This window comes from Mytilus galloprovincialis, chromosome 9 (assembly GCF_965363235.1).
Source record: "Mytilus galloprovincialis chromosome 9, xbMytGall1.hap1.1, whole genome shotgun sequence".
NCBI classification, from domain to species: Eukaryota; Metazoa; Mollusca; class Bivalvia; order Mytilida; family Mytilidae; genus Mytilus; species Mytilus galloprovincialis.
In genome coordinates this window covers 58,704,959-58,827,539 of record NC_134846.1, presented here as the reverse complement: position 1 = coordinate 58,827,539, position 122,581 = coordinate 58,704,959, and the positions used below count along the sequence as shown (strand labels likewise).

Genomic DNA, 122,581 nt, shown 5'->3' with positions numbered 1-122,581 from the left:
ATATATCATAAACTTAGTCTTCTGTGCAAAAATATCGTTTAATCGTCATTTTTTTCTCTCTGTCTGTTATGAAGTAAAAATATGGCAGCTCATTAATTGTCGAGTTTTGACGCCGTAGTTAACCGATTGTAGTAAAGATTAAAGTAAACAATCAACAAAGAAGCACGTGTATAACATGTATAATCAGAATAAAGTTTTTTTCATTGACAGATCCATGTGTATTGCGATCACCGGATTTTTATGAGAGGGTCACGCAAAGGTTACTTTGAATGTTTGGCTTTGAGCGTTCCTGATGAAGGTAAATCCAGAAAAGCGCTTCGGACGCAATAAATTATAAAACGTGTTGATTTATATTTTTACATCACTGGGTCGATACCTCTGCTGGTGGACTATCAGTCCCCGAGGGTATCATCAGCTCAGAAGTCAGTGCTTCGGTACTGACATGATTAAACAAACTTTACTGAAATTGTCCGTTTATAAATTTTGAAATTATTATGAAACTAAGGTTTCAACTCCCTCAGGCAAAGTTGGCTTTAGATGAATTTGGCTATTTATTTTAGGTATTTTTAACATATAGCTCTTCAACGATTTTCGGTACTTATACATCTTCGAATTTCAAATGTTTGGCTTTGAGCGTTCCTGATGAAGGTAAATCCAGAAAAGCGCTTCGGACGCAATAAATGATAAAACGTGTTGATTTATATTTTTACATCACTGGGTCGATACCTCTGCTGGTGGACTATCAGTCCCCGAGGGTATCATCAGCTCAGAAGTCAGTGCTTCGGTACTGACATGATTAAACAAACTTTACTGAAATTGTCCGTTTATAAATTTTGAAATTATTATAAAACTAAGGTTTCAACTCCCTCAGGCAAAGTTGGCTTTAGATGAATTTGGCTATTTATTTTAGGTATTTTTAACATATAGCTCTTCAACGATTTTCGGTACTTATACATCTTTGGATTTCAGATGTTTGGCTTTGAGCGTTCCTGATGAAGGTAAATCCAGAAAAGCGCTTCGGACGCAATAAATTATTAAACGTGTTGTTTTATATTTTTGAATACGGAAAATATGTCGGCGAATTGCTTCCTGGAAGCAAGCAATTAAAAAAAGTAAACTTCTTCTAAATGTGTGACAAACAAAAGAATTTTCCTGATAAAAATTATATGTACATAATTTTAATAATGACAACTATACATTTTGTTATAAAAACAAGAACGTTTATTAAATGATATGATGAATGGTTCTCCATTTCTTTATGAGAGTACAGTATCAAATATCAGTTTCATAACGGTAAAATATAGAAATACTCCACTTCAGTTCTTGTGACAGAAATATAATTATCGATCGGCTTTCAGAGAACTCTCGCAAGTTATCAAAATTTGGGAATTCCCTCTGACGTGTTTCTAAATTTATAAAAACACTAAATATAAATACTGTTTAATTCTGATTTTCCGTATTGTTAAAAACACGCATATAAGTCAAGGAAAATATCACACATGAAGATTATGAGTAAAACATTACAGGAAAGTTGTTTATGTTCAATTGTTTTGCTTGTTTTTACCTTTTAAAGCAAGACAATCATAAGAATCTGAGATGTTGCTGAATGTTTAGAATAAAACGAATGACGTGAGGGAGTGTATCATAGGGTCAATGGTAAAAGTCTACAGATTGCTTGACAGCAATCGTATCCCAAAAAGTTATATTATTCAACAGGTATTGCAAAATTGTTCTCTTTTCATTTTTGATTGTTATATAGATACAAATATAAGTGATACATGTACCACAAATACAGTATTTGTTGTGGTATGAAAGTGTAGTAATTAACATTTACTGTTACAATGTTAATTCACACAAATTTATTAGAAATAAACAATTGAATGAAAAATGTTGAACATGTACAATGAAACATAGTTTTAGAAATCAATTAGGCCAGATAGGCCTTATAATTTTTTTTAAACATAATCGAATGACCATTTACACTCAGGACCAAGTCATCAGTAGGCAGTACAGAAGTATTAAAACAACCTAGCATCATATTGCTAGTAGTGGGAGTAGCATTGTTGGGTAAATTTGTTCTTTTTATAAAATTTGGTCAAAGGACATATAATGTTTGGTTCAAATCAATATATGCTTTTAATCTCCCTAGGCCATAAACTAGAGGCTCTAAAGAGCCTGTGTCGCTCACCTTGGTCTATGTGAATATTAAACAATGGACACAGATGGATTCATGACAAAATTGTGTTTTGGTGATGGTGATGTGTTTGTAGATCTTACTTTACTAAACATTCTTGCTGCTTACAATTATCTCTATCTATAACAGTACTTTCTGTGGAAAATGTTATTGAAAATCTTTAAATTTTAAGAAAATTGTTAAAAATTGACTATGAAGGGCAATAACTCCTTAGGGGGTCAATTGACTATTTTGGTCATACTGACTTATTTTTAGTTCTTACTTTGCTGTACATTATTGCTGTTTACAGTTTATCTCTATCTATAATAATATTCAAGATAATAACAAAAAAACAGCAAAATTTCCTCAAAATTACCAATTCAGGGGCAGCAACCTAACAACCGATTATCCGATTCATCTGAAAATTCCAGGGCAGATAGATCGTGACCTGATCAACAATTTTACTTCCTGTCAGATTTGCTCTTAATGCTTTGGTTTTTGAGTTATAAGCCAAAAACTGCATTTTACCCCCATGTTCTATTTTTAGCCATGGTGGCCATCTTGGTTTGTTGGCCGAGTTACCGGACACATTTTTTTAACTAGATACCCCAATGATGATTATGGCCAAGTTTGGTTAAATTTGGCCTAGTAGTTTCAGAGGAGAAGATTTTTCTAAAAGATTACTAAGATTTACGAAAAATGGTTAAAAATTGACTATAAAGGGCAATAACTCCTAAAGTGGTCAACTGACCATTTTGGTCATGTTGACTTATTTGTAGATCTTACTTTGCTGAACATTATTGCTGTTTACAGTTTATCTCTATCTATAATAATATTCAAGATAATAACCAAAAAGGGCAAAATTTCCTTAAAATTACCATTTCAGGGGCAGCAACCCAACATCGGAATGTCCGATTCATCTGAAAATTTCAGGGCAGATAGATCTTGACCTGATGAACAATTTTACCCGTTGTCAGATTTGCTCTAAATGCTTTGGGTTTTGAGTTATAAGCCAAAAACTGCATTTCACCCCTATGTTCTATTTTTAGCCATGGCGGCCATCTTGGTTGGTTGGGCAGCGCACCGGCCACATTTTTTAAACTAGATACCCCAATGATGATTATGGCCAAGTTTGGTTAAATTTGGCCTAGTAGTTTCAGAGGAGAAGATTTTTCTAAAAGATTACTAAGATTTACGAAAAATGGTTAAAAATTGACTATAAAGGGCAATTACTCCTAAAGTGGTCAACTGACCATTTTGGTCATGTTGACTTATTTGTAGATCTTACTTTGCTGAACATTATTGCTGTTTACAGTTTATCTCTATCTATAATAATATTCAAGATAATAACCAAAAACAGCAAAATTTCCTTAAAATTACCATTTCAGGGGCAGCAACCCAACATCGGAATGTCCGATTCATCTGAAAATTTCAGGGCAGATAGATCTTGACCTGTTGAACAATAATACCCCCATGTCAGATTTGCTCTAAATGCTTTGGTTTTTGAGTTATAAGCCAAAAACTGCATTTTACCCCTATGTTCTATTTTTAGCCATGGTGGCCATCTTGGTTGGTTGGCCGGGTCACCGGACACATTTTTTAAACTAGATACCCCAATGATGATTGTGGCCAAGTTTGGTTAAATTTGGCCCAGTAGTTTCAGAGGAGAAGATTTTTGTAAAAGTTAACGCAGGACGACGACGGACGCCAAGTGATGAGAAAAGCTCACTTGGCCCTTTGGGCCAGGTGAGCTAAAAAGAATAGGTTTGTTTGCCCAAACGCTACCTACCCAGTAAAAAGCTGCCTACTCAAATTCTTTATTGTCCTGATTTGAAGAAGGTTTTTTTTAATCAGATAGCATGAAGACTAATAAACACCCGATACTTCAATTTCTCTCTTTGAAAAAAAAAAAAGAAAATGCCTACCTACAATGTACCTACCCCCTGTCTCAACCTTTGGGTAGGGTTTGGGCAAACCAAAATAGTTTTAATTGTGGCCCTATTACTTACATTGAAGAAAGAGGTGATACTACTTTGACAAATCCTTGTACATGAGAGTTGTCTGTCAAATCTTTATTTCACAAAGAATGAATTGCATAACAATGAACTGAGCTCAAAGCTAAGTACTTTAATAATACACTTAGACAAAGAGCTAAATCCAGTGATATACTTTGTACTGCAGGTTCTTCATGAACATCCATTGACCAAAACCATATCTCAATAAAATGCCATACTACACATGGTTGGATCAGAAGTCCTGAAAAAGACATGTTTTTTTTATATCGTATTTTAAGTATGCACAGGTTAAAACTTTCTTGTGGTATAATCATTCAGTATCTAGCAACTATCAATTTGCTTCATGCACAAATTGATATAGGTTGAGCGCTCCTCTGTTGGAAATAAGAACACACCTCCTGGCTCCACCTAATTTAAGTCAACTGATGAAGAAACATTCAAAACTATAAAACGTTATCCAAGACTTTTCAGTGTCTATTTACCATTGCCACTGAAACAGTGATATATTTGTACACATATATACATGCAAGACTAAAATTTTAAAGTACTACAACTACATATATAAGACCAAAACTGACATTCGGTCTTTACTACATCTTCATTCCCCAAGTCATTTTCAAATTTTCCAAATTTAGCTATATTTAAGCTAACTACTCCTCACGCACATGTATAGATTATCAGTTTTTCTACACATGAGTATCTTAAGATATTTGCCAGTGAGCCGCAATGAATATTTTTAGCAAGTGAGCCCAGCTGATGAGCTAAAATGAATCAAATTGTGTACTCAGTCAGAGTTGTTGATATTTTAAGGTATCTTTACAAAGAAAACCTGCAAATCTCAGTGGCAATTCAGCACTTTTCATAAAGGGGTGGCCTCTGACTTTCAAAAGGGCTGCCCACTCCTGTCAAGCTTTGATGATTTCCTATATAATCAACTAAATTTTTCCCACCAATAGGAGGATCTAGGGGGCAGACCCCTCCCCCCCTTTTTGTTGGAAAATTTTTGTTGATTATATAGGGAATCACTGAAGCATGACTGGAGCGGGCCCCACCTTATGAAAAGTTCTGGATCCGCCACTGCCACCTCTGGGTCTGTCTATGCATCTGTTTATGGTTCTGCGTAATAGTACCAATACTGTTTTTTTTCACCTTCCTTACTTGGCCCTAGACAGTTGCTTATCTGGTTAAGGTTCTATCACTAGCTTTTTTTAGACTAGAGATTTCATGCGTACAAATTAAACCGGACCTCAAACGCATGTACATTTTGTACTACAGACGAAAAGAGACAAATAATTTTATATAATAACCTTGAGTTTACTTCGACTACTTATATGCAAACCAAAAAACAGACACAAAAATATCATAAAATAGCAATTGAAAGATTGATTGCACTTTGAATGTATAGTTCAGACTGAGACAAGTGTTACATGAGGAGCTGGTTTGTTTACAAATAATAATGTCACGTGATCACTCACTGACGTCACAATTTGCATCGATCTTGCAGTACATTAGACAGTTCGCTCAAACAGTACCCATTATCATGCAACGCAAATGTAATTGGTTATCAAATAATAACATAACATTTTTTTTATTTCATTTAATTTTGTTTTGTGGTTAACTTAATATATTTTATCATCTATATATATATGTAAAGCGCCTTAGAGTGATTTTATTGTTATATAGGGCGCTATAGAAATTTTTACTATTATTATTATTATTATAATACAGAAATAATGCATGTACAGTTTTAGAAGAAATTAGTTCATCAAATAGATTAGATTTTCACTTTTGACACGAATAGGTCGGGTTGACATTTCTGTCATTAGGGATAATATTGAGATAAATGGGATTAAACTGACCGTCAAAGATGTCTAGAGAAGCACATCTGGAGAACTTTAACATAAATAAGCCATACTTACCAAAATTACTCTATATTAATAAACCCTATGTCAGTGAAATTTCACAATGATTACGATAAACAATTTTGATACTGACGATGATGCTGGTTACGGTTAAATTGGTGCAAAAAATATTCTTACTCCTATTGCTTTATGTAATAAAGTTTGTATAGAATTGAATTTGACTGAAGTTCAGCATACAAAAAAACGTGGATATGCAGAAGCATGACAATATATTACTGATAAAGTGTGTATATATTTCTGTAAACGAAGTTGCCTGTATACTTCACTTGAGCGAAAGGATATCTCTATTTGTGAATCGGTTTATTAACCCTTTGAACCAAGGGTTGAAGTTCAAGATGTTAACATATTAACGGAAATTTTTGGGTTGCTTTTACATCATTGAGGCCATCTATTTTCATTGCGGTGTTTCACATATTTCAAATGGAATTATAGAAAAAATAGAATGTTGTTAGCAGAATCAAAACAGAAAATGATGAACACTTTATTATTTTTAGCAATAAATAAATTGGACTGAGGGTCTGTGTATTCACATTATTTGTAAAACTCTCCTTAATTATTCCTGTGAAGCGTGTGCTTTACATTGTACATCGACGCCACAGTGCTTCAACCAATCAGGGAATGTTTATTTGGGGCATTCGACCTATTCTAACTCAGATTTTTGCACATTTTAATCCAAATTATAGAAAAATGGAATATTGTTAGTACATATAAAATAGAAAATGATGAATACTTTTAGTTAAAGATGAATTGGATGTATTCACATTATTTGTACAACTCTCCTTACTGATGCCATATTTTGGAATTTCCGTGACCTAAATGGTTCGCGAAAATTAATATATTTATATATAGTATAGTAATTAAACTTCAAAAAGTAAATCGGTTCGATTGAAGTATTATACGGCGGCTTCACTTTTGTGCCTTTAAAATACACCTATACTGCACGTACAAACTATGCTAGAGGAAAAACGATGATTTTCCAGTGTTATTTTCAACCCTTATCAGATGCATAAAGCATTATATTTAGGACTATTTGGAAATGCCCTTAAATTATATGAAGATCAAGAATAACTGTATTTACCAATTTCATTCACAAATTATTTCTAGAACGGGTTTGTTGTGACGCCTCCGGTAGTGGGTGCTTCTCGCTGCATTGAAGACCCATTGGTGGCCTTCAGCTGTTGTCTCCTCTATGGTCAGGTTGTAATGGGTCTTTCCCGCATAAGCAATTTCACACAGCAAAATATAATGAACATGTTTACTTTTATATAAAGTTTCTTTAATAAGGAAGTTTATTAGTAAATTGAGTTGTTTTCGCATCACTTATAAAAATAAGTAATTACATGTAACGAACTAACATAGGTCCAAGTAATGTGCAGTGGCTGATCCAGGGGAGGGTTTTTAGTTGGAACCGCCCCTTTTTTGGGGTGATCAATGCATTTGAATGGGCACATGGTTGGACCCCCCTTTTCACAAAATGGCTGGATCCGCCCCTGATGTGTTTCAGTTTAGATTTAGAGTTACTGAGACAGATCCAACCATTTTTTAAAAGGGGGACCTCACCCAGGATAAGCAGAGGCGGATTTAGTATTTTTTCAAAAAGGGGGACCTAATGTAAATCAAGGATTTGTATAGTAAGAAGGATTGGAATCTCGTGGGCTTTTGCATAGACTGTAGTATAATATCTTCTGCGGCGCGAGATTTTGTGAGATTACCCGTGATGCATCTGGAAAATGCTAAACTAGCTCTGATTAATGGCTGACATTTGCATCACCTAAACAAATAGACATCGATATGTAAGTATCTACAATCTATATTTATCAAATATTATGCTTGAAATAAGAAGTTTAAAATGGTTCTGGTGTTATGAATAACTTTTACGATCGCAGTAAGAATACACGGCTCCATAGAATTAATTTGCATATTGACCGAAGTGACCTCACCCTATCCCGCCTATTGGGCGGTCCTATCATCATTTTCTATTTTTATACTCCTTCCTCAAAAAACGGAGATGAGTGATAAAAATTATATTTTCTGATAGATATATGATTTCTTTGTGTATTGAGTAAATTTCGTAGTGATTGATGCATTGGTTTTCCTATTTTTTTTACGTTTCTTTGAGTTGATTACAACAAAAATGGCGTTCTGGAGCGGAAATGGGGGTGGCTTGGAAAAATGAATAAAGTTCTTCAATTGGCCTAGATTAATGTTCAAACATGTTTACAAACGTAAAACATTGGTGATAAAGTGTATTGAAGAAAGCTCAAACCGCTAAATAAGGGAATTGTGATACTTTTCTGTCTTTAAACATCAATGTGGTTCTCAGATGAATCGCAATTTACCAGGCCTTTTTTGGGAGGGGATCCAGTTGTCATAATAATCTGATACTTCCTTCCTGTTTATACCGAAATGAAATCGTTAAACCATGTGTTTTGAAATAGATTTACATCAATTTTAACTAGCCATGTTCCATAGAAAACTCCATAGATTTGCCTTTGCCGATGTGGAAAGGGACAATGCATGGATGGTAATATTTTCAAATGTTCAGCCCAGTGTTTACCAGCATCATGGTATTGTGTAGTCCAAATAATTATGACGTCTTGAAAGGCTATTATAATTTTTTTCTTTGACGCCTTACATCAACGTCATAACGCCAAACTCATATATTCAGTTGGACTTTGATAGGGAATTTACTGCTTTATAAAAACGTTTAGCTGATTTCTCCTCAAGATGCTTCATTTAAGTTGTATAAAATATATTTTTGAACCAAATTCGGTACATTTTGACCAACCTGAATTTCCGGATAATGTAAAACAATGGTTCCGGAAATTCGGGTTTTACCGAGTTTGGTGTAAAAATTATTTTATAATCTCCTAAAAAGAAATCCGACAAACGTTTTAAAAAATGCAGTCGACATGTTCCCGCCTCGGATGGAATTGTTACTTATATTATTATTTCTGTAGGGATTAATTGGAAATATTTTCGTAAAACAAACACATAAAAGGTAAGAATTTTTATATATGCATTTTGTTTTAGCCTTCTTTGAAAATTTGATGGCTAAATTGGGTCTCAAAGTTGAGAGCAAAATATGCTCTCAAAGTCCAACCGAAAATGGCGGCTTCAGCATTATGACGTCGAAGTAAGGCGTCAAAGAAAAAAATTATAATAGCCTTTCAAGACGTCATAATTATTTGGACTAGGTATTGTGAACGTACATTGTGTACAAATGAATGTACATTTTTACTGACATCAAAATAATAATACACCAACACAGCTCATCTACTTTAATGCCTTTAATGATGTATGGGTAGTGCTGTTTTGGTCTTCATTATAAATCACTGCCCCCCTTTTATTATGCATGTTATTATTATGGACTCCCTTCTTCTCTATCTGTTATAATTCCACATACTGTATCACATGCATTACAAATTTAAGTCCAATTAATTATTATGCCTGTTAATTATGGCATTTTGCTAGGCTAAATAATGTTTTCCTGCAACAACTTCAAATCCAACAATGCAATGAAAGATGTTTTCCTGCAACGGTGTCAAAGCAAAAATCAAAATAGCCTTGCAAGATTTTTTCCTGCAACGGCGTCAAAGCAAATAATTAAAATAGCAAGACGTCATAATTTTTTTAAACCTGTGTATTACAAATGTACCCGAGCTTTATCTTTTCTAGACCGAACTGCTCTAAACTATACTTCAGTCAAGTCCAGTTAGAGTTTTATATATATAATATATAAAGGATATTCTGTTATCCAAAATATCTAACATTTATTCCTTTTATTGTTATTTTTGATTTTTTGTTTGTTTGCGACATCTTTTGATCCTACAATATTGCAAAATATTTTATTTTAAAACAATAGAAACATTGCTACAAATATAAATTATTCCTGAATTTGCATAAACCCATAGAAATCTAACATAAATTTTGCAAATATAATTATTCGAGCAGAGATCTTGAGGTAGTATTGCTATTGTTAAGGACATATTTGATATTGGAATTGTTTAAGCCATATGATATTGTAATACTATTGCCACATGTAACTATATTACACCTTTTTTTCAGTATTTTCCAAAATGCTCAAACTGGTGAATGGTAAGAAGAAAAGTCTAGGCACAAGGATTCAAGTCCCCAAAAAAGTCTAAGCAGTTGTGTGCAAACAGCAGTTGGCCTTTCATGCACTTATCATGTGGACTAACATATATACATGATATATATGGCATGCCTTCAAATAGAAATAGAAATACTAGTGTACAACTGAATGCCACTTTTGACCAGAACGTTCCTCTGAATATCATTTATGGAGGATATACCAACAATGTTTCATTGGATCATTAACATTTAATCTCTTCTACCTAAACTTGAAAGCTACGCTTTGTGTGTAGGGAACTTTGATAGTGACTTGATAGATGATCATGTGATACCTGGGTTAAATTGGATTATTTCTATATTTTAATATAATCAAAGAGCTGAAAGCTCTGAAGAAAAATGACGCCACTGTCTCTAATATTGGGATAGTTTTTATGCAAGTCTTGATTTTCACATACCGTAATTAGTTTAACAATGCAACATGTATCGTAAGCATATAATTGATATTCGTATATGTGTGTGTGTGTGAAGTGAAGGTGACAACTGGCTGGTTTTTTAAGACAAATGAATAGGTCAAGACTAGCTGAATTGTACAAATAAATACCGTAGAAAGGCTTGTATATTTCTCACTGGTACATAGTCTGAATCTGAGTCCGTTCGCTTCCATTCACGTTTGCGCCCACTCATTTTCACCCCTTTCACTTTCACACCCTACATGTTCGCACCCAATCTTAATTGGTTTTGTGTTTAATAACTATGTAAGCAAGTGTTTTCTTATAAGTATAATTGTTGTCATTGTCTCAAAATAAAGTGAGACAGCAATTTTTTTTTTGTGTTGAATAAATCTTAATTATGTTTTGGATAAGGTATTGCTAAAAATAATAATAATCCTTTCTAAATAAAGTGGTATTTTGTCAACGTTTTATTTTGTGTTGAATAACTCTTAATCATGTTTTGGTTAGTGTATTGCTATAACTTGTTTCATTGACTTGTTTCAATATGAAGTGAGATTCTGACTATGTTTGTTTCTGCGTGTTGAATAAATTTTATCATGTTTTGGTTATATTAGTGGATTGCTATATTTTGGTTTCTATGTTTTATTGTTTCGTCGTTTCAGATCAATGGGACCAAGCTGTTAAAAACAATTATCTTTTGTGTTTTTTCCTTTAAAATCTTCAATGTTTTACTCATACCAAGCTATAAATACATTCAGTATTTACACCAAAGCAATTTAAAACAACAACCATAATTTTCCAATTATTCAACTTGAATTTGAATTAAAATTGGGTGTGAATGAGTAGAGTGTGAATGTGCGAACGTGTAGGGTGCGAAAATGTATTGGGCACAAACAGACCTGATGCCACACAGTCTGAACCCCCTTCTCCCACAAAATATTAAGTAAATAATCTTTTTGTTACTGCTATCAAAGGTCTAATGAAACTCAGATAGTTTCAAACATTTGTCAAAGAATTCTAGTCAAACTGGCACCTAGTTAAATTGGCACCTGAACGTCGTAGGAAGGCGTCCCAGAAAAATAATAAAATAGCCTTGCCAGACGTCATAATTATTTGGACTAATACATGAGATATTGTGTATTTTTCTGCATTATTTTAGGGAGCTACCATTTGATTTTTATGGGGGGGGCTAGGATGAAATATTTTGTCCTGCATTTTTTTTTAGTTGTAATCTCTGTCCTGCCTTTTTATTTTTCACTCTATTCGGTCCTGCCTTTTTTTTTTTAGTTTATCCTGACTTTTTTTTACCTAAATTGTCATCCTGACTTTTTTTTTTTGCAAGTGTCTCATCCTGCCTTTTTTTTTGACTCAAAATTCCTGTCCTGCCTATTTTTTTCAAATTTCATCCTAGCCCCCCCATAAAAATCAAATGGTAGCTCCCTTAACCAGTTGAGCATTTTACAGGATTGTTGGTTTAATGCTGTTTAAACTTTACTGAAAAACAAACACCTTAAATTTGCTAATTATTTGGCATGAAAGTTTGATTTATTGAAAGGGACTCATAGTTTTCCATTTTATTTTAATAATTGACTTGTTTTTACAATTACACAAACTGTCTAATTGTTAAAACAACAGCTTTGGTAAGGGCTTCGTTGTTTACCTTTATACACTACATATTCACTTTCGTTTCGTGGTTTACCAAAATACACAACAACATATTCACTATGTACTTGGTAACAGTAATTAATTAATTGAATAGAAAATATTATATCAAATATTATTGGATGCCGAATTGACGTCGAATAGGTGCCGATTTGACTAGATGCCAATTTAACCAGGTTCCGACTTGACTTGTACGTTTCAATTCCTCTGCGATCGTTTGCGGTATTTTCTTGAGAAAACCTATTTTCCATCATCAAAGAGAAGAAGAAACTGCTTTAAAATAATTCTGGAACGCTTCATGATTGCTAAAATAAGTTTAATTCACTCAAAAACAATTTTAAAACTTGCGATTAAACAGGAAGTTTCCAAAGCACGTGTAAAAGAAGAAATTAACCGGTGAGAGTGGAAATCCGTATATGACAGATATCCCTATAGTACGACTTTGAAAGTAAAACAGTTCAATCCTTTTGTAAAACAATCTTTAATATACCTATCACATTAATGTCTGAATGGTCTTAAGCTTATTCAAACCATATAAGTCGGTATGAAACACCAAAACGGAATGAACAATAACCGATTACGTTTTGTAGTTTACAAATTCTAAAACTGGTTCCCGTCAAACTACAACACTTTGTTCGAGTGTAGTGGAATACAAGTAAAAACCAGTGTAAACTGGGTCCTGGCTGGTTTAATACTACACAATGATGCATAATGATAACACAAGCAGATTCCAGTTTGTTTGGAAAATAGGAAATACGAAACCAAGCGCGGTAGGCAGAGCAATGTAATGAAGTTCAGGTCGGCAGTTATGGAACAATGACTGCGTCATTTTCCAAAAATAAATCATTGAACATCTTCTTTTAAATTCCATTACATGCCAGATTCATTTAATACTTCAAATCTGCTTGGTGTTGAGTGTATATTGATGATGTACATGTATGTGTAGTAAAATAAGCAAGGAGACATGGGATATGATTGAAATGAGACAACTATCCATTCAATATCAAATGAAGATTTTAAAAACTAGTAGTCTACATGTACAATGATTGAATCAATGAATGTATGTCAATCACCATCAACAAAACCCATGCAGCATAGCAGGTCGATAAATATTATCACATGAAACCAACAGCCCATACATAATACATGCACAAAAAATAGTTTTTATACCAAATTTGAAGTTAAGACAGAGTTAAGAGATGCGGGATGTGGTATGATTGCCAATGGAATGAGACCGCTCAGTTCACCAAAGAAACAAATGATGTTGATGTAAGCAATTATTCAATCTATTGTTATTTCTTATCTTGATAGACAAAAATTGTTTTACATGTATTATACAGTATATTCGTAATTGTGAGCTATAAAATCAATACATGTACAAGGCAAAATTGTACAAAAAGTATCTTCTGTTAGACAATAACCATTTTATAGTTATCATGTACGTCTTAACAAAAACATTCATTGTAAAAATAGTTTTTATACCAAATTTGAAGTTAAGACCTAAGAGTAAAGAGATGTGGTATGATTGTCAATCGAATGAGACAGCTCAGTTCACCAAAGTTCAAATGATGTTGAAGTACCGGTAAGCAATTATTCAATCTTTCCTTGACTAAGACAAAAGTCAGTGTTGTACATGCATATTAGTAACTGTGCGCTATAAAGTCAATACAAGGCAAAATTGTACAAAAAGTATCTTCTGTTAGACAAGAAACATTTTAGTTATGTTTACAAAGACATTTATTGATAAATATCTATAGACACTACAGTTTAGACCTACCAAGCATGAAAGTTACAAACAGAAAAGTATTACTTTTGTTTTAATACTTGATGTAAACTGCTGTTGCGTACCTCATATGAAAGTGTACCAATGTACAATCAGAAAAAGATAGTCTTCTTTGATATATGACAAGTCGCTCTTTTCAAGTTAATTTATGTATTATACGTGAATAATACATAACCAGGAATAATTCCATGACTGACTACTTGAGAGGCCGTTATACATGTATGACATGTATGACAGAGAGCTGACACTATAAAATTGCCCTATCAAATTCATGCACAAATTGATGAAAGTGCTCTGATAAGAAACAAAAGTGCATTTAAAGATGTAATGTTATTAGTACAATTAAAAAAAATTGCTTGCATTGATAATTTATAACACACTGGCTAACGTTTCTTTTATGCCTATATATGTTTATGATGATTGAAACCGGCTACAGTAACATGCAGAGGCAGTTTTATAGGGTTTACCAGTGGGCTCCCTCTTTAACAGTACTTGTTCCAAACTTATTATAATGACTAGCCACTATGTATATAAAACGCAATGCAGTAATTCGTCCTGAAATGTGTTGTCAGTTCTTTTTTGCCACAAAAAATTTTTTGCACCTGTTTCCCGAGATTGAAAGAGTTTCCGAAGATGCAAATTCGCATATAACTATATGACATAATTTACAAGAATAAGATTTTTTTAAATTTCTTTGACAATTGACTGAAAATAAAAAAAATACAGAAGTTAACATACAAACACATTGTCAACTGCCGTTATACACATTGCATTACAATGTCCATCAACTAAAACAGTTAAATTATGTTTTTTCGTCAATTGAAACTTGAGTGAAAATCAATAATTATTATGTTTAAGAATGAATAAAGTCCTTAACCATTACAACATTGTCTATACGTGACAAAAATAAGAACACAACTCGATGCATGTGTACAAAAAATCACGTTCCGATATCGTAAGTGACGAGTAGTAGTAGTAGTAATAGTGGCGAGTACCGAAGTCTCGCCGCGGAAGAGATTACGATAAACCGCGAGATTCCAATCCTTCTTACTATACAAATCCTTGTGTAAATTGAGTTTTTTCGCATCACTTGAGCACTAAATAACATAGGTCCGAGTAGTGTGCAGTGGCGGATCCAGCAGGAGGGTTCCCGGTTGGAATCGTCCCTTTTGTGGGGTGATCAATGCATTTGAATGGGGACATGGTTGGACCCCCCCTTTCAAAATAGCTAGATCTGCCACTGATGTGTTTCGGTTCTGACTTGAATAGCTGAGACAGATCCAGCCATTTTTAAAAGGGGATCCTAACCCAGGATAAAGGGTCAGCTCCAACTGATATCCCTATCCAAATGACCGCCACTGACCAGAGACTTAATGTGTACAAACCTGACGTAAAATTATGTACTATTGAATAATAAATAATATCACATTACCTCCAAAAATCAATAACTGTTACAGTACATTTCACGTTTCAATAATCCAAAAACGATGTTTATGTAAGAAGTTCCCGCGCAAATGTCATGTGTTACCGAAACGGGAAACACACAAAAGAATTGTAGGTGCATGTTGTCATTCGCATTCCGATTAATTTACACAGTTCAATAAAATATATATGTTAACATTATCTATATTGGTTTTGAATTTAGTTACTAGGTCAGAACGATGATTTGTTTCTCGCAGACAACACAAAATAATACATATTAACTCGACACTTAATCTAAACATCCCTACAACAAAATGGGACGACCAAACAGATTTCCTAATTTTGATAAAGGTGAAATATGTCGAATAAGAATTGTGCACTCTGTAATAAGATCATAAATAAAGCCCTATATAAAGTGTTAAACAAAAAAAAATAATGTATGAAATCATTGTTTATTACATCTGCTGCATAATAATATTGAAGTTGAAACTAACAACGATCACGTGTATCCTGTCAACCCCTGAAAAACATAATATTGTCTTCTTGACTACTTCCGCAAACCGTGGTCTGGTAAAATGATATATTGTTATAGTGTATGTTAACAATCATCATTTTTTTTTAATTTGAAGTTTCATACGACTTTAAGAAAAGCATTGCATTGTGTAATGACAAAATATAAGTATCGACAGGACATATTTATCTATATATTTAAGTAGTCATTAACTGTATGCTCTAAGAAATAGTCCATAACGAAACGTCTGCTTTATTTATGTACCTGTTTAATATATATAGATTACGTGTTTTTAAATTCAAAGCGTCTCTCTAAATCTGGACAAAGCGAAAGGGTTATGAAATAAATATAGCCCAAGATCGGAACAAAAAAACGTCACTTCACAAAGGTCCCAGTGAATGTAATTAATATGGATCGTTAATGAGTTTGGCCGTAATATGTGATTCAAAACAGTTCAGGATCAGGTCTGCTATTAAAATTGACCATTAGTTTAGTACCTATAAACATACAGAGTAAGAAATATTAGATTTGTTAATTCAATATATTTTTATTCATAGACCTGACCAACCTATATACAACATGTCGATAAACTGTATTATTAAACGGTACACAGATAATGTCAAGAAATAAATTTCTAAGCATCTTCGGCATTCAAATAAATTTACTATTGGATATTTTAACGGACGATTTTATACGGGGTATATATCTCCCAATTGATACGATATTCCCGTGCTTGCATTTCCTATCATGATTTTCTTGATAGAGGGTTACTGCTCAAAAGGAAGCTATTAAACCAAGAGTTCCAAATGGTGAAGTTGAAATCATCCCTTCGTAAATTTTACGGACGCCATCACGAGTTGGTTGACCGTTATGGAATAACCGTTTCACAAATGATATCGGATATGTTCCTTACGTCGTAACTACAATCCCCTTCCCTTTCATGAATGTGACCTACCGAATTAGACTATTTACCGGATTTGTAATCACATAAGCAACACGACGGGTGCCACATGTGGAGCAGGATCTGCTCACCCGTCCGGAGCACCTGAGATCTACCCTAGTTTTTGGTGGGGTTCGTGTTGTTTATTCTTTAGTTTTCTATGTTGTGTCATGTGTACTATTGTTTTTCTGTTTGTCTTTTTCATTTTTAGCCATGGCGTTGTCAGTTTGTTTTAGATTTATGAGTTTGACTGTCCCTTTGGTATCTTTTGTCCCTCTTTTAGTACCACTGGGTTGATGTCTCTGCTGGTGGACATTTTGTCCCCGCGGACATCATCCGCCCAGTAGCAAAACTACAATTGCATGAACTTACGAAGGTCGAACAGGAAACTGGCTCGGACGTCGCCCAGTATGAAAAGGTCCGAAACAGACGTCACCATGGACACGGTGTCGTCTGATATGGCAGGTGTCCCCTCATCACCAGACATGACAAATATCTCAAACACGACTCATTCAGATCATCGTCCTAGTGACAATAGCAATATCACACATATACAGCCATGTTCAGTTCTCCTTAAAGACATTTTGGTTTTTAATGACACAGTACAACACTGTCGCATTTCAAAATGTGAGACCAGAGGCTGCAAAACATGTGCTATTTTAATTACAGATGCTGAATTTACTAGCAATTTGACCAAGAAGTCATATTTTACCAGAAGTTACGATGATCTGAATTATAAATCGATAAATGTCGTCTACGGATTAAAGTGCAACCTTTGCGGATTTGTATACGTCGGTGAAACGAAAGGAAGGCTAAACAAACGTATGTGCGGTCATAGATCAGACATTAACCTCAATGCTAACGACATTCTATACCAGCATTTCAATCAGCCCGATCATTCCATCGTTTCTATGACAGTTCGCATTATCGAAAAGATATACCATAGCTCTAACAATCCTAATCTTTCAACGACTCTCCGTAGACAAAAAGAAGACTACTGGATTAGACAATTGGGAACTGCAACACCGTATGGCTGCAATGACAAAATTGATGGTATAGGTATTCTATCTAGTCCTTCGTGTAACTCGGTGAATGTGATAAATATTTTCAACTCGACTCCTCGACGTAGACGCAGTCATGGTCATCGTCATTATACATCACCTTCTCTGCATGATGTCTCTATTAATGACTTGCTGTCATTCATACATAAGCCGTTAGGTATTCATCACATTCGTACGAAACTTTATTCATTACCCTTTTCAAAACTTCATTCTCTGTTCAATTTATGTTTGGAATCCACTGTTACAAACCCTCATTCAAACCAATACAAACTTCAAGCTATAATTTCGGATATTGCAAGTCACAGACTTTTCAAGCCAGTTCGCATTGGAAAAGATGAAAAAGAGAAAAGATCTTTTCTAAATCTTTCCTTTGCCAACAAAGGTCTCGATGGCGTCAACCTAGGCAATATCCTTCATCATAAATTAGTTCAATCGAAAATACCTCCTTATTTCAAAGACCAGTCTGTACCAATAATTTCTTATACCTATACCAAACCTATTGCAACTAAAATTTTCAATTACAAACGCGTTTTGCAGAATCTCGATATTGACGACTTCAAGTCTAAACTTCCTGATTGCACTTGTGCTATTTCCCAATTCATATATAATCCTGCTGGCCACGTTAATACCGGTGACCTTAACATTGTTAATAACACTTCTCTACGAAATGTGTTATCGAAAGGTCCGAAATATCGTGAGCCTAAATTCCATCAATTGGAAATACAACTTTAAAATTTTGATGGACTCAGTCGAGGATTATGCCAGGCAATGGGCTAAACGTGAAAAGGAAGACGTAGACACTCTATCCGAATGGATTAAGGCAGTGAGGTCGTTAATACAAATCAGAATCAAGAAACTGAATGGGTCCATCAATGCCCATGCTACGTCAATCTTTAAAGACCCAAATGTTGCTAAACACTTATCCGACCTCCATGATAAATATGTTGTTGTCCCCGCAGACAAAGCCCCAAATAACATCGTTTTTGTCTGTAAAAGTCACTACATTAATTGCTTGATAAACGAATTAGGTATAGACAATTCACTTGAAAACTCAACATATTAACTCACGACACTAACCAAAGAGGAAATCCTGGATAATCATAGGTCTGTTATTTGTTCCTTTGGTATTTCAACCAAAGACGAAGAACTGGATCTTCCATCACTGTATTGGATACCTAAACTACATAAGTGTCCTTACAAACAACGGCATATTGCTGGGTCTTCCAAGTGCTCCACGAAACCTCTTTCTAAATTATTAACATCTATTTTATCAGCAATCAAAGACGGGCTTCAAAGTTATTGTGAAACTGCCTATTCTAGAGGTGGCGTGAATCAGATGTGGATACTTAAAAATTCCAAAGATCTTTTAGAGTACATACAATCTAACTCTCTTTCATCTTGTAACAGTATTAAAACATTTGACTTTTCTACTCTTTACACAAGTATTCCACATTCCAAACTAAAAGACAAATTGAAAGAGTTGGTATTACTTTGCTTCATAAAAAAGAATGGCCAACGTAGATACAAGTATCTTGTCTTAGGGAGGGATAAATCATACTTTGTAAAGAATCACTTTGATTCAAACAAAAAATTCTCTGAAACCGATATTATCAAGATGCTTGATTTCTTGATTGACAACATATTTGTAACATTCGGAGGACGTGTTTTTCAACAGACTGTCGGCATCCCAATGGGAACAAACTGTGCCCCTCTACTTGCCGACTTGTTTCTTTTTTATTATGAGGCTGACTTCATGCAGGAACTTCTTAGGAAGAAAGATAAGAAGTTAGCAATATCCTTTAACTCTACTTTCCGCTATATAGATGACGTTCTTTCACTAAACAATTCAAAATTTGGTGACTATCTATCCCATCGAATTGGAGATAAAGGATACTACAGATACAGTTAAGTCGGCATCATATCTTGACTTACATCTAGAAATTGACAATGAGGGTCGGTTGAAAACAAAACTTTACGACAAAAGAGATGATTTCAGCTTTCCAATTGTGAACTTTTCATTTCTAAGTAGCAACATTCCAGCAGCACCTGCATACGGGGTATATATCTCCCAATTGATACGATATTCCCGTGCTTGCATTTCCTATCATGATTTTCTTGATAGAGGGTTACTGCTCACAAGGAAGCTATTAAACCAAGAGTTCCAAATGGTGAAGTTGAAATCATCCCTTCGTAAATTTTATGGACGCCATCACGAGTTGGTTGACCGTTATGAAATAACCGTTTCACAAATGATATCGGATACGTTCCTTACGTCGTAACTACAATCCCCTTCCCTTTCATGAATGTGACCTACCGAATTAGACTATTTACCGGATTTGTAATCACATAAGCAACACGACGGGTGCCACATGTGGAGCAGGATCTGCTTACCCTTCCGGAGCACCTGAGATCTACCCTAGTTTTTGGTGGGGTTCGTGTTGTTTATTCATTAGTTTTCTATGTTGTGTCATGTGTACTATTGTTTTTCTGTTTGTCTTTTTCATTTTTAGCCATGGCGTTGTCAGTTTGTTTTAGATTTATGAGTTTGACTGTCCCTTTGGTATCTTTCGTCCCCCTTTTAATCAAAGAGTTGTTAAAACAATTCAAAAGTTATATAATCTATAACTTCTATATGCTGCAAACATAATTAATAACGAATGTAAAGAAAAGAAAGTGAAATCAGCCCCGATTATAGATTTTGGTATAAACTACAAAGCAAGGATTATCCAAACAATTTCTTTTGAAAACGCCCGTATCAAATCAGGAATATGGAAGATGTTTTTTTATTAACTTCTTCCGCTGATTTGAAGCTTTTATTTTTTTTCTTCAGTTATTATGAAATTCACCTTTTCCCCAATTTCTGGAGTAAAGTATTATTGCTATACTTGTTTATAAACTCTATATACCATGGTATTTGAGGCATATTCAAAGGCAGTGACAAAAAACAAGCAAATTCGTTTGAAATTAGGAAAACATTTTAGAAAATGAAAAAAATACCCTGGCTACCAACCAATCAAAAGGTGTAATTAGAAGTTCAATACGTGCAAGTTTATGATTAAAGGGTTTTCGTTAATGCAAAACTACTCTATTCTAGTGTATGTTTAAAATTGACACGTACTGTCCCCTGATCCACACGTAAACATACATCTTAACAATCACAAAAGTAGCAGTTAGAACGAAATGTAGTGTTTCATACACATACACAAACATATTTTACTAACAATAACGGTCACTTAGTACACAATTTTGTTCTGTTGTATTGCTTGAAAACAGTTTTATTACATTTCTGTTGTTATAATATGCTACTTGTTGTATTTCACCAACACATGTTGAGGTGTTGTTATTTTAACACTTTCATTGATGACACAGTTTATTTCTTGTGTTGATCCTGAAATTTCAGTCTCAACTTTGTCTTGTTTTTAGTATTTGTAAAAGCATGCAATAATAGCAAACAAAACAAAGTCAATTAACATTAAAATTCCTAATAAAAAGAAAACGTGTTCTGTTTTGCCATCATTCATTTCATCTGGAAACCACGAATCTGAAGAAAGTCATTATCTGCTAGTTATATCACATGATAAATTGAAAGCAATTATAATCACATTTCAGATGTAGACATCAATCGAACACCTTACATTTTGTATAGAACATTTATATTCTGTTTTGCATAACAAACGTTTTTATACTTTCACATTGCGTTTTCTTCGTTACTTGTGAGTGTAAAATTTAATAGTATCCCTTAGAAAATATGACGGACGCGTGTTGGTGAACTATGACGGAACATATGTGTAACAGATGACGATTAATATGTTCCATTGGTTACAAAATTTATAGTTCTACGAGGAACAAAAGTGGAGCTAGATGTGCTTACTGTTCTGAAGCACCAGATGCCAACACCATTTTTTGATGTTGTGTTTTGTAGAGAGTTATAATACCGTTGAAATCTTTTTAATCACAATTGCTATACAAGTTTGTGTTCGACTTATGCGTTTGAATACTTTTATGGCATCCTCCCTCTCTTTTAAAACAATAATATTTTTTCAAGGATTTACATTTATTGCTCTATAATCATATTGATATGATATCGATCATAAGTATAAATTAATTGTTTACAAAACTATAAACTTTTAATATACTTATGCTTTTCTACCACAGGAACAGATTACCTTAGCTGTATTTGGCAAAATTTTCAGGAATGTTTGGTCCTTTATGCTCTTGAAATTCATACTTTATTTGGCCTTTTAAGTATATTGTTTTTTTGTTCTAAACTTTTGCACTTTTCTGGCTATTCAATTCATTCATTTGATAAAAGTTTCAATGTATATATATGGGTAACAAGCAATGATGATTGGTTGGAGAAAAATTTATATATATTTTATTCAGCTCCTTTTTGTTTTTACAAAAATACATTTTACTATTATCCAGTTTCTTTATTTGTATCCTATAATACTCATAAGATTATAATGTGTCCATTTGTTTGTTTAAGAGATTATAAATGTATTTCTGGTCTTAATTCACTAACGTATTGTCATTTATTGGTTAGAAGAAATGCTGTGGGTCTTCCCTTTTTATCTTATCCAAGGCTGCCGGGAAACTCCACAAGTTTAAATCAAAGTGTCAAAAAGAGTTCGAATAGTCGACCTAAACTGTTTTAAACCATCTGTATATAAGTAAAAATGTACAGCTATAAGACAGCTTAAGTAGAATCAGCAGCAAACATAACTGAAAAAAATCATACCTTCTACGAAAATCTGTTAGACAGTGATCAGGGCAAACCGCAAAATCAAATAGATTCTGGGAAGGAAACTACTTCATCAATGAATAGTGATCTTCAAATTTTAGGTGCATTTAGTCTTATGGATATTCAGACACAAAATGGAAGTGTAACCCATTTGGTACACAGAAGACAAAAATAATTGGAAAATAGAGATGAATATAATTAAGAGTACGCAAGACGCCACGTTGATGCATATTTTCAGCATGCCACTCATTGTGTTAAGCTAAGTGTTATCAAAGGTAACAGGATTATAATTTAGTACAGAGTCACGTAATAAGAACCAAAGAAATACAAAAAGTCGCATATATAAAACACACCACCAAAAAATGAAAGACAATACAAACACATTGACGGGATCTATAAGTACCGAGCCACATTAAACGGATATCACATCTCACAACCCAAGTAGTTCTAATAATAGAACAAAGACAAATGAAAGAACAATAAAATACTTGTTAAGATGATTAACAACATCAGTACGCAGAATCTATACATCAAGACCATCATGTATTATTTGTGAAGTTGATACGGAATATTTATCAACAAGGTCTTGGTACCTTCCGATGAAATTGTTTAGAAAAAACACGAGACCCCTGGTTCATCAACTTTCTACTCAGACATTAATGACGTTTTAAAAAGTCTGAGTAGGAGCTGCTAGCTCTTGAATATCGAGTAAGTTGGGAAATATATATCCCGTATGTTGGTGAAATTGGTATATTGCTACTAAGTTGGGGGAAATTTATAATTTCAAAATTAAAATCGTCTCGTTTGTCATAGATTCTGGTACTGAGATGACTGTGTAAGTCAAATTCGAGATATAAGTCTAAAAATTAGACGGAGGAAGCCGTGTCTGTTGTTTCTTTAATTTCTAGTTCTGGGGGATATATTTATGGAACCCAATCAGAAAAGTTCGGATTGTTTATGGAAAGAACATCATCAATATACATGTATCTGAAAGTGAAATTAAATAATCTGGCTTCTTTGATCCTCTTGTTTTTGACAAAAATGACCACATTATTGATATTCATGTCAACACGGAAGTGTTGACTACTGGGCTTGTGATACCCTCGGGGACGAAACGTCCACCATCAGTGGCATCGACCAAGTGGTGTAAATAGTTATCAAAGGTACCAGGATTCTAATTTAGTACGTCAGACGCGCGTTTCGTCTACATAAGACTCACTAGTGACGCTCATATCAAAATATTTATAAATCCAAACAAGTACAAAATTGAAGAGCATTGAGGATCCAAAATTACAAAAAAATGTGCCAAATACGGCTAAGGTAATCTATACATGGGATACGGAAATCCTAAGTTTGTCGAAAATTTCAAAGTTTTGTAAACAGGAAATTTATAAAAATGATGTCAACACAGAAGTGTTGACTACTGGGCTGGTGATACCCTCGAAGACGAAATGTCCACCGCAGTGGCATCAACCCCGTAGTGTAAATAGTTATCAAAGGTACCAGGATTATAATTTAGTACGCCAGACGCGCGTTTCGTGGAATTTTGGGTCCTCAATGCACTTCAACTTTGTACTTGTTTGGATTTATAAATATTTTGATATGAGCGTCCCTGACTCACCAGGGACGCTCATATCAAAATAGTTTTAAATCCAAACAAGTACAAAGCTGAAGTGCATTGAGGACCCAAAATTCCAAAAATTTGTGCCGAATACGGCTAAGGTAATCTATACCTGGGATTCATCAGATGCTAACTGTGATTCAAACCATTTCCAACTAAAATTCCAGCAAATAATAAAAACTCAGATTCCTAAAAAGATGTATTATTGAGGGTAAGGATATACATAATTCAGGGATGGGCACGATTACTGACACATGTAATAGATTGATAATCGATCACGTAAAGGCATTTAGTACAATCGATTAATAATCGATTACTCAGATTGTTGTATGTAATCGATTGCTATAGATTACTTTATCAAAAGTAATTACATAACTTTTCGATTACTGTCAATTACATGCTTTAAAATTAATTAAACACACAATTATGTTGCTCATCATTTGTATAGTGAAAATTTAGAACTTTACCAAAAAATAGCATTTTTAAAATTTAGAACTTTACCAAAAAAACAGCATTTAAAACATTTTTTCCAAATTATAAGTTGACAGTTGTTATCTAGATGGAATCTCTTACTGAGGATCAGAATTATTAAAAAAGAATCATGAATTTTTGACTTTCAGCATGAATTAGAGATGACATCACATTCCATCAATCACTTATTTATATGTTTAAGGTTTTTTCAATACTTTTGCTTTCTTACTGAATTAAGTAAGGTTTTTTGTTTTTATTCATCAGCAGATATATTTTAGCATAGTTATTTACAATGTTTGAAGTTTTCTGTAAAGAAAAATATAGAAAAATAGATTTATTAATTAGTTCAGCTAATTTTAAAGATTAAAATTGATAATTATAATGACAGGCATGATTTAATCCTTTTTTTTTGGATAACCACCCTAATTATAGGTTATAAAACTGCCAATGGAATACAATTTATAGACTGGGGCAAAATGATATAAATCATCTTCTTAATTAGACAAACAGTAATTGAAATAAAAACAAAGTCTGTGTTTTATAAAGTGATTAGAAGACTTTGATCATCTGAATAGTAAAGACAAGAAAGTTTGTTAAGATTTTTTTTCATTCTCTGATAAAATTATAAATAGTATATATTTAAAATGTCAAAGAGGGATACATGTATCTTTTGCTGAAAAGAGTTCCAATGCATAGGCATTGGTTCATTGTTAAAAGAGGTTTGTGTACTTTCTTACTTTTCATATGCATGTATATCATAACATTATAAGAAATTAAAAATTTAAGACACATTTCTTATTTGAAAATATTTTCTTATTTTAATATAAAAGGAGTTGACTTATTGACAAGCACATAAATCCATTTGTTTCAAAAGCTCGATATAAAGTAAATTATGGTAGGGGTTCTTGGTGATCATAATGCAGCTCGAGACAAAAGATAGAAATATAAAGGCAGCTGATAAACTCTTAATTCATATCAGTACTACATACATGTTTTCATTTGGAATATGTTATAATCATGATAATTCATCAAACTATTTACTAAAGTGATCGAAATGTAATCGAAAGTAATCAATGATTACATCGTAATTTTTGCTGTAATCGATTAAAATACATTACATGTAATCGAAAATGTCTTCGATTACAGATGACTGTCGTTTACTGGAAAAAATGTAATCAATTACAATTGATTACGATTACCCCATCCCTGATACATATGGCTGCATTATTGGTCCTAGGTTTGAAACACATCAAAGGTGTCAAGCTATATATGATAGCGTTTATCTTGGCATGGGAGATATTATTCTCAATATGCCCAAATCATCGCAATGATGACCATAAATACTTGATGAAAAAAGAGTCAAAGTTGACGAGCTTACTTTACCTTGATTTTTTTTACCCTTCGAAGCCCCTTACTAAGTTGAATATGTTTTAAAAGACTGACAAAAGATAATGAATGGGAAATTCAAACTTATTAATCGAAAATAAACAGATAACGCCATGGCTAAAACTAAAGAAGAAAAACATACTAACAATAGTACACAAAACCCAACAATGAAAACCACACTATGCACAATAAAAACTCAAACACAAACTGGGGGTGATCAAAAGTGTTTCAAACATATTCTATGATAGGCAATGTCGTCAAAAACTTTATGTGGAAAAGAGGAAAGTGTTCAACAACTTCAATTATCTGGAGGACAGTTTTAGAAGGACATGAACTTTATTATATGTTTGAAACCTGGGTCTTCTGTCTGTGCAGCGATGTCATGTTACAGTCAACTGTACCTGTTTCCAAGTCAACAATTGACATAGACCATCAATTTATGTTTATGAGAGAACAAGTCAAAGAGAGATGACTTGAAAACAATGAATTATCTGGTTACCTTAAACAAAGATGGTGCGGTATCTTTCTTCCATATTATTTATGAATATTTAATTACAGCCGAACCATATTGTTATAAGACAATAACAATCAAAACGAAGGAGTAAACAAAGACTCACAAAGCCAAAGGACATTTACATCAACAGTTATAAATAATAAATAAGAAACAACACGAATTCCACTAATTATGGATATTTCACCTTAAAAAATTTAACGAAATATTATAAACAAGATGAGCTTATATATACAATACAAAAGAGATCAAACTTAATTACATCGAATAACATCCGAATCATACACAAATAACACTCCATCATTATTTTGTATGAGCCTTATCACGAAAGCAACTTATTTTACATTCAAGGTTAAGGAAGCAAGCTTTCACTTGAACCATATTTTCCATATGTGTATGCAAACAGGAATCAATACATAATTTATCTGCATGCAATGCATCAAATAACTATGTTTGTTAAACATAATTCGCCATTGTTGACAACAAGTACGCCTCTGTACAACTCAATCATACCCAATAAGACTCAACTAAAGGACAACCTGGTTAGTTATGTAAAGTTTATAATTTAAGATCAAGCGTTAACGGAAATTTCATAGTTGTCTAGGTTCCGGTATTTGTAAAAGTAGGCAACAATATCGAATATCACAAAGTTAATAATCATTAAAATTCCCAGCAGGAAGAAAAGGTATTCTGTTTTTCCATCATTTATTTCATCGGGAAACCAAGAATCTGAAAAAAAAATATATTCTTTATATTACGTCGATCATATATTTATCGATAACTAACGAACAATTATTAAACCTAAAACTTAAAATAAAAAATAAAGAACTGTTTTTGAAAACAGACGTTACATTTACAACACCATTTGTAAGTTGGAAAAATATACTACACATACAAATTTATAGAAAGTATACGGTATCACTTTTATGCTGAGACAACCTTACATAGTTAAAAAAGCAAAATATTTCAATCTCCATTGATCACCTTATTTTCAATGACTGAAAACAGATTTTGTTTCATAATACTTGAAGATGTCGGAGCCAACATGTAGTTTAACATTCATGATCTATGACTTTAACGATGACCTTTAATCTTGATTTTAAAGAATTTCCATAAAAACGCTTTTTTAATCACACGTACAGCAAAGCAAATAATAAGCCCTTAAAAGGTAAATGTTATATGATGGAACTGATTTAGATTAAAGTTTAAGGTCTCGAAACAAGCTATTTACCAATAACGAAAGAATACAAGAAGGACACTCTTTCACTTGTTCGCAGTGAATGACAAATTAATTTACAACGATATCATATCATAGACCTTTGAAGCATGACCATATTATCCATTTTAAGGCTGGATATTTAGTACTAAGAATTACAATTAGAAAATCTGCCTCTTATGTTGTCTCCTGTGTACTACTGTTTGTCTGTTTGTCTTTTTCATTTTTAGCCATGGCGTTGTCAGTTTATTTTCGATTTATGAGTTTGACTGTCCCTCTGATATCTTTCTCCCTCTTTTAACTAGAATCCAAAAATAATTTTGATAACTCCATTTTAGTTATTATTTTGCTAAAACCAAAAAAAAACGAAAAAAACAAACCCTATCAAATATAAAAAGAGATGAATTGCACTCATCAGCAAATTAAAACAAAGGATAATTACAAACAACATTTGGAATATATTATGGCAAACCTTAGAGAATTGTAGGCTTCAAACGCTTTTTCAACATCGTACTTCAATTGACTTTCAAACTTATTCAATAAAGGCTCATCGATGATTCTCTATTAGACGAAACGCGCGTCTTGCGTACAAAAGTAAAAGCCTTGTATCTTTGGTGATGTTTTATTTCCATTTCATAAACTAATAATATTAATGATATCTTTATTTAAAAAGATTAACTCATTTGGATTAAACCAATGTTCAATAAGGCTCTATACATTATTTAATAGCCATTGTATTATGATTTATCGAAAATTAGGTGAAAAATAGACTGCTCATTAAGATTAACATTGAAATAAACTATATGATAGAATAAAATAATTAGCGATGTAAAAAAAAATTTCTCTCCAGATATTTGGTTAGTAAATCATAATAGAGTATTTACAGACATAGACTGACACACTTCTTTTTTCGATGATCGCATAATTACAGTGCTTAATCATTACTTCACGATTCAATTTTCACTAAGAAAGGCCTACCTGGCGGCTGGGATCCTGTCACAGCATCTACAATTACTAAAATGAGTTCAGCTACATAACCACCAATTCCACAAGTTGCTAAAAACAATCCCATACAAACTCCCTGCATAAACAATGGTGCTTGAGAATATGCAAATTCCAATCCTGTTGATTCATATTAATTTGTTACTTTATAAATCTAAAGTATATTCAAATATAACACGATTATTGCAGTTGTAGATATCGCAATGTTTACAATATTAAATAAACATTATGCACTGGACATGAATGGGAATTCGACGGGAAAATATTTTCATAATTAGAAAAAATATTTACAAAATTAGCTGAGATGATTTTTAATAATTTAATTTTTTGTAATTAATTTTATATTTCTTTTATATTTGTCAGCTTCTCTGTTGAAATGTATTCGTTTCAGTCAGGCATTTTGTCTCTGTTATAGCACCACCAGCCACCTAATTACAGTCTACATTACTTAACTTGGTACATGTCATTAAGGTCAATTACAAGTGTATACCATTTGTAACCTTCAGACGATAATCAACGAATCCTCAATTATGCCACAACGTAGTTAATTTACAGTATACCTTCATGGAGAAACTTTTGTTGTTTTAAATCAAAATTATATGAAATTAAAATAAGGGTATAATAGGTGCAATACCTTAAAAAAAAAATCATCACATCCGTTTTTTTATTTAAATTATTGAAAATAGATACAGAATAACATATACACTTACAGTGTCGTGTAAAATATGGCATATAAGTCAATCTTGAACAGATTGCTTAATTGTTTTATTTCATGGTAAAATATACACAACTTTTCACGTCCCTCAATAAACCCCTTTTCAGTAAATGTTTGTATCTAATATATCTTTTCCAGACCATGTGAGTATTTGGACCGTATGCGTATACTCATACGGTCTAGTACGAGCTGGATCTTCAATGTATTTGGATCAGCATGGGTTAATTTTAGGCGAACATATTTTCTATTGGCTTTTACAAATCAATATTATTACAATTAGTGAATAAGTGAACATTTAATCTTAATCAATTGAAATAAATAAAATTGAGAATGGAAATGGGGAATGTGTCAAAGAGACAAAAATCCGACCATAGAACAGACAACAAATAAGTATTTATTTAATTGTCTTTATGAATTTATTTGTTTACTTATTTTGTTTCCATAGATTTTTTCTTATAATTTCTGTCCAGTATTTTTGTTGGTTTTTGTAGTAAAGCTGTAAATATTCTCAAAAAATCTTCCAACATTTTGATTACTTCAAATAATTTCAATTTCAATGAGTGAAAGTTACTTCCATTTAATTTTCTAAATACAGGAAATTAACAGGCTGTCTTTTTTAATAGTTAAAATATGATTAATGTTTGTATTCAATTTACAATTTAAATTTTAAAATTGATTCGAGATTTCAGTTATCATGATCTGTGATATATTTTCTATTCTAATCAGTAAACTTGACCAACTTCTTAAAATTAGTCAGACCGTACGCGTACGGTCCGACCGTATGAGTATTTTGAAAAAGTACACATAAGGTCCAGACCGTACGCGTACGGTCCAAATAATCATATGGTTCGGAACATATACAAGGAAAATGGAGATTAAGGATGTTACCAAAATAAAAAGTTTTGCCTCCTATCTTGATCTTCCCCCGATATTGACCCATATATGAAATAGAATCTCTGTAAATAACTCTTTACGAACCTCATGTCTTGGTTTACCTCCAACAGGAACGTTCAAAGCCAAATATGGAAAAGTCATGGATGCATAAGAACCGAAACAAAAAGTGTAAAGGTATATGACAAAAAAAAAGAACCTAAATACGATAGCAAAATCCAACTTTGCTTCCAAAAATTTGAATCTTAGTTTCTTAAACGTTTTTTTTTTTTTTATCGTTGGATACATTAACCATTTTTGTATTTATAAAAGCCATAATACCATAAACTAGATCTATGCCTAGGTTCACACTTTAAACTTACGATTACAGGTGACAAAAACAAGGGGTCATCTCAAAATAAAAAAACAATTCAACAATACATATACAAAATAGCAAATGGTGTCTTCTATATAAAAAAAAAGAATATGTAAGCAACACGTTAAATTTCATGTGTCCGAAGTGCTTTTCTGGATTTACCATCAGGACCCCACAAAATATTTGAAGACAAAGATTTATAAGGACCGAATGTGTAGATATATGTATGATTATCAGCAGGAGAAATAGACTTTCCCCGCGAAACAGGGTACTTTTAATGCAATGGTTAGTATACGAAAACCTGCAAGTATATTGTTCATATGATACTTTACTGCACGATTATAACTTTGTATCCACAACTGTTGCCTTGCCGACTTATCTAGATTGTGATTTGTTCTAACAATTTCTTCTCGCCTGTTACACTTTTGATTATTTATTTTATCCCTAACAATCAATTGAATAGATTGGCGTATAAACTTTATGTTGAAATGAACAACGTCTAAGTGAGAGATCACGGACTGTTCCGGGGGTTGGAACACCCCTTTTCTTGCCGATCAATGCTTATGATGAGGGAGATTTGGTCGGACCCCCCACTCCCAAACCCACCTTTATCTTGGGTTGGAATCCTCTTTGGAAAATGACTGGATCGACCCCTGCGTCGTCAGTGCACTCTATATTACAATTCCATAAAAATAGTACCAGTCTCAGAACAGGGATTAAATTTAGCTCATGTTTCGAGCATACCAGTTCCACCTATGTTCATGAAGGATAATTATCGTCACCGCGAAAAATAAAACGTCCATACTTAATAATTCCCAAGATCTTTTTATAATAATTGCATGAAAGAAAAACAACTTAGAAACTCGTTTGTCATTTTCTGTTTGTTGCTGTTGAAAACATAGATAGCAAAGTTTTAACTATTTGAGTACAGCTATTTTACATTTCAACTGAGTCTGGCAAACAGTCTAAAAAATATTTCCGACACACAAAAGTTCGTCGATAACTGTTTTTTCTCTCTCGCATAGTTGAGGAAAAAAAAAGATTTCAAAATTATACCGAACGGCAAGTGAAATTTCATGAATAAAATTGAGAAAGGAAATGGGGAATGTGTCAAAGCAACAACAAACCGACCATAGAGCAGACAACAGCCGAAGGCCACCAATGTGTCTTCAATGTAGCGAGAAACTCCAGCACCCGTAGGCGTCCTTCAGCTGGCCCCTTAAAAAATATGTATACTAGTACAGTGATAATGGACGTCATACTAAACTCCGAATTATACACAAGAAACTAAAATTAAAAATCATACAAGACTAACAAAGGCTAGAGACTATATAGCTAAAAAACATCCGTCCGCTGTATTTCCTCATTCTCATTAAAAAAAAAAAAAGAGAGAGAAAGTATGTCTGAGCATAGACATGCTACCATGGTTGATTGCACCTTCCTTAAGCTTACACAAAGTATTGCTGACTTTTTTCAGCAATTGTCCCAATCTATCAACTGCAACGACAATTGCGATATGTTGTGCGTCTCATGTTAAATTTATTTCTAAAATAATGTTAGTTCATTCTATCATACTTCGTACAATTGCAGCATTTTCAACCTTGGATAATATCGTATACAATAATTATTTAATATATATTTGAAAAAAATCATTGTTCAACTACAGAAAAACATCCCTATCGTTACATTGTTTTGAATCAACAGTTTATTTTTACACTTCGAGAAAGCCCAAGATTTAAGTGCTATCTGTAAGTGTAAGTGTAATCCTTATTGTAGGTGTATGCTAGTTTCCGCAAATGTCTTATAGTCATTATTTATTTACTTCAAAACGAACAATGGGATTATGTATTAAAGTATACAACACAAGGTTTTCGTTCATGAATAACAGAAAAGTAGTTATTTGAAGACTATGAAACTAGAGTCAGATATATACTGACCCAGAAAAGTTTAGCAACACTTTTTTTCAAATTTAGTTTTGTTGTTTCTGGAATTTTTTTTACTAAACATCATTGATATAATCCTTAGTTTTATCTGTAATTTTAAACAGTCGTACTTTTTTTCAGGTGATTGATTTCGCGCCATTCCAGCTTAGCACGTGTAATTGATGTTTTACCTTCTCTACCTGTTCTTTAAAAACGAAATTTAATTGTGTTTGGCACTAACGTTCAGAAACACACCATTGGTAAGAAAAACACATAAAAGTTTGAGAAAATTGTATGGGGCGTCAACCAGGCCTCTCCGAAAATGACCGTCAGATGGCTCTTGGATTGGTTGATGCTGGCATGAGTATTGATGACATTGTTACTTGATTTAATGTGCATAAGTGAACACTTTATGGACTAAAAAACATTTATCAACAAATTGCAACAGCACAGGATAGCTCGATATGTCGTAGACAAAAAACAACCACCGTCAAGGGAGGAGCGCTACCTTCGCTTTACGTCAACACGTGACAAATTTTATTCTGGCCACAAGAGTAGTGCATTGATTACGGGCAGCTGCTGGTGTGCCTGCCAATCCTTCATTGATGCACTAAGAGCATGTCCGACAAATTGATTTTGAATAACACTATACCCATTTCCGCATTTTGACCCTCCCCCGCTCCATACAAAAAATGTCCTTATGAATATGAGTGTTAAACATTCATGTTGCTTCTGACATGTCATAATTTCATATTTTTTTTTTATCAAAATGATATGTTTTCATGATTTTGTAATATAATAAAATTTAATATTTTTGTTCCTAAACTTTTTTGGCTCAGTATATATTAATTACATTGAGAGGGGATGGACATGGTTAACGTTATACGGTTTGTGATTTACCAGATAGCAGAATGTTGGCACAATCCTGACATAAAAGGCGCAGTAAACATGTCACTCTTTGAACATGACTGCAGTAGATTAATATCTTTCTAATTCAAGTGAAATGTTTATAAACCTGTAACTACTTTTCAAATTAAAATTAAAAATAAAATGAGTATCTGTATACTATAACTATAATTACCAGATATGCTTGTAAAAACTTCACTGGCACCTAACAGAGTGAACTGTGGAATCTGAGCAAATATTGATATAGATGATGCATTAAATGTGTTACCAGCAAGTTCTTGGCCTATGATACTTATGTCCTTCTTTCTGTAAATTTCCAGAATACCAGCCACAAACATTGACATTGCAGCGAAGATCATTCCAATTCCTGAAAATATGTGAAATATTTATACAAATAAAACAATTCAGAATATACACTACATAATTTACATACACAGTCAGAAAGCATTCCTTAATTTCAATTTATCTTGCAGATATTTTTCTCATTTTTCTCATTGCAGTATTTTAAAATAAATCTACCATCTTCTTTAGCAAATATATAATAGTTATCAAAGGTACCAGGATTATAATTTAATAAGCCAGACGCGCGTTTCGTCTACATAAGACTCATCAGTGACGCTCATAACAAAATAGTTGCAAAGCCAAAGAAAATCCTTAGTTTTTTGAAAAATTCAAAGTTTTGTAACAGGAAATTTATAATAATGAACCACATAATTGATATTCATGTCAACACCGAAGTGCTGACTACTGGGCTGGTGATACCCTCGGGGACGAAACGTTCACCAGCAATGGCATCGACCCAGTGGTGTAAATAGTTATCAAAGGTACCAGGATTATAATTCAATACGCCAGACGCGCGTATAACTCTGTCGGGTGTTGTTATGAATTGATCTTAATTTTGACAAATTAGCTTCATACATTCGAAAAACATTACAACGGATAAAATACAATAATATCAAAGCTCTTTCGTTAAATGAAACATGACCAACATCTCAACATTAAAAATATTTGTCCATACTGTGCGCTAAACAAGAAAGTTGGTTTGGGTCTTATTCATTTCTATCATCGGGTATAAACTAACATTATCAACATGTTGAGCAGGGTCTGTTTCCCCTTCCGGAGACTTGTAGATTACCCGCGGAATTTTGATCGCGGAAGTGTTGCACAGTCTTCAGTTTTTAATGAAGTTGTGTTTTATGTACAGATGTTTATATTTCGTCGTTCTTTTCACATTTCCCATTGCATTGTCAGTTTGTTTTCGACTTCATTAGTCTGTATATCCCTTGGTTATATTTTGCCTTTCATTGAGTCAGTGATATTTTGGTTAATGCTGGGGGTCACAAAACAAATGTATAATTAGAAATGTTGCCGGACTTTGAATTTGGACTTCAGTATCCTACATATTTATCAATAAATCTGAATCGACAAAGTTTTACTGCTTGTGAAATTCCTTCCCAAAACAAATAAGCTTATAGTATCCTTCTTCATTTCAAATAACCATCCGTAGAGCTCAGTTTTGAATTTCTATTTGAAGAACGTAGTATAAAGTAACTTTACAAAAATACCGATCTCCTAGGAAATTAGCAAATGGCAAAATCAAAAAACCAGACGAATGAAAAACAGCTGTCATATTTCTTACTTGGTACAGGCATTTCCTTTCTTTTTAGAAAATATTGTATTAAACTTGTTTTTATTAATAGATAAACCTCTTGCATGTATAACAAAAGGATGCAGATACTTGTATCTATAATTGGTAAAAATGTCAAAAATAAGGGTACAGCAATCAACATTGTGTAATAATCTTAACGACAACGAAACACACAACTATATCAACAAAGAACAACAAAATGGCATGTAAATCCTTCAAAAAATTTAAAAAAACCAAGCACATAAGCGAAAATGAAAAGTAAATAAAAAAACTAAAAAATACCGAACTCCAAGGAAAATGCAAAACAGATAGTCCCTAATCAAAAGGCGAAATCAAAAGCTTAAACACATCAAAAGAATGAATAACAACTATCATACTCCTGACTTGGTACAGGCATTTTCTTATGTTAAAAATAATGGATTAAATCTAGATTTATAGCTAGCTAAACATCTCACTTGTATGACAGTCGCATACAATTCCATTATATTGACAACGATGTGCAAAAGACAAGAATACAAAAATAACCAAAGCACAATTACACAATGGCAGAATGAAGGAATGTATAAATACCGAGCCAAGACAAAAACGTTAATCAGTAAAGATTAAAAATATACATAGACAAATAAAAAGAAAAACTTAACACGTAATTAAGATGATAAACAACATCAGTACCTTGAATCATTACTTGAAGATCATTATGTATTATTTGTGAAGTGCGGAATTGTTATTAACAAAGTCATGGTAGCTTCCGATGAACTTTTTAAAAAGATGTTCTTTGATATTACCCTTGTTTATTAACTTTTTTGTCAGTCTCTGGTGACGTTTTATAAAGTATGAGTAGCACCTGCAAGCTCTTAAATACAGAATGAGTAAAAATATAAAGTATGATTAATAATAATAATAATGTTCTACCCATTCTTTGTAAATGCGAAGGTGATCTGTTGATCTTTGCCAAAAATGGATACACAAACGATTCCATTGTTGGTATTAAAACTATAATTATGATCGTGTCAAATATGTTAAGCACTGCAACAGGTACATTACTGGACCCTACTTTGAGATCCATTCTTTCACCTTGCAAGAAAAACGTTGTACCTATCTAAAAAAAAATATGATCAATCTTAACTATAATTGCAGAAGATATTAAACAAGACTTTGATTAAAATTAATTCTAGTTCCTTTGAAATTATAAATTATTCTACACAATATATACTTTAAATTTTTAATTTCCTGACAAATTGTGCCTTTTAAAAAGGAATATCAACTTAAACATTAGAAGTTGAACGACAACAGGTACTGTTGTATATTACAATTGCATCATCAAAGACAAAGCCTACTGTCCTGAGTGATTGGCATGTTGTATCGATCGTTTTTTGTTAATAAGAAAAAAATCATTTAAGAATGAGAAATATTTGAGAGAGAGAAATACATAAAAACAATAGTACCAGGTACTACTATAATATGATACAACTAATTCAAAATTCCTATATCTTGTTAATAAGCCTTTTGAACGCTGCTCAAAAACTTATTTACCGTCCAATGATAACAGATCATTTTAGATTCAATTTGCTGTAATTTATAAAACCTCGTGAGACCCTTTATAATATAATTTCTCAAATTGTAAGATCGTCAGTTGTACTCGAATGGTTATGAAAATGCAATTTTTGTAATACTTATATCTGTAAATATACCTGTGAAAAAATTGCCCAATACACAATTATCAATAAAAATACAGGTAGAATACGTAGGACTGCTATTACACCGTTTACCATCTCATTACTGTACGGGCCACCTTCATCTTCCCTTGCATGGCGGAAACCCTTACATCTAGTAGCGCAACAAACACCAATGGTATCCTTGAGAACACTGCCTAAAAAAATTAAGAATTTTGCAAATGACGGATTTATGTATCTTTTTATAATGAATGAGCCTTTAGCTCTTATATTTTATAACTGATGATAGGTACAATGAATAACATCCGAATTGTTCATGGAAAATAGAAACAAATCGACCGGTAAAGGTGAATCGGCAATATAATTGGATGTCGTTCCACTCATCTACTTTACCGTTGGCATTATGACAAAGTTGAACAGTTCTTCCTATATATGGTAAAATGTTCAAAGATACAATGTTATTGCTGTAAGGTGTATCTTATTGCCATAGAATATAGAAATGGGTGATTTTAAAAAGGAAATGTTACATTTTTGTCAGACAGCTGCTTATCTGTGCTAGTAAATAGAATGAAGTTTGAATCAGCGAAACAGTTTGCATTGATAAACATTTCGTTTTTTCCTTGTATACACATTTTCTTATCCCTTATTTTTATTTTCATTGTACAACGTATGATATAATATTTAATTTGCCACCAAGGCATCATCATTTCAAACGAGAATATTAGTTTTATTGACCAAATGGTATCTACTTAACCTTTACTATATTATTCTACGACCAGACAGGTAGTGCCGCTGTTTGACAACAAGGCCCCGAATGTACCATTCATAAGGTAGCCAGTGTTTCAGCTATCGATTGAACAAACTGTTACTTTTTTCGTGTTAGTTCCTAATTGTTCAATTACATAATTTTACATAACAATGGGTGCAACTCCATTAGGTAAAATCCACCTTTTACTGAGTTATGGTTTTATGATATTTCAAAAACCATAATCCGGTCCTATTTTGCTCGATTGTAACCTTCCGGAATACCTGATATCAATCCTATTTTAAGTTGGATTTCGTGTTGCTTAGTCTGTTTTTTTTTATTGTTGTTTGTTCTTGATTGCCTTTGTTGTCTGTTTCCTTCGACTTACTAGTTTCAAATGTCCCCGTCTGTATTTATCCAACAAAATGTGTCGCATCCATAGAAATAAGTAGCATACTTCATTTTCGTAATGCAATTCTTTGAAGTTCATCTTAATATACGTTTGTATCAATATGAACAAGAGATAAGAATATTGCTGTTACCTTTAACAGGCGAAGAAATATAGTTTGATTTATTCAGCATGAAAATAAGAAGTGCTATTATCATGCTAATTAATGGTATGAGAAAACCAACATCGAATCCAACGTTCTGTTGTACAGCTGCTACACCGGAGTAGGCAATTATAGCACCGACATTTATAAACCAATAAAACCTATAACATAAATAACATATAATAATTCAAAATTACATTAAGTTTTACTTAAATATTCTATGATAGTTAGCTTTTGTTAGAGATTTGATCGGATTTTGATCAGATTTATGATTAAAGTTAGGATTTTTATGTTAATATGTTCTCTACTTTATTTTGCCTTAATGTTGGACACTTGAATATTGCAATAAAAATCGTGCTTTTTGCATGTGTATGATCTTGCTAAATAAATCTACTAGTAAATATTGTAAAAGAGGGACGAAAGATACCAGAGGGACAGTCAAACTCAAAAATCGAAAATAAACTGACAACGCCATGGTAAAAAATGAAAAAAGACAAACAGATAAACAATAGTACACATGACACAACTTAGAAAACTAAAGAATAAGCAACACGAACCCCACAAAAAACAAGGTGTGATCTCAGGTGCTCCGGAAGGGTAAGCAGATCCTGCTCCACATGTGGCATCCGTCGTGTTGCTTATGTGATAACAAATCTAGTAAATAGTCTAATTCGTAGGTCACATTCATGAAAGGGACGGGGATTGAAGTTACGACATAAGGAACATATCCCTAATCATTTGTGAAACGGTTATTCCATAACGGTTAACCAACTCGTGATGGCGTCCATAAAATTTACGAAGGGACGATTTCAACTTCACCATTTGAAACTCTTGGTTTAATAGCTTCCTTGTGAGCAGCAACCATCTATCAAGAAAATCATGATAGGATATATTCAAGCATGGGAATATCGTATCAATTGGCAGATATATACCACGTATACAGGTGCTGCTGGAATGTTGCTACTTAGAAATGGATGGAAAGTTCACAATTGGAAAAAGTTGAAATCATCTCTTTTTGTCGTAAAGTTTTGTTTTCAACTGACCATCATTGTCAATTTCTAGATGTAAGTCAAGATATGAGGCCGACTTAACTGTATCTGTAGTATCCTTTATCTCTGGTTCGATGGGATAGATGCGTTCAACATAGTCACCAAATTTTGAATTATTTAGTGAAAGAACATCATTTATATAGCGGAAAGTAGAGTTAAAGGATATTGCTAACTTCTTGTCCTTCTTCCAAAGAAGTTCCTGTATGAAGTTAGCCACTTAATAATAAAGAAACAAGTCGGCAAGAAAAGGGGCACAATTTGTACCCATAGGGATGCCGACAGTCTGTTGAAAAACACGTCCTCCGAACGTAACAAATATGTTGTCAATCGAGAAATCAAGCATCTTGATAATGTCAGTTTCAGAGAATTTTTTGTTTGAATCAGAGTGATCCTTTACAAAGTATGATTTATCCCTCCCTAAGACAAGATACTTGTGTCTACGTTGGCCATTCTTTTTTATGAAACAAAGCAATACCAACTCTTTCAATTTGTCTTTTAGTTTGGAATGTGGAATACTTGTGTAAAGTGTAGAAAGTCAAATGTTTTAATACTATTACACGATGAAAGCTTAAGAGAGTTAGATTGTATGTACTCTAAAAGATCTTTGGAATTTTTAAGTATCCATATCTGATTCACACCACCTCTAAAATAGGCAGTTTCACTATAACTTTGAAGCCGTCTTTGATTGCTGGTAAAATAGATGTTAATAATTTAGAAAGAGGTTTCTTGGAGCACTTGGAAGACCGTTGTTAGTAAGGACACTTATGTAGTTTAGGTATCCAATACAGTGATGGAAGATCCAGTTCTTCATCTTAGGTTGAAATTCCAAAGGAACATAGAACAGACCTATGATTATCCAGGATTTCCTTTTTGGTAATTGTCGTTAAGGTATATGTTGAGTTTCCAAGTGAATTGTCAATACCTAATTCGTTTATCAAGCAGTTCATGTAATGAGTTTTACACACAAAAAACGATGTTGTTTGTGGCTTTATCTGCGGGGACAACAACATATTTGTCATGGAGGTAGGATAAGTGTCTTGCAACATTTGGGTCTTTAAAGATTGACGTAGCAGGGGCATTGATATACCCATTCAGTTTCTTCATTCTGATTTGTATTAACGACCTCACTGCCTTCTTCCATTCTGAAAGAGTTTCTACGTCTTCCTTCTCGCACTTAGCCCATTGCCTGGCATAATCCTCGAATGAATCCATCAAAATTTAAAAGTTGTATTTCCAATTGATGGATTTAGACCTTTTGATAACACATTTCGTAGGGAAGTGTTATTAATTATGTTGAGGTCACCGGTAATAACGTGGTCAGCCGGATTATATGTTAATAGGGAACTAGCACAAGTCGATCAGGAGGTTTAGATTTGAAGTCGTCAATATTGAGATCCTGCAAAACCTGTTTGTAATTGAAAATTTTAGTTGCAATAGGTTTGGTATAGGTATAAGAAATGATTGGTACAGACTGATCTCTGAAATAAGGAGGTATTTTCGATTGAACTAATTTATGATGAAGGATATTACCTAAGTTGACGCCATCGAGACCTTTGTTGGCAAAGGAAATTTTAAGGAAAGATCTTTTCTCTATTTCATCTTTTCCAATGCGGACTGGCTTGACTAGTCTGTGACTTGCAATATCCGAAATCAAAGCTGTATGTTTGTATTGGTTTGAATGAAGGTTTGTAACAGTGTTTTCCAAACATAGATTGAACAGAGAATAAAGTTTAGAAAGGGGTAATGAATAAAGTTTCGTGCGAATGTGATAAATATCTAACGGCTTTTTGTATAAATGGCAGCTTGTCATTAATAGAGACATCATGCAGAGTAGGTGATGTATAATGACTGTCTTAGAAACTTTCAAATTCTCAATAGCAACAGTTTCTTAAAATTTTCCTCATTGAATTTTGTTTACATGTCTTGAGTTAAACATTATGTGTGCTCCTCTCGTAAAAAGATATATTTAGAAGAAAGACTGAAACCCACTCAACAGATATTCAACGAATACCATAATTTCTTCGTTGTTCTATACTTTACAAACTCATTAGAGACGTGTTTTCGAGGTCTTAGAGCTAAGGACAACATAATAGTCGTTTGATCAGTAAATATAACAATTTTGATATATGCCATATTGTTACTTATGGGATCGAGTCTGTCGGTGGTGTTGATGCACTCTGTCAGAATAGCAGGGTTCGCACCAGTTTAGGGTTTTATCGGATTCTAAAGTAGGTATTATTGCACTATTATTGCTCTACCTCTGGTAAGTGTTACTGTTGTTGAAACTGACTGACAAATATTGCGTAGTTTTTGTTACGTTTAGACCATTGACTACTTAGAATTTAATATTAGGTATATAAATATTTGTTTATGGTTAAGGTAAGGTTTGCATGAAACCTGGATTTTTTTCTTAGTGATATTATACAAACATGATACATCATTTTGTTCAGGGAGGAGTATCCAATCATTTAATGAAAAAAAATCGAACATCGCCCGTCCCGTTTTTTCAGGTGAAAAGCTCAAAATTCCGATTTTTGACGATTTTTAGGGGAAATTGTATTTTAGTTCTTCTGAAATAATAATGTATGCGAGTGACTATAAAAAAATAAAACTAAATTAAACATGTATAAATAATTGTGGACCATTCATTTATAATAAATTTTAATTAAAAATATCATAAAAAAGTTCCTAAAAACAATAATTTTTAATTTTTGGGTTAAAAAAAACCCGTTGCCATGGCAACAAAAAGCCAAAAATACCCCCTTTCCGGGTCCACCGTTTTTGTAAAATACTGTGAACTTAAGGAATTAACTATTTGCATTATAATGAGCTAATAAAATTGGTATGTCTCCAAACTCGTTTTTACGGAAATGGCCGTTATATGTGTACATCTTGTCATTTCTATAAAACACAAAAATATTTTTTTTGTTGATCTGCAAAGAAGAAAGTCAACTTTAATAGCATCTTTTTACGAAGAATCATTTTGTCTTGTAACACTTTGGGATTGACCATAATCAATGAGAGAAAACAGTGATTAACTCATACTTTCAAAAAATTAAAATCAGTTCAATGAAGTTCACAGGAGTAAAGGAACTGTAGTTGAGGAATCCCCACCGTCAATTGGCGATTTGATGTTCGCAAATGCAGTTTTACTGTCCACGCGTAGGGGAGACAGTAAAACGGAAATTTGCGACCGTCAAATCAAAATTGATTGTGGCTACTCTTCAACCACAGTAATGTTATTCCGATTATAATGCATTACAAAAAGAAATAATACGTTAGAGCTTGGAATAAATGGGTAATGTGTCCATGGGACACTGACGATGCCCCTCTTACATAAACAATAAACATTATAAAGCATTACGTATAAATTTTATAACATTTGGTAAAAGCAAACTAAAGTTGGAGAACAGAAACGAAAAGTTCAGAAAACGACTTCATAAAAATTACCCGAGCGTCATGATCTCTTATATACGGAGATAGACTGAAAACTAACAATTTCCCGGATTTTATAGTGAGTCCGTGCATGTGTAGAAACACATATTACCATCCTTGTTTTTAGATAAATTGATTCAAAGTTTACTGATATGCATAGAAGTTTGTTTGATTAGAGGTTGTAAAATGTCCAGTGGCAAATACTTCAGGCATGTTCAGGACGACACAATACAATAGTTGTGTCTTAATGCATCCATAAAAAATACTATTAGAACACTCCGTCAGTTGTAAAAGTGATTGATAAAATAAAATATATTTCAAATGATGTAAATGTGTGGGATGTGTGCGTATTTGCGGACAAACCTTGCAAACTATACATTTGAAAAGATCAAGTTCAACATTCTGTCATTCGTAAAAATTATGCAATAAAAATATCTGAGAATATATATATGCATCCTCTATAAGTAAAACACATGGCGCATTATGTAAATTTTAAAACTAAATTGACTGAAAGTGTCACAAAAATGTGCCGTTTTTCATTCAATCCTGCGTTTCTATTATTTGTATTTATACTGTATGAAAAAGCGGAAACGGTGTGCATCAGACTTACAAATTCAATTAAAGAGACAGCTTAACAGTGAAAAAGCTTCCGGAGTTCTTGAAGCAGAATAAACAACACTTCTATCTTGTGAAAGGACAAGACGGGGACAAGCCATTAAAACACAAGATATTAGATCGATTTCTATTGAAATGAGCTTCCCATACATTAGTTTTTTTAGGTTTTACGGCGGGAGACAAGAGAAAGGGGATGGAAGAATGGAGAAAGGTATCTCCTGTCCGACACCTCATAAATCTAGAACTGTAAAAGTGACGACATCAAAATTCAAATCTATTCTGTGTTTTTGTGGCAAAAAGCATTGTGCATAAGTTTTATATCAGTTGATTGAGGAAATTAAAGTTAGAGAATGAAGTTAGAGGATGGAAACCAATTTTGTAAAAACGGACGTACACTAGCTATGATACGTACATTCGGATCTACGTACAAACAGACAAGGATATAACTCAATGCCCCTTTTGCTACGGTGGGGGCATAACAATGTTCATTTCTGAAATAAAATAAAACTCCGCGAAACTTCATGAATGGTTTTTGTACAAAGACGTTATGGCTAAACGTGACGTCATATAAATATAAACTAACAAACTGAAGGTCATAACGTTACTTGCACGATTCAAATTGTGATAAAATTACATCAAAACGGCGATTTTGAGGTTGGTGTTGTTTTATTTTCGATAATATTGTAGTTATCGAACATTGGTTAATCAAAGCAATTCAAAATGGCGGGTCCCTCCTTTTTTCAATTATTTGAATTCGAGTTATCTGCCTGTGTACGCAAACCTTACCTTAAGACTGCTTTATACTTCTAGATGCTGGATAACGATAAACAGTTTACCACTAGTTCTAGGACTTGACTTATAGTTAGACACTTACCAATTAAAGAAAGATTGCACAGCTTTTGGTCCAAGATTTTCAACCTGTTGAGCACCAAATGGTCCAACATTAGATTTTATACCTCCAGTCCCTATAGCAATTAGCACAAGCGATGACAAGAAAAATCTTCTTCTTGTTTCCTGTGGTATTATAATAGGTTTTTGTTAACTATGTAAGCTAGCTAGCTATTCTAACATGCCTAGTAAAATGACCACGAAGTCTATGATGTGCACAACGCTATTTGTGTTCTCGGCAAAATTGGTGATTTATACGATGTAATAATTCAAATATTTAAAATGTTGTTATTATGAAATACATTACATTTATATTATAAAACATTCCATCCGACATTTGCATACAAGTGAATGTTCAGATAGCTATAAAACCAGGTTCAATCAACCATTTTGTACATAAAAAAAGCCTGTACGAAGTCAGGAATATGACAGTTGTTGTCCATTCGTTTGATGTGATTGAGCTTATGATTTTGCCATTTGATTAGGGACTTTCCGTTTTGGATTTACCTAGCAGTTCAGTATTTTTTGTGATTTTACTTTTTTTTGTATTATCATAGTGTGTAAACAAAAGCATGATATTTTTCAATTTGCATAATTGATCTATCCATTTTTCCAAACACTGTATCGTTTGTTATGAATTTGAAACCTGTTTTCACTACATTGTTTATAAGTATTAGGGAAACTTACAGTGGATATTTCGTTATGGAGTCCAAACCAATTCTTGTAGTCAACAGCCGATGCTGGTAGAAAAAATAATCCTATAAAAGGCATCGATAACAAGATAAATAATAAGGAATATAAAAATGGATAGTCAAAAGGTATTGCTTGTTTTATATATCAACAAAATTCGGAATTTCTATCTGTAACAAGTCACACTAATGCACTCGTACCATACGACTTCTTCGAGAATTCACACGAAACAGAATTTATACAATAACACAAAAAGAAAAATATTCAGCATTATTTTGCAATCTCTCATTCTGTTATATTATTGTTTATTTTCATTACACCCGTCATATCCTTGATATCCAGATGAACGTCAGAAACTAAAGCGATAAGAAGCTTGCATAAAGTTTAATACCTTAATATGACTAAAACAAAACCAGGTACATGTAATACTAAAGGGATAGTAAGCACACATACATAAATGGACTAGCAATGCCATTGCAAATATAATTTGACCAACACATCAGTAACAGTCTACAAAATACATTTCTAAATAAATTTTAATTCACATCGACATCAACAATTTATGACAAACGCCATAGTGTCGGTTTCACTATCTTTAACTTTCCATTCTATACGTTAGCCTAAACTTCGCTGATCTACGAAATGTTTTACATGCTTTTATGGTATGAGAACTTCAAAAGAAATAAATAAGGAATCTTATTGTTTTTGGTGTGGATTCATAATTTGACACAAAAACTGCATTCCTAAAAAACTGAGAGCATATCAGTATTCAAATTTATCTTTTAAACAGAAATTATTCCTTGTTTTCATGATATTTTGGTTAAACTAATAAATGTTTATTTTTAAAGTCAAAGTCAGACAGAAAGTAAAATTAATAAATAAAAAAGAACTTCAAGGAAAAAAAAGATTTTGATGTTGCACACTTCTTTTTAATATAAAAGAGAAGCTCCTTTTACCATCCTTTTATTTTACTTCCATATGAATGGAGATGGTTGGAATGCTTCAATAAGAAAGCAAGCCATCGAAACAAAAGCAAAAGGATATACAGAGGTCAACATACAATATAAAAAAAGAACAATTCGATACAATACGTCACAATCCTTAATCGTTCCCTAAATTGAAAAGGGAGTCGAAAGATAACAAAGTGACATTCAAACTCATAAGTAGAAAATGAATTGACAATGCAATTTAAAGAAGACACCTTACTGACAAGAAACCAAACAAGAAACCAAACAACAGTAAATATACACAACATAAAAAACTGAAGACTGAATAACAGGATCCCCAACAAAAACCGGGGTGTTCCGGATGGGCAAGCAAATCTTAATAAAATAGCTTCTTTGTAAGCAACAACGCTTTATAAAGGATACGATAAGAAAAACAAACGCTGAGTATCAGCTGATAGATATATTTTTTGTATGTAGACGCTGTTGGAATATTGCTACATAGCAATGAAAAGTTCAAAATTGGGAAGCTATAATCGCCTTTTTTGACGTCAAGTATCAACCGACCCTTGTGTACAATTTCTAGATGTTAGTCAAGATACCAGGTAGACCTAACTGTATTTGTACTTTATCGCAAGTTCGATGGGAAAGATGCGCTCAAAATAGTAATAAAACATTGAATTACTAAGTGAGAGAACTGCATCGATATGTGTTATAGCTCCTGTATGAAGTCAGTGTCGTATAAACAAAGGAACAAATCGGAAAGAGGACGAACACATTTGGTTCCCTAGGAAATGCCGATTGCAAACGAAAAAGCTTGTCTTCCAAGCATATAATTTGTGTTGTCAGGAAATCAAGCATTCTTATAATGTCAGTAAGAAAAGTTTTGACAAAATTAATATGAGACTATCAAAGATCTGGCATAAAAATTCAAAAACATAGGAGAAAAAATTCAAATAGAACAATAAACAACAACGAACAAAGTTCTAATCAAATGCTTGGAAGATATTTGTATGTATTCGGTTACATCCTCTATGGGGATCATGTTTTGTATTTTGTAACTGTACATAATCTAAACAAAGCTTTCTTAATGCTTAATAAGGAAAGGGATCTGAACATATTTTTTTCTTAATTGCTAGATTATCAAACGTTATAAAAAAGAAAGTATTTAAAACAGTGTAGAATATGCAGAGATGAACGATAAAAGGGCATTAATAAAAAAACAGATGATATACATTCGTTGTACTTTTCTACAATGTATTGTATATCCTTTTATTTCCACCAATATAATTAAAAGTATGGATTATGGCTGTCACATTATCCTTACGTATTACATGTGACAACTTAATATAAATTCTTACCGATGACGTAAATCAGTCCACATCCTAATATTATGTTATACCTTCCTACGAAAGCGTCTGCCAGATATCCTCCAAAAATTGGTACAATGGATACTGCACCTTAAATATTAGAAACATGTTTTGTATCGTCATAAAGCTCAATGAATTAGAACCATTGAAACTATCCTTATAATTATTTTATTGATATTAAGATCATTGAATTGTACTTCAAATGTTCCTACCCAGCACAATAGTAAAGCAGACAATTGATGTTTTTTTCATTAGCATTACATCCACTTCTTATCTGCTTCGTCTAAATGCCTTTTTATTTGTTTTTAAAGTGATTAAGATTATGATATTTTGATATTTTTACATATTATGTCTGATTGTTTTGTTTACACATCGTTGTCAATATAAATGAATTTAATGCAACTTCATACAAGTGAGAAGTTTAGCTAGATTAAACCAAGTTTAACCCATCATTGTCTATATAAGAAAATGCCTGTATGAAGAAAGCAATAGGACAGTTGTTATCCAGTCGTTTAATGTGTTTGAGATATTGATCTTGTAATATGATTAAGGACTTTCTGTTTTGAATTTTCCTCTGTATTCGGTATTTCATTTCCCCCCCATGCTATCAATTCAGTATGTATATATATATATTTATATTAAAAATTAAATACACAAAAAGAGTTTTAAAACCAGCATTGTCTAGCGCTTTCATCCATCTTGGGACTTTTCAAGACTATGAACGTCGTTATGGGGAACACAATAGTATTATGACGTAACGTCATTGTTCGTAACATATTAGTAGTATGACGCGACGTTATTGTTCATGTAACTACTAAGCATTAAGCTTGGCTTCAAACACTTTTATGAATTTTCTCTCTAGTTCTTTATGGTATTCTTCTGTTGGTTCCGTACATTTGAAGAACGGGAAAAATTTGAATTTTCCTCCCGCACAAATGTCTAAATGTTCGCTCAACGGAATTTGTCTGTACTCGGGTTGCCGTATTTGCTGTTTATGGATCCTGACCCGTTCACACACACTATTTCCTGTTTGATCTATGTAATTTTCTTTACAGTTGACACATGTTATACAATAGAGTAAATTTTCTTATTTAAGTCATGTTTGCGTTTACTGTAAATTTCTTACCGTTTTTGAAATATTTCGTACTACCGATTTCTAAGTAATTATAGTTGTCTCTGGAAGATACTCCACAGCGTGAATCGCCACAAATGTGTACGGATGATATGTTTCCAACTATATCAAATCGCGCATTTGTAAGTTGGCGTTTCAAATTTTTCGGTTGTCTTCTACTATAAATGATCGATTCTTCTTTTATCAAATTTTTCATTATTTCACTTTGATGTAAAATCGGAAAATTCGATTTTATAAACTTGAAGGCATTTGGTAATGACGGATCATGAGTAGTCACAAACGGGAGGACATCATCATCGGTTGTCTGTTCCTTCGGTGTTCTCAGTTGATTTGTAGACATTTTATTTGTCCTCTCAATACTGTCATCTATAAGTTTTAATGGATATTTCTGTTGTAAGAGATACATCTTCAGTTCTTCTAATCTTCTTTTGCGAAGAGTTTTATCCAATACAATTGAACATATTCGTCTTGCCATACAATATGGAATGTTTCTTTTTGTATGTGATGGGTGGCATGATTCAAAATTTAAATACTGGTGTGTATCTGTCTTCTTGTAATAAATATCCGTAATGATTTTATTGTTTAATCAAAATGTCTAGAAATGGGAGTTCCAAGTTACTACTTTCAATTGTGAATTTTATTGACGGATGCAATGAGTTAAGAATTTCATGGAATTTTTCTAAGTCGTCTGTTGATTTATTCCATAATATAAAACAATCGTCTAGAAATCTTTTCCACTGTTCATAAACATAAGTTTTGAATTCCTGTCCAAATATCTGGCCAATTTTTTCGTATAATATTTTTTCTAAGCCATAACTAAATTGGCATAGGTAGGCGCAACTTGTGTTCCCATTGCAGTTCCTTTAATTTGTTTGTAGTATTCACCATCGAAATAAAAAATATTTCCCTCAAGGATGATTTTCAAAGCTTTTACAATGAATTCCGTATCGAATCTGCCGTCGACAATTTCTCGGTTTATTTCAACCAAGTATTTTATTGCCGTTGTTCCTAGATCGTGCGGTATATTTGTATACAAGCTGGTAACATCAAATGTAGTAAGGAGTGTATTTTTCGGAACTGTTTCAGGTATATACCTCAAAAATTCTAGATCATCTCTGACGTAACTTGGTATTAGCGGACATAACTTTTTTAGTATTAGATCCAAAAAGTGACTCATTCTTTGAGTTGCTGATTCAGGGCCAGCAACTATTGGTCTCAGTTTAAGATCGTTAGGGTTGGGAGATTCAATGTACTTTCTATTCTAATGTTTTACAGCTGTTTGAATTGTATTGCTTTTGTGTATTTTTGGTAGTCCATAGAAGTTAGCTTCTTTCGGAGTAAAGTCACACAAATAAGCAATTTCATTATCCGTAAGTGATTCTGAGTATTCTGATTGTACTTTTATCATTGTTTTTACGAAGTTTGGTGTAATATTCGTTGTCATTTAGCTGTTCTAAAACTTTCTCCCTATAAAAAGTTTTGTCCATTATATATATATATATATATATATATAAAGATCACTATAATAAATGTTCTTGTGTATAGAAATATATATAGATTACTAAAAAATCCAACATTTCCGGTATGAATAGTTTTAATTCACTAGTACTTTCATGTTTAAATAACAATCTTCAGGTGAAACTATACATGATTAACGTAACTATGTAACGGTAGGTATGTAACGTCATAGTTGTCGTTGAGTATATAAAGGGAGATAAATCGTATTACACTTAGTCTATATATAGAAGTATGGAGCGTCATTATTACACAATAGAAAATGCATAGTTTGCATTCAATCGTGCTTTAAATTTTGAAATAAAATGTTTTTCCTTTACTTCTCGTGTAATGTCACAACCCATATTCATTTTATAAAATGGGAATATTTTAAAATTTAAAGCACGATTGAATGCAAACTATGCATTTTCTATTGTGTAATAATGACGCTCCATACTTCTATATATAGACTAAGTGTAATACGATTTATCTCCCTTTATATACTCAACGACAACTATGACGTTACATACCTACCGTTACATAGTTACGTTAATCATGTATAGTTTCACCTGAAGATTGTTATTTAAACATGAAAGTACTAGTGAATTAAAACTATTCATACCGGAAATGTTGGATTTTTTAGTAATCTATATATATATATATATATATATATATATATATATATATATATATATATATATATATATATATAGACAATAATAGTGCATTGACTTGACATATCAACGATATAAGAATGAGGCTTAGAAACGGGGAAATGCGAGGCTGTGCCGAGCTGTTTCCCCGTTTCGGGCCGAATCCTTATATCGTTGATATGTCAAGTCAATGCACTATTATTGTCTTTATACTGCAATCTAAAAAAACCATTTTCAATTGTTGTTTAATGTAATAATGTCATCACTGATTTAAATATTGGGAAACTTCCCTCTTTTATAAAAAGGCCTCATATCATGCAGGCGGAGAAATATACAACACGATGAAATGTACATTTACCTGTTGAAATTCGCTAAAGTATCAACAATAAGCATAAATATATGATGTATGGTATACAGAACATATATTAACAAGTGAAATATGTTTTTTTTTTTTTTATAAAAATTGCAAAAGAAATAAGTTTGAGTCGGCGTTGTATACATTGAAAACAAGAACAGGTTGAATAGGTCGTATGAATAATTAATTATAATCTCGGTAATTTCTATTTAAATATTCATGAGGAAAAGTGATATCATGTCAGTGACTGTATATGGCATAGAAATATACGGTCAACGCAATTTGACTGCTCAAATAGAACGAGTGCAGTATAAATATATATATAAGAAAAAGTTAGGTAAAGTTCGTATGCTGGTAACATATAAGAAAATTATTAAAAGATAATAACGGTTTCAATGCATCACTTTTTTACTAGTACTTTCACTGCTTCCGCAGATCTTCAGGTAATGTGACTTGTATATAAATAAAACAATTGATTGACGTTAACAATAGTATGACGTTAACAAATACAAGGGAGACTACTAATGTCATTTTAAGACTTTAAAATGTTACGTTGAACAACATACACCTATGTTAATACTTGTGCAATAGGTATATATATATATATATATATATATATATATATATGTGTGTGTAAAAGGGTCTTGATTTGTTTGTGCTTCTTCCTATATTTTTTAATTGCTAATGTCGTTATCCCTATGCACTGGTTTATTCTGTATGCTTTTTTTTTTAATTATTATGTCAATTATGCTCTATTCTGTTTATCTCATTTAGACCCTCATATTTTGAACTATGTATTTTTCACGTTTCACACCTCTTTAAAAATTCACCCTTAAGATTGAATTTATGAAAATCGATTGTATCCTGGATTATATAATATCATCTTCTAACATGACCTTTCGAAAGTGACTAACTACATAAATTGACCCTAGTTTTCTAAGTATCAAATATGCATTTTATATAGCACATCTACAAAAAAAATGTAATGAAAGTCTATCACTCGTACATTTCTACTCAAAATTGTCAAAAGAAATTTCTCATGCAGCAAACATTTACTTCTTGTAAATTATCTTATTAATTTTAGAAAACAGCAACACTGAACAAATTACTTTTGTCAAAGTGCGATTAGCTAAACATGTGAACTAAATTTGATTTGAAAAATTGGTAATGTGACACCTAGAAAAGCTGAAAAAAGAAAAGTGTCATTTAAAGCAATTATTTAATAAACAGCGAAAAAAGATAAAGTGAATGATTGTTCTTGAACAACATACACCTATGCTAATACTTGTGCAATAGGTGGATAGAAAACACACAAACATTGTTAAGCAACATGGAGCTGATATTTTTCATTATCTTAAAACATTAAGAAAATACAATATCAAACTAACCAGAAAATATTAAACTGATTCTTGCTGCACCAGTCGAAGAAATATTCAAAGTAGATGTACAAAACAATATCAAATTGGCTGTCACACTGAAATACGTCAAACGTTCACACAATTCGGTCATCAGAATACATCCAACTATGAACAGCTTATTCCTTGTAAAATAAGGTCTTTGCCCGAATGAACCGTATCCAGATGAGTTAGGATTTGCTTCACCATTATCTTCAGTACCTGACAACAACGGTTCTGTGGCATTATTTTGTACGGTGGAAGACATTCTTCTTTTATCAGATGTGTTGTCCATCCATTAACAACAAATGGACCAGATTTTCCAATGTAATAGCTTATGGTTTTATCACATTGTATGATTAAAGTCATATGTTATCGGTTAACATATCAATAAAAATAGATTGATGAAATCGAGTTTCCTTGTTTTAGTTAACTGTTCTCAGTTTCCGTAGTATTTTGTATTTAAATATTATAATTAAAATAGATGACATACATATGTTTTGTAGTACATGATGTCGGATATATTAATCGGGGTCATGATAGTGTATTTTTGTCAGAGGTTTCCTGTTTATACTAACATGCATTTTTGTGAAGGGGTCGCGTTGGCCTGATATTCATGTACATTAAGTGGTTTTCTGTAAAAGCTTTCTACAGGAATACCTTTAATAATATTAGAGTATAAAGGTAATATTATATTGGAACGAAAACTAACTAGTTTATTTTTGTCGTTGTACAGTTTTTCAAAAAACTTTCTAATACACAATTTGTTTTCATTAAGTCAGGAATATGACAGTTGTTATCAATTCGTTTGATGTGTATGAGCTTTTGATGATGCCATTTGATTAGGGACTTTTCTTTTTGAATTCGGAGTTCAGTATTTTTGTGATTTGTTTTAATAGTTTTCCCCATGAATGTCACTTTAAAAGTCATATGTACAGTCCGTCTTTTATTATGTTTAAATCTTACTCTAATATATAATTCACATGGGTGGTTGTTATGTATATCAAAATCAATAGCGGGTTAAAAAAATGGATAGTTAAAATTGAAAACGTTATAATGTTTATTTAAAAAAGCATTATCTTTAAAAGGACGGTTGTAAAGAAAACTGGATTTGGCTTTGAATTATGAAAATAACATTCATTGATTACAGCTGAAATATCTCACTTTTATCCATGAATGTTAACAAAAACAAACAGACAAATTAGAAATAACCAGTTTCAAAATAATAACTTGTTTGTCATTTCTGCGGTTGTGAGTTCGAATCCAATTAAATACTGCCCCTTTTTCTTTGTTTGATAACTTTCAAATCACGGGTTTTATCTTTGTATTTGTACTTGCATAATGTGATTGTCAAATGTCTCTTAAATTGTTAGATAAAGCTTACGCATCCGGTAAAGCTGTTGACGCCATATAAGAGATATAGAAGCAAATTGTTGAAAAGCATGCAATATCATAACTTTATTGAAGAATTTCATTATTTACATATGATTTATATGATAAATTTCGTAATTCCATTTCTGATACAGCAATACATATAGATTTTACCACTCGAGAAATTAAGTTAAATCTTTAAGTTTTCAAATATAGTTGTCGGTAGTGAATACATGATATTTGGTAGTTTATTTTTCTAATGATTTTTAGATGTTATGCAGACTATCTTATCCTTTTTTCTAATGATATGAAAGAGATGTGTTCTTTCTATTTAAGGTCATTAGACATGGTTGACTTTTTTCATGATATGACAATAGGAATTTCATAGTAAAGCAAGCGAATAGGACATCATTATCGAATTTTAACCAATGACAAGCTGAGATCATACGAACCACAAATTAGTTCTGGATTGAAATCCAAAACCTCTTAAGTGCATAACAAAACAACAATACAAAACATTCGACGTATTTATCTAAGAGCACTCGCATTTATGTACCGAAAGCTAATTTAAAGCCAATTTTAACCAACAGATAATCAGGTTTTCCCCGGACTTGCTTGAATATCAGTTTGTAGCTACTAAAGGCTTAACTGTAGAGATGCTATTAACACTAAAAAGTCATATGAAAATAAACTCATCATAGATACTGAGTGACTGGTGAAAAATATTGTTTATCCAATTCTTGAACCAATGCATGTATATATCATAAACTCGTATTTTTTTTCTCTCTCTGTCTGTTATGAATAAAAATATGGCAGTTTTGAAGCCGAAGTTTACCGGTTGTCATCTTATAGTAAACAATCAACAAAGAAGCATGGTTATTGAGCACGTGTATAACATGAACATTCAGATAATAGTTTTTTCAATGACAAATCCATGAGTATTGCGATCAACGTTTTTTTACGAGAAGGGTCAGGCTAAGGTTGCTTTGAATACGGAAAATAAGCCGGCGAATTGCTTCGTAGGAGCAACTTAAGCAATTGAAAAAGTAAACGTCTTCTAAATGTTGACAAATCAAACAATGTTTTTCAAAAAAAAAGTATATGTACATTTGTTTAATAATGACAACTATCCATTTTGTCATAAAATATATGCATCATTTTTTTTTAATTTGAAGTTTCATATGAATTTAAGAAAAGCCTTTCATTGTGTAATGACAAAATAAAAGTATCGACAGGACAAATTTATTTATACATGTATTTCTATCAAATCTGAAATTATTACAAAGCCAATTAAATAAAATTCAATCGAACTTGAAAATAAATGTGCAATCAAATATATATGGTCAAGAGGCTAGATGCACATATCGTTGGCCAATTGAACGACATGTCCTATTGGGTGGTTTTAAAACTTCTAGAAATATTAACGGAAATAAGGGATGAGTAAAAGAAAATAAATGAAAACAGGACGACTGAATTAAATAAAAGGATGTTCGATATACTGTATATGTCAGTTTATTTTTAAAATGTATACAATGCTTTATTTTCATCTAGTTTCCTTATCAAAATAATTAAAATGAGAAGATAAATACCTTACAGCTTCCTTTACCAGTCAGGGGCATTACTTAAACAAATAACTTTTAAAATTACCTATATAAGTAATGTTGAAAACGAGGCTATTTTAAAAATGACTTATATAAGTAACTTTTCTAAATATTATTAGGTAACCAATTATACAAATTTTACTAGTTTTAACAAATTTTCACAGACATCTGGTTATATTTCCCATGAAATATGAAATCTAATCCTTCTGAAACACTAATTGCTTTTCTGACGCACTTATCTTTGATATCGACGCTACTTGGTCAAAGATTGGTCTCTTGGGACTATTAAAATATCGTTTTCCTTCAAAATCTTAAAGGTAGACAGATATAAATAGACTGAAACTTATGAATTAATTAAGACTTGAAGTTATTTATTATTTGTAACCCAAAACAATTACATATGTTCCTTAAATAAGTGTTATTACTAATTCTTTCAAAGATGTACAAAATAACTTATTCAAGTAACATTTTTGTCATTTGTTTTTAAAGTAACCCTTTATGTCTATTCTCCTATCTTAAATTCTTAAATTTATGATATAAAATGATGTAAAAATTCATGAAAACTACATTTAGTCCCTGCTTTTATTGAAATTTAAAATAACTCTATTGAGTAATTTTATATTTTTTAAAAACAAAAATTACCTATATAAGTAACTAAAAAAGTTACTTGTTTAAGTAACGCCCCTGACTGTTTACCATCGATGCTGAAATGTTTAATGTTATAAAACAATTTTAGCGTCTTTGACCTACATTATCTTTTTATTCGGATATTTGCGGTTATATTCTCTAAGTTCAACGGGATCAGTAGAATGGTCTAGAATAGAACCCAGATGGAACCAAGAAGTTGGGTTGCTATAACCAAACAACCCGGATGTTGAACCAGTTACCATGGTTTCGAACCAGAGAACCCGGATAGAACCAAGGTTCAGAACCAAAAAAACCCAGATGGAACCAAGGTTTCGAACCAGCGTACCCGGATAGAACCTAATTGCATTCGGAATTCTCATGACTGTTTATACCTTCAATGTATTTCCAAATCATTTATTTATTTAGTATATTTATATATAATATATATAAATTACGTATTTTGAAATTCAAAGCGTCTCTCTAAATCTGAACAATGCGAACGGGTTGTGAAATAAATACACCCAAAGATCGGTACAAAAGAACATCACTAAACAAAGATCCCACTGAATGTAATTAATATGGATCGTTAATGAGTTTGGTTGTAATATGTGATTCAAAACAGTTCAGGATCGGGTCTGCTATTAAAATTGAGCGTTAATTTAGGACCTATAAAAATACAGAGTAAGAAATAATAGATTTGTTGCTTCGATATATAATTTTATTTATAGACCTGACCTACCGATATACAACATGTCGATAATATCAGATTATTACATGGCATTTTTCATATCGCATGTATTATCAGCCTTAGGTTCAATATCAGCCCAAGAGCCGCATGGCTCGAGGACTGATATTGACCGAGGGCTGATAATACATGCGATATGAAAAATGACATGTTATGATCTTTTTATCATATGCTTCAACAGTGGAGAAAAATAACAGATTCACATATTGATCCTCTACGTGGTTCCCGAAAAGATGTTGAAAGAGTAAAAAGTTCACGGACGTCGGACCCAAAATTTGATACATTCAATATGAAATCTTTCAATCAGTTGCCTCAACAGAGAAAAAAACCACATTTTAATATAGACGAATCGACAAAAAAATAATTCAACAATATACATAATGAACATTGTTTGGAAAAGTCAACTTTTTTAAAGTAACTTTCTAAATTATGTTTCAGAAAAACTTAAAAAATTCATTTATTTAATATTCTTTTTTTTAATTAAATTTAATTATTTTACACAATATACTTTCCAGTATTCAAATAATTGTTTTGTACACTACTTTGTAATGTTTTTCACTGAAAACGTAGCATTGAGATGTATTTTCCGGAATTTGCCGAGTATCACCGGAATGCCATGTGATAACGTTACGGAAAGGCATGTGATAAACTTTTCATATCAGCCCGCTAAGCACCAATTCGAAAAATATGGAAAATACTTTAATTTAATGCTATTATCATACGGTAAAAATCATATGTTATTTAGTCTAAGTATATGATAATATCAGATTATTACATGGCATTTTTCATATCGCATGTATTATCAGCCCTAGGTTCAATATCAGCCCAAGAGCCGAATGGCTCGAGGGCTGATATGGACCGAGGGCTGATGATACATGCGATATGAAAAATGACATGTTATGATCTTTTTATCATATGCTACAACAATGGAGAAAAACAGATTCATATATTGATCCTTTTACGTGGTTCCCAAATAGAAGTTCAAAGATTGAAAAGTTCACGGACGTCGGACCCAAATTTAGTACATTCGATATTTTGCAAATCTTTCTACCATATGCCTCAACAGAGGAGAAAACATTTTTAATATGGACGACTCGACAAAAAAAAAACAAAAAAAACCCCAACAATATACATAATGAACACTGTTTGGAAAAGTTAAGTGAACCTTTTCAAGGTAACTTTCTAAATTATGTTTGAAACTTATAATGAATGCATTTATTTAATAATTTGTTTGTTTTTTCTTATTTTTTTTAATTTTTTTTCTTATTTTACACAATATACTTTTCAGTATCTAAATAATTGTTTTGTACATTATTTCGTAATGTTTTCACTGAAAACGTAGCATTGAGGTGTATTTTCCGGAATTTGCCGAGTATCACCGGAATGCCATGTGATAACGTTACGGAAAGGCATGTGATAACAATCGAAGCATGTGATAAACTTTTCATATCAGCCCGCTAAGCACCAATTCGAAAAATATGGAATTTACATTAATTTAATGCTATTATCATACAGTAAAAATCATATGTTATTTAGTCTAAGTATATGATAAACTGTATTATCAAAACGTACACATATATGATATCAAGAAAACAAATTTCGAAGCATCTTCGGCTTTCAAATAAATTTACTATTTGATTTTTTAACGGACGATTTAATCAAAGAGTTGTTAAAACACTTTAAAAGTTATATAATCTAAAACTTCCATATGGTCCAAAAATCTAATATAAGTTCTTTAATCGTAACCAAAATTGTACACCCAATATAAAGAAGCAACAAATGAAACATAATTAATAACGAAGGTAAAGAAAAGAAAGTGACATCTGCCCCGATTATAGATTTTGTTATAATGAAAACAATGACAAATCCCTGTTCACCGAAAGACAATGTAAGTGCACTTATGATTGGATGATATATAGGGAGAAAGAAAAGAGGCAAGATACAAATAGGACAAAGACAACTATAAGTTAAACTGACAATATTAAGTGGCATAAAAAGAAACACGACGAAAGAACAACCTAGTCTACAAAATACTATTTAGAATAATGATTAGCATGACTCCCCTCCCCCAAAAAAGAAGGAAAAGTTGATATGACACAGACATTCCATAATTTATAGTTTGCTAAACTTCCCACTTGTCTTGCAGATGTTATATTTCCGTTATATTGAACTTATTTGATAAGCAACAAAAGCAGACATAATAGATGAATGCGAAAATAATCCAGCAAACTTCACTGTAAATATACATGACAGACAAGCAATGTTTGTTGGTGATATATTTTGTCAGAGTTTATGCTATTGTTTCATTAATCAATTTTATTTTATATGGTTGCCAACCTAATTTTGTCGACAAAACGGAACTATAAACAACTCTCATATTTGGACTTTTTAACATTTTTTTATTCAAGCGTCACTGATTAGTCTTTTGTAGACGAAACACGCGTCTGTCGTCAATATAAAATTTCAATCCTTGTATATATGATGAATTTATATTCATGACGTCACTTGGCGTTGAGGTTTTTGCTTATTCGGATGTGTATTTTTTGTGCTGCATTTTGTCGGGTTATGTAATGTATGTCGGTTGTTTCCTGTAATTAGTTAATACTTCAGTTTCATCATGTATATCTTTTGTATAGTCATTTTATAAAATTTACTGCTTGCAAAAGTATTATGTATTAATCTAAATAATAGGGATGTTCTGGTACCTAACAGAAAACCCTGGCCGTTTTTGACACAATTTTTTTGAACTTTTGGTCCTCGATGATGTTCAACTTTGTACTTGTTTCGGCTTTCAAACTTTTGTATCTGGGCGTCATTAGTAAGTCTTGTGTGGACAAAATGCACTTCTGGCGTATTAAAATTTTAAACTTGTTGCCTTTTGTTAGCTATTATTCGTGTGTTTTTTTGTCAATTGTGTTCTCCCATTTATTTATATTGTAGTCCTGTAATGGTCTGTTGTCATTTTAATGTTATATTTCACATGGCCATAAAAGAGGGAGGTTTGGCATGCCACAAAACCAGATTTAACCCACCATTTTTTCCTTTAAAAATGTCCTGTACCAAGTCAGGAATATGGCCATTGTTATATTATAGTTCGTTTCTGTGTGTGTTACATTTTAACGTTGTGTTTCCGTTGTGTCGTTTGTTTTCTCTTATTTTTGAGTGTAAATTCATATTACTATGATACGTGTCACGGTACTTATCTATCCCAAATGCATGTATTTGGTTTTTATGTTATATTTGTAATTCCCATAGGATTTTGTCTAATGCTTAGTCCGTTTCTGTGTGTGTTACATTTTAATGTTGTGTCGTTGTTCTCCTCTTATATTTAATGCGTTTCCCTCAGTTTTAGTTTGTTACCCCGATTTTGTTTTTTGTCCATGGATTTATGAGTTTTGAACAGCGGTATACTACTGTTGCCTTTATTTATATACAAGTACGAAGATAAGTGAGCAATACAACAAGGATTTTACCGCTATTTTCGTTTGAAAATGCCCGTATTAAATCAGGGATATGAATTGTTTCGTTGATTAATAACGTTTTATTTTTTATCAGTTTTAATGAACTTCCCATTTTCAAATTAGCCTCAAAGTAAAGCATTTCTATTGTACTTTTTTCCTCTCTCTATATATTTTAGGATCGAATTTGAAACTAATTACAACAGAAGTGTATCGACAGGTAATATATACAATTTATATTTTATTTATAATAAGTATGCAATAAAAAGGCTTGTAGTCCTGACAACTTACAAATAATGGAAAAATATTAGTAATATCATATTGACTTATGTGCATACAAAAAATAAAACAAACATCTCTTCATCTTGTTTTGCATTGTACACATCACCAAGCATGAACCAGTGTTATTCGCTGTCAAAATACATTTCACGAATTTATAAGATAAAAACAAATAGCTCCATGATAGCTCTTCCATAGTGTAGATCGTTGTTTGCAAAACAGATGAAAAAAAGAGAAGAAGAAGAAATGTCACACTTGTATATTAAAATGAAAAGAAGTTAAATACGGAAAAGTTAATGCTTATTGGGTTATCGTTTTATGCAAATATGCAAAACTGCTTTCTTATAGTGGTCATTGGATTATGTATACATATATATAAAACTGACACATATTTTGCCTTAACTATGATCCACAAGTTAACATGTATCTAAACAATCAAATACGTAACAGTAAGAACGAAATGACGTGTTTCATACACATACATAAATATACTTCAATACAATAAAAGACGCAACTTTTGTTCTTTTAAGTTGCACGGTAACAGTTTTTTTTACATTTCTGTTGTTACGTTCTGCTCCTTGTTGTCGTATTTCACCACCACGTGTTGAGGTGTTGTTATTTTAACATTTTCATTGATAACACAATTGATTTCTTGTTTTGATTCTGAAATTTTAGCCTCAACTTTGTCAAATTTTCGGTATTTGTAAAAGTATGCAATAATGACAAACAAAACAAAGTCAATTAACATTAAAATCCCTAATAAAAAGAAAAGGTATTCCGTCTTGCCATCATTTATTTCATCAGGAAACCAAGAATCTGAAGAAAATCATTATATGCTAATTATATCACATGATAAATTGAATGTAATAATAACCACATTAAAGACGTAGACATCAATCGAACAAGCGTTCGCTTCGTATATACATATATATTCTATCTTGCATAACACATGTTTTTCTCCTTTCACATTGCGTATTCTTCGAACCTTGTGAATGTAAAGGTTAATAGTATCCCTAAGATAATTTGTCGGACGCCTTCGTGTGTTGGTTAACTATGACAGAATATATGTGTCACATATGACGATGATTATGTTATTTTGATCGTAACAATAATTCCGTTCTCTTATCTCGAATGTGACATCTCCAAATGAGACTTGTTACAAACTTTATAATTCTACGAGGGGCACGACGGGTGACAAAAGTAGAGCAAGATGTGCTTACCGTTCTGAAGCACCAGATACCATCACCAGTTTTTAATGTTGTGTTTAAATGGCTATACCAGTTTGTCTTCGACTTATGCATTTGAATATTTTTATGGTATCTGGGCTCTCTTTTTTAAAGCAATAATACATTTTTCACGATTTACGTTTATCACTCTATATACTGTTATAGTCGTAAATATAAATCAACTGTTTACAAAACTTCGAAATTTTGATAAACTTGTACTTAAATTTTTTTCTACCTTAGGAATAGATTACCTTAGCTGTTTTTGGCAAAACTTTCAGAAATGTTTGGTCCTTAATTCTCTTCAAATTCATAATTTTTTTGGCCTTTTTTACTTTTTTTGATTCGAGCGTCATTTTAAGACAATCCGTCGCAAATTCAAAATTTTTATCCAAGTATCTATGACGAGTTAATTGAAAAGTTCTATTGTCAATTGAATATGATGTTTCGCTTTCTCAGTTTTTGTTTTTTTCCATATTAAGGAGAAAGTTGATTCGAAACGATTAAAATCGATAAAAACTTCAAAAAAAGAGTAAAGTTGATATTAACAAGACATGTGACTCTCGAGAGATGAAGGATACCGAAAAGGCAAGAGGAGGGTTTGTAATGACATTAACTACCCATGAGAGTCTTGCAGGGTCGGCCACCGAAAAGACATTATTTATATGGCATAGGTTTACTTGTAAGTGAATTGTCTGATTTTAGGAAATGATTTTATTATTAAACCTGCAGTATATATTATACTACTTCTACTCTACAATGAGTTAGATCAATGAAACATGGACCAATCTTACATCTGGTATACCCTAGTTCGTTTTTGAACAGATTTAAAAGATTTAAAGAAGCGAGATTTACTCCTTTCTACAACCAAGCCATTATCCTTATTTACAAACAAGTAAACTGTGAATTTGATTCCAGAAAATTGTGATATATTTCAAACAAAATTGTCATTAAAAGCAAATTGCATCAGAAAATTTATGTTTATAATCCTTGTTTTTTGCTTTGCCTACTGCATACAAGGAAATAGTACAAAACCTTTGTGTTATTCTGGTCACAAGATCACACAATTATTGTTTTAATCAATTATTTGGTGCGTTAAACTTTAGTATACACGATTACCTGGAGGGTTGGATCCTGTCAAAGCAACTACAATTTCTAGAATCAGCTCAGCTACATAACCACCAATTCCAGAGGTCGCCAAAAACAATCCCATACATACTCCCTGCATAAAATCTGGTGCTTGAGAATAAGCGAATTCCAACCCTGTTGATTAAAATCAATTGGTGTATTTTATGTTGTAAAATAAACACATATGCAAAACGTTAAATCATGTGTACATATACAAAGTAAAACATATTTACAGCGATAAGGTGATACCTCCGCTTGAAACTGCGAAGTCTTAAAAGAAGTCTTTGAAATATGAGGAATGTATCCGAACTTCGGTGATTGGTTTGTTCTGTTGAGTAGTCAAATATTTGTGGGTATTCCTTATATCCTTGCAATGCATTTTGTAATAGCTTTTTTCGGAGGAGTTAAACAAAATTGTAGAGTAGGTGGAGGCTTAATATCATACATTTTGTCATAAAAAATAGTTTTGTTTAAAAAAATATCTGCAGAGAATTTAATCAAATAGGTATACTGTTATTTCAATCAATTACAATCTAGCTACTCCATTTAACTGACTATGTGGTGTTGGCTTGCTCATTGTTGAAGGCCGTATGGTGACCTATAGTTGTTAATTTCTGTGTCATTTGGTCTCCTGTGGAGAGTTGCCTCATTGGCAATCACACATTTTCTTTTTATATCTACTGTATCATTTGTTTTTCGCCATGGCAATTTAATTTTTTCTGCTAATTTTGAATATCCATTTGGTAATTTCCGTCTGACTCAGTTCTACTTTACGCGGCATTATTTCTACTATTTTCAACAATAAATATTTTAGTCTTTATATATATTTAAGGGACTCTCCGTTTTGAATTTTCCTTTGAGTTCTGTATTGTTTTCATTTTACTTTTCAATCATTCTAGTGTTTAGAAATATCTTCGACAGATAAATGTATAAGGTCAGCAAATACCTTTTATCAAGTAAAGGAAAGATGCACACACATCAATAAAAATTGCGGGATAACGGTATAAACATTATTCGATCAATTATATACCACAAGAAAAAAATGTAAACGCTAAAAAGGGTTCAAATCTTATAAATAAATCGAGAAGATCAAATCAAGTAAACCAATACAAATTGAGGGAATTGAAGGAAAAAAAAGGGTTACCTATCGCGTCGATAGGGTAAGAGGTTTCTTCTGTGCATGCTTTCCCTCGCTTTGTACATTATAACTCAATTAACATGTCATAATCGGGATATCAATATATACCAAGTATTTGCAAGAAGAGACAAAATACTATGAATATAACTACCTGATATACTTGTAAACACTTCACTTGCACCTATCAGAGTAAATTGTGGTATTTGTGCAAAAACTGATATAGATGACGCATTGAATGTATCACCAGCAAGTGTTTGGCCTATAATACTTATATCTTTCTTTCTATAAATTTCCAAAATTCCCGCCACAAATACGGACAGTGCAGCCAGAATCATTCCAATTCCTGAAAAAATGTAAAGAATTTATATAAAACTCAGGCTAAAAATTTTGTACGCCGACAGACACGCGTGTCGTTAACAAAAGTCTCATCAGTGATGCTAACATAAAAAGTTTAAGTGGCCAGAAAATGGCAGGACGTTGAAAGGTATTGATAAAGATATTCCAAAAGGATTTACTAAACATCAGAACAAACACATGATAATATTTTTTTTAAAAAGCTTAGAATAATTTCTAATCACATATATAATGTTATCTCACCCATTCTTTGTAGATGTGAAGGTGATCTATGGATCCTCTCTAGAAATGGATACACAAACGATTCCATTATAGGTATTAACACTATTATGATGATAGTGTCAAAAATATTAAGCACTGCAACGGGTACATTACCGGACCCTACTTTAATGTCCATTCTCTCACTTTGCAAGAAAAATGTTGTACTCATCTAGAAAAATTACAACAATCTACATAATTGCATATTACAATAAGACAGTAATTGAATATACATCTGATAACCCGAGAAAAACAATATTACTTTAAGTTCTTGCCTACTCTACCATTCTACTCTCCAACTTTGAAAGGACATAACTCACTGTGCTCCTTAAATTATTTAGAGTCTTTAAGCTTCATTTGTATACTTGAAAAATAGTATACGTTCCAATTTGTCTTTTTCTTGTAAAACAGATCTATAACAGTATGGCCAACATTTTTTTCTTCAGTAAAATGCTTTATTGAACCGTGTGTTATTGCTTATATTTGCTGCTTTACTTATGTCAGGTAAGAATAAAATTAAGGCAACAGTAGTTTAATCTAATAAACTCACATCAATATATTGCAAACAATATGCATAGCAGAAATATAGAAAAAATCTAAATCAGCTATATTTACCACTTTTACGTACATTCTATAGATTTATAGATGTTGATATTTTTTATCTATTTATCTCATTAAATTCAAATGCTTTTTGTGTCAATTTCTTGTATTTTCTAATGCAATTTAACAACAAATGTAAAAACAAAAATACTAATATAAACATCGGTAAATTCAAGAAGGTGAAGTATGTCTAAACTGACAAAAGCATATGTTATCAACCAATGGAACAAGTGAAAAAACACCATATCATTTCCCTAACTTGGTACAGACATTTCTCGAAGATAATGGTGGATTAAATATGGGTTTATAGCTAGCTAACCCTCCCACTTGTATGACAGTTATTAATAGTTCTGTTGATAAGTTAAATACTTTTTTTTCATAATTAAAAACAACGGTATACCGCCGGTTTTTGCACACTTAGCTGCTGGTGGAGATTTATTTCCACGAGGGTATCACCAGCTCAGTAGTCAGCACTTCTCTATTGACTTGAGTTATCATTGATGTGTTCATATTAATAAATTACTGTTAACGAAACTTTGATTTTTTTGGAATACTAATGCTTTCTACCTCAGGAATAAATTACCTTAACCGTATTTGGCAAAACTTGTAGGAGCTTTTGGTTCTCAATGCTCTTCAACTTCGTTCTTTATATGATCTTTTAAACATTTTTTGATTCGAGCGACACTGATGAGTCTTTTGTAGACGAAACGCACGTCTGGTGTTTATATATTTGTACAAAAAAGACAAAAGTTTGTTAAGAACAATTGCGCATAAAAACTCAAATTTTACATGAAACTCTGGGTCGAATTCAATTCAAGAAATAATCATGTCTGAAATAGCTCTACCTGTGAATATATTGCCCAGTACATAATGACAAATAAAAATACGGGTAGAATACGCAGAACAGCTATAACGCCGTCTACCATCTCATTACTGTATTTGCCACCATTATCGTTTCTGGCGTTGTTGAAACCCTTATATTTAGAAGCCCAACATACACCTATGGTATCCTGGAGAACACTGTCTATGCAAAACAAAGAAAAATAATTTTATATACAAAATGTAATTTCTAAAGTATTACATTCATAATGTTATGAAAGATTTGTTCTAGTAGAGTTGTTTGTGTTGATTAATATTTTCACATATATAACATGCACACATTATTTGTTTGATGCTCATGAATAATTCTGCATCAATACAATACGTACATCCAAATGGAATGTTTATCACGCAAAATGCATTCTCATTTTCGGTGCATTTGTTATGTGATATTTTTCTCTGTTCTGCGAGCATAATGAAACAAGTTCTGACTTTTTACAACAAATTTACATGACGACTTTCCCATGATAAGGATTATCAAAATCTTAAGAATATGTCATAAATTTTAAAAGATCAGACAATAAGATTAAAAAAAGGTGTTTTACAGCACCAAAGGGTATGTACACATTATACTTATATATCAAATATGAAGTAGAAAAAAATCAACAAAAACGTTAAAATCCGATATGTTGTGCCAAGTACAGTTTCGCCTAAATATGTTTAAGTGCAGAAAACTTTTAAAGTGTTTCCAATAATTTCACCATTTTATAACCAGTAAACAAAGGTTGATGTAAGACATGATAGATCATGATACCATCAGCCTTTCTGTGTTCAATTTAGGAAAGAGTTATACTTTATAAAGGGGATCATCCTAGAAGTGCGTTCTTTGCGGAAGGATTCATTGTTTTGGTGTGGTATGTGTTGCTTGAACTTAAGTTTTTACTGTAATATTACTTTTTCTTTTGATCGTAGTATTTTCTGCCGGTCTTTAAATAATGTGCTGTGATTGCTCCCTTCTTATCTTATTAATCTTTTTTTAAATGTTTCACTAGCCATTGCTTCGTCACTGGCTAGAATTAAAAAAAAAACCACACATGATGCATTTTGCTTTAAATTTTTTCAGCTTATGGAGTATGTAGTTGGAAAATAAGATCGTTGTTACCTCCTGCAGGTGACGAATTGTATTTTGACTTATTCAGCACGAAAATTACAAGTGCTATTATCATGCTTATTAATGGTATGAGAAAACCAACATCGAATCCAACGTCTTGTTGTACAGCTGCTACACCGGAGTAGGCAATTATAGCACCGACATTTATAAACCAATAAAACCTGTAATAAAGTATAGCATATAATAAATATATCTAGTCCGTAGTCTGGTGTAATTTGAGATTTTTTTTATCGACTTCTAAGCTTTCCTGTCACAATAATATAATTGCTATTGTAAATGCATTTGCGCTTTTTAGATTTAATACTTGTATTCATTTACATTTTCATACTAAATAGATTGAGATATATAGAAAGTAACATGAGTAAGGATATGTGGTATTATTGCAAATGAGAAAGCATACAAATTATTCGATACAAGCAACAATAGGTCACCGTACGGCCTTTAACAGAACAAACAAAAATAACCCATACAGTACAGTCAATGTTTTTGTCTTGCTGTAAGTTTGTTTTAGACTCATAAGTTTAAAAGTCTCTTATATATACCTCTTCTCTCTGTTATAAATAAAGGCAACAGTAGTATACCGCTGTTCAAAACTCATAAATCTATGGACAAAAAACAAAATTGGGGTAACAAACTAAAACTGAGGGAAACGCATTAAATATAAGAGGAGAACAACGACACAACATTAAAATGTAACACACACAGAAACGGACTAAGCATTAGACAAAATCCTATGAGAATAACAAATATAACATAATACATGAATTTGGGATAGATAAGTACCGTGACACGTCGTCTTATAGTAATGTGTATTCACACTAAAAAATAAGAGAAAACAAACAACACAACGGAAACACAAAGTTAAAATGTAACACACATCTATAGAAAAGAACTATAATATAACAAATATATAAAAGACCCCGAATTTTCAACATGTGAAAAATTCACACAAAAAATCGAACGACCTTATTTATTACAAAACAGTAAACGAAATTCATTTAGATATGTTCTGTTTTGTATAAACAATATACTCAGGTAATTATGTACTATGTAGTATGAGTATATGCATAAGTACAATCACCGATATATGAGTGTGAGAAAAATTATATCAGGAAGTATCATTTGATATAACCTATTGATCTTGACATCACAGATAACATGATATGCTATTTCATATCTAGATCTAATTGTGAAATCAACATAGATCTACGACTTTAAAATATAAATATGACATACGTGACAATTTCTGTTGACAATTTAATTTATCAGTTGTATCATACCCAAATAGTCTCATCAAATATATCACATCTCCTTATATTTATACATTCGAGAAAAGCATGTATATGTTTCTTTAAAACTTCTTATACGCTGTAATTTACCAATTAAAAAAAGACTGCACAGCTTGTGGTCCCAGATTTTCAACCTGTTGAGCACCAAATGGTCCAACATTAGCCTTTATACCACCAGTCCCTATAGCAATTAAGACAAGCGATGATATGAAAAATCCTCTTCTTGTTTCCTATAATATTAATACTTTAGTATTAAACCATACACAAGCTCTTCTTATATACATAATTTTGAATACAAAGGTAAATAATTTTTTGCCTTTTAATTTTGAATTGGAGCATTTCTGGTGAGAACGCTATTCTGGCGTAAAAAAAATCCTGGTATCTTTTGTAAATTTACAATTTAACGTTGCGTCGTTTGTTTTCTCTTATTTTTGAGTGTAAATTGACATTGCGATAAGACGTGTCACGGTACTTGTCTATCCCAAATTCATGTATTTGGTTTTGATGTTATATTTGTTATTCTCGTGGGATATTGTCTGATGCTTGGTCCGTTTCTGTGTGTGTTAGTTACATTGTAGTGTTGTGTCGTTGTTCTCCTCTTATATTTATACGTTTCCCTCAGTTTTAGTTTGTTACCCCGATTTTGTTTTTTGTCCATGGATTTATGAGTTTGAACAGCGGTATACTACTGTTGCCTTTATTTGTAAATGCTTTTTTTCTTTTTTCTTTTTAATAAACTATTTTGATTAACACGGCAAGTGTTTTGTTTTGTATTTCAAGTACAAATGGTATTTTCTTTTGTATTCTTGAATGATATAATTATTTTATTTATACATTTTGCAATTGATTGAATCTTGTTATGTAATCGGTAAACTTACAGTAGATATGTCGTTATGATTTCCAAACCAAGCCTTGTAGTCAACCGCCGAGGCTGGCAATAAAACTAAGCCTGCAAAAGGCATCAACAAATACTAATTTAAACATGGAAGTTTCATCGTGACGTGTTTGAAAACCGGATCCAACTGTGTTTTTATTTCTGTTGACTTCTTACTTTCAGATGAGGCCGACTTCGAACGGGATTGAATTCATTGATGGATTAGTGTTTCACGCCACTTTCAGAACTATTGTGCTTTTTCGTTACGCCAATTTTTTTTTTTATTGTTGGAGGAAGCCGGAGTGATCGCAAAGAACAACAGACCTTCTACAGAAAAAGTTGCATTTTAGTCAACTAAAATTGAAGTCTAACGCACCTGCCTAATTGAGGTTCGAAATTACAAACTGCGTGTTATCAGGCTAGTTAGAAAAATCGACCACTGGGTTCCTCATTGCTTTGAACATTTTTGTTAATGATAAAATATTCATTTTGGCTCAAGGAAATTGAATAATTTGGTTGCGATATATAGAGCGAAAAGGGGCAAATTAATCGTAATATCATGTGGGTGTTGTGTTGAAAATTCGGTGTTTTCATTTCTTTTTTATCCTTTAAACGTGAATGATATAAACAGCAAAGAAAAAGTAACTTAATTCTTTGTAATTTATTTGAACATCTAAAATAGAATCATTCAAAGCAATAACATTTAATTCTAAGGACATATTTCAAGAAATCGCAATTCAAATTATTCTAAATCCGGAGATATGATTACATAGGGATAATTTTAATTCGACATTATGGTGCAGTTTGAAGAGCTTGCAGTGCATTATGTCATAATGATCTGATATAAAACCCAGTATAACATGATATAAAAATTTAGATCATGATGTGGACATTTTTAGCATTCAAACTTACCAATTACATAAATCAATCCAGATCCAAATATAGCGTTATACTTTCCTGTAAAAGCATCTGCAATATATCCTCCAAAAATTGGTATGATAAACACCGAACCTGTAATAAATTTATAATTCTCTTAAACCATTGTAATCTTAAATGTTGGGTACAAAATGAACTAGACACAATTATTCTTCTCATGTTCCTTTAAAATATACTATTTTATGGATCTATTCCAATTGCCCGTAAAATGAATTAAGTTTACGAAAAACTAACTACCAAAGTCATGAATTAGAAGAAATTTTCCTCAACCAAACTACCACATCTATTTACAATAGAAATAATGACATTCACAGAAAAATATTTTTTCTTCTGGATCCGTTAAGGTTCATATAACAAATGGACAAATGCGATCGTATTTTCACTTCAAAACTGCTCTGTATAAAATTTGGTAACGCGTACTTTGATTTCATAAATTTATTTCATATCATCTTAAAACTAACCAGAAAATACCAAATTTATCCTTGCTGCGTCAGTTGACGATATATCTAAAGTGGAGGTGCAAAATAATATCAAATTGGCCACCACACTATAATATGTCAAACGTTCACATAATTCGGTCATCAAAACACTTCCAACTATGAGCAGCCTTTTCCTTGTAAAGCGAGGATTAACTTCGGTAGTGCCATATCCCGTTGTTTTAGGTAGAGTTTCACTAATATCTTCAATACTGTTTCGTCGATTAAGTTCGGCCAACAATGGTTCCGTAGCGGACGTTTCTCCAGCCATTGGAACAATTCTCTGTCGCAAATGTTTTGTATGGCTATGGGCAAACAATATACTTTATTCTAAAATTAAATCGGTTACAGGTTTTATCAGTATCACATGCCGACTTGGATAATCAAAGTCATGTTATAAATAAATACAATTATATCATTTTAGTTAAATGTACTCAGCTTCCGCATTGAAATGCACTTTCATTAGACAATTTGTAGCAATGCAGTAAATTGTTTTTTTCTTTTAAATGAATTGCAAATGTTTATTCTTTGATAAATGTTTGTGGTAGAAAGGTTCCATGCGTTGTCAGTTTATTTTTGATTTATGAGTTTGACTGCCCCTCTGGTATTTTTCGTCCCTCTTTTTCCATCTCCCTTAGAAAGAAACCTGCAATGATCCTACAAAATGTCAACAGTATTTATATGTCATTGGAACTTTGAGTTAAGGAACAGCCATGGAAACGTCTATTTTCACTATCAGTCAGGGAGTTTTTATATACTAAACTGAAACAACTTATAACGGATAAAAATCTGTAAGTCGTAAGACTTGGTTTGAATATTTGGCGAGCATTGATAGTTAGCATCAGATATGAATAAAAGTACATAAAACTCACTTAATAAAGTATGTGGCATGTTCCTGTTGAAATGATTTCTGATTCTAGTTTGATACGGAAAATCTTTGGGTGACAATGTTCACATCTCTTAAAACGATAGAGAAGAGACAAAAATCAAGGCGACAAACAGAAATTGCAGGAATGGCCTTGTTGTAGTCCATAGTTGCTTATTTTTGCTTTTTTTGTTTTATTCCGTATGTTATATTGGACTATACGCTGGATGTCTTTTTTCTGAGTTCAGAATCATATTATATTGTGAAACATCGAGCGAACTATACCTGTTTATGCTTTGATAGAAGTTCTGTAAGATTTTATGTCTTTTTTAAGCTATTTGATATGTTCACAATTTCATTTTTTTGTATTTAAGATTCCAGTGTTTCCTTATTATATGTTTTAATTTGTATATAGATGGGTTGAATTTTGTTAACATTACTAGTGATTGCTCCAGTTACGTTGGACGTTGTATAATTTCCCCTTTCTGTATTTCAGTGGCGGATTCACCGGGGCACGCAGTCCAACCTTAGTTGAGATCACCCAAATTTTTTCTTACATTATGTTATTGTTACTGAATCTGCTTATCTAGATCGGAAATTACAGCTTGATTTTTCTTCTTAAAATAATCATAAATTAATTCCAGCGTCCACATGCGTGATTTATGACAACTTATTGGTGGGTATGTATTGACACCTGCGTATAATGTCTCTTTGCAAATGCTTTTATCTTAAATATATGTACATGCTGATTGAAATAGTACGAAATTGCATTAGTTTTTAATACAAGTAACATTAAGACTGATTACCAGGTGAGATCTTCTGATCAGAAAAGATAGTATCCACTTAAATCTATGTTTTTAAAGAATAGTAAACATACAGGTTTAGTGTCTATATATGGGATAAGTGTGCATTACAAAATACACTACTCACATTATCATTTCTTGTAAATGTATTATTTGTTTTCGAAACTATGAATTTATCCGACAACAAATTAAACTTGTTTTAACGGAATGTCGTAGCCCCCCTTTCACTGTCTAGAAAAAATGAATTGGCCTTTTTTTAATGCATAATCATTGATAACATACTATTGTGTGTTTATACATGTATGTACGTCACCATTAATCAGGACATGAATAGGAATTTCAGTTATGAGATTAATGGAGCGAGGCCAAAATTAGAGATAACAAAATACAGAGGTGATGAAATATATAAAAAAAATATTGATTTAATGTTGTTTGTTTAACGCCCAGGGGCAAATATTTCATTCAGGACGAATATAATTGAGATCAACTGACAAAATAAGAAAACAAAATTGAAATTGTAAAAAACAACAGATACAGAAATGTAGAATCTGATTCCACAAACCCACTCACACCCTCCTAAATAATTTTTACTATATTTTGTTTTCATGGTGCCCCCCTCAGACATCGATGTTCTTAATCCGCCCCTGTATTTTGTATTTGATTAAAAATTTCGGCGTCCCCAGATGTTTTATATCCTCGTTTGAGGAGACGTATTCTGAGAACGTCCAACTTTAATATTTTAAAAAGAAAAATCATTTGAAAAAAACCCGAGGAAATCACAAGAATTAAAAAATGTCAAAATAGTGAGGGAATAGGACATAATCAGTGAAATTACAGATAGGATTTTTAATATTTTTAAAGATCTTAGACTGTTGAACTGAGTTGTGACACAAAAATATCGTTTAGTTATACCAGCGTACAACTTATATAGTGTCCATTTCAGTCCAGCTTCCATAAAACTCTGTGGGGGCAATTTTGGTGTAAATAGCATACCACTGCCAATGTATTCTATTAAGTGTGAACATACATTACGTTGGGTAAGGGTGTCCTGGGAGAGAACATTCCGCGCTGGTGATTCGGTCCTGACTGGTGCTTGTTGGTCATGATTCTGTGCTGTCGGGTTTGTTTACATTGTATCAGAACGGTAATAAAACAATCGATATGTTGCTTACTTTTTCTCTAATACATTCTTAAAAGAGGGGGGAGGCAGGACCTTTTTCAGGACGTTGGGATTGGCCATGTTTTGATTCGGGAAATCGGGATGCATACAATTTAACTCCGGGATTTCGAGAAAATTTGTGAGCGACATTCGGGATTTTCGTATTTTAAGATCGGGAAATCGGGATTTTTGCTTGTCAGGATGACAATTTTCCCTTAAATTCTTTATAAAAAAAAATCACAGAATTTTACAGTGATTGAAAGATTTTCGATTCTGATTCTCGGAGCTTTTTGGTAAGATTTTGTTTGATTCTAGTAGTAATTTCGTAAAAACGTCATCCTCTTTTGGATTCCAATTCTTTATTTACAATACTCAAAGAACTTCCGGTTGCAGACGACGTATTTTGGCGGCACAAAAGAATATATATATATATATATATGGCCCAAGATAAATTTGAGATTACGATCATTAGTGTTATACTACAATGAATCCTCGCCTACACCATTCTGCAAAGAAATGGTCAACATCTTTCTGGACGGAATAGAGAAAGATACGAAGTTCACAGATCTAGAGAATTAAAAAAAAATTCGCAGACAATTATCTAGGGTTACGATCATCTGCCTTGGAAAAGGGTATAGGAACTTAATTTCAGTAAAGTTCCTTTTTCTCTAATACACTGTTGGTAGTCTTAGTACCATTTGAGGTATGTAACAACGAATTTTCTTTGCAAAAGTCGTGCAATTTGCCAAACGAAATTGTCCTAATGACGTGCTGGTGATTATAAAAACGGTCACATAACTGTGCACATATGTCCTGGTACTGTGCAACTATGCACAAAAGTTAAAGGTTGGCAGATATTTAAGATCATTTATTTAATAGTGCAATTATTGATAACAAATATACATAGGATATATAAAGATCAATACAACACCAGATATATCTTAGAAGGGCAGAATAGAATTTGTCAGAAAATGAAGACTGAATTATCTAGATGACACACAAACAAATATATTTTTTAATTTATGCATTTTTATAACCATTTTATCCAAAAGTAAAGTCTGTTGTCAAAGGGTTTTGATGAAGAACAAAGGTAGAGTTAGTGAACGACGTGTCCTACTTTTTAAGAATAATATACTTCATGAATAAAAATAAAAAATGCCTAAACTTTTCACAGGACAAATCAATCAACCCAAACTCGCCTGAACGTAAAATGTGTACTCCTCTGTCTCTTAACGATACAATCATTGTCCATGCGTTTTTTGGCATATCTATAATACTAAAATTACGAGGTCCAATTTGTCAGCCGTCATCGGGTAAAAACGACAAATCAAAGAATTCAACTCTATATATAACTAATATAGGACAATGGTGTAGATTAAAAATTACACCACTCCAGACCCTTTTGTTTTCCACATAATTAATATTGCCAATAATTAACAAGTTCCGGGTCTAATCCGATACCGATACCAATAGTATATTCACCTGTTAGCTATTACCTTATCTGTACGTTCCGCATTTGACAGGCGCACCACCAAACGGTGTATTTAGGATTTTGCTATATACACGGGTCATAATCAAAGGGCTGACACTACTAAATTCAATCATTGTCAAATTGTTCCCTATTGTAGCTTTATTCAGCAATCAGCAAGACTTTCTAAGATAACTAATATAGGACAATGCTGTTGATTAAAAAATACCCCATTCCTGGATAGCCTGGACCTTTTGTTTTCCAAATAATTAATATTTCCAATAATTGATAAGTTCCAGGTCGACAGGTTCAAACAGAAAAAAATGAAAGCAGAGAAAACTGTGTATCTTATAATCGACATTACTTTATCAGATGACAATACCAATTACTAAAATAAGGCTTAGGCATAGTTATATACTTTAATTCAGTCACGGACCCGCGATATCACGGGTGTGTACTTGTCAAATATTAATAAGACGCCCTAAAAAAATAATATTGCCGATGGCAGAGATGCAAAAAAAAAAAATGCTTTTAAAGAGCAAAATGTTTTCTTTCCGTGTGTTCCCCCCCCCCCCCCCCAGTTGAATCTATGATTATGCATCTTAAAGATACAGAAGGATTTGGTCCTACTGAAATCGACTGTTTTGTTAAATGTATTTTGATTTTTCATTTCCTATCGTTAATTATCCATTTTTAGATGGTGACGTTCCCTTGTCACCATCTTACGGTGTTTATATATCTCAACTTGTACGATTCGCTCGCTAACAAAACCTTTGAATAGACTTATTAAGAAGGGATATAGTTACGATACTGTTGTCAGGTCATTAAAGATTGCATATTTTGGCGTTAATATTGATTCACTCATAGGGTCTTTGCATCGGAACTAAACACATTTATTCAAAAACCAGTTGTTGGCATGACACGGGTTATGTTCTTCTCATATATGTTATGATGGTATGATACTAAACCCCTAACGGGAAGGATTGTGCCTGATGTTCATATGATGGAATCATAATCTTTCAGTCAGTTTAATTGAAGTCTGGAGCTGGCATGTCAGTTAACTGCTAGTAGTCTGTTGTTATTTATGTATTATTGTCATTTTGTTTATTTTCTTTGGTTACATCTTCTGACATCAGACTCGGACTTCTCTTGAACTGAATTTTAATGTGCGTATTGCTATGCGTTTACTTTTCTACATTGGCTAGAGGTATAGGGGGAGGGTTGAGATCTCACAAACATGTTTAACCCCGCCGCATTTTTGCGCCTGTCCCAAGTTTGGAGCCTCTGGCCTTTGTTAGTCTTGTATTATTTTAATTTTAGTTTCTTTTGTACAATTTTGAAATTAGTATGGCGTTCATTATCACTGACAGGGTTTCCCCTGGGTCAATTATTTTTTTCGCAACCTCTTTCGCCAAAACAATATATTTTTCGCCACTTTATTATTTTTTTCGCTAAGTAACATAACTATATTTTTCGTTTAAAATTTACCTTTTTTTCTTACCCCCCCCTTTTCCCTTAAATAAGGTGATTTTGCCCCATTATGTCTATGATTATTCTGTCAAACTTATTTTAGAGTCTACATTTAATGAATAAACACTAAACATTTACTTTAAAACAACAGATTTTGTTTTTAACATAAGAGGGAAAAATATTCATTGTATTTTAAACAACTTTTCTAAATGAGGGGGCCACTATACTTTTAATCATAAAGAAGATATAAGTCCTGGAATACAACAAAATTAATGGACATGTTTTGATTATATAATGCCAGTATAATTCGTAGCGAAGGTTCCTTAAAAGAAAAATATTAATGTGCCCTTTTGTACTAAGAAGTGATTTTTACAACAAAACAAAAGCTTTTATCACATGATGTTTTGATCCCTCATTTCATGTGAATTCAAAACATTGAAGGGCTACTCTCATTCGAGGGGTTGTTCCCAACCTTTTGGATATATTTCTTTATAACACAGTTTTCTTTTCTTGACCATCGTAAATGAAAAAGTTGAGACGTAAAACTATGCTTGAAACACACGTGTCACTCAAACGACTTTAAAGAAGTCTCCCTAATCAATTACCTATATTAAAGTCAAAGGATAGTTAAAGTTTTAAATCGGAGATTTTTCTTGCTTTTGAAAATTTTTTCGTCACAACAACAGCTTTCTTTTCCAAACTATATTTAAAAGGAGAGGAGACGTCACAAGTTTGCTTCAAACACGTGCGTCGCAAAGTGGTAAATAAATTCTGTATGTGATATTTAGCGGAAGCCATTTAACCATATCATTTTGTCAAACAATTCAATCAACACCTTTATTAATTAGTCCTTTAAATTTGTCGTCGATAGCTGAGACTACTATAACACATGTGTCATAGTAGTCTCAGTCGATAGCTATAAAATGCAATCAGCTGATTATTGATTTTCTGTCCAAATCTTAATGAAGTCAAGGTGAATTCCGAGTATTGTCTGATCTGATAAAGTCCGAGAAACTCGAAAAAAGTAAATAAACAAGATGGAGGAAAGTAAATCGTTCTATATATTTCTTTCGCCAAATTCTTTCGCAAATGACGAATTTTTATCGCCACAATTATTATTTTTTCGCAAATTGCGAAAATGGCGACCGCCAGCGGAAACCCTTCACTGAACTAGTATATATTTGTTTAGGGGCCAGTTGAAGGACGCCTCCGGGTGCAGGAATTTTTCGCTACATTGAAGACCTGTTGGTGACCTTCTGCTGGTTTTTTTCTATGGTCGGGTTGTTGTCTCTTTGGCACATTCCCCATTTCCATTCTCAATTTTATTTTATACTTAATTAAAATGAAGGCAACAGTAGTCTACCGCTGTAATTTGAAAATTTACAAATATCTCGTAGCTTCATACTATAAACAAGGATATAAAATGCAAAAACCTATAACTTTACACCTACATTTTACTTTTAAAGTCCATAAAAAGCAGTTTTAAAAAAATCAAATATACATACTTAACCTACCCAAACGTTTCATTATTTTGATGTCATTACAACTGGATATCAAACTATTTCGCTCTTAGCTGACCTAGATCGAGGGGCCGTGTCAAATATTGACTTGGCGTCTCTAATTAAAAAAATCTTCTCTTAAATAAAGGCAACAGTAGTATACTGCTGTTCAAACTCATAAATCCATGGACAAAAAACAAAATCCGGGTAACAAACTGAAACTGATGGAAACGCATTAAATATAAGAGGAGAACAACGACACAACACTATAATGTAACACACACAGAAACGGATCAAGCATCAGACAAAATCCCACGAGAATAACGAATATAACATCAAAACCAAATACATGAATTCGGGATAGACAAGTACCGTGACACGTCTTATCGTAATGTGAATTTACACTAAAAAATAAGAGAAAACAAACGACGCAACGTTAAAATGTAACACACACAGAAACGAACTAAAATATAACAAAGGAAAAATGGTGGGTTGAACCTAGTTTTGTTGCATGCCAAACCTCCCTCTTTTATAGCCATGTGAAATATAACATTAAAATGACAACTCAACACCACAGGACTACAATATAAATAAATTGGAGAACACAATTGACAAAGAAACACACGAACAACAGCTAACAAAAGGCAACAAGTTCAAAATTTTAATACGCCAGAAGTGCATTTTGTTCACACAAGATCTACTAGTGACGCCAAGATTTTTTTGAAAGTTTGAAAGCCGAAACAAGCACAAAGTCGAACAGCATCGAGGACCAAAAGATAAAAAAAGCTGTGCCAAAAACGGCCAGGGTTTTCTGTTAGTTACTAGAACATCCCTATTATTCAGAATAGTTTATAATTTTGCAAACAGTAAATTTATAAAATTACTATACAAAAGATGTACATGATAAAACTGAAGTATTAACTAATTACAGGAAACAACTGAAATACATTACATAACCAGACATTTGCAACACAAAATGTAGGCACATCCGAATAAGTTTAAACCTGAACGCAAAGTGACGTCATATTTGAAATTGTAAAAAATGACAAAAACGAAAATGACGTCATTTGAATTTGTAAAACAGATCATCAAAAAATTAAAAATTACGTCACATTTGAAGGAATAAAATAGAATTAAGATTGATTTAAGATTATATTTGAACTAAATACTGATATTGCATTTAATAACAATGCACATTTCAATACTTATTAATAGCAAACTAAGGTAACAATTAACTATATTATAAAGCTATGTCCGGTTTGCTTTGAATCTAACTTCAAACGTAAAATATCGTACTGATTACGTTGAACAAAATCAAATCTAATAAATGAATGCGGTGATTAATTTTCTTTACCATAACACATAAATATAATAGAAAAGACGTCATCACATTTGACAAAATCCGATGAGACTTACAAATATAACATTAAACATTTAAACTAAATACATGAATTTGGGACAGACAAGAACCGTAACACGTCTTATAGTAATGCGAATTCACACTCAGCAAAACTGTCACAATCGGGAATAAGTCACGTTTGGTAATTAAAAGATTAGACGACATAATGACAAACCACAATCTACCATGAGGTAAAAATGTCCTTAGCTTGTTTGATCAAAGACACATTGTATGGATCCACCAATTTGTGATGGTGTCCATAAAATTTACGGAGTGTCAATTTTAAATCACTATACCAATTGTTACCAGATTAGACTATTTACCGTTTTTTTGTTATGATAAGAGCAAAAAATAAGAGGGACGAAAGATACCAGAGGGACAGTCGAACTCATTAACCGAAAATAAACTGACAACGCTATGGCTAAAAATGAAAAAGAAAAACAGACAAACAATAGTACACATGAAACAACATATAAAACTAACGAATAAGCACCATGAAGGGTGCCACATGTGAAGCATGATCTGCTTATCCTACCGGAGCACCTGAGATCAATTTTTTGGTAGAGTTCGTGTTGCTTATTCTTTAGTTTTCTATGTTGTGTCTTGTGTTCTATCATTGAACTGTCCGTCTTTTTCTTATTAAGCCAGGGCGTTGTAAGTTTATTTTCGATCTATGAGTTTGAATGTACCTCTGGTATCTTTCATCCCTCTTTCAACATGTTCCAGGGAAAACCAAGTAGAATTAGAAGCGTTACATGTACACCTACTATTCAAGAAATAAGATACACTTGAAGTTCTAATAAAACTTACTCAGGTAGAAGTAAGTTTACTAAGCTTAATAAATTTACTTAAGACTGGACATTTAAATACAGCCTTTTTTTTTCTTATCTGTAGGGTCCAAATAAGAAGAAATGGAATTTAATACAGACCACTTTTATCTGGAAATAATTGTTGCCTATTCTCGTGTTGGGTTTCTGTTTCATTGAAATATAACCAACATCTCCTTTATTTGTAAGTATTTTATAATATTTTGTCAGTACAGTTTTTAAATACTTGCTATAGGCTTTAAAACATCTTCCTTTTCAGGAAATATTTGCAACAAATGCCTAACATAGCTTGACATATAACCAACATTACCTTTATTTGTAAGTATTTTACAATGTTTTTTCAGTTCATCATTGTAAAAATAAGTTTTTAAAAACTTGCGTAAGGCCTTAAAAGATCTTCCTCTGAAGGAATTATTTGCAAAAAATGCCTTACATAGCTTGAATTTTGATTTATATTCCATATTAGGTTAGTAGGGAGGCGGGGCTTATTTCAATACACGGTTAGTAGTGGTGTAAATGTTTTGACAGACGAAGTAATTGATGGAGATTGAAATAAATTTATAAAAACACATTTCCGTTTCTGTGTGTGTTACATTTTAATGTTGTGTCATTGTTCTCCTCTTATATCTAATGCGTTTCCCTCAGTTTTAGTTTGTTACTCCTATTTTGTTTTTTTCCCATGGATTTACGAGATTTGAACAGCGGTTTACTACTTTATTAAAAGCTAACACATTGTTATTGTTGGCATCTGTTTTTGTATGAACAATGGAAGTAGTTTCTGAATGATTACGGTGTTGAAGACTAGCTCAATTAGATAGGTGACTAGTCTAAAAATGACACGTTAAGATACTCGGTAAGATAAATTCCGTACATAGTGAGCTTCGCTCTCAACCCATATGGAATTTACTGACTCCATATATACTGTATTAGGTCACTAGCACACTATATAACTAATAATATTTTTATTAGAATTCAGAAATGACCACTTCCCCTATTTTGTTGCAAGATTTCATCTACAGAAATGTTGATTTTCATAACATAACTTTTTGTTGCGGATGTTGTTAAATAAAGGCAATAGTAGTATAACGCGGTTCAAAATTCAAAAATCGATAGAGAAAAAAAAACAAATCTGGGTTACAAACTAAAACTAAGGGAAACGTATAAAAAAAAGATGAAGATTTGTATCAAAATTAAACGTGTCAGACGAATTTCAATCGTTGATTTTATCATAAACTAAAATTCCATTGTTTTTAATGACAGGTTTTAATAGGAAAGCATTACTACAATCGTGATATTGAGAAATTAACAGTGTAAATTATAAGTATTTAGATCTTCCTAAAATATTTTCCACATAATTAATTATAACAGGAAATGAAAATTCGACGTAAAATGTGTAGATCGTTGCTTCATACTAGTATGGAGTTTTGAACATTTTGTAAACATTGAATTATGTACTCTATATTGAACAAGTAGAAAACAAATAATACTTAAAGAAAATTAAAAAAAATGTGCCTAAACAGTATCATGAACAAGGATTTGTTATCCATCGGGAAAAACAAATGTAGTTCTTACTCGTTTATTTCTTAAATCGAGTAGAACACAAATATTTAATTTATGAAAAACTATGTCGATGATTCATATGTATTTGTAAACAAGATAAAATGATCTAATGTTAACTGATTTCAAAGTGATATTTGAATAAAATTACAAAAATAAAATGAGAAAATAAATAATGTAATATCAGTTTCACTAGTGATAAGATAAATGACAATCATGACCTTATAATGATAATAACAATTATAATAATAATAATAATAATGATAATAACTATGAAGTGTCCTATTAGACCTTTTCAACATCTCTCGACACCGACTAATGACACATACAGTTTACAGGTAAAATGGAGGGGTCGTCTCAACGACAAAAACTATAATGATTATCATTGCGTATACAGTTTCGAATTGGCGGTTATATGCTGTCTTGAAATAAAGCTACAGAAGATATATATCGAACAAAAAATTAAATAAACATTTTTTCTCGGTCATTTAATAATCTTATTACATGTACTTACACGACATTTCACGGTGAATTGATTTAAAAAGTACTGCAATTATTATCGCATTTCAATTAGCTTTCTCTCCAATTTTATGTGTTTGCAAATCATCTATCAAAGATTGTACCGCATGCCGAAAACAATTTTAAAATTTGTTTTTTAATGAAATTTTCAAAATTTATGAAACATGATTTCTACACTGTCCGTTAGTCCGTCCGTTACATATTATTACTTGTAAACACGTTCGAGTTGGTGCCTATCGATCTTCACCTTACCTAATGTACATATTCAATTTCGGGTTGGGTTAAAACAAATTGATTTCAAAGGTCAAAGGAAAAGGACGCATCGCTATATTTATCAACGAGACACTACACCGCTTCAAGATACCTTGTTGAGATGATACATTTCTGTAATGATTTTTATTTATTTAATATATTTTTTGGTGGGGGGAGATTGACTTCTCGTTCCAATGTATCAATATCTAAGCAGTAGCTACATGTATCTGCGTATGTAAATTATATTTTAACTCATTAGTTACTATGATAGAATATTAACAAAAATATATACTCCGCAAATTGAGCCAAAATAACTTTATTATTCTGGTCATCGTCCTTATCATGCCATACACATACAGGTGGTTTTAGACAATACTGGGTATATTTGCTACGTAGAGAACGGGATTCTGGGTAATCAGAATAATGCCCAACAATTCACGTTAATGCAGCAAATCGGGAGAGATGGTCCGCTGTATATCCCGGAAGACAGTGTTCTCTTAGCCGGTAAAGAAGGCAAAATATATCCCCATTGTCACCTTTCAGTATCACTTTTTACAACACCCCAGATTAACCGTAAGCCAGAAAATTTGAAGATAAAGTGAAGAAAATTTAATCGTGCCATCGGTGAAAATAGAATTCAAGTTGAACTCAACTTGTGAATCATAGAATTAAAAAGATATAAAGTAATTTGTGCATTATGGATGCACCCAAGGCCAAAACTAACAGATATTGAAGAAACATGTGCCGACCTTGTAAACCCCAACTACAACAATACATTTTTTTCCTTTATTTTCCAAACTGCACCAAGACAGCTAGAAGCTCAACGTCTTAAAAGATGAGATGAAATTTAAAGACCATCCTTTTCTTCATACTAAATTACAAAATCCATGTCATTTGGACTCTGTTGGAAAGTTGTATCATTACCAATCAAAAACATTTTAAACAATAAAATCAATAGTGATCAATGCTATTATTTTCATTTTTTGTTTCTGAGACGACCCCTCACATTTTACCTGTCGTAGTCGTTCTCAACTGTAGGTGTAGACAATTGTTCAAAAGGTCTATTAGAGTCTGGGTGGCATACAAAACAACGAGACAATATCAGCTCTATTTAGCTTTAAATCGACTTATCTTTTTTTTTTTAAACTTTTGAATGATCTTTACATTTCCTTAAATAAACTGATTTAAAATCAGGTAATTTTACTCATTGACCCATATTGTACACTTTCACATTGATATATTAAAGGCAAACAGAAAGTCATACCTGGATAAAGCGACAATTTAAAAATAGTTGGACTTTGATGGCGAATGTTTAAACAATTGTAAACACGAAATTGACAAAAATTTGAATGTTTAAATTCAAATTGAAAAATAAACAACGGATTCGTAGATAGTCAAATGGAAGAAACCGACCCACTACTGCACTCTAACAGAGTACAACGTGAAAGTACATCACTACAGAGATCTGATCAGAATGACACACAAAGAATTCGTCCAGATAGGATTGCTGTAGTTTGTATTATACTGACTGTTATGTGTGAACGTTTAGCTTATTACAGTGTTGTGGCTAATCTCATATTATATTGCAACTCTAAATTGGGCATATCATCTACAAAAGCTACTGATATCAACCTAATATTTACAGGTGTAGTAGTTTCTTCAATTTTTGTTACCTCTCATTATGTTTTCGTTGAATGCTCTTCATCTTCGTACCTTATTTACTTCGTACCTTTTTTACTTTTGTTTTATTCGAGCGTCACTTATGAATCTTTTGTTGACGACACGATTGTCGGCGCAAATACAAAATTTCAATCCTGGTACAGTATTTATGATGACTTAATTGGTACATATTTAACTTTAATATCTCAAAGTGTAGTATCTATGGTATTATTTTAAAGGTCAAATGTTTACTTTAAACCACTTTACGAGAGATAAAACCTTAAAAAAGGTTTATATTTACTTGTTGAAAAGATAATTTATTTCCTCTTTATTGACAGTGAACTTAGTCAATTTTTAATCAAGTCGTAGGCAAAGTGCAGAAAGCATTTTATATGGACGTTCTCTCACTTAAAAAAAATATTATTAAGTTACTGACAGAACTACTCATTCATATTTGTTAAAATAAATACGAACCTTTTTGTTAAATATATACACAAAAAGAAGAAATTAACTAAATGACTACATGTTTTCTTAAAGTAGATGGTATAGGTGTATGCGAAGAGTATATAAAATTTGAAGATGAGAAAATGCGGTAAAAAGAAAAATGATCTTGCAATAGTCGATGGTGTTTCCTTCTATGAGTTGTTGTTTTTATAGTTTTTTGCGCATGTTTTAAATAATTCTTATTAAAATGATGGCAGTGAGAATTTTTTGTATACCAAATAGTCTAATTTAATACAAAAAAGCCATGAAGAATTTAATCCTGGTTTTGCTACTGCAGAACATACAGAATGATTTTTTTAGAAATCAAATGCTTTCAAGTTATATTTTTTGATTTCTATAGGTATTCACAGTGATCAAATTTGATAAAACAACAATAATAAGACAAACAAAAATCAATTAAATTACTATCTGATAAGCTAACACAACAAACAGGTTGTGTGTGCAGTTTTAGCCTTCGCCCTAAATAATTAACGCAAAAAAATACTCATACCAGCGTGATTTTTCAAATTTGTTACATAACGAAATATTGAAAGGATGGGTTCAGTGTGAACGAAGGCTCCGTGCAGAAGGCCGAACTTTGACCTATAATGGTTTTTATAAGTTTCAACATGTTTTAATATAATATCTTAGCAAACATAGCTTTACATTACTGGTAATCAAAACTAGCCAGTGCTAGATCTATGCAGGAGGTTAAGTTGATGATACGTGTTTAATGTTTCATTTACAAAATGTAGATTGACAATTAAAAACAACCATATTCTATAGTTATAAAAACATGTCTCTAAGAAATCCTCTTTGGAATTAGGGTTAAAAATGTATATATTTTCAATTGCTTTGGAATTTTCTATTCATCTGGAGATGTAGGGCGTTATTCAAATATGATATGATAAGACATCTCTTAAATTGTGTCATGCTGTTATATAGTATTCGTTTTTTGTTGAACATTTTTGTATGTTAAATAGGTTCTGTATTTCTTGTACCTGCATTTGGAGGATATATTGCGGATGTCTATACAGGGAAGTACAAAACAATTCTAGGATCTGGATTCATATATATTTTAGGCAAGTTACTTCAAAACTTTATCATATAACACATATACAATTGTCATATTGATGAAAAGTGCAAAAAAGAAATATTTATATTACATTACAGAAATATACCCTTGTTTCTTGGTATTTTATATTTTATGTGTTTGGTTAGGTCATCAAGTTAAAGCTTGTTGCCAGTGACTATAGTATAATCATATGATTAATTAATATTTGTAATCTATATGTACTTGTGTCTTTATTATATCATTGCTTAGGTTAAGAAGCGCTTTTCGTGTGCTGATAATGAATTTTTGCTCTCTTGTGCAACTTGTATGTGTTAATTGATTGAGATTAAGATTGAAGTGTTTGATTTTTTTTTAATTATTTATTCAGCGATTTGATAAACGATTTTTCATTCGAATTTTCCATGGATTTTGGTATTTTTTTTATTTTACTCTTAAAGGGGAAGATCGGTATCTAATTGAAATAATTCTTCAACATATTCATGTTCCCCTGTCTTGAGTCATACATAAGTGTTAATGATGATGATCGATAATGATAATGAAACACTTATATAATAACATTTACGGTACCAATTTTCCTGCACAAGATGCCCATTTCGGCAATACATGTCTCTTCAGGGATGCTCGTGGCCAAAATATTTGAAATCCAAAGCTTATATAAAAGATGAAGAGCTATAATCCAGAAGGTCTAAAAAGTATAGCTAAATTCGGTAAAGGAATCAGATCTTTGCATGGGGGAGCTTATTTGATCAAGGGACAATTAAAAAAATTGGCATATTTTTTTGGCGCCTCTCATGCGGGGAATAGTTTTGAAGATTGTCTATCAGAAAATTTTGCGAGAAGGAAATAAATACATGTGCAGATTTACAGTTTAATATTTTGATTTTTCGGACTCATTTTTTTTCATTTGTTGAAAAATGTAGATCATAATGTGAACATTGTTAAATTTGAAAAAAAAACTGAAATAAAGACCGACATTGTTCAGAGGGTTAATCCTTTGTGAACTTTTAGACATACTTCATACTCGAAAAAATAAAGACAAACATCAGCAAGCATTTATTTTTAGCTCACCTGGCCCGAAGGGCCAAGTGAGCTTTTCTCATCACTTTGCGTCCGGCGTCCGGCGTCGTCCGTCGTCGTCCTGCGTTAACTTTTACAAAAATCTTCTCCTCTGAAACTACTGGGCCAAATTTAACCAAACGTGGCCACATCATCATTGGAGTATCTAGTTTAAAAAATGTGTCCGGTGACCTGGCCAACCATCCAAGATGGCTGCAATGGCTAAAAATAGAACAAAGGGGTAAATGCAGTTTTTGGCATATAACTCAAAAAGCAAAGCATTTATAGAAAAATTTAACAGGGGTAAAATTGTTTATCAGGTCAAGATCTATCTGCCCTGAAATTTTCAGATAACCGGTTGTTAGGTTCCTGCCCCTGAATTGGTAATTTTAATGAAATTTTGCTGTTTTTGGTCATTATCTTGAATATTATTATAGATAGAAATGAACTGTTAACAGCAATAATGTTCAGCAAAGTAAGATCTACAAATAAGTTAAATGACCAAAATGGCCAATTGACCTCTTTAGGAGTTATTGCCCTTTATAGTCAATTTTTAACCATTTTTCGTAAATCTTAGTAATCTTTTACAAAAATCTTCTCCTCTGAAACTACTGGGCTAAATTAATTTAAACTTGGCCACAATCATCTTTGGGGTATGTAGTTTGAAAAATGTGTGCGGTGACCCGGCCATCTAACCAAATGGCTGCCATGGCCAAAATATAACATAGGGGTAAAATGCAGTTTTTGGCTTTTAACTGAAAACCCAAAGCATTTAGAGCAAATCTGACAAGGGGAAAAATTGTTTATCAGGTCAAGATCTATCTGCCCTGAAATTTTCAGATGAATCTGATTACCGGTTGTTAGGTTGCTGCCCCTGAATTGGTAATTTTAAGGAAATTTTGCTGTTTTTGGTTATTATCTTGAATATTTTTATAGATAGAGATAAACTGTAAACAGCAATAATGTTCAGCAAAGTAAGATCTACAAATAAGTCAAATGACCAAAATGGTCAGTTGACCTCTTTAGGAGTTATTGCCCTTTATAGTCAATTTTTAACAATTTTCATAAAATTTGTAAATTTTTACTAACATTTTCCACAGAAACTACTGGGCCAAGTTTATTATAGAAAGAGATAATTGTAAGCAGCAAGAATGTTCAGTAAAGTAAGATGTACAAACACATCACCATCACCAAAACACAATTTTGTCATGAATCCATCTGCTTCCTTTGTTTAATACTCACATAGACCAAGGTGAGCGACACAGGCTCTTTAGAGCCTCTAGTTTAAATTCGCGTTCCGCTATATAGATGATACTCTTTCACTAAATTATTCATAATTGGGTGGCTATATTTGTTGTTAAACGCAATTTTTGTCTATCCCATTCGACTTGAAGTTTATTATAAGTCTTCCGGATATCTTAACTTGCATCTAGAAATTGAAAATTATCATCGGGTAAAAATATTTTTTTACGACAAAAAAAGGGGATGGCAGCTGTCCTATTGCAAACTGTTCTTTCCTATATAGCAACATTTCAGCAGCGCCTGCATATGATGTATATATTTTTCCACTGCAAGCTATTTTCAACTAAGAAATCATGTTGTAAAGTTGAACTCGTCCCTTTGAATGTTCATGAACTAACTGACAGTTATAAATATAGGTGTTACAGCTGACAACGATAATATTTGAGTTTTGCTATTGTCATCACCGAAACATTGTCCTTTTCTCCTTATTTGGGATATCATTGAATGAGAAGATTAACAACATTTTACATGATCACCATGATGGATGACACAAGTTGAGCAGGATATACTTACACTTCCAGAGCGCTTAGGTTTTGATTTGGTTGGTGTTGTCAGTCTTTACTTTTCTTTAAAGTTTTTCATAGATTGCAGTTTATTTTTTTGTCGTTTTTTCGAGTTTTGCCTTGGTATTGTCAGTTTTCTTCCACTATATATATATTAAAATGATTTGTATCATGCTTAATTACCTGTTGCTTTGATGCAAAATATTTATTGATCTTTAATTTTGAAATGAATAATACAAAATTGTTATTTTTACAAATACTACTAAATGATCAATGTAGTGTGACGATTATCTATTAACCAAACTATAAGATAACAAACTACAGCAACCGACTAGTATTTTATAGTTTGTGTAATTGAAAACAAATACGTTCAATTATAAAATATCATTTTTTTTTGCTTTCCACTTTAATTGTGTTTGAAGAGATGGAAATTATAACACTTAATTTTTGTATTTACAGGTCTTACATTGCTGTATTATTCAGCCATAAATGGAATTTCTCATGTGAGTTACACACTTTATGAGTTTTCATACTTAAAATTTAAAACTCCTTAAAGCTGAAATACATCGAAATTGATTTACATCTTGTTTGATGGACTTGTAGACATTAAAAAGAGGTCATGATTTAAATATAGTTAACCTATTACTTAAAATAAATGAGTATTTCACATGTCTTAGATAACTTGTTTTGAAGTAGTCGCTGTAACTTGAATATGAGGTCAAGGACAAAGGCCATATGAAAGACTGCACTTCGTTACATAAGGCATCTGAAAAAAAAGTATGAAGCGATCCGGTTTTCTTATTGTCGCTGCCACCAGATAGTCCATCCTATTTCACAGCGAGACAAAACCATCAAAAAGTACAAAAGCTGCTATTAAAGGACAATATAATGGATAGGCGCATGTATCCACATATTTGTGTGACAGTAGTAAAAAGACATCAATATCCCAAAGACATATCTTAATTCAAAGTGTACATGAACAAACTGACAACACAGAAATTTGGAGCTCGCAACTATACTTGTAAAAACTAACTTATGATACTCTTAATACAGTTCAGTATGATAGATTTGCTTTTTTTATTTTTACCAATGAAGAAAAAATCAAAATACTAATAGTAGTTAAAAGGCCAAACCCATTTGAAAAAGGAAAGTATTGCGAATTAAACGTTAAAAAAAGTTGTACCAAAATTTACTACGGCAATCTATGCTATTAATGAATGGGATAGATAATCAGTAGTGCTTTAAAATATTTTCATTACCGCTAAGATTCATTAAGTATATATTATATTGTTATCTTGATAGCTCGCATGTTGTTTAAAATTTAATTTACTTTCAGAAATTAAGAGAAGCACTCTTTTTCAGCTCACTTGTTTTCATAACGATAGGATCTGGAGGTATAAAATCTAACATTGGGCCATTAGGCGCTCAACAAGTAGAATGTTTAGGTACATCTGCGGTACAATCGTTCTTTAACTGGCAAGTTAATCATATGAACAATATTGATATATCTAACGAAAGGAAAATAACATTTCATCAATGCAATTTTGTAAATACATGTAATACAAATATATCAGTGAATCATTAAAAAAATATTCTCCTACGCACGTTGTATTGTGCAATAAATTCAGTTCTCGTTACGATGATGTTAAGAAAAACTTAAGGAGAATTATGAAAATGTTATTGCACTGAGATTTTTCTTCCTTATAATTTTTAAAAATAGTAAAAATTCAAACATAAAATGTACATAGTTAAAGCCTTGCATATACGATGTTAAGCTTTAAAACTATCAGTAAAACGTCATTAACAACCCATATTTATTTTTATTTAGGTTTTTCTGGTCAATTAATTTTGGCGCAGTAATAGCTCATACAGCAGTAGCATATGTTCAGCAGAAAATAAGATTTGATTACGGTTACCTCATACCATTGGTTGTGATGATAATAGGACAGTTTATATTTTGGATCGGTAGGAATAGGTACATAACGGCTTCGGACGAAGGTATTCATTTTTTTTTAAAAACAAATGTTTAATGCATATGCATTGTAAAATATTGAGACTGTATTATTAGAGCTTTCTTACAAATTGACGAAAGGTACGAACGAATGTAAAGGGAGCACGTATTTCATTTCCACAATAACAGTTAAAAGAGTCTTTGTTTTATCCAGTAAAACAGCATTCTTTTCTAAATCAAGTTTATTTTTCAAAAATAATAATATTGCAAATAATACACGATTTTAATATAACCAAACAGAGAAAAATAGTGTCAAATACACTTACGTCCGATACGTTACTTCCGTAAACCACGAGTACACACATTTCAGCGGGAATTTTTTAAGCACGAGTTTCACGATTAACTTTTCAATGGCATTATTGAAGTACATTAGTCTAAATTTAACGACAAGATTCACATTTATTTTTATTTTGTATAGTCACTTTCAGCAAATTGTCAAAGTGGAATATCGAGATTTGATTAAAAAAAAATGATGCTTCAATGTTTTTGAAAAGTAATGTTGAATAAATCTAGAAAAAACAGATTTTGTATATCAAGAAAATAAATCTACAATTTTGCACCATATACATTGTGGATTTTAATATAATGACGATTTAACAGTACACATGTTTGGAAGATAGACGCAGTTGTCACTTATCGTCCAGTGGCTAATATTTCATGAATGTTCAGGACTATAGGCAAAACGCAATTATACGTTAAAATATTCGTTCCATTGCTGCGGTGTATCATATATACACATTTAGGGGGGTGAATATTACCAGAGGAGAGGCGATGATTCAAAAGTTATTAAACGAGCACCAGCATATGGCAAAGTATGAAGATAATCTTTTTTATTCATTTTCATTTTATTATTTTGAGCGTTGAAAATTTTGAATCAAGGAAGTATTTGTGTTTTAATTTTTTCTTATTTTTCTGTAAGGGAAGAAGACAATGTATTTGCTTTGACATTTTCTGAGGTTAAACAGTGCAACATTGTAATATTGAAGAGTAGGGGAGGGATCGGTTTTTAGTCTTTTAGGGATATTTTATTCGTGTGACTACTAGATGTATTTAGGATATTTTGTAGTGTTGCCTCCTCCGACCTGGTGGTATCATTTTTTAACCTATTGTACGTCCCGAAATTCTAAAATGTTTATATATCTCAAGAAAAGTCCAATTTAATAAGTGTCGTTGCATGTAGGATTATAATTGTCCGAAATTCCACGACTACTTAGTATTATCTAAATATGTCAAAATAAAGGATCCCTAAAACGAGTCTTACGTATGATTCGTCAAGCATACGTACCTTTCGTCAATTTGTAAGAAAGCTCTAATACAACTTGGTAATTAAGTAACAGTTGATGGAAGTTGTGGTAAAAACATCAGTGAAGTATTACCATGAAATCCAGTAAGAGGCTCATCAATTTAAGATGAAATTCTATCATGCTACATTTGTTTTCGTCCCTCCCATAAAATTGTGGGTGTGACTGCTGTTAAACCATAAATATCATCATTATAGGTTAAGTTTTACGGTCACCATAAAGAATGGTTGATCCATAAAATGTGTCAGTGCCTAAGTTAACTGTCGACTTTTTTTTACTGTCACACATTTAAGTATTAAATGTATATAAATATCAAGAAAACAATCAAAGTGTGAAGTAAACCTAAGTGTTTCCATTAATTTCTTTTCTGGTTTTCTGTGATATGAGATTTAAGCATTTACTGGAAAGGTATGACAGAACATGATCAATATATCTGAGCCTGAAATAAAGAAGTGAACAAACTGTTGTTTTTTTTTTTGCTTTGGGTGACATTTATATATTAACACATTACAGATTCTAGAATTAATTGTTATATACTAGAGAAGCGTTTCTTCTACAAAAAGATCCATCAGTAACTCTTGAATAGAAAAAGGTCTGAAAGGCAAAATACAGCTACAGTAATCTTTTTGTGGGGTACAATATCCACATTTGTTTTGAAAAATTCAAAGTTTTGTAAACTGATGATTTATACTTATGAACATATCAATGATAATTCTCTATACTGGATACCTTAAAATCATATGAAACCTCAAATTAACATTTTACATTATTTTTAGTTTACTATTTAAATATTTTAATGATTTATTTCCTTGAGTTAGTTTTTATACTTCAAAAATATATTTTTTGCATTAAAAACAATATTGACCGAGTCTTTGTCTACTTGAGGAATGACACATTTGTTGAGAAGAAATGATACAAAATGTATACTGTATAAGCTTTTCCCGATAACTGCACCATTACCTTGTAAATCAAGGGGATCTCGGTGGCCGAGTGGTCTAAATAGCTCCTACTGTAATCACTAGCCAGTCAACACTGAGGTTGTGAGTTCGAACCCCGTTCTTGGGGGTGCACTCGCCTCCAATCTTAATTGACCAAGACTGTCGGTTTTCATATCGAAGGTCGGTGGTTTTCTCCGGTCAATCCGGCATCCTCCACCAATAAAAACTGTCCGCCACGAAATAATCTGAATGCAGTGCTTAAAAGTGGCGTTAAAACACAAAAAACAAACAAACCCAACAACAAATAAATGTAATATCAAGTCAAAATATTCCTTCAATTCAAGCGACCTTCAGATATATTAATTTCATTGATATCATAAGGTTCTTTCTTTCCAACAATCAAGTTGTTGCCCATTTTCAGTTGGACTAATTTGATTGATAGATGTGAAAAAAGGAGTGTTACATAAAAATGTCATTTCATCAGAAAAAAAAACCACCGGGAATTTGGGATCAAAATGAAATATGTTTAAACGATCAAAAGAAGTGCTTTTCATTACCTGAGCCTATCCAGCTGAAAGTGTTTGTAAGGATGTTGTCATAAAGAACAACAATGGGAGAATATGGAATCTTTGAAAAATTTCCTAATAAACAAAAACATTCTAATTCTATTTTTCTATAGGAAGCCCTTTCAGAGAAATATTTGGTATTTGTTGGGCTAGTAGATGCAAAGGCTTTGATCAAGCTGAAAGAAGGAATCATGGGAGAATTTATACCGAAGAGTCTGTGAAGCGTGTTAGATCATTTTGTAAAATTTTACCAGTGTTTGGACTCGCTATTGTATACTTTGGAACCTATGCACAGGTATTTAAGTCGCTATGATTTATTTTAAGATTTTTGTTTTATTTATTAACACTTCTTATATATCAAGACAGTCATACGCCCTAACAACAGAAGATATTCATATTTAATCATTTCAGTTTAACTAATCAACACAAATGGCCATTTAAAAGAAAATTGAAATCACTGTATCGAGTGAGACATTTCCAAATTGGTCTTATGTTTACAGAGTGTAACCACTGAGGAAGGAAAGAATAATACTAGTATTTGATTTCTTAATTATCGTTTTTATAAAAGAAAACGTTACAACTTATTTATATGTTTTTCTTCTTAGAAAATTCTATAAAACTAGTGGCCCGGGTTAAGGGAAGGAATTGGAGCCCACAAACATGTTCAATTCTGCCACATTTTGCATGTGCCGGTCTCAAGCCAAGAACGTGTAAATCATTGGTTTGAATTGTTTTCCCATTGTCATGTCGTGGCTTTTTATAGCTACTATGCGGTATGAGTTTTGCTCATTGTTGAACCAGAACAGGAATCTGCAGATGTTAACTTCTTTGACATTTGGTCTCAAGTGAAGAGTTGTGTCATTTGCAATCACTTCTCATCTTTCCAATAAGAAAGCCATGAAGTTTCATGTATACTTATTTTGCGGTCTGTCAGAGGGTGTTTACAGTAAAAATTGTTTGGCACAATCTTTTATTTATAGAATAATTTTTTGTAAATGTTCGAAATTAAGCTGAGATGATTTCCCAATATGTGTTAATCAGACGGAATGGAAATAAACGTGCTAAACATATTATATATAAAAAAAGAAGATGTGGTATAATTGCCAATGAGACAACCGTCCACAAGAGACCAAAATGACACAGAAATTAACAACTATAGGTCACCGTACGGCCTTCAACAATGAGCAAAGCCCATACCGCATAGTCAACTATAAAAGGCCCCGAAATATTTTCTAAAGATGAGACATTATCAGGCGAATGATTAAATGGAGGAGTCAAACAATTTGAAACCGAAATCATATATTATAATTGTAACGTTTGTGACTGTGGTGTTGTTTTACTATAATAAAAAAGCTGTTTCTGAAAAATACTAAAAAAAAACCTTGAGAAGACAGAATGATTCTTTGTCTCATCATGGTTTGTAATTTAATAAAGAGGCATTGAGTTGTATTTTATTGTTACTGTATATCATATATCATATTTCTTTCATACATAAATAAAGCCTTAATTTTTTTTATTTAAATTGATTTAAGTTTGTCTATTTAAGGCCTTTAATAGATTATAATGCGGCATGAGTTTTACTCATTGTTTAAACCGTATTGTGACCTATAGTTACGCACTTCAACGTCATTTGGTTGCATTGGTAATCATACCACATTATTTAATTCTCAATTTAATTTTTTTAAATCGCAAAAAAACTCACATTTTTGCGCAGTATATCGTAAATACTAAATTTAATCCTGGTATCTAAGATGAGTTTATTAGAAAGTTTGTTTTTTTATCAATATCTTAATTATTACAGACACATTCAACGTTTTTTCTACAAAGTGAGAGACTGGATATCAGTAAACTGTCGGATATTTTTCCTGATGCAGCGCTTGGAAGTTTTGACAACATTGCCATTTTAATATTGATACCTTTAATGGAAATATTTATATATCCTTTTCTGAAAAGAATAAATCGACCACCATCACTTTTACAGAGAATGGGTAATAACTTCGTACTTTATTTGGCCTTTTGAACTATTTTGGATTCGAGCGTCACTGATGAGTCTTTTGTAGACGAAACGCGCGTCTGGCGTATGTACCAAAGTTAGTCATGGTATCTATGATGAGTTTATTTTCATTGAAATATTTATATATCCTCTACTGAAAAAGATAAATCGACCACCATCACTTCTACAGAGAATGGGTAATAACTTTATTCCTTTATATTGAATTTCAAAAAGAAACGTATTGTGTTTTGGGGGAGAAAGAAATATAAACATCCTAAATTGTCTTTTCTACTATTGATTTTGTGTTGGCAGTGCTTTAAAGTTTTGAGAATAAATTGCCATTTTAATACTGATACCTTTCATGAAAATATTTATAAATCCTTTATTCTTTAGTTTCTATGTTGTGTCATGTGTACTATTGTTTGTCTGTTTGTCTTTTTCATTTTTAGTCTTGGCGTTGTCAGTTTATTTTCGATTTATGAGTTTGAATGTCCCTTTGGTATCTTTCTTCCCTCTTTTGGAAAAGATAAATCGATCACCATCACTTCTACAGAGAATGTGGATATCTCTTCCTTTATACCATATTTCAAAAGATAGATCATGTGTTTTGATGAAAAAAACATATAAACCTACAATATAATCTTTTTTCAGTGCTAAAATTGGTTTTGCTTTTGATTAAGTAAAACATAACCTAATATGTATTGCATTTATGAAAATATTATGGTCCTAGATCATATCGATATTATTTAGTTATATTCTGACATTGTACAATGTCATTCTTTTCTCAGGCTGTTTATAATTTCTTTAAATAAATCCGGTGATTCTCAAGTCACGGAGAACATGATTTGTTTATCAAGAATAATTTAGAACTAATTTTTAGTTTCTGTGAGTACTTTTGGATCGATACTGTATGCCTTTTGTCTTTGTGTTAGCTGTTTGTTGTGTTGATTGATACTATTTGTTTTTATGTTGTGCTGGTACATCAAAGGTTAGGGGGAAATTCGGTCGCTCTCAGATATTTTCAAACCCTCTTCTATCGATATATCTTTGTCCGAAGTCAGAAGCTGTTAATTTAGTGGTTGTCGTTGGCTGCTTTTTACAACAATATTATATACAAATCAGGTCGTTTTTTTCTTTTCTTTTGCCTTTATTTGATCATATTCTGTTCTGTCGGGGACTTTTAGACCTGAAAAAAAAACAGTTGACGTTTTGCTAAATGTTGAACACTGTTCAGGACAACAGATTCTGTCCAATGTTCTTGTTTGCTTAAGTGGTTGAATTCGCTTCATTTGGACTATATTTGATAGTATCATTAGCATTCATACCACATCTCTTATTGTATATACTTTGAGTATTTTTTAAACAAGTTTTTATAAACAATATCAATCATATATTGTATGTATATAATTTGATATCAGTCAAATTAAAGTTTCATGTATTCTTTCCTAATTTTTGATAGAACGCTTAATGCTAAACAGTAATTATTTGTTCTTCAGTTGACCTTTTTATCTGGCTTTTGTATGTTCCATAAAGATCTGTAGTTTGATAGTTGGTCTTATAATGGGTATTTGACCGTAAAAATGTTTTGCAATAATAAATTTTTATAGAAAAGTACAAATGTGTGACAAATTCCCTATAATTTGCTTCATCCGATGCAATTTCATGTCTTTCAATCTACACTTATTATACCCCCGCTTTAAAGAAAACCCCTCTGTGTCTCCATCCATCCGTCCCATGAATATTCTTCTTCGCATCTTTTTGAGGAACTACATTTTAAGGATTTCTGAAATTTGGTTTCAGGACTTATAGAAGTCAGCTATATCGTTTGATGCGTTTTCAGATAAATCACTCAACATCTTCCTGTTTTTTTTTCACATGATAGTCAAGTTGAACATTTGCTTCATATCTTACTCTGGAATTACAATACAAGTATTTCTGAAATTTCAATTCAAGGTTTATATAAATCAGCTATATCGTGTGGTGCGTTTTCAGATTAATCACTCAATAAACTTCCTGTTTACCGAACGCTTGTATCATTTACACATGATAGACAAGTTGAAAATGTTCGTGGCATCTTTCTCAGTAACTACAATACGAGGATTTCTGACATTTCGATTCATTGTTTAAATAAGACAGCTATACCAAGTGATGTTTTTTCGGATTCATCACTCAACATTTTCTTGTTTACCGAACAATTGTATCATTTGACACATGATAGCCAAGTTGAAAATTTTAGTGGCACCTTTCTCCGATATATTTGGGTTGAGGTATCTTCAGCTAACAGTAGCTCACACTTTCACTTGTGTAAAAAAGAAGATGTGGTATGATTGCCAATGAGACAACTATCCACAAAAGACCAAAATGACACAGACATTAACAACTATAGGTCACCGTACGGCCTTCAATAATGAGCAAAGCCCATACCGTATAGTCAGCTATAAAAGGCCCCGATAAGACAATGTAAAACAATTCAAACGAGAAAACTAACTTATTCATGTAAAAAAAAAAAATGAACGAAAATCAAATATGTAACACATAAACAAACGACAACCACTGAATTACAGGCTCCTGTGTTTGGATATATGTTTTGTTGAGGTTTTAAAAACACTATGGTTTAATTGTTTTTACCTGTGATCATATGTTTAAATGCATTCAGATTGTTAAAACAGAAATATTAGTAAATGTACAAAATGAGAAAGAATGACACTTTTAACCTAAAACAAATGTCTATAAAAAGTTAAACAATTTCAACAAAGCATGTTACATTTACAATGTATCACCAAAACTATTTTCAGCAATCCTTTATAACCCAACTAAACATTTGAATTTTAGTGTCAAAATCTACGTTTATTATGGTTACTCTTTAAAGCTCAAATTCTCGTAAAGTTTAACATCTTTTGGATTTTGAAAAATCACTAAAATGTCACGAGTCTAGAGCGCTTTCTGGATTTGCCTTCATCGGGAACGCTGAAAGCAAATTATGAAAGCCAAGACTGCACAAAATACGAAACAGTTGAAAACTTTTACGTAAAAAAAAGCTTAAAATAATAGCTTAATCAATATTAGGTAATTTTTTCTTGATGGTGGTAAAAGTTGTTTCTTATTCTTATCATTTCTTACTGTAAACACGGACAATTTAAGAAATGTTTGATATGAATCATGTCAGATCGAAGTACTGACTGCTGAACTGATGTTATACACGAGAACAGATAGTCCACCAGCATACTGTTCTTGCTGAAGGTGACCTATTTTCACTCATTTTGATAGAACGAATGCACATTTTTGATGGATTTGTTGTGAACAACCTATATGAACTACATTTCAGGTCTAGGAATGATATTTGCAGTTTTGTCGGTAGTTGCAGCAGGAGTTCTAGAAATATATAGAAAACACGATATTTCGCTCAATCAAACAATATTTGACAAAGACTACAATGCGTCGTCAATATCTATATTTACTCAAATACCACAGTTTACGTTGATGGGCACAAGTGAAGTATTCACAAGTGTATCAGGTAATAGCTATATTTTGGCATTTATGGATTCAAAGAATTTATCAACAAATTAATTCCTTAAAAATGAATTAGATTCTTATCATTCTTACAAATTTGAGACAAAGATCTAATTTCCCCACTCGTAAACTCTATCACAGGTAAACTATTATAATATATCGGTGTCATTGAACTGGAATGGCGTATAGATATTTTTGGTTAACGCCACACAAACAAAATGTTCCAGGAAATTTGCAATCTGATAAAATTAAACTACAAAAACAATTCAATTTCATGAGGAAAGCGAAGTGAAAATCAATATGAGTGCATCTTTTTTAACACATACGATGCAAACGACTATGCGAGCACATATTTTGTTTATTTGTTTCTAACATTCGCTTGCAAAGTTTACATAAACTTTGACCAAACTATGCACTTGCTTAAAATGCGTCTACAGTTTGTCGTTTATCGTTTGTTAGTACAAACGCTACATTTGTTTCTAACTTCAACCTGATTCAACGATGTATTTGTTTCTACTTTTGTCAAAGGTCTGTTTACCAACAACCTCTGCATGCATTATTAAAAGTTCACACAATGTCAGTAAACATAGATTAAAACGATGTATTTGTCTCTACTTTTGTAGCATTTAGAAAACAACAGCAAACGCCACACAATGTTTACAAAATTTTGTCGCCGCCATCTTGTTTACACTGGTAACAAAAAGTAGCTCCGTCAACGTCGTCTTTCTTAAAATAAATAACTCGAAGACCCACTTTTATTTATAAAATAAAATCTAAAATATTTAAGAAATATATACATGGGGATATATAGTTTCTTAGCTGGTTGCATAAATAACTTCGCATGCAAGAATCCTGTTAAGTTAATTAAAATATGATATTATATATGTAATCATCGACTCTCAGGACCGATAGCACAACCCCTGCCATATAGATGTAGAGAAAAATTTGTCAAATAATGTTAGTTCTCTTAGAAAAAAGTTTTGTACCCAGTCAGGAATATGACAGTTGTTATCCATTCGTTTGATGTGCTTGAGCTTTTAATTTTGCTATTTGATTGAGGTTTTCCCTTTTGGATTTTCCTCTGAGTTCAGTATTTTTGTGATTTTTCTTCTTTTTAAATAACACAGACGTTTAGCTTTTTGTCGAGCCTTCGACTTTAGTTAAAAAAAGAGAAACATAGCGATCCTACATTACATCGGCGTTGTCGTCGGCGTCAGCGGCGTTCACAAATATTAACTCTGTTGTTAAAGTTTTTGAAATTTTAATAACTTTCTAAAACTATCTTGGATTTCTACCAAACTTGAACAGAAGCTTGTTTATGATCATAAGATAGTATACAGAAGTAATTTTTGTAAAAATAAAATCCATTTTTTTCCGTTTTTTACTTTTAAATGGACTTAGATTTTCAGCGAAACAACACATTCACTTTAAGGTTAATGTTTATAAAATTTTAATAACTTTACTATTTTGGAAAACAACGCATTCACTCTAAGGTTAATGTTTATAAAATTTTAATAACTTTACTATTTTGGGTTTGTTCCAAACTTGAACAGAAGCTTGTTTATGATCCAAAGCTAGTATCTTGATGGAAATTTTGTTAAAAGTTTGTATCTGTGTATCTGTGTTTTACTAATTAATCGACTTAGTATCTCTTCCAGTTAACATTACATACAGTCTGCAGTTAAAGTTAATAACATTTATTAGATTCATAAACTATCCTGGATTTTTACCAAACTTGGACAGAGGCTTCTTACTGTCAAATATAGTATCAAGAGGAATAATTTTATTGATTTTTTCCTCATTGAAGTTGAACCTGCGATTAACAGCAAACGTAGCGAGACACTGGGGTCAACGGAACCCTTACAATTTTTTTGATATGCAATGTGCAGACTCAATCTTTTCATATTCTTTCTATAGCATCTAAATGAGATATATACATATAGACACACGAATATTTTATCCAAATGTCTAATCTTTACCATTATAATTTTCCTAATGGTAATAAATGCTTACCTGTTGGTGACCCTCTGCTGTTGTTTTTTATTTGGTCGGGTTGTTGTCTCTTTGACGCATTCCCCATTTCCATTCTCAATTTTATTAACAAGTTTAGTAGCGCAGACAAAATAGTCAACTATTTAGGCAGAATTTAAAAAAATTTCATGTACCTACTCTTATGCCCATAATTCATTGTAGGCATGGAATTTACATATTCGGAAGCACCAGACATGATGAAAGGAGTATGCATGGGCTTATATTTAGATACAATAGGAATAGGCGCTTTTTTTGCATTAATGATTATTAAAATAGTGAACGGAATATTTAAAGGTACAGTTTAGTGTAATGTAAATCACATAATTTGCGAACCTAAAAGCAAGTCATAGTATAATTGCAAAGCAGATTATACGAATTTCTTTCAGAAACAAGTTTACAGATACACCAAAAAATGATTTAAAGGATTAACTTTTCCTACACAAATATGTTTTTTCCTTTACAAGCAACAAAAGCGAAATTTCAACCTGACCATTCTAGAATGTTCTTCACTTTATAAGCAAATCAGAAATCTTACAAAAAATAAAAATAAAAATATGGCTTTCTTAAACCTTAAAAACCTTGTCATATTCTCTTCCCTGTACGGTTAAAAAGATTTAACAGCACTAATCTTTCTTCGTGTATGATTCTGAAAACATTCCAGTGGTCGTTGATAACTTCAAAATCAATTTACACATTCTGAAGACAATTAACTACCAACATAGAACATAGAAAAGGAGTAATCAAAATTAAGCTGAAATAATTAATGGATAAAAAAAATCAAAAAAATAAGTGACGTTTTTTTTCTTTTAATCAACCATTTATAGTTGGCTTATTTTTTTTTCATTTATTAAACAACATAATGTCTCGTATAATATGATATTATATCGATTATATGATTATATGCGTCCGACGCGTTTTTTCAGGAAATATCTTCATTAGGAATTCTAAGAAACAAACTTGAAAGCCATGGATGTATTTATATAGAAGGTACTTGATTACTAAAAAAGGACATTCAAAAAAGAATCTCACCATCTAAGCTCAACTTTGCATATGAGAGTTGGAACATTAGTTTCATAATGATTTAGAATTTATTTTATAAACAGAAAATTAAGAACTGTTTGTTATGAATATATAACACCTACTGTTGCTGTTTGATGGTCCGAGTACACAGTTATCGTTCCTTGAATTTCGTTGTCCACAAATATAGTGTGGACAGTGTGTTACTTGCCAATTTTTTTAATACTCTTTCCAATTTTTGTCTTCATGTTTTATGCCTAAAACAGCAAGAAGAGGGATAAAATTACCTTGTGAAAAAATTGGATTCATGAATTTTAAATTAAAGTAGTGATTTGGTTCAGCTGAAAAAGGTTAAAAATTAGCATTTCGGAAGCTGTCAAAAGATTTCAAGACCACCTTTACATAGAATTTTCCCTTTTTTGAGTTTGAGCCGATAAAGTTTTCTATATTTTTGATCAAATTTGTCCCAAAAGTAGTACAACACACTGTAAGAATATTATTGAGAAAATGCTGGTTGGATTTTTGTTATTTCCATTTATTGTCTAAAAGAAATGTATTACAAAATAACTGTGCACTCGGACCTGATGACGTGTTTTATTCATTCAGTCATTAGGCAAAAACGTCTTTATATTGATACTAAAACTCTTTTTAAATAGATTTATGTTCTTATTTATTCCAGATCTGTGGCTTCCAGATGATATCAACAATGGAAAGGCAGAAAACTTATTCTTTTTATTTGCAGTACTTACTTTTTTAAATTTCATACTGTTTATTTTTGTTGCTAAAAGATACAAGAACTCAAAAGAACAAAACAATGAAAGGTCTCACAACGCCGGTAACGACCTGGGCGATTAAAAAAATTACTAAATATCAAGACCTTTACTACAATTAAAGCATAAAACAAAGTATATCCATGTACATTAAATGTTAATTAAGAAACAATTTAATGTAAGCTATACTTTATTGTAGTTTTAACATGGGTTGGCATTGTATTATTTTTGCCCGAGCGATAGTGGGGGCTAAAATAACACAAATATAATGCCTACCCATGTTAAAACTACAATAAAGTATAGCTTGCATCAATTATTTCGATTCTTATTAGGACAATTAAGGAAGTTTCTATGTCCGATGTGTATAAGCGTAGAGCCATTGTGCATAATCTTCCATGAACCTCTTTTTGTTTGTTTGTAAAGAAGCAAACGACTGGCACTGTGATTTTTCAGCGGGAGGTCGATTGTCGTATCTAGGTCAAATATGTCAATTTCCAAATGTAACACATTACGATCATAATAAATGAATTAGTAACAACATGTGCATCATTTAAGAGTATGGAAGTGTTTTAAGTTAATTAAATACGGGTATATTTAATGCTTGCCAATTTGATAGAATTCATTATTCTGCAGTAGTCAATATACGCATTTGCAAAAAACAAATTGGATATAGATCATGGGTTTATTCTCAAAGCAAAAAAAGCTAGTCATATTAAGATAATTATTGTTATATTGTTATATAATTTATGAATAATCTATAAATAGAATGTCAGAAATTTGAGAGTTTGAATATGCACTGGTGAATTTGAAAGATTTAAAAATAAATCGGTCGCTATAATCGATTCCGTACACAACATTCAATATGGAGTATTGTCTTTGTTTTTCTAGTTGAATATTTATGGGGTCGGGATTATTGTTATTAAATAAATCAGATGTTTTATAGCAGTACAAGGTTTAGTCGAAGATTAAAAAAAGAAGTAATTAATGTTAAAAACTACGATCGTTATCAAATGTCGTTCTATTTAAATGTTGCTGTATTACAGTTTACCATGTGCACATTTTTCAAATTTCACAAAACATGTTAAACATGTTGCATATATCCTGAAGAGATTGTAGTGTTGGATGTAATTTTAATTATATATGTATATACATGTGCATGAAGGTAACTAGAAAAAAACACACAATGTATATCAGCTGTTCAATATATGAATCCAACAAGGTCTCGTCAACTGTCTGATTTTGCCCTATGGGAATGAAACAAATACGCAGGATACTGATTGCATATCTTATTACTCTATTGTTGACATATTTCTTGCAAAGGTACATAAGCTTACGAAAAAACCATTAGTGATAACATGCAAGTGTTTTCATTCATAACTTTAAATGATGATTATTGTGTTCAATTTGTAAAAATGAATTATGTTTTATGAGATTTAACTTATTTGTTAGTTTTCGGATATCAAGTAAAATAGAAAACTTACCGAACGGATTATTTATGATACATACATGCATTGGTTCAAGAATTGGATAAAATTTATTTTTCACCAGTCACTCGTTTAATATGACTTAAATCTTTTTTCCCAATTCGTTCTTTTAAAATTATACTTATTCGACTTATTTGGATTTGAATGTCCTTTTTGTATCTTTGTTTTTTTTCTGTTCCATGTGAGTTGTTAAGCGTCCTCTTTGGTGTTTTTTTTTATCCTTCTTTAAACTTTATCTATCGATGAATTGGTTTTCATCACATCTTTACAGAAATCTTCATAACTACATATGGCAAGCATGTAATACATTCACGTATTCATTTAAAGGAAAGTAAAGTAACAATAAAGAATAAAATGTTAACTATCTTATTGAAATATACACAATGGGAAAGAATTATTTATAAAATGTATGTGCGTATGTGTTTATAAATATACTGAGTGCCAATGAAAACGCAACACTTTTGTTTTTCAAAAAAATCTTATAATTTTTATTTTATTTATATTTGAACTTTGTATAATTGGTTGAAAATGACTTTTAAGACAATTGTCGACAACTTTACGGTTGAGTGATTTTTGGAACAAATGCGAAGTAAGAGTTATTTTGAACGGACATAAACCGAGTTCACCGCTTTTCAACATACGCAACATTTTCACGATTTTGTCATTTAAAGCCTTGCTAATGTCATGAATTTTCCCGCCCTTATTGTTGTGAAACTGCAAAAAACATTTGAGTAAATGCCAGGACTTTCTGACAAACAGCGACATGCAGTTTTGGGCATGATCCAATGAAGCCTTTCACAGCATACAATTACGAAAAGACTGAAGTTGTAGCCTCTACAATAACCCAAATCATCCACAAATTCAACCAAAATGGACCATTTAATATTAAGTCACATCCCGGGGTACAAAAAGCAAGAAACTATCAGCAAGACCGATACATTTGATCTTTAACATATCCGATATCGACTCTGATGGCTGTCCAAAGGTCAAAAAAGTTCACTGGTGGTCACGGTAGAAACTTTGGAGCAATTTCAGTAAAGCACCATTTGCGCAGAAATTGTTAAAGAGCACCACAGTCTTTCCTTAGTGACATCTAAACGGCCATCTGGCGTAAATATCGAAAATATTTCATTATGTACCAAAAACCGTCAGTGGTGGTTACATAGACATTTGGCCCCCGCCTTGGCCAAAAGTCATGCTTTTCGCCGGATTTTGGTCCGATCGAGCAAATTTTGCATCAAATTTGACATGGTTTAGACGATGAAATTTAAATTTCTTCGATCGAGAAGAAAACAAATGTTTAATTTATAAAAAAAACAAACTATGTCAATAATCAATTATATATAATTATAAAAAAGATAACATCTATTTAATATTAACTCGTTTCAAGTTACATTTGAATAAAAATGACAAAACAAATTTTATATCAGTTTCACATGTCTTATAAGATAACCGAAAAGCTTGACTAAACAACGATAACATTATTAGTATTAATAATAATAATAAATAAGCTTTGTTTAGAGTCGGCGTGGTACACAAAACAAGGTTAAAATAAGCTCTATCAAGATTTTGTTGCGTGCATTGAACATTTTTCTTTTAAACCTTTAATGACCCGTATTGTACGCTTTGACACAGAAATAATGATGGCAAACAAAAATTATACCTGGATTGTTTAACAGTTTAAAATAGTTGGACTTTGCTGGTAGACAGTTAAATACTTGTAAACACGAAATGGACAAACATTGTTTGGTATTAATTCAATCTGCACAATAGATAACAGTTTAGTAGATAGACCAATGGAAGAGACAGATCCACTACTGCACTCTGAGAGAATACAGCATGAAAGTACAACAACAACAATACAAAGTTCTGAACAAAATGACACATATAGAACCGATCCAGATAGGATTGCTGTAGTTTGTATCATACTGACTGTTGTGTGTAAACGTTTAGCGTATTACAGTGTTGTAGCTAATCTGATATTATATTGTACATTGTCACTGGACATATCCTCATCGCATGCTGCTGTTATCAACATCATATTTACAGGTGTAGTAGTATTTTAGTATTCGTGACTTCATAATGTGTTGAAGGCTGAATGATTTGGTTCATTTATAACGAACAACAAAGAAAGCCCAAGTCTAGTGTCTATGGATATTAAAATATCATTTTTTTTTACTTTAAACCTTTGCACGGTATAAAGTTAGTTTAATCTTTAGACAAGGTATACATTATATGCATTTACTTCCTCCTTGCTGACAGTAAACGAAGTCAATTATGAATGTATACATAACAAAAATAATGTATCATTTAAATGTCATTGATTACTGGTGTAAGAGAAAAATTATGTGTTGCTATTGATGGTTTTATCTTATCCTACCAGATGTTGTATTTCAAAAGAGAACTCCATTCTTTTCAATAAATTAATAAACGTTTGAGTAATGAAATACTACGGTGGATTCATTAATATTCATTGGATACTACTTTTCGTGGATGTCGTGGGTACAGTGGAACCACAAGTTTAAATGTTCAACGAATTACATATTTTCTAAAGAAACCAAACATACGAATTGAAATGTCCACTAATACGAAAGTTGATATCAATCCACGGAAATTGGTATCCACGAAAATAAATGAATCTACAGTAATGGTATTTAATACTAACAAAAAGCATTAAAAGATAACAACATCTATCTTGCTCTCACTATACTACGACATACAACGATTTTGTATTAGGTTTATGAGTTATATAAGGACTTCGGGAAATTTCCTTTGATGATTATTATCGATAAAATTCACAGATAAATGTGTTATCTTAACAAAAATAAAAAAACAAACAAAAACTGGAACTGTGTCCAATTGATATTGTCTTAATGTATGATTCATCTAGGAATATTCCTCTTTTGAAATTTTAGCCATTGTAGATCTAGCTACTAATAGATATAATATCTGTTATTATGAATCGTTATGAAGTTATTTAGTGTTTAATAGACTGCTGGTAGTCGTCTTTTAGACGTGCATGCATGATGTTAAAAAATTAGAAAAAAACCCACGAAGTACTGACTACTGAGCTAATGAAACTCTCGGGGACTGATAGTCTACCAGCAGTACAATCAATTGAATATTTCATAATGGTTGAAATTCCAATACCAGTATCAGAATAATATAATTTGACTTACTCCAAGGTGTCAGTAAACTCAGGCTAATTTAGACTGGTCTTAGATCTTTAGATACCAGAATAATTGGCTGGTCTGTATATCCAGATCCTATAATTATATACCGGTATTGACATATATACAAAAAAGAAGATGTGGTATGATTGCCAATGAGACAACTCTCCACATGAGACCGAAATGACACAGAAATTGATAACTATAGGTCACCTTATGGCCTTCAACAATGAGCAAAGCCCATGAATGAGTTTGGATTTGCGTGGTGGATAAAGCACATACTGTAGCAGACGCACCCGGTCTCGTTTTTTGTTGGAGTTCATTTGATTACCTTATGATTATTATTTGTTTACCTTGCTTGTGTATTCTTAAGGAATTCATGAGAATTAAATATTGATTAACTACTGTTGCTTTAGTATCGTTACAAAAACCAAATTAATGTAATTATATATGAAATGGAAGTTAACTATTTGAATTGCACATGAAGAAACATATGCTGATGTGTTGTAAGAGTTCGTTCGGTCAACGTGTAAATCCTCAGACTGGGCACAAAAAGTAGCCATAATCTTTAGAAGTTGTTGACACAGAAGATCGAGTTACTGTGATTTCTTATATGAACTGTAAAAACGGAACGCAACAAGTTTTTAAGATATCATCACATATGCAATTACTTTACTAAAGCAGGATAAAAATGTTCTTTTCTGACCACCAGACAGTAAAATGATTACAAATATCGATTTAGTAGCCATTAAAACTAGTTTTTACAAGTTTTATGTCATCTAACGAAATTTTGAAAATACATACGTTTTATATCATCTAACAAAATTTAAAAAAATACCTAAGGTTATATCATCTAACAAAATTTTGAAAAAAATCGAGTACAAAATATCACATGACTTTGTAGCGTCGTTCGTTATATTCAAAACATTAATGTTAGGCTGAAATGCAAAGTAAATTTGCTCTTAGACAACTTCTATTTGCAGTTGTTTTTATAAAGCACTTATATATATGTAAAACAGATATTTAACAAACAGTTACGAACATGATATTGTTAAGATAGCATGTCTTTGAACAGACTTAAAATGTGGACGGATTTTAAAGAAGGGTTACGTACGAACGGCGAATACATCAATTATACTCGATACCACAGGAAATTGTTGGACTGAAATTTAAACATTCAATTTGTTCCATTTTGTTGTTTTTATGCTTTCCTATAGAGACTCTTCTATAGAATAAAGAGTAACAAGTTTTAAAAACTGCTTATGGAAATGTATAGACCAGTCTTTTTCATTCTTAGAAATTAAATGAATTATTTTTGTTTGTTATTCAGGTTCTGTATTTCTTGTCCCTACATTTGGAGGATATATTGCAGATGTCCATTCAGGGAAGTATAAAACAATTCTAGGATCTGGATTTATCTATATTTTAGGCAAGTTTAATGTATTTCAAGCATTTCGTACTAATGAAAGATAAAAATGTTAAATATGTACACCATTGAAAATACCTTAGTTTCATAAAATACTTTACTTATACAAAAAAACAAAAAAGATGTAGTGAGATTGGCAATGAGGTGATTATAAAACAGAGACTAATTTACGTACTTGTTAACAACTATACAGTTCAAGGCTTCAAAAATGAGCAAATAAAGGCAACAGTTGTATACCGCTGTTCGAAAATCATAAATCAACTGAGAAAAAAACAAATCCGGGTTACTAACTAAAACTGAGGGAAACGCATGAATAATAAGAGGAGAACAACGACACAACAGAAAAACAACATTAACGTGTATTGCATATCAAGTTATATAGTTCCCGACATGACATTAATATACACAAAGTCCCCTCACCTTTTATTTTGATATCAATCAATTAGCAGCTATCATAAAGAACTAATAAAGTGCAAATCATTTGAAAACAAAAGTTTTAAACAACATCAAAAATGTAAAGAAGCTTTTTTTTTAAACAAAAACGCTGTGGTATTTGTACACATTGAGATTATCCCTTTTCAAAAAGGTTACCTGTAGTCTCAGGCATAGATGTAAGCGTCGGTTTCGAATAGTATTAGAAAATGTCTTATAAGAAACTGATGCATCTATGATCAACCTTGCTTGTGGTTTTAGGGTGTATGATATATCAATGTAAAAATCGCAACATTTGTGGTTCATTCCCTCTATTCCCACTTTTTATAAATCTGGTAAGAAAAGGTAAAATTTCATGTGGGAATAGAAGGAAAACTTGTGCAAACAAAGGATTATACTGTACAAACATTTTTTAATCAACTGTTAATTGACCAGTTTTTTTTTATTAGAACAGGTAATAAGTTATTTTTGCATCTGTTTAAATTCTGGTGGTTTTTTTTTAAACAAGATAAATAATGAAGTAAAGTTAACAGTTTTCACCCATTATTTTATATCTTATGATTATTGGTCTAAGTAATCATATTTTAAAGTATACTTTTATTCCACATCTTAAGCCAACAGGAATCACCAAAAGCATGAAATTATCGTTTATATAAAGTTACTTTGGAGTTTGAGAAATATTTATTTTGGATGACCGGCAGAAATCCTTATTTCTTAAATTTGGAACTTTGAACATGAAATCTCCAATAGAAACTGGAAGATGGCAAAACATAGAAAGAGAAAACAGAAAATGTGTATTGTGTAATTCAGATGCCATTGGTGATGAATACCATTACATTTTTAATTGTTCAGCTTTCGATAATTGTAGAAAACAATGTATTGCATTTTACAATTATTATTATAGAAATAGAACAAACACATTGAAGTTTTATGACTTAATGATCATGAATTCCCCAAAATGTACAGAACTGAACGAACTTTGTAAACTTATTAAGGAGATCAATAACAAATTGAACTTTTCTGGGTGAACAATTGTGAATGCCTCTATCTACTTTCATACATTATTTATTTATGTAATTGTATTGAAATATGTATAATTTAATTTATCTCTATACCTTTCTGTAATTTGGTTTGTGAGAATAAAGATATATAATTGAGGTCTGGAGCTTGCATGTCAGTTAACTGCTAGTAGTCTGTTGTTATTTATGTATTATTGTCATTTTATTTATTTTCTTTTGTTACATCTTTTGACATCAGACTCGGACTTCTCTTGAACTGAATTTTAATGTGCGTATTGTTATTCTTTTACTTTTCTTCATTGGCTAGAGGTATAGGGGGAGGGTTGAGATCTCATAAACATGTTTAACCCCGCCGCAATTTTGCGCCTGTCCCAAGTCAGGAGCCTCTGGCCTTTGTTAGTCTTGTATGATTTTAAATTTTAGTTTCTTGTGTATAATTCGGAGTTTAGTATGACGTCCATTATCACTGTACTATTATGCATATTTTAGGGGCCAGCTGAAGGACACCTACCGGTGCGGGAATTCTCGCTACATTGAAGACCCATTGGTTGCCTTCGGCTGTTGTTTGCTCTATGGTCGGGTGGTTGTCGCTTTGACATATTCACCATTTCCTTTCTCAATTTTATTTTTTACAGAGTTTGTCTTTAGTGCCGTGTGGAGACAGTAGAGTGCCTCCCCGTGCTTAAGGTTTATGCTCTTATATTATACTAGATTATGGAGTGTGTGTCCGAGCGAGAACTTCTCTATGTTCATTACTTTAGGAATATCTATCAAAAAGTAGTATTTTAATATTCAGCCCCATTCATCTATTTAGTCAGACGTCAGTCGCTACCTTGATATACCCTATCTTTTGTTAAATTTGTCGGGTAACTTATGACAATAAGCATTTGACGTCTTGAGCCGAACAGTTTTATCATTTTTACACAATTTAATCTACTGTGTGATGGTTCATATTCTGGACGCCAGTCTTTGCTCCTTTGTAATAAATCTACATACCAAAAAACAAATATGAAGCTTAGAAATGGAAAAATATTAAATACTAAACTCGTTCAAAGGGTATCTACACGTCTCAATCTTCAGAATCGCTTATCTAAAAATACTACCATAGCTAACGTTTTTAACAATAAAAATCGTGGTTACCCTTCTATCGATAAGTGTCATGCCAAAAAATGACTTACGTGTCCCCGTCTTTCCACCAACAATACAGTAAGGTCCACATTTAATGGTCGCACATTTTCTCTAAATTTTGAAACTGATATTACTTGAAAAACAAACAGTATTATTTATTTACTCACATGAAACAAACCGGGATGCGGTATTCAGTACGTAGGAGAAACTGGGCGATATTTATCTAAACGCACGCAAGAACACCTGTATCGTTTTAAAAGACCCAATAAATTCAAAAGTATCATTTATCAACATCTTAAGAAGCACAGTCATCCTATTAAATATTTAACAGTTCAACCTTTAGAAGGAGTAAATAAGCAGCCTGGTGAATCTCATTCCAAGTTTGTACGATCACGAAAAATAAATGAATTAAATTGGATTAAAAAATTACAGACAGTCTACCCTCTCGGTCTTAATGATAATATCATGGGAATTGGCAATATATCAAGAACCGATTCTGTTAACATTTTGGATATAGTTTCTAAAACTGTTCGTAAAAATCGTTCTCATGGACGCAGAAAAAATCGCAATCAAAGAAAATTTCGGACCAACCATACAAATATTTCGGACCTAATTTCCATTTCAAAAAACAACGGCAGACATTATCTGTTAACCAAGCTTTGTTCTTTACCTATAAATAAATTAAATAAAATTTTAGAGGATTGCAACACAATTTCATATTACAGTCCTAAGTATGAAATTGTCCAAATTATAATGGCATATTGTTATTCTAAACTGTTTCCAAAAATTGATCGCCCTGAAGATCATAAAAAATTTTTTACTAAAATAAAGTATGTCAATAAAGGTTTTGATTTTGTAAATATTGCCGGTATTTTTAACGACCATTCTGTTAAAGACCAAATTCCTGGATATTTTGATAATACTGAACTCCCTCTCATTTGTTATATTTACAAGAAATCTACCCGAAAATATGTGTTTAATTATAGCCAATTGTGTAAAGATGTAAATATCACTGAAAATACACCTATGTCGTGTAATTGCAGTAATTCAGAATACACCTATGGACCAATTTCCCATGTTATAACAGGAGACCCTAACATCGTTCGCGACCGAGAGTTAAAATCATTCCTCAGTAAAGGACCTAAATATCGTCCCCCGTCAACTATTAACTGGAATGAGTGTCGTAATATCATCAACGACTCACTCCGCGCCTACTGTTTGAAATGGGTAAAACGGGAAAAAGCTGACAAAAAATCTTTGGACTCTTTTTTTAATTCAGTAATGAAGATAGTTGATATTCGAATACAACATTTTAAAGAACATTTTACCCTCAACAAAAACTATAAAAACCCTATTTCGCGTATCAAAAATAAACTAACAGAACTAGCCAAGGAATTTGTTTTTGTCCCGGCTGATAAAGCTGCTAATAATATCATTATTGTTTGACGTAAATTTTATATAGAGGTTCTGCAAAAGGAAATCACGAATTCACCAACATTCCAACTGACTTCATTTTCAGAAAACGACATCTGTAACAAACATAAACTTTTAACTACTTCTTTACAAGCAGAACCAAACACAATGAAAGTCCCAACTATGTACTGGCTTCCGAAGCTGCACAAAAAACCTTACAAATATAGATTTATTTCATCTTCCAGCCATTGTTCAACTACTAAATTGTCTGTTTTACTTACTAGTACACTTGGTACAATAAAAAACCTGATAATAAATTGTTCAAATAAGGCCTTTGAAAATAGTGGAATTAATTACTTTTGGAGTGTCAAAAACTCGTTGGAAGTACTTGATAAATTGCATGCATATATTGGTGATTTTGAATCTGTTCAAAGTTTTGATTTTTCTACCCTATATACCACTTTGCCTCATATTCTTATTAAGAAAAAATTCACATCCCTAATTAACTGGGCATTTAAAAAGTCGGAATGCGAGTACATATGTTCAAACTCTTTTAGATCATTTTTTAGTAGCAATAAACAAAAGAACTATGTCAATTGGACATGCTTTGCTACTATTTATGCACTTGAATTTTTACTTGATAACATTTTTGTTCGCTTTGGAGATTCCGTATATCGTCAAGTTATTGGAATTCCAATGGGGACTAACTGTGCACCACTTATTGCGGACCTGTTTTTGTATTGTTATGAGTTACAATTTATGACTAAAATTAGCAAAGACCCATCAAAACAACATTTGATACAAAAATTTAACAATACTTTTAGATATTTGGATAATATATTGGCTCTAAATAATGACGACTTCAGTATGTATACTAAAGAAATTTATCCTGTAGAACTTACTTTAAATAAAGCTAATGATAACAATGACCACTGCCCTTTCCTCGATCTTGATATCTATATCATAAACGGGAAGCTTAATACAAAAATTTATGATAAAAGAGATGATTTTTCATTTCCTATTGTTAATTATCCATTTTTAGATGGTGACATTCCCTTGTCACCATCTTATGGTGTTTATATATCTCAACTTGTACGATTCGCTCGTGTATGTAACAATGTATTAGATTTTAGCGAGAGAAATTTATGTATTACTGAAAAATTATTACACCAGGGTTTTCGATATCACAAACTGGTCAAAACATTTACTAAATTTTATCACCGGTATAAGGAAATAATTCGTAAATATAACTCAACATGCAGACATCTTATACGTTCAGGTATTTCACATCCAAAATTTTATGGAAATATTCTTTATAAAGCACAAAAATGTCAGTATTCTCCTCAGAAACTAACAAAACCTTTAAATAGACTTATTAAAAGGGGATATAGTTACGATACTGTTGTCAGGTCATTAAAGATTGCATATTTTGGCTTTAACATTGATTCACTGATAGGGTCTTTGCATCGGAACTAAACACATTTATTTCTAAAAAAACAGTTGTTGGCATGACACGGGTTATGTTCTTCTCATATATTTTATGATAGTATGATACTAAACCCCTAACGGGAGGGATTGTACCTGATATTCATATGATGAAGACATAATCTTTCAATCAGTTTAATTGAGGTCTGGAGCTGGCATGTCAGTTAACTGCTAGTAGTCTGTTGTTATTTATGTATTATTGTCATTTTATTTATTTTCTTTTGTTACATCTTTTGACATCAGACTCGGACTTCTCTTGAACTGAATTTTAATGTGCGTATTGTTATTCTTTTACTTTTCTTCATTGGCTAGAGGTATAGGGGGAGGGTTGAGATCTCATAAACATGTTTAACCCCGCCGCAATTTTGCGCCTGTCCCAAGTCAGGAGCCTCTGGCCTTTGTTAGTCTTGTATGATTTTAAATTTTAGTTTCTTGTGTATAATTCGGAGTTTAGTATGACGTCCATTATCACTGTACTATTATGCATATTTTAGGGGCCAGCTGAAGGACACCTACCGGTGCGGGAATTCTCGCTACATTGAAGACCCATTGGTTGCCTTTGGCTGTTGTTTGCTCTATGGTCGGGTGGTTGTCGCTTTGACATATTCACCATTTCCTTTCTCAATTTTACATATAAGATTATACTTGGTTATAATATTATTCATATCATGATTTATTAGTAAAGCAGACAATTTTTTAAAGTTACAAATTCAAAGATTTAAAAATAAATCTGACTCCAATCTATCATAATTTTTCTTCATTTTTAAGTACAAATTCAAAAGTTTAAAAATAAATCTAACTCCAATCTATTTATCATAATTTTTCTCTATTTTTAAGTATCAATTTGATGAAAAAAGAAACATTTTACAAATAAACAAGGTATTATACCTAAACAGTGTACCAAATATGTTATGCTTTAAAAAAAATACAGGTAAATCTTAGGTGAAATTCTAATTAACTCTGATTGTTATAAAAACAAATTATTTATCAAAACATCTTTTGTTATTTGCAAGTGGGAATAGAAGGAATAGTATTTTTAAAAAGTGGGAATAGGAGGAAGACGTGTATACCAGTTGTGAATGACTTTCAAGGATCTGTCAATATTTCAAACAATCCCTAATCAAATAAACACATTGTGATGAATAACTACAGCAAATGACGAATATGTGTTATACAGTATAGTTTTCTTAACGTGTGCCAATAAAAAGAAGAAATTTTAAAATGTAGATGTACAAATAAACTTATTATAGATACCAGGATTTAAATTCATTATGCGTTTTTGAGATTTACCAGTTGAACTGTTTTGTAAAAAATGAAAATATTAACACATAAGTTCTGTATTTACAGGTCTCATTCTACTGTTTGCCTCATCTATAAACTATAAATCATTTTATGGCGATCAGCATCACTATAAGGTGAGTTATACACAAGAATATGTGTCGATCGGAAACCATGTCCTGCTTGCATCATCAAACGAAAAATTATGGTCAAAATCGTAATTTGGAGATCGTTTTAACGCGTAACCCTGCAATAGGCGTTTGTAATAAGTTTTAAGTGGATGTGACCACAGTCATCTTCATCATTTATTACCTTTACTAAAACCTTTAGCCAGAGAATATAATAATTTTACGCTACTAAATGTTTATGTTTGGTGAATCCCGAAAACAATGTTAAAACAGTAATTTGGTATATAACTATAAAAATTCACATCATAAAAAATAAAAATCTACAATTGAATCGAGTGTGATACGATATTTATACACTTCCTACAGTTACACTTTCATATTTAAAACTTAACTATAGAGAGTGGGAAAATAATGATGGTAGAATACGTTTGCATATTGTCGTCATAATATATTTTTTAACAATGAAAAACTGAGATGAAACGATTAAGATGTTGATCTATAAAAATATAATCAACATATCGTGCAAAACAATAAATCGAATACCAATTAGCTAGAGAAGTTCAAGTTACGACGTCACTATAAACTATCTTACTCTGGTACAGACGGGAATAACGGAAGGACGAGCGAAAGTGATGCAAAAGCATGCCACATAATCAAAAAAATTAAACTATAGGCTTTAAGAGGAGGCAAAGTTATGCCAATTTCATATCTATTACATCTTGTTTTCAATAAAAAAAATTCCTGAAATTAAAACTTATTTTCAACTAGGTGAAAAATAGGGATTTAAGGGCGATAAGTTTTGTTGGTTTCATATTCTTGATAATTTTATTCGTGTTATCATTGGAAGTATATTGAAAGTCTATATCATATTCTTTTTTAACATAATATGTAAAAGTATTAAAAAGTTAAAACATCGCAACTTCCTACCATCCATATACTGTTCATGATTTCAGTCATATTGTGAGTTAAGCACAAAATTTACAGACTAGGAGTATGGACCCCTATTTTTCAAATTTTTTTTTTTATGTTTTATCTATTTTTGTAAATTTTCTGTATGTATATAACTTATTCTTAATTTTCTACTGTGTTCTCCATACGATATTTCAATAACAGTAATTATTTCACACGGAATATTTAAAAATTCACGATATGAGAGGTGTTTATGGTAATATTATGTAAATATCTCGCCGTTACACTAGTAACCATGCCTATATAACACTAATCAGTATTTATATTATATCAAGTTACAAAGTTGCAAAGCAATCACCCCTCTCAACAAGAATCGTTAAGGCTAACTATGCCTTGGGGTAGAACAAATAAATAATATGTCATGTCAGCATCATTGTAATTAATGTTTTTTTTTAATGATTTTTAGGATTCCAAACGAGCGCTTTTTTACAGCTCACTTGTTCTCATAACAATAGGATCCGGAGGTATAAAATCTAACATTGGGCCATTAGGCGCTCAGCAGGTAGAATGTTTGGGTAAACTAGCAGTACAGTCTTTTTTTAGCTGGTAAGTACTAATATTGATATTGAAACTTCATAATATAGCTTATTTAGTGATTAAGCTTTGAAAAGAAACCAAAATACGTACAAAAGCGGTTATAATGTTAATAGTACACTGAATTGTGTGCTAATTCCAGCTTAGAATTAATCAGTATTAATCTCTAGATTTTCCTTAGCATAAACAGTTGGGTTTTGTGATTTCCGCAAACTCCTCATTAACCGATTAATGTTAATCGTTGAATCATATTCAGAGAGTCATGATTATTCCATTACAATGCAATCAATTCTAGAACTTTTAAAAGTGTATTGAATAAAACATACGGACAAAGTTTTTAAAAGAAAAATACCATGTATTAAAACATTAAGCTTAAAAGTTTTCACTAGAAATTTCATAAAAACACATTTTCATTTTGATTTAGGTTTTATTGGTTTATTAACTTTGGTGCAGTAATAGCTAATACAGTAGTAGCATATGTTCAACAGAACGTAGGCCATTTTGATTATGGTTACCTTTTAGCAGTGGTAGTTATGATAGTGGGACAGATAATTTTTCGGATTGGTAAAAATAGATATACAACGTCTCAAGAAGAAGGTAAATGCAGTTTTTTTTTCTTGTATCCATATTTTTAAAGCATCCCCTTAAAACTTTGAAGACAATTTTAAGAAAACAGATGATGGTTATACTCATATATTGGCGCCTAACGTCCAGTTGCAAATCACATACTATCGGGAGGATACAAATTATTGTGATATAAATATAGACGCTGCTTTGTACAAGGTCGAGAAGCGATCTCAATCCGGTCTCTTTTCGGTTCGATATGTTGACCTACTAAAGATACATGAAAGGTCATTAAAAATTGGAGAATTAAATCGCTTGTATGGTCACAGAATGCTCAGAATGCTTACAACAAACCACGCTAACACCTCTTATATTGATGTGTTTAGGAAAGTCGATCTTGTAAAATGTCCAGAATAAACATGTGCAGAAATTTTATTTTGGTCTTGTTTCGAATGTGAATATAAAATAATGATGTTCCAAATCACATACTGAAACATACGTTTAATTACTCTTTCCTAGTTGTTAAAAGCTTGGTATAAAATATACAAAGAATCTGGCATTAACCATACGTTTCACTATAAAGGTTTTGTCGTGTAACTGAATTTTTTGAAGTTTTGAATGAAAATATCGTTGCGATCTGAACTAGATTTCAGCATTAATATTAGTTTAAAAGTGAGGAATTTCATTCCGATTTTGAACCTCTTCAATTTCGAATAGTTATATCCGAGTTGAGCCGATATTTCAAGACTTGCGATTTCTATGATGTTGTCCTTAATATATTCCTGCTGCTTCAATCGAAGCTACTGAACCGAAGGTTCAAAATTGTAAAGTTCAATTCATACTAAAAAATCTCTTTAAGAACCAATTGATTGGAGTTTCTTTTTATATTACAGGTAGTCCGATTAAAGAAATTTTTGGAATTTGTTGGGCTAGCAAATGTAGAGGCATTGGTCAAGTTTCGAATGAAAATCAAGGAAGACACTATTGTGACGTTTCTGTTAACCGTGTTCGCACATTTTGTAAACTCTTACCGATATTTGGATTCGTAGTTGTATATTTTGGAATATATGCTCAGGTACTTTACAGTCTAACTTCTTAAATACATATATAAAATATTTATATATGTACATTTGTAAAAACGCACTTTTACAGTCCTTGGATGGTGTAAACTTTCAACTAACAACATACAACATTAAGACAATTAACATTACATTAATAAACCATACACCCTGTGCCATTACACCATTCACGTAATACCTTTGCACATTCACCTTACAAATTCCATCTACACCATCCAAAATTTCCCATAATGCAATTTAATTTCAAAGAAAGCGTGCGACAAGAAAATTATTTACTTATTTAAAGAAACGAATTCTGATCACAATATTGTAAATTAATGTACAAAACTAAAATTTCTCGTACGCCATAACATCATTCCCCTTATACTATACACCATAGCAGCATGCACCTTCTACCATTGCACATTATGGTATACACAATTTCACCATACACGTTGTTTTTGGAAATTTACACCATCCAAGGGCTGTATATGATGACAAACTGTCGTAACCATAAATTGTCCTCTTTTCCTTAAATGTGACATCACCGAATTAATTCTTACCGAAAACACCATTACCGGTGCCACTAGTGGAGCAGGATCTGCCGAATCTCTCGGAGCACGTGAGATTAACCGCATTTCTTGGTGGTGATGTCCGTTTTGCATAGTCTTTGATTTTCTATTTATTTTTAATCATTAATATGTATCCAGATTTTATAAAATAAATACCAAACCCAAAAAAAACAGTGGTAATAGAAAGTTAGTGTACCTAAAAATAAAGAATCTTACAAATGAATGTCTGCATAATGACTTTACAATACGTAATTTCAATTGGCCAACAGCAATCTCGCCACATTCTGAAATCAACCTTCATTCCCAAATGAAATGTAACATTTATGATGAAACGAGCTTCCACAATAAAATTAACAGATAAATAAAAGAAAAACTTGATAAAGATCGTGTTTTCATGGTCCTCTAAAAATATCATTATAAGTATTGAATACTTCTTTTGGTAATTCTATAGGGTTGTAAAAGCGTTGACCGTGCGTATATTGTTAGAATGAATCGCTTCTGCGCTTGATACAAAATGTACTTCGGTTAACGCTATAACACTCCAATAAGTTTACTGATGTCCAAAATCTAGATAATCGATTACACAGAAACAAACATAGCAGTCGTGATAAATTATTTTTCTAATATGGTTGAAAATATTTTAGTATAACCAATGAATATAAAAACAATTGCATCAAGATATTGAAAATAATCGAATTAGGGATTGGCGTTGTTCACTATTTTTTTTGTTTTATTTTTATAGTACAATGTATAGGATGCAATTAAACATAAAAAATCACTATTGAAAGCGGATCTCTTGTAATCCTATACTTAGTTTATTGATTGTTGTCTGGTACTCAGGTTCAATCCACCATTTTCTACATTTGAAAATGCCTGTACCAAGTCAGGAATATGACAGTTGTTGTCCATTCGTTTGATGTATTTTGTCATTTGATTTTGCCATGTGATTAGGGACTTTTTGATTGAATTTTCCTCAGAGTTCAGTATTTTTGTAATTTTACTTTTTCCCAGATTTCTACCCCGAAGCTGTCATCAATAATTTCCATCTATCTTTCACTTTTGTGTTCCTCATGATCAGCAATATAATTCTTTACTGACTGTAAATTAACAATGACAGACCTCCACTTTTTGAAATTTTAAGAAAAAACGAAAATGTTTCTAATAGTATACTTTAATTATAAAAAAGAAGACGTGGCATGATTGCCAATTTTGACAACTCTTCACACGAGAACAATGACACAGAAATTAACAAGTTTAGGTCACCGTACGGCCTTTAGCAATGAGCAAAGCCCATACCGCATTGTCAGCTATAAAAGGCCTCAAATGTTTTCATCATGTTTTTTAATATGTTCTCAGATATATTCAACTTTTTTTCTACAAAGTGAAAGACTTGATATCCGTATATTGTCGAAAAAAGTTCCTGTTGCAGTTCTTAGAAGTTTTGACAACATCACCATTTTAATATTGGTACCTTTAATGGAAATCTTCATATATCCTCTTCTGAAAAGGATAAATCGACCACCATCACTTTTACAGAGAATGGGTAATAACTTTTGTCGTAATCGCATTTAATTTTTCATTATAATTTCAAATTAAGTTTGTAGAATAAAAAAATATTTACAACAATAAGACCTTCAAGGTAAATTCGAAAATTGGAATTCCATAAAAACGCCTGAATGTTTGACCAAAAGGGCTGCAAAACAACTGTCTTGACTATGTACAGGCTTTTTTTTTTTAAGTAAATGGATTTAATCAATTGGATCAAGCTTAAACAGGCAGTGTTTGCTGCGATTGATAAACCAAAACTGTAAGTCATTGCAAGGAACTCTCTATACAAACTTTTGAAAGATAGTATTGACATACAATGGATGGAAATCATCACAAAGGGGCAAAAACAAAGCATACCATCTGCCATTTAGGTTAATGATTTATGTTAAATGGGGTTAATCGTTCTTTATGAGGGAATATGACACATTTGTAGCCACTAAAACATAAATAAATCTAACATTTGCATAAATTTATAGTTGACGAACTATTTAATTTCAGGTTTAGGAATGACATTTGCAGTATTATCGGTAGTAGCAGCAGGTGTTATTGAAAGATATCGTAAAGACGATCTTTCTGTTCACCAAACAATTTTGAACCATACCTACACTGCGTCGTCAGTTTCCGTATGTGCTCAAATTCCCCAGTTTACATTGATAGGTGCTAGTGAAGTATTCGCAATTGTTTCAGGTAATACATTTGTTTTTTTACGTGAATCGATACAAATCATTGTTTGGTACAACACAACGGATGGAACATAAAAAAATTCTTTTATTACCAAAATCTACTTTTAGAGGAATTTCAAATATTGATTGATTAGCTGATTGGTGTTTGCTTTAGACTGCATGAGCACAAAAAAGCTATATCGCGGCAAGAGCTTATTCAAATATATTTACAATTTACAGTATATTTTTAAATTCAGACAAAAGGTCCTTTAATAAACTATAATTGAAGAAAATTCTTCTTCTGTTAACACCCATAAATCACAACCACTGATAATAATCACATACTAATAAATAACAAAAAAGAGTAAAGTGCTATACCACACGACAGAGCCGAGGGCTGGTTTAATAAACAACCATTTATTAAATTTATCATATAAAAATTACGATTAAAATCGAAATGTCATCATATATATATTTCAATAAGGACAATGATTTGTACATCAATCAATCTTTTAATGCATGATACAAAATATCAAATAGCATGGATGTACAAATTAACGTGACCTATGGAGTAGACCCTGTCGTGCCGAATGATTTACCCACCAAATCACACAAAAGGCTTAACCTAAACGCCATCTATGGGCAGACAATTCAGAAGAAAACCATTTCATTCTAATTCACATAAATCAACGATAAATCAACCGATTGAAATATATTTGTTTATTTACAAATAAAATTCAACACTATAAAGATAAAAAATTAAAATCATTTTAAACTTATACAACATTTTCATATTTTATACTGTATCCCTTCCTTCAAGAATGAACCAATATTTGTAATAGGAACGCTGTTAAATAAATCATTCATATTAATGACATTGAAATGATTCCTAAAAATATAAGCAAAGTCAATACCATTAATA

At 32.0% G+C, this 122,581-nt stretch overlaps 3 protein-coding genes and 1 long non-coding RNA gene across 7 annotated transcripts; 2 read left to right on the top strand and 2 right to left on the bottom strand.

The window, feature by feature from the left end:
* Window positions 1-27,309: 27,309 nt before the first annotated feature.
* Window positions 27,310-52,749, bottom strand: LOC143045426 (solute carrier family 15 member 4-like). Of its 2 annotated transcripts, none has more exons than XR_012968954.1 (10): window positions 52,404-52,749; window positions 47,373-47,471; window positions 45,065-45,135; window positions 44,364-44,503; window positions 38,382-38,551; window positions 37,113-37,291; window positions 36,334-36,520; window positions 33,949-34,140; window positions 28,961-29,138; window positions 27,310-27,495 (listed from the first exon to the last, which is right to left on the bottom strand). XR_012968954.1 is itself a non-coding variant. In XM_076217912.1 (10 exons), exons 1-10 carry the CDS (start codon window positions 52,702-52,704, stop codon window positions 27,338-27,340), a joined length of 1,641 nt encoding a protein of 546 aa, XP_076074027.1. In that variant the 5' UTR covers window positions 52,705-52,749; the 3' UTR covers window positions 27,310-27,337. The 2 variants fall into 2 exon arrangements, 1 of the variants encoding a protein (XP_076074027.1); XM_076217912.1 differs by having other exon boundaries at window positions 28,961-29,104.
* A 7,897-nt stretch (window positions 52,750-60,646) lies between these two features.
* On the bottom strand, window positions 60,647-71,094 carry LOC143045425 (solute carrier family 15 member 4-like). Its single transcript, XM_076217911.1, has 10 exons — window positions 70,742-71,094; window positions 70,257-70,355; window positions 69,349-69,419; window positions 68,561-68,700; window positions 67,173-67,342; window positions 66,037-66,215; window positions 64,577-64,763; window positions 64,131-64,322; window positions 62,833-62,976; window positions 60,647-61,306 (listed from the first exon to the last, which is right to left on the bottom strand). The coding sequence occupies exons 1-10, from the start codon at window positions 71,025-71,027 to the stop codon at window positions 61,041-61,043; spliced, it is 1,734 nt and encodes a 577-aa protein (XP_076074026.1). The 5' UTR covers window positions 71,028-71,094; the 3' UTR covers window positions 60,647-61,040.
* Window positions 71,095-83,830: 12,736 nt separating this feature from the next.
* Window positions 83,831-101,335, top strand: LOC143045424 (solute carrier family 15 member 4-like). Of its 3 annotated transcripts, none has more exons than XR_012968953.1 (9): window positions 83,831-84,219; window positions 85,700-85,798; window positions 89,112-89,155; window positions 89,989-90,046; window positions 90,481-90,650; window positions 93,582-93,763; window positions 95,270-95,456; window positions 98,787-98,975; window positions 101,165-101,328. XR_012968953.1 is itself a non-coding variant. In XM_076217910.1 (9 exons), the coding sequence occupies exons 1-9, from the start codon at window positions 83,973-83,975 to the stop codon at window positions 101,305-101,307; spliced, it is 1,401 nt and encodes a 466-aa protein (XP_076074025.1). In that variant the 5' UTR covers window positions 83,835-83,972; the 3' UTR covers window positions 101,308-101,335. The 3 variants fall into 3 exon arrangements, 1 of the variants encoding a protein (XP_076074025.1); XM_076217910.1 differs by having other exon boundaries at window positions 83,835-84,219; window positions 89,989-90,128; window positions 101,165-101,335; XR_012968952.1 differs by lacking the exon at window positions 95,270-95,456 and having other exon boundaries at window positions 83,832-84,219; window positions 89,989-90,128.
* A 17,369-nt stretch (window positions 101,336-118,704) lies between these two features.
* On the top strand, window positions 118,705-121,681 carry LOC143045423 (uncharacterized). Its single transcript, XR_012968951.1, has 3 exons — window positions 118,705-118,894; window positions 120,806-120,992; window positions 121,496-121,681. It is a non-coding gene; the product is annotated as an uncharacterized LOC143045423 (long non-coding RNA).
* The last annotated feature ends 900 nt before the right edge of the window (window positions 121,682-122,581 follow it).

What these genes read in the sequence shown, in the direction of transcription:
- LOC143045426 (XM_076217912.1), bottom strand. Translation starts at nt 52,704, where the DNA reads ATGGACAACACATCTGATAAAAGAAGAATGTCTTCCACCGTACAAAAT. An exon ending in GTGCAATCTTTCTTTAATTG is followed by an intron (nt 38,552 to 44,363) that starts GTAAGTGTCTAA and finishes TTTATGTTATAG; the next exon opens with GTTTTATTGGTTTATAAATG. An exon ending in AGTTTTTACAAGCATATCTG is followed by an intron (nt 29,105 to 33,948) that starts GTAATTATAGTT and finishes ATGAATCAACAG; the next exon opens with GATTGGAATTTGCATATTCT.
- LOC143045424 (XM_076217910.1), top strand. Translation starts at nt 83,973, where the DNA reads ATGGAAGAAACCGACCCACTACTGCACTCTAACAGAGTACAACGTGAA. An exon ending in CATAACGGCTTCGGACGAAG is followed by an intron (nt 90,651 to 93,581) that starts GTATTCATTTTT and finishes ATTTTTCTATAG; the next exon opens with GAAGCCCTTTCAGAGAAATA. An exon ending in ATCACTTTTACAGAGAATGG is followed by an intron (nt 95,457 to 98,786) that starts GTAATAACTTCG and finishes ACTACATTTCAG; the next exon opens with GTCTAGGAATGATATTTGCA.
- LOC143045425 (XM_076217911.1), bottom strand. Translation starts at nt 71,027, where the DNA reads ATGGCTGGAGAAACGTCCGCTACGGAACCATTGTTGGCCGAACTTAAT. An exon ending in GATAAATTTGGTATTTTCTG is followed by an intron (nt 70,356 to 70,741) that starts GTTAGTTTTAAG and finishes AATTTATTACAG; the next exon opens with GTTCGGTGTTTATCATACCA. An exon ending in GACAGGATCCAACCCTCCAG is followed by an intron (nt 61,307 to 62,832) that starts GTAATCGTGTAT and finishes GATTTTCTTCAG; the next exon opens with ATTCTTGGTTTCCTGATGAA.